At 47.9% G+C, this 144,179-nt stretch overlaps 1 protein-coding gene across 1 annotated transcript; it reads right to left on the bottom strand.

Annotated features, from left to right (window-relative positions):
- Window positions 1-89,340: 89,340 nt before the first annotated feature.
- LOC137675792 (E3 ubiquitin-protein ligase ARK2C-like) lies at window positions 89,341-131,288 on the bottom strand. Its single transcript, XM_068422009.1, has 8 exons — window positions 131,228-131,288; window positions 99,305-99,614; window positions 97,118-97,243; window positions 93,517-93,646; window positions 92,562-92,666; window positions 91,938-92,033; window positions 90,619-90,725; window positions 89,341-89,458 (listed from the first exon to the last, which is right to left on the bottom strand). Exons 1-8 carry the CDS (start codon window positions 131,286-131,288, stop codon window positions 89,341-89,343), a joined length of 1,053 nt encoding a protein of 350 aa, XP_068278110.1.
- Between the last annotated feature and the right edge of the window lie 12,891 nt (window positions 131,289-144,179).

The raw sequence follows: 144,179 nt of genomic DNA, 5'->3' as shown, positions 1-144,179 counted from the left end.
AGCAGAGCAGAGGAAAGGAGAGCACTGTGTAGCCAGGGAAACCATCCTTTGTCATTTGTAGAAGTTTTGTTTAACCTGTTCCTCGGTGGCTTTAGAGATAAGCATTGAGAACAAAAACATGAATTGTGAAGTCTTGCAACAACTCCAAAAGGAACTGTGGACATTGCACAGGTGCAATTTCTGTAAAATGCATCTTTTGTGAAAAATAAGTAATTTAATTTAAATATTATTTAATGGGAACGCATGAGTAACTGCATAATGAAAGACAGACAAACCAACATGCACATACCTGCCTTGGGAAGTGGCTGTGATGGGAAGGTGCTAACTCTCCTCTGTCTGCTCCTCCCATTTGCTTTGCTGGCCAGATGTCAGCCATCTTGGTCCAGAAGCCACATGAGGGATGCCAGTGCCTGAGTTGGTAAGCTGAGGGCTCTGCTGAGAAGTGGGCTGCTTAGCTAGGGCTCTGTGCCATGCTCATGTAACCACATGGCTGCGGAACCAGAGCTGGTTTGGATGCAGCTGGCACAAAAGGTACACATGAGGACATCTGTCTGCCCAGATGTGTCCTTATGGTGCAGAGAGAGGGAAATGGGCCATGAGCTGCGTGGAGTGCTGCACTGCATGCTCCGATTTTACTAAAAAGGTGAAATCTCATGTTTTCTTCAGCATAAACAGCTAACAAACACTGTAATCCTAGTCTGACGCTAGCATTTCCGTAAGCCAAAAAATCCCACATGCCACTGATGCATTTCCTCAAGCTTTCCTGTTCCTTTCTAGCACCTCCCTCCGTACTGAAAGCTTTGGCAAGAATCAACATGGCACTAACCAGCTTTTAGAGATGGGCTTCATCAGCCTTAAATTTAATTATTTGACTACCTCTGATCTTATTCAGCAAAGCATCTACAGGGTGTCAGGAGGGCTGGAGCATTTGGCCACATGGCTCGAGCTCAGCTTGCTGAGGTGATGCTGGGCTCTTCCCCAGCCTCCTGGTGATGCAGTTCCTCCACTGCAGCTTTGTGTGTCACATGTGGGCTGGATAATTGAAGATAAGGCTCCCTGCACAGAGGTGTTTGCTCAGGGGATGTTTTACTTGCAGCTGTCATAGCAGAGTGGGCAAGCGTTTTCAGTTAAGCTTGAAACCTTCATGTGTTTAGTTAGTAACAAGCACGAGCCTTGTTTGCTCTGAAAAAACATGTAGTTTCTCCATGAGAAACAACGCTGAGTCACGCAGAAAGACATAGCTCTTGGCCCTACTCCCCACCACAGACATCCAACGTGTGGGGCAATGCACCTGGGTTACCACTGTGTCTGGCTATCAATCAGTGACATCCTCCTTCCAAGATTCCAGGCAATCCCTGTGTGGGAATATAACGGAAGATTGGTGAGGAGGATTGTAAACACGCTCAAGTGACTTGCACCTGGGGTGTCGAAAAACACATATATCATACTGTTATACACATATATCATAACTGTTGTTTAGTCTTGTGTGCTGGACAAGTAGAGCATCTGCATTCAGATAACATAGGCCTGTGATAAGACTCAGGGGCACCTAATTGTTCATGCCTGAGATTCCTGCCCTGCTGTGAGAAGATCAAAGCACAGTGGAAAACCGCCGCCTGCAAGAAACCCCTAATATACAGGTGAAAGCAGCAGGCCTGGAATCTTTCGCTCTCTCTCTAGCAGGAACTGAGCTCCGCAGTGCCTGCGTCCCCACTTGCGTGCCTTTGCCCCGGGTGCTGCTTCGGAGATCCCCTAGTTTGCGAGGTAACAGGAATAAATTTGCTCTTTGCATTTTATCCGTGGTCTTGTGGCTGTTCCTGCGTCCTGCCTGTGTCGGCTCACACACCCTGACTGATCTATCTTTCACTATTTTAATTCTAACATTCAATTCTAGTAAGTGGGAAAATGGACCACGACTGTTTGTATTTAAAAGTAAAGCAAAATTCACATCAGGTTACATCAATCAAAAAATCTTTAAAGGGGACCAAGACATCTCCAGCCCCTCAAGAGAGGAATTGCAGTTTCGCTCCTGCTGAACAAGCAAGTGATATCCTTAAACTACATGGCCTATAAAAAAACCATCATCACATTTGTCTATACCGGTAGGTTGGATAACCTCTGCTGTAAGGATATGAAAATGCAATGAAGGAGGGCCACACAGTTTGTATGTTATTAGTTGCTTGGGCTATCTTCTGCAAGTAGGATATCTGCAAAAGATGATGAAAGCTCATTGGGGCTGTATAAAGAAGTAGGACACATAAAACACAGCTATTAATATGCTAATATCCCCAGGATGCTGTGCTATTCTTTGGGGATGTACTGGCACATCTCTACTAGCTGGAGGCACCTTGTGTCACACCTCCAACTGTACAGAGATCTCGTCATCTCATTAACACCCTCTGCAGAGGACATGCGTGTCCCTAAATACAAATACTGCCTGTTTCCACACCACTACCACGAGTCTTCAACCAGCTATTACCAACACAGGCTTCCCTAGCTCTTGTTTCCCATGGAAATCTCAGAATCACAGAATCAACTAGGTTGGAAGAGACCTCTGGGATCATCGAGTCCAACCTAACACCCCTGTGTCAACTAGATCATGGCACTAAGTGTCACATCTAGTCTTTTCTTAAACACCTCCAGGGATGGTGACTCTACCACCTCCCTGGGTAGCCCATTCCAATGCCTAATAACCCTTTCTGTGAAGAAATTTTTCCTAATGTCTAACCTGAACCTCCTCTGGCGCAGCTTGAGGCTATGTCCTCTAGTCCTGTTGCTAGTTGCCTGGGAGAAGAGACTGACTCCCACCTCTCTACAACCTCCTTTCAGGTAGTTGTAGAGAGCGATAAGGTCTCCCCTCAGCCTCCTTTTCTCCAGGCTAAACACTCCCAGTTCCCCCAGCCGCTCCTCATAGGACATAACCTCTAGAACCTTCAGCAGCTTCGTTGCCCTTCTCTGGACTCATTCCAGCACCTCAATGTCTTTCTTGAAGTGCGGGACCCAGAACTGGACACAGTATTCAAGGTGCGGCCTCACCAGTGCCGAGTACAGGGGGACAATTACTTCCCTAGTCCTGCTGGCCACACTATTCCTGATACACGCCACGATGCTGTTGGACTTCTTGGCCACCTGGGCACACTGCTGGCTCATATTCAGCCAGCCATCGATCAACACCCCCAGGTCCTTTTCCATTAAGCAGCTTTACAGCCACTCTTCCCCCAGCCTGTAGCGCTGTATGGGGTTGTTATGGCCAAAGTATAGGACCTGGCACTTGGCCTTGTTGAACTTCATGCCATTGGTCTTGGCCTATCTATCTAACCTGTCCAGATCCCTCTGCAGAGCCTTCCTACCCTCAGGCAGATCAACAATCCCACACAACTTAGTGTCATCTGTGAATTTACTGAGGGTGCACTCAATACCCTCACCCAGATCATCAATAAAGATATTAAACAGGACTGGGCCCAGTACTGAGCCCTGGGGGACACCACTAGTGACCGGACACCAACTGGATGCAGTACCGTTCACCACCACTCTCTGGGCCCAGCCATCCAGCCAGTTCTTAACCCAGCGAAGAGTGCACCTGTCCAAGCCGTGGGCTGCCAGCTTATCTCGCCAGCCTTTTCACTAGCAGCGAGGGATGTGTGAGAGCCACAGCAGCTTAGTGCATTACGAAGAACAGTCTAGCTTGCTGCAGATTTAAGGCAATTTTAACTTCATTACTGTTATTGCCAAGATCTCTGGGCAGTAGAAATATTTATAAGTGCAGGCATAGGTAGGAAAGCTTAGTGAAGTCCCTTAGATAGATAAATGCTTCAGTGTCCTGGAAAAGGAATAGCAGCTGTCAGCTTATCTGGGTACTTCTTCCCTTAATTTTTTTCAGGCTTATGTTCATATAAATTAGGGATAGAAAAGAGCTCTTGGGTCACCCAGTTTACCACTTTAGCAATTGCTTCCCTCTAGTATAATGACTTCCTGGAAGTAGCAGGTGAGTATCAGCCTTACAAACTGTAAACAGAGCATTTACTGAAGATAAATAATGGGTTTTTTTGCTGACTGACTGTTTAGCTTAGAGTTGCTCAGCCTGGAAAGGAGCAGAGTGCGAGAATTCTACGAAGCTTTGTAAGTAATAGTGATTGTAATGAAAACTGATCATAGGATCATGGGATAATTCAGGCTGGAAGGGTCACACCTTTTTCTTAAATAGAAGTGGAAATCACAGAATCACAGAATCAACCAGGTTGGAAGAGACCTCAGGGATCATCGAGTCCAACCATTGCCCTGACACCACCATGTCAACTAGACCATGGCACTAAGTGCCATGTCCAGTCTTTTCTTAAACACATCCAGAGATGGTGACTCCACCACCTCCCTAGGCAGCCCATTCCAATGTCTAATGACCCTTTCTGAAAAGAAATTCTTCCTGATGTCCAACCTGAACCTCCCCTGGCAAAGCTTGAGGCTATGTCCTCTTGTCCTATTGCTAGTTGCCCAGGAGAAGAGGCCAACTCCCACTTCACTACAACCTCCCTTCAGGTAGTTGTAGACTGCAACAAGGTCACCTCGGAGCCTCCTCTTCTCCAGGCTAAACAACCCCAGCTCCCTCAGCCGTTCCTCATAGGTCAGACCCTCCAGACCCTTCACCAGCTTGGTCGCCCTCCTCTGGACTCGCTCCAACACCTCAACATCTTTCTTGAAGTGCGGGGCCCAGAACTGAACACAGTACTCAAGATGTGGCCTCACCAGTGCTGAGTAGAGAGGGACGATCACTTCCCTAGACCGGCTGGCTACACTATTCCTAATAGAGGCCAGGATGCCATTGGCCTTCTTGGCCACCTGGGCACACTGCTGGCTCATGTTTAGCCGGCTGTCGATCAGCACCCCCAGGTCTCTTTCCACCGGGCCGCTTTCTAACCACTCTTCCCCCAGCCTGTAGAGCTGCATGGGGTTGTTGTGGCCGAAGTGTAAGACCCGGCACTTGTTCTTGTTGAACCTCATGCCGTTGGTCTCGGCCCATCTATCTAACCTGTCCAGATCCCTCTGTAGGGCCTTCCTACCCTCCAGCAGATCGACACTGCCACCCAGCTTGGTGTCTTCTGCAAATTTGCTGAGGGTGCACTCAATCCCTATGTCTAGATCATCTATAAAGATATTGAGCAGCACCGGCCCCAGAACTGAGCCCCGGGGAACACCGCTAGTGACCGGCCGCCAGCTGGACTTTGCCCCATTCACCACCACTCTCTGGGCTCGGCCATCCAGCCAGTTTTTAACCCATTTAAGAGTCCACCCATCCAAGCCCCGGGCAGCCAGTTTGTCTAGGAGGATGCTGTGGGAGACAGTGTCGAATGCCTTACTGAAGTCTAGATAGACTACATCCACAGCCCTGCCCTCATCTACTAAGCGGGTCACTTTCATAGAAGGAGACCAGATCAATCCAGTCCAGGCACAAAAGCACATTCTCTTTCTCACAGTGAGACAGCCTGTCTTGGTGTCTGGTACCACAGAAAGACAAATAACAAAAGAGGGGAGTTTTTCAAAGGGCAAACATAACCCTTAATAACTAGAAATGGACTGGGACCAAAACACCCTATCCAAATGCCTCTGGGAGTGCAGGGAAAGCAATGCCTGGATGAAAACTGAGAAGCTCGAGCCAATCCCTATTGCTAGCATCTGCAGCTATGCAGGCTCAGATAATGGTGTGAGGATAATCACAATTAAGCTGCAGGGTGTAATCTGAGCAGAGGTTGGTAAAGAAATGTTTTTATTCCATATCCTGGCACTGCACAGCTGTAGGAGGCTAAGTATGTTGCCAGGAACGAGAGATCATCATTATGGATTGTTTGCATGAAGGAGGAACCTCAACAGCAGAGTGGTCATGGTGGTGCTTGGTAGACCCCCTGGATTTGTCTGCCCTTCTGCTTAGCAAGGGTTGGATTTCCATCTCCAAGCCCACAGCAGGTCTGCCAGAGTATTTTGGGGGCAAACCTGGAAGATACACTTGCTCTAAACAGAGTAATATTGAGCCTGAGGCAGCACTTGCACTGGAGCAAGGCTTTCTTCCTAGCACCATTGATGCTAAGAGGGAGGCAAGGTAGCTGTGGTTCTAGCCAGTGTAATATCTTCTTCAAGAAGCATATGTTAGTTTTTCCCCTTTTCCTGCTTTCTGCTGATTGCTATGGATGAGAAGTTCCTATGCATCCTTGCACCTAAATACAGCAGCCAAGCATAGGGTAAGATCTTTCATGCAATGTTACACAAACCTATCCTGGTTCTTACCAAAGACGGAGCTGGTTTGCAAATCCAAATTCCTCAAATTCAGGAGGGGAGTGCAGGACGGTCGGTTTTGGGTCCTTTCTAAAACAATTTGCCTGCGCTTACTAAACTGAGGCCATTGGGCTCTGACTTGCAATCAGGTTGCCATATTTAGCTGAGCTGCAGCAACTGTCTATCACCGCAGCAAATGCAAAGTTATATGTGCTGCGTCTTAGCGAAAGAAGATTAAGCAAAACTGCTTTGCCTTCTAGTTGGGATGGGCTAAGGGCAGGCATGTGGGAAGATGCCAGGAGGAGGGCGATGTGCAGAAACCTGACTGTGAGTCTGTATTGTTCTGGTTACAAACAGAGTGATAATGTATGCTACAGGCTGCCTGGGACGACTCCTGGTGCCTCGTATGGGCTTGGTTTTCCAGGGGAGGAGGAATCTCTGTCAAATCTGCACTGAGGTGTCTTGCCAAAAACGCAGTAGCTGGTGATTGCAGGACAGAAAAGCTCTAGTCCAATAAAGTGCACTCATAAACTTTTAATTTGAGGCTGTTGGTGAGGTGCGAGTTGCAGCATGGACAGAGGATCGAGATGCAAGGATGCTGTAAAGCAGCGGGAAACCTCCTCAGTCTCTCAATCCCTCCAGGTTTGAGTGAGGCCAAGAGGACAGTTTCATTATGGAGATCGCCGACATCGCACCCCTCAGGAAGATGAGGATCCGGACGGACGGGAAGGGGACTTGCCCGCACTGGTTCCTGGAAAGGGTAATGCAGTTCACATCTCACGTCTCTTTGCAACCTGCTTGTTGCTGAAGCCTCTCAGCCCTTGAGAAAGATGAGAAGGGCAGCGAGTGACTTGCTTTTATTATTTTCCTACATTTTCCATTTGGTTTCTCATGTTTTCTTCCTGCAGGAAGGGAGTCAAAAAAGAAAATATCAAGGGCAAAAGCTGTGCTGTAAAGCTTTACCACAGTTTCTGCTGTTTGTTAGATGTTGCTCTCCCTCCCTGCCAAGAGCCTTGGCTTGCCACCAGGGCACCTGCAATATTTTTGGCTCCTCGGGATGAACCCTCAGCTCCTGCAGATCCCTGCCCTGCTCTGACCCCAAGGGAGAGTGGATCCCCCTCTGCCAGGCAGGGACAGCTAGCGTGGGCCTGGGCTGGGTGGGACATTTCCAAATAATCCGTCCTTTCAGGTGAAGCATCCCATCTCAAGCAGTGGAACAGGCTGCCCAGGGAAGTGGTGGAGTCACCATCCCTGGAGGTATTTAAAAGCCGTGTAGATGTGGTGCTTAGGGACATGGTTTAGTGGTGGGCTTGGCAGTGCTGGGTTAATGGTTGGACTCGATGATCTTAAAGGTCCTTTCCAACAAAAACAAGTCTATAATTCTCTCTCTCCCCTTCCCTTCTCCCTCTAGCACACAGGCAGATTTCTTTCTTGTCTTGTTCATACGAGTAAGGTGTCATTTTCTTCTTGCATTTTGAATAGAGCTTGCAAAATGGCTCTCACTGCTTCTGTTGATTGTATTTTTTCCCTGGTGTCCTATCTTGCACGAAACATAGTGCTTACCTTGATCTTCCCTACCAAACCACAAGCGCCATGTAAACATCACTTATATTTAGGAAGTAAAATGTAGTTTGCTTGTTATGGGTCCCTGTAATTATATTTCTAAGATAGAGATGAAGTAATGTGCTGATTCCATACCATCGGTTGTCATTAAGGGAGGAACACATCTCTGCTGTGTTTATTTAGCATGCTTTTTCTTGAGTAGATATCCTTCTGGATATCTGTATCTTGACTTTTTATGAGAATAGGTTAAGACCCAATGACTTAACCCATGGTCAGAAAGAATAGTGCACAATTATTTTCTTTTTTGGTCCTTTATCCTTTTCGACTAGTCTGAAGCTGTCGTTCATTTTCCCATAAATAATGTGTTTCTAAACACCAGTCCTAGGTGGCCACCAGTTTCCAGTCAAGTGATGAACTGCTCTTCACCTACCTTAGCACGGTCTAAAAAGCGTTTCTGTGGTGCAGTACCTTTTTGTACTTCAGCATTGCCACTTCTAACTTTTTTCTCAGCAACTCTTGTGCAGCTTTCCAAAGCATTAGACCTCCAGCATATATCTTCTGAATATATGCCACAGACACACAATTTTTCTCTCAGTGACTAAGGAATAACTCAATCTGTTCTCTGATTTGATTCAGTCATCTTGGTCAAACTCCCTTTGCCAGTTCCCCGATACTTTCCCTTGAGTTTTATAAATCACATTCATATAAAATGAAATCAAATAAAGCTTATTCATCCAGAGACATTGCAGATCTTGCAGTCATGGATTAACAATAGATCAAAGGCAAGGGATAATGTCATCTTTAGTGGCAGGTAGCACCTTCCCACCTTCCTGTTGCCAGCTCTGTCCAGTCATCCAGCCTGCTGGACTGTCCTACCCAAACTAAGGCTTTCCTAGAGAAGCAGGCAAAAAGATCTCTCATTTGGACCCAGGTGATGGGTTTATAGCCCTCTCAGAGCTCTACAGAAGCAACAGGCAGACCATGCACACAACTCTTTGAGACCAGGATTTTAGAAGCTTTTGAAAATTGTACCCGTACTTTCTATTTTTCTTAGAGAAATAGAGCATGGGGGATCTTCTAGCTCCAGTGATAGCAGAGAACTTTATTTATTATTTTTCTTTCCCACCTTCCCTGCAAAGGTAAACATAGCATTTGCATTCCCAGGCAGAGAGTGAGGACAGGAGTGCTTGGGAAGAGGGGAGGAAGGATTTGTGTTCTCTGGTTTGTATTCCAGCCTTGAAAATGTATGTAGCCTGCTGTGACATGAAAACTGATCTGAGCCCATTTCCATTTCTGTCAAAAATGCATATTAAAACTGCATAATGAAATACTTGTGGGAGTAGTGCTAAACTCTCAGACAGATGGTTCACAGTTAGTGCTAACTAGCACAGTGAAATGAGAAGCTAGATTAAGCCATCAATCCTGTAATTAACCATTTGTTGCTCCATTTATCTACAGGATAGTCTCAGTTTTCTTGTTCCATTAAAATAACAATAAATGATCTTTTTAATTCTCTTTGGTCTTTTTGTAAACTGTTACTGGTCATAATTTATACTGCTTTTAGTTTACCAGAAATAGAAGTGCATAAATACCAATTAAAATGCATGAATTATCAATGATGTTATACACAGCCAAAAGATTCAATTTACAAGCAGGGAAGGAGTCTTTTTTTTTTTTTCTTTCTGTCTAGATAAAATACATTGAAATTTCATTCAGAATCTCAGCAAAGTAATAAAGTTGGTGCCAAAGATTCAAACTGCACCGAAAGTGGCAATAAGATTTAAACACTGATACTTAATCCTCTAGAGAGAACAAAAATTGATCAGCGATGTGTTGGGCCAGAATGAATGTTATTGATCACAGAATCACAGAATCACAGAATCACAGAATGTTAGGGATTGGAAGGGACCTCGAAAGATCATCTAGTCCAATCCCCCTGCCGGGGCAGGATTGCCTAGACCATATCACACAGGAACGCGTCCAGGCGGGTTTTGAATGTCTCCAGAGAAGGAGACTCCACAACCTCTCTGGGCAGCCTGTTCAAGTGTTTGGTCACCCTCACCGTAAAGAAGTTTTTCCTCAAATTTAAGTGGAACCTCCTGTGTTCCAGCTTGCACCCATTGCCCCTTGTCCTGTCAAGGGATGTCACTGAGAAGAGCCTGGCTCCATCCTCATGACACTTGCCCTTTACATATTTATAAACATTAATGAGGTCACCCCTCAGTCTCCTCTTCTCCAAGCTAAAGAGACCCAGCTCCCTCAGCCTCTCCTCATAAGGGAGATGTTCCACTCCCTTAATCATCTTCGTGGCTCTGCGCTGGACTCTCTCTAGCAGTTCCCTGTCCTTCTTGAACTGAGGGGCCCAGAACTGGACACAATATTCCAGATGCGGCCTCACCAGGGCAGAGTAGAGGGGGAGGAGAACCTCTCTTGACCTGCTGACCACACCCCTTCTAATACACCCCAGGATGCCATTGGCCTTCTTGGCCACAAGGGCACACTGCTGGCTCATGGTCATCCTGCTGTCCACTAGGACCCCCAGGTCCCTTTCCCCTACGCTGCTCTCCAACAGCTCTGTCCACAACTTGTACTGGTACATGGGGTTGTTCTTGCCCAGATGCAGGACTCTACACTTGCCCTTGTTATATTTCATTAAATTTCTCCCCGCCCAACTCTCCAGCCTGTCCAGGTCTCTCTGAATGGCTGCGCAGCCTTCCGGCACATCAGCCACTCCTCCCAGTTTGGTGTCATCAGCGAACTTGCTGACAGCGCACTCTAATCCCTCATCCAAGTCATTAATGAATATATTGAATAGAACTGGTCCCAGAACCGATCCTTGCGGAACTCCGCTAGACACAGACCTCCAACTGGACTCTGTCCCGCTGACCACTACTCTCTGGCTTCTTTCCTTCAGCCAGTTCACAATCCACCTCACTACCCGATCATCCAGACCACACTTCCTCAGTTTAGCTGCGAGGATGCTGTGGGAGACCGTGTCAAACGCTTTACTGAAATCAAGATAGACCACATCCACAGCTTTACCATCATCTATCCACTGGGTTATGTCCTCATAAAAGGCTATCAAGTTGGTTGAGCAACACTTCCCGTTGGTGAAGCCATGCTGAGTGCCCGTAATGATCCCCCTGTCCTTGATGTGCCTAGAGACAGCACCAAGAACAAGTTGTTCCATCACCTTTCCGGGGATGGAGGTGAGTCTGACCGGTCTATAGTTACCCGGGTCCTCCTTCTTGCCCTTTTTGAAGACTGGAGTGACATTCGCTTTCCTCCAGTCCTCAGGCACCTCTCCCGTTGCCCACGACTTAGCAAAGGTGATGGAGAGTGGCCTAGCAATGACTTCCGCCAGCTCCCTCAGCACCCGCGGGTGCATCCCATCAGGGCCCATGGATTTATGGACGTCCAGGTTGCTTAATTGGTCCCTGACCCAGCCCTCATCAACCAAGACAGATTCCTCCTCTATCCTGACTTCCTGACTTGATTATTGCTCTGCACAGAAAGACATACCGAAAACTCTCTAAAGCTGAACAACACTTTCTGATCTCACCACTGCTGGGAGAGACACAGAGTTTGGACATTTTCCTCTGACCTTATGCTGAATCTCATGTTCTTCCGCATCAAGCTACCACAACACTGCTCTGTGTTTCTGAAAAATCAGAGAATAGAATCATAGAATCACAGAATGGTTTGGGTTGGAAGGGACCTTCAAAGGCCATATAGTCCAACCCCCTGCCATGAGCAGGGACATCTTCAACTAGATCAGGTTGCTCAGAGCCCCGTCCAGCCTGACCTGGAATGTTTCCAGGGATGGGGTATCTACCACCTCTCTGGGCAACCTGTGCCAGTGCTTCACCACCCCCAGTGTAAAAATTTGTGACTTCTAATTAGGAAACTTATCTAAATGCATACTTTGGAAGCCTCCTCCTGGGATAGCTAGTTCCTCAATCCTCATGATGATTTCACCTGCTGCCCAGTGTCTTAGATACAAAGTTGAAAAGCTAGAAATAAGAAGGGATGAGAGCTCTCTGAGTGAAATAACAGGAATTGTAAGACTTGAATTCTGCAGAGTTGCTTCCCTCAGAATTTTAATGTTACTTTGTGCTGTCAAAGCCAGGCAGATAAGAAGCTGTCTTAATGAAGCACTAATTGCATTGCATTCAAATGTCACAAATAATCCTGAATGTGGGACTTGATCTTTATTCAGTTCTTTTTCCTTTATATAAAGGAGATTAAGAGAATATGAGACAATTCATTGTAGCTGAAGCTGACTTTCTTCACAACAGAGCAAAGTCTTTTTATTTTACAATCAGAGGACCCTGTTTTTAAGTGAAGACTAATAACATGCAACAGAACCATAAAAACAAGTGACTGAGTCTTTAAAGAGGAAATCCAGGACCTATGTATTTTGGTGTTAGTGGGGTGTGAGCCCCTGCAGAGTATGTTTTACACTGCAGCTGGGAGACGGCTGGGTTGAGGTAAATCAAATGATCGGATGTCTCAAACCTTCCTGTTACAGTGTACAGCGCACAATTAATTTCAAGTTACTGGTTTAAAGTTCCTATCAGCTGTGATATTTGCTCAACTACAAAGCAAATTATCAACATTTTATTCATACGTGTTGTTCCTGCTTCCTTTTCATTTCTATAGATGTTCTACAGCCCAGTTAAAACCTATGCATAATTAGTGATAACATTTGAGCTTAAAAGCTTGCAGGATGTCCACAGCAAGTTCTAGGTATCCTAAAAAATAGTTTAGATGCAATGTAAAGCAGCAGTCTCATTGCCAAGCAGTAGCTAATTTTTCTGAGAGGAACAGATAGAAAATAAAAATAGCCTCAGCTCAGCTCAGCTCAGCTCCCTGAGATGACTTTCTTGACCCTCATGATCCAAATAAAAATCCTGCATCATCCTGTGTGTGTGTAACACCCACGAACATCTCCTTGTAGGATGGGATTCATTTTGTGCTATTTCAGTCATTGAAAAAGCTACGTTCAGCTTTCACCTCTTCTACCAAACTATTTAGACCTCCCCCATAGTCAGCAGAGAGACAGATCTGAGAAAGGGAGATGCCTTGAATGGCTGTTTACCTGCCGCCAGCTTGAGTGGGATGCGTTGCTTCCCTGGCGATACCCATCTCTGACCACTGACCATAGGGAGGGCCAACACAATGTGCTTGGGTTGGATGCCCAGCATTTAGGCGGTTCATGCTAGGTAAGGTAGGCAACATACCCACCTTGTGATGGAGCAATCAGCCTGCCACAGGCTTCCTGCTCCCTCCATGTCCCTTGCTGTGATCTCCCCTGAGCAAACAAAGCTTGTAAAATTAATCTCTTGCTCCTGTCTGGAGCACCATTCCAGAACGAGATAGCAGAGGCTGCTCGCTCTGTCGGTGCTAACTGCTTACACGAAACTACATATGGATGAAATCACTCATCCTGGGTGAGGGACTGGGGATAGAAAGAGAGGGCATTTTGCTCCGGTGGTTTTAGTAGCCAGACATTTTTTCCCAGACAGCATCTGGAGCGCTGGGCATGAGCTGGTTATTTGTGAGAGGTCTGATCTCTCTGTCTGCGAGTGCACTCCAGCTGGCAGATCTAATCTGCTTCTACCCCCCACTGCTTTCCTGATATTTCCCTGCAAGCTTTGCTCAGGACATTTTGCTACTAACAGTGTCGCTGTCATTCCCGAGCAGGGCAGAGGTAGAGCTGGTTCCAGCAAGGAGTTTATGCACCAAGGGAGAAAAAAAGGCATTTTCAGTCAACCTGAGATTATTCATAATTCAAATTTGCGAATTTTAGCCAAATAAGTTTCTGGGTTGGACTCCTAAGAGGATGTAGACATCATTCACACATCCTTGAGAGAGGAGACTTCCTTCTGGTCTGTGCCCCAGCAGACAGGGCACCAGCTGGGGTGGTGGAGACCCGATTTCTGCTTGGTTCAAAGCCAGGATTTGATTCAACATCTCTTGACGCGTAGAGCAGTTTTTTGACCACAAAGTAATAGCGTCACCAGTTGTGAATAAGCAGCTTTTTAGAAAAGTGGGACAGCTTCAACAGCCCAAAATGTCCTGTACCTCTGGAATGAAGGTGCTGTGTTACGGATCCCTGTTTAGCATCAGGCAGAGAGAAAACCCCAGATGAGTGTCCTACCCACGGAACCATACAATGCACAGATAGCATGGCTCCTGATTCAGCTTTGGTGTAGCTACTGCCCTCTTTAAAATTGTTTTTTATAACCTGGAGCAATGTTCTTCTTTTGAACTGCTAAAGGCTCTGGCAAAGCTAGGTTGGGGTCAACAGAAGTGCATGGACTGGACACATGCAGTTTGAGGACAGAATTTGAGCACATTTTATCTCAAGATAAGTTTTATAAGTTTCTTAGGCTGATATATGAGAGTGCAGTGGAAAGTCACTAAGATAGTCAAGGGGCTGAAGCATACTAGGAAAGGCTAAGGTAAATGGGGTTTTTAAGCCTTGAGAATAAAAGGCTAAGGGGGAATCTAATTGCAGTCTTCTGCTGCTTAAATGGAAGTTGCAGAGACCATCAATCCAGTCTCTTCTCAGAGGTGAACAGTGAAAGGGCATGAGGCAATGGACACAAGTTGCAACAAGAAAAATCCTGATCGGATATAAGGAAAAAATCTTCCCAATGAGAGTGATGCAGCCCTAGGATGGAGGCCCACAGTGCTGGGGGAACCTCCACCCCTGAAGGTTTTCAAAACTCAATTGGACATGGCCCTGTAGTTAGCCCTGCCTGGAGCAGGAGGTGGGACTAGACACCTCCAGGTGTCCCTTTTATCTCAACATTTTCCATGACTCCATGATTCGTTTCTTCCTAATATCATGTCACACTTCTCTAATGCATCTGGGCTCATGTTTCCATGGCCTTTGCAGAGATGTGCCTTGCAAGACACTGTTTCTTGATGCACTGCTTCACTCAGGTATGGTCTCTGTTTCTGTTAGATGGTAACAAAACATAGAGGGGTTTCTGGAGGAGAATGGTCATGTAATGAGCCAGAAGTATGAGAGTATGGAGTGAGGGCCTAGCTGCGTGACAAGAGTCATGTAGTTAGTGTCAACAAGCTGACCTTGGAGAGAAGAGATGAGGAAAAACAGCAGTTGAGCAAACAAGAATTGAGGGAGTAGCCGAGCGGAGCTGAACACGGAGGAGAAGAAACAGGAACTGATGGAGCCAATCAAAAAAGGACCAGTGGCAGAGCAGTAACCAATCAACACATCAAAGAAGAGTGTGCTTGAAGTGTGGACAGTAATATTAACCAATAGCAATGCACATGCTTACAGCCAGGGAAAGTACAAAATGTATAAAAGGGACAGCCTATGCTTAATAAAGCGTCTTCACTTTGATTCACATTGGATAGTGTGGAGGCGTGTTTCTTCTCCTCAGATGGTGACCCTGATGTGATACTGATTTAGCAAATCGACGGCAAGTTCGGGGAATAGCCCAGAAGGAGGTGCACCGGCTGGAGTACGGCTCAGCAGGACTGAAGACCGGGGCGGGCCGGAGGACGACTCGCAAGAAAAGAAAAGTACGTTGCAACGGGACACCCAGTGAGGTGAGCAGCCGTGGAAAAGGAGATGGGCCAAAATATTTCTAAAGAAGAAAGTGCAATAGTAAGGCTTCTCCTACATATCCTCTCTAAGAGAGGGGTAAAATACGATGAGCATTTGCTCCGGTGACTATTGATGTAAATAATTGGTGTAAATAATTGTAAATTATGGTGTAAAAAGAATAATTTGCCAGCTACGGCGCAGACTGCTTTCGAAGTTAGTACGTGGCAAAGCGCTGGAACTTCTCTGTTTGAGGCTGCCTCAAGGGGGGACAAGATTTCCACTGCTTCATTGACGACGTGGAGATTAGTTATAGACTCACTGGAGCAAATGAAGGCAGACAGAGAGGCAAAGGTGGCGGCTGAGGCGGCTACAGCTCCTTTCGCAGTGACTTTGCCCTCCGCGCCGCCAGAGCCCCCCCCCCCCCCCGCAAAGCGCCGCCAGAGCCCCCCCCCCCCACCCACCGCGCCGCCAGAGGCCCCCCCCACTGCCCAGGGAACAGCAGCGGAACACTGATCCTTCTACTGTCCCGTTACCTGAATCTGAGACTGAGCCACCCTTAATAGACCTTTCTGAAGAGATGGAAGCGGGACATAATTGCTGCAGAGCCCGAGGGTCGGGAAAGTCAGGTGGTAGCATGGAGGAGTTATTCACGCTGCAGCCAGTCCAGGTTACTGTGTCTAGCCTAGACCCGGCCAGGTTCTGGAGAAAATTAAGAGAGCACGCACTTGCGAACGGTGATTTCGGGGCTGCTATGGGTGGCGGGGTATTGGCTTGCTCAGTATATCAAGGGGACGGAAGCGGCCCACCAGAACGGGAGCCATTCAATTGGGGAGTGATTTGCCTTAGACAAATAAATACAAAACGGGGCTGCTAAAGAAGCTTTGTTACTACAGTTAGCGAAGGACAATGCAACCGAGGATTGCAGTGTAGGTAGATTAGGGTATGGCGACCGGAAAATCTCGGGCTGTAACGGAAGGTAGGCGTGGCGAAAGGAGCAGGATGTGTCATTATCGTGCGAGTTCGTACGGGACAAGACGACTATGTAAGGCTGTTGCGCAGTTAAATAAACGCCATTTGTTGCATCCTCACATTGTTGTCAGTGCTCAATGGCCCTGGGGTGCGGATAGCCTCAGGCCAGCCAGCAACCGAATGGAGCTTGCTGCAGACAAGCGGCAACAAGTGGTGACCCCGACGTGATTGCTGGGCTGGCGGACCGCAGGCGGTCGGAGTGGGTTCACGAACCATGGAAACCTTGATAAAGGTGATTTCGTTACTGGGCGGGGAATTTAAGATTTCTGTGAAATCGAAAGACGTAGCCCAGTGTGTGGACCGTCTCGTTAAAGGGGGGGGCGGTGGCAGGACCGGCTGATTGTTTACAGCCGAATACCTGGGAGCGGTGCTCGATGCAGCTCGCTGAGCGAGCTATGGCAGCGGGTTCTGCCAAAGAATTAAAAACATGGGGAGTTATCTTGTGGCTGCTACGGGCTGCGCGGGAGGACTGGGCGACATGGGATGCGGCTCGGGCGTGTTTACATGGGGTCTACCCTGACCAAGACAGAAGTGGCAGTGGTGAAACTCCTCCAACATATACTCTCTGAGAGAGGAATTAAATATGACGAAGCTGCGTTAAAGCAGTTACTGTTTTGGGCAAAAGATAAAGGACATTTTACAACCTTTAATGATGTCTTTGAAGTGCCTTTATGGGAGAAGATTGGTGACTCTCTCTGGAATGCGGTGTCAAGTGATGATAAGGAAGCCTTTAAATTGTCTGCTACATGGAGGCTGGTTAGTGAAGCGTTAAAAGGAATAAAAGCAGAGAGAGAAGTCACACATACAGCTTTTATGGCTTTAGGACCACAGGCGCCTACTACCCCCTCACTGTTTGCGGGACCAACACCTCCCATGGCCCCGGTGGCTGTACCGGTGGCAGCTCCTTTATCACCATGGGTACGGACGGCTCCGAAAAAAGCTGAGGAGCGGGGAGCGAGAAAAATAGATACAGATCCATTAGAACCAGTAGTGCACCCTAAAACACAAACTTGATTTGAACTAATTGATTCAGACGCTGAACAGGAGACTTGGCAGAAACCCCCTCTGAAACCCCCTCCCTCTCATTGATCTCTCTACGGATGAGGCTGAGCAGGAGGACAAGAAGGAGGGTAAACATGCTTTGTACCCACCTTTACCGGATTCGCCATTTACGGAGTCAGCAGTACCAGAGTCACAAGGACTTAAAGGACTGTTACCATCACGAAAAGGACACGAACTTGACATGACAGAGCTTGGTAGATGACTGGAAGAATTAAAGACGGAATTGCAGCAGCATCGTTCAGCCAACGCCTCGGGACACGTGACTATGTCTCCCCCCAAAACCCCCCTCTGTGTTCGGGACAAGTATTAGGGCCACCTCAACCTCCTTTACAACTCCCTACTCCACCTTTAGATCAGGGCGGGGGGGGAGGTTTGCATCCATCTGGTAATGTGGGAGGTGAGGGAGAGGGTCAGCTTCCGCCCGCGTATACAGGGGAAGGGGGGGGAGGTGAGGGAGGAGTGAAATGGGTCATTCGAGATGCGTTATTAGAAGGAGTTATAATTCCACAAGCATATCCGGTGATTGTGGGTGCGGGTCCTGAGGGAAGAAATATTTGGCAACTGTTAGATTGGAAAATTGTAAAAGAAGCATTACCACTACAGTTAGCGAAAGACAACACAGGTGAGGACTGCAGAAAAGTTGTTGCAGGGATGGCAAATAGTAATGCCACCTTAACTGAGCTAATGGATGCTTGTGAGAAAGTAGGAACCACCACATTTCAGATGGAGCATTTAGCAAAAACTTTTGCGGCGGCAATTAAGGTAGTTCATCGTTGTTATACATGCGAACAGGAAGGTCACTTTAAGAAAAACTGCCTTAAGAAGTTGAAGCTGAGTGGGAGAGATAACTCTGTTTTGATGTGTCATTGCTGTGGGAAGCTAGGGCATTTTGTGAAGCTGTGCAGGTCTCAGTATAATGCTCAAGGTCAGCTGATAACAACCAGCTGCAGAATACAGGGAAACTGGAGAAAGAACGTGGGGGGGGAACTGTATGCTGACACAAATGAATCTTCCCAACCAGTTCCAGGCCTAAGCAGTTAACTCGCAGCCCAAACCGCAGGACTGGTGTTTCCACGCAGGGTTAACCTGTGCGGCTGCCAAGCCTTGGACCTGTGGCAAACAGGGATAATGCTAATGCTGATTGTCAAAAGATCATTGAAGCTTTACCTGGAAAAACAGATTTGAATGCTATGATAAAGGCATGTGCAAAAGTGGGTACTGTGGAACATAAGGCTCAAGTTATGGCTGCGGCCGTACTTGGGGCTTACGTCGTCACAATTGCAGTCTCTATTCCAATTATTAGCAGGGGACACAACTTTAACAGCACCACAACACACTACTTCAGAGGTACAGCAACTGATTACAGAAATAGAAAGCAAGCTACATTCCAAATTTGTACATCGTATTGATTTGAATCAGGAAATACAAATTATCACTTTGTTTGATAGGCAAATTCCATATGCAATAATTGGTCAATGGAATTCAGAATGATCAGATTCGTTACAGAGCTATTGGCACAGATTATTCATCAAAGGACGGATGCGATGTCGGGAGCTTGTGGCCAGAGATCCCTGCATCACTAACCGTTCCTATTGCAGCTCAATATTTTGAGTGGTGTATGGCTAATAGCTTTGCTTTGCAAACAGCCATGGAGAATTTCTCGGGACAGGTTGTTTACCACTTGCCCTCCCATCCTGTTATAAAATTGAGTGCGGAACTTCCAATTGCCACAGGAGTGTGGTGCGCAGACACTCCTGTGGATGGAACTACCATTTTTACGGATGGATCTGGGAACACAGGCAAGGTGGGCCTTGTCTGGTATTCTGATGGCAAGTGGGAATCTATGGTAGTACAACAAAAGGGTTCACCTCAGGTGGTAGAATTACGAGCTGTATTAAAAATATTTCAGAATTTTCCCACTCCCTTTAATTTGGTTACTGATTCAGCATATGTAGCTGGCATTATAAAGCAATTGGATAGATCTGTTATAGAGCATATATGTAATCAGTGTGTTTTTGAATTGCTGTGAGCTCTGTGGCAAGAAATTCAAATCCGAACTGCATTGTTTTATGTTTTATATGTAAGAAATCATACTAATTTGCCTGAGTTTATTGCAGAAGGCAATGCTCGAGTGGACTCTTTGGTTTTTCATCCTAAAACAACAATTTGTAGCAGAGTGGAAGCAATAGCACAATTGCTTATCAAAGTACATAAAAGGATTACAGACATTACCGGACTAGACTCAGATGCTATCTATTTACCTATCAGAAAGGAATATCTACAGTGGTTAACAAATCAGTCAACTCTTTTTCAAATGGCCTTACAGGACTTTACTGGACAATTGTTAACACATTTGCCAAGAGATAAAAAGCTACAGTTTATTTGAAAACAGGATTGGGAAGAAAAACCTATCAGATCAGAGATACCTGTGACTGGACTAACTGTTTTTACTGATGCAGGAAAGCGATCACATTCAGCAGTTATTACCTGACAAAAGGATGGACAATGGAAACATTGTAAATTCTCAGGAATTTACTGAGGACTCATTGCAGACACTTGAATTTTTTGCGATATATCAGGTTTTTGTAAAATGGAAGGATTTACCTGTCAATATTGTAACAGACTCTCTTTATGCAGCAGGCATTGTAAATTGAATTGAAAGAGCTTTTATACGACCAATAAGAAATATGCGACTTTACACCATTTTGCTACAGTTGCATCAAGCAATAAACCTCAGAGAGATACCTTATTTTGTCACCCACATTCGTAGTCATCAATTAGATCAAGGTTTGAGCATTGGAAATAATAAAGCAGACACACTTGTGTCCTATACGCAAATATCACCAAATTTATTTGAACAAGTACACCTATCCCATCAATTCTTTCATCAATCAGCGAAAATGTTAATGAAACAATTTCACCTCACCATGGCACAAGCACGTGAATTAGTTAGTGTTTGTCCTAGTTGTCAGAAAATTGGCATGGGAATTGGAATAGGGGTAAATCCTCGAGGATTGAGTGCGTTGCAACTGTGGCAAATGGACGTTACTCACATTGCAGAATTTGGAAGGCTCAAATATGTTCATGTATCTGTTGATACGTTTTCACATATAATATGGGCAACAGCACAAACTGGGGAAACAGGTCATCATGTCAAATGACATTTACTTGCTTGCTTTACAAGTCTTGGGGTTCCACAACAACTTAAGACTGATAATGGACCAGCATACTGTTCATAAATTTTTCGTCAATTTTGTCAACTATGGGGTATTACACATGTCACTGGGATTCCTCATTCGCCTACGGGTCAGGCGATTGTGGAACGTGCTCATAGTACATTGAAACAGCTTCTGCAAAAACAAAAAGGGGGAGAGGAGACTGAACCTTCTGAGAGACTTGCAAAAGCTGTTTATGTACTTAACCATTTAACTTTAGCAGGAGATAAGGAGCGACCCCCAATTGTAATACATTGGGAAGCAGTTCGACAGGGAGCAAGCTATGTGCAAAACAAAGGCAAAGTGTGGTATAGGGAACCAGGTACTAACGAATGGTTGGGACCAGGGGAACTATTACTAATGGGTCGAGGTTATGTTTCTGTCTCTACAGGCGCAGGAGTACGGTGGATTGTTTCTAAAAGGATGATTAGCCACATTATTAGAGGGAATAGTTTATATAGTTGTGATTATAATTATCATAGGGATCTGCGTGGGTTGTGTTGAGGCAATCATTGAGAATAGTATATGGAAGTAGTGAGATAATAAATCTAACTACTTCCAAAGGGGGAAATTGATACCGGATGGTTTAGCAACGGTTTAGCAAGAGTAGGCCTCAGAGTAGGCTCTAAAAGGCCTGATCTGTGTTACCTTTAAACAGAATCAGCTTTCCTGTCAGTAATTTTCCTTTCAGCTAGAATAACAGAGAATAACAGTATGTTCTGAAGTAAACTGCATGTTTTGTAGATAGAGTCTGCTTATGGGAATGTTTATAATAGGCATTATCCTACTTGTGTTACCCTGTTTGTTTGCATGTTTGCAGAAAACTGTGCAACGAATGGTCAATACAACCTTTGTGGCTCAACAACAGAGAGAAGGATTTATGGGTAACCAAGGCTGGGATTCTCTGACTGGGCTCTGCGAGACACAGGGAACCAGGTTTGAGTAAGAAACAAAAACACAGAATTAAGATTCTTGGGGAGGGGGAAGGATTCCCAGACGTAATTCCTGTCAACTACCAATCTCACACTTTACATCGCGCTCTTTATTCGTTAAATCATTTTGCCCGGGGAGACCAAGAGCGTGCCCCAATTGAGCGACATTGGGGTCCAGGGGTGCCAGAAGTGGGCCCCCCAGTCAAGGTTCGGTTCCCTGGGACAGCGGAGTGGGAAACAGGTTGGGAGCTGCTACATCACGGGAGGGGGTATGCCACCATCAAATGGGATGACGTTATACAGTGGGTCCCTACACGCTGTTTGCGCCCTGATTTAAAACAAAATCCTAACCCGAAGTAATATGTACGCTGTCCGAGCTTTATGTTTTGCAGGAGTACCTGTGGGGGAAGCCGAAACAGCACCAGCCTCGACCTTCAGACGTGAGGAGTCATGACAGTACAGAGAGTCTGGTAAAGCGGCGGGGCGCCAAGAAAGATGAGGAACGGCGGCCGTTGCTGAGTGAAACAAAAGCTTTAAACAATGCGCTCACGATTAGCTTGCTTTTGCTTTGCATCTCAGGAGTTGCAGGGGAATCTTACTGGAGAACCTGGGCTCGGGATGTTGTATCCGCCAGCTACGCTTACGCTTTGACGCAAGGCTCCAGAATCAGCGATACGCTTTACTTTGCATGACTTGAAGCATGGGGAGGGGGAAATGTAGGTAGATTAGGGTACGGCGACCGGAAAATCTCGGGCTGTAACGGAAGGTAGGCGTGGCGAAAGGAGCAGGATGTGTCATTATCGTGCGAGTTCGTACGGGACAAGACGACTATATAAGGCTGTTGCGCAGTTAAATAAACGCCATTTGTTGCATCCTCACATTGGTGTCAGTGCTCAATGGCCCTGGGGTGCGGATAGCCTCAGGCCAGCCAGCAACCGAACGGAGCTTGCTGCAGACAAGCGGCAACATTGCAGGAAAGTTATTGCAGGGATGGCAAATCGTAACCCCACCTTAACCAAACTAATGGATGCTTGCGGGAAAGTAGGAACCACCACGTTTCAGATGGAGCATTTAACAAAAATATTTGCAGCAGCAGTTAAGGTAGCTCATCATTGTTATACATGTGGGCAAGAAGGTCACTTTAAGAAAAACTGCCTTAAGAAGTCGAAGCTGAGTGGGAGAGGTAACTGTTTTGATGTGTCATTGCTGTGGGAAGCTGGGGCATCTTGTGAAGCAGTGCAGGTCTAAGTATAATGCTCAAGGTCAGCTGATAACCAGCTGCAGAGTGCAGGGAAACTGGAGAAAGAACACGGGGAGGAACCGTGTGCTGACACAAATGAATCTTCCCAGCCAGTTCCAGGCCTAAGCAGTCAACTCGCAGCCCGAACCGCAGGGAGCGCCGGACTGGATGTTACCACAGCAACCGCAATCACAACAGAGAATAGCAGAGAGCATAAGGTACCAATGAATGCTGTGGGACACATTGGAAACGGGTTAAGCGCACTATTACTCGGACATCCTAGTGTAACCTTGCAAGGTCTATTTGTTTTACCAGGAGTTATTAATGCAGACTATACATTTTGGTTATTGATCTGAAAGATTGTTTTTTCACCATCCCTTTACATGAAACTGACAAATGCTAATTTGCTTTTTCAATACCTAGTAGGAACAACATGATGCCTTGTCAACGATGTCAGTGGACGGTATTACTGCAAGGCATGAAAAACAATCCTACAATATGTCAACGGTATGCAACAGAAAAAGGTACATCGTGTGGATGTAGAGACACCAGTAAGTTTATATGTAGCCATTGCCAACTATCATCCCATGGGATTACTGGGCCAGTGGAATGAGCGCAGGCAGGATCCGCTACATGTTCTAGAGTGGCTGTTTTTATCCGTTCAACCACGAAAAATAGTGAGCACTCAGATTGAGCTGATATCAAAAACAATCACGAAAGGACGCACATGATGCGTTCAACTCACAGGCCGAGACCCCAGTCGACTGATAATTCCCATTGAACGGGATTATGTAAGCTGGTGTATGGCAAACAGTTTACCATTTCAATTGGCCCTCGAAGGATTTGAAGGGCAGGTATCTTATCATCTTCCCAGTCACAAATTATTACAAGCTCATTCAGAGTTACAAGTGATTCAAAAGCCACTGGCAGCGGATAGCCCAGTACAAGGCCCCATGGTCTTTACTGACGGCTCTGGAAAATCGGGAAAAGCAGTAGTTACCTGGTATGACGGAAGGCAATGGCAGGAATTGGTGCATTTAGTACAGGGATCACCTCAATTGGTTGAACTTAGTGCTGCCATTGTTGCTTTTAAAACATCTTCGCATTGTGCTGTAAACATTGTTACAGACTCTGCTTAAGTAGCAGATATTGCGCAGCGTGTTGATCGTGTGCTACTCAAAGAGGTAAACTCAGAACAATTATTTTCGTTGCTAAAAATGCTATGGACTGTAGTGAACCAACGTATGCATAGGTATTATATCTTGCATATTCGCAGCCACACCGGTCTGCCAGGATTCACATGTGAAGGGAACGCGCGTGCTGACACCCTCGCAGCCCCCGCTTGGACCCCTCCAGTGCCAGACCTAGTTCGTCAAGTGTTTCTGTTTCACCAGTTTTTTCACCAAGGGGCTCGGGCGTTAGTCCGTCAATTCAAGATCTCTTTTGCAGACGCGAAATCTATCACTGCTGCTTGTCCGGAGTGTCAATGCCTAGGACCCGGACTGGTGTTTCCACGCGGGGTTAACCTGCGCAGCTGCCAAGCCTTGGACCTGTGGCCAACGGACATAACACACATACTACAGGCCAGGCCATTGTGGAATGAGTGCGCCACACTCTGAAGCAACTACTCGGGAAAAGAAAAAAAAAAAAAAGGGGAATGAGCTCTGAGACCCCACATGCTCGCCTATGGAAGGCTGTGTGCACATTGAATCATTTAACTGTGCCAACCGGGAAAGAGTGTCCTGTAATTATCTCTCATTTTTTGTCTTTGCAGGGAGGCGATCCTCTTGTCAGGGCAAAGGTTTAGCACGAGACCTGCAAATGGGAAAGTGGACAGGCCCGTGGGATTTAATTACCTGGGGACGTGGGTATGCTTGTGTCTCCACAGATGCAGGGCCGCGGTGGTTTCCCACCAGCTGTGTTAAGCCTGCTTTGGATCCTGAAGCTGACAAGAGGACATCAACCGATAGTCCTTCCGCCGACACCGTGGAAGGGGAGTCACAACGTTTGGGTGACTCTGATGCGGAGCCTGAATCAGACGTAGTTTTGTGCCTTCTTAGCTCAGCCTGAACAACCCTTTCATACATGTCTAGTGGGGGTCCCCTTAAACGGATCTAAAAGCAAAAATTACCAAAGGGTTTATTCCTAATTTGTGGGGATAGGGCTTGGCCAAGGTTGCCCAGTAAGAAGGGGGGAGGTTCGTGTACCATAAGCAAATTAAATCTACTAATGCCTACGCAAAAAGTCATACTAACCATACTAACCTACATAAGGCCAGGTAAAAAAGAAGTGTCACTAACATAGGGATAGAATGTAACGATGCTGCCCAAGGGTAGACGCAACTGCAAAATTTAGCTTGCTAGGTTGCAAAAAGAGCTGACCAAACTTCTAGAATTTTAGAAACATTAGCCAATGATGTAGATAGTATCCGACATGCTACCTTGGAAAATAGAGCTGCTACAGACTTTTTATTATTAGCACATGGTCATGGATGTCAGGATTTTGATGGGATGTATTGCATGGATCTGAACGATCACTCCAAGTCAATTCATAAGCAGATCAAAGAGCTCATGGATACCACACAGAAAATACGGGAACAGCATGGGTTTCTGGATGACTGCTTGGGTAATCTGGGAATTGGAGGGTGGCTGGTCGGATTGATTAAAATGCTATTGATGGGATTGTTCGTGATTTGTATTATCATGCTTGTATTACCGTGTTTATTTTCCTGCTTGCAAAGGGCCCTGCAGCGGATGATAAACACGGCCTTTCTGGCTCAAGAAAAGAAAGGGGGAATTGTAGAGGGGTTTCTGGAGGAGAATGGTCATGTAATGAGCCAGAAGTATGAGAGTATGGAGTGAGGGCCTAGCTGCGTGACAAGAGTCATGTAGTTAGTGTCAGTGAACTGACCTTGGAGAGAAGAAATGAGGAAAAACAGCAGTTGAGCAAACAAGAATTGAGGGAGTAGCCGAGGGGAGCCGGACACGGAGGAGAAGAAACAGGAACTGATGGAGCCAATTAAGAAAGGGCCAGTGGCAGAGCAGTAACCAATCAACACATCAAAGAAGAGTGTGCTTGAAGTGTGGACAGTAATATTAACCAATAGCAATGCACATGCTTACAGCCAGGGGAAGTACAAAATGTATAAAAGGGACAGCCTATGCTTAATAAAGCGTCTTCACTTTGATTCACATTGGATTGTGTGGAGTCGTGTTTCTTCTCCTCAACAAAAATGGTAATTTGCAGCCCCGTCTCCTCCCTTCCCTCCATCTCCCCCAATTTACTGAGAATTTACTGCTAGGTTTTTGCTGTAGGCAAGGTAATGCCTTTCTCTCAGCAGACTGATGCTCCACTGAGCCCACGTTCAACAGGACACATAAAGCTGAGTATTTTATTCAGTGTTTGCTGGAGTAGCTCACTGGCTTGTTCTAAACAGGTTCTTATTCTGTTCTTATCATCACAGCATCTGAGCTCCTTCCCGTGACACATTAGACAGTTTGACTAATATCTGTTGCATACTATTTGTTCTGTCACCTTTTCTCAGAGGGACAAGTGTGTGAAGCATCAGGTTTTGCTGGCCTAATTTTATCTTGTGCATTGCTTTAACTTGTTTGAGGTTGGTTTGCCTATCTCTACAATAATTGCCATGTGTTTGCACAGAAGAGGCAGGTGAAAGAAAGATACTGTGTACTTGAAGGAGAGCTAGTGAGGTTTTTAATAACTCTCTGTTACTTCTTTGGAGTTTATTCCATACTGGCTTCCAGGAAAGGTCTGACTCTCTTAGAGAAGAGCTTTGTCCATAACTTATGTCAGAGAAGCAAATTTCTTCCTACACTTTACCCCATGTGTGAAAAGGCCCAATATTATGAAGACCATTTCTCAGGACAAGTCACCACAGCAAATATTGTCCATAGGAGAGAGCTCCGTTTATCCCAGAAGAGCTCAGTACAGGTTTTGAAGCTATGACCAGAGCTCTACCCATGTCCTACCACACTGTGCCCTTTATAAGTTTGATCTTTGCCCTCATTCAAACAGTAGCTGAAGTTTCGCTGAAGTTTTTTCCCTTATTGTGGCTCTTCACAGATCATCCTGAAGAACCTGACTCATCAAGATGTGGCCACATTTACCTATGGTGAATGGCTGTCAAAGCTGAAAAATGCCAAGGGAAGTCTTGTGTGTGAGAAGCCAGCTGTGATAAATGATGAGCAGATGATGGAGGACATGATATACACTCTTCAGGTTAAAACCAGTGATGTTGGAGGTATATACATGGTGGATATTTTATGTATCCACTTTTTCAAAGTATGTATCCATAGTTTTCTAGTATGATCTTTGATTTTTAGCAATGGAAAACATCTCCTGCTTAATCACAGAATCACAGAATGTTAGGGATTGGAAGGGACCTCGAAAGATCATCTAGTCCAATCCCCCTGCTGGAGCAGGATTCCCTAGATCATATCACACAGGAATGCATCCAGGCGGGTTTTGAATGTCTCCAGAGAAGGAGACTGCACAACCTCTCTGGGCAGCCTGTTCCAGTGTTCGGTCACCCTCACTGGAAAGAAGTTTTTCCTCATATTTATGTGGAACCTCCTGTGTTCCAGCTTGCACCCATTGCCCCTTGTCCTGTCAAGGGATGTCACTGAGAAGAGCCTGGCTCCATCCTCATGACACTTGCCCTTTACATATTTATAAACATTAATGAGGTCACCCCTCAGTCTCCTCTTCTCCAAGCTAAAGAGACCCAGCTCCCTCAGCCTCTCCTCATAAGGGAGATGTTCCACTCCCTTAATCATCTTCGTGGCTCTGCGCTGGACTCTCTCTAGCAGTTCCCTGTCCTTCTTGAACTGAGGGGCCCAGAACCGGACACAATATTCCAGATGCAGCCTCACCAGGGCAGAGTAGAGGGGGAGGAGAACCTCTCTTGACCTGCTAACCACACCCCTTCTAATACACCCCAGGATGCCATTGGCCTTCTTGGCCACAAGGGCACACTGCTGGCTCATGGTCATCCTGCTGTCCACTAGGGCCCCCAGGTCCCTTTCCCCTACGCTGCTCTCCAACAGGTCTGCCCCCAACTTGTACTGGTACATGGGGTTGTTCTCGCCCAGATGCAGGACTCTACACTTGCCCTTGTTATATTTCATTAAATTACTCCCCACCCAACTCTCCAGCCTGTCCAGGTCTCTCTGAATGGCTGCGCAGCCTTCCGTTGCGTCAGCCACCCCTCCCAGTTTTGTGTCATCAGCGAACTTGCTGACAGTGCACTCTATTCCCTCATCCAAGTCATTAATGAATATATTGAATAGTACTGGTCCCAGTACCGACCCTTGAGGGACTCCGCTAGACACAGGCCTCCAACTGGACTCAGTCCCATTGACCACTACTCTCTGGCTTCTTTCCTTCAGCCAGTTCACAATCCACCTCACTACCTGATCATCCAGACCACACTTCCTCAGTTTAGCTGCAAGGATGCTGTGGGAGACCGTGTCAAACGCTTTACTGAAATCGAGATAGACCACATCCACAGCTTTACCATCATCTATCCACCGGGTAACATCCTCATAAAAGGCTGTCAAGTTGGTTAAGCATGACTTCCCCTTGGTGAAGCCATGCTGAGTGCCCCTAATGATCCCCCTATCCTTGATATGCCTAGAGACAGCACCAAGAACAAGTTGTTCCATCACCTTTCCGGGGATGGAGGTGAGGCTGACCGGTCTATAGTTCCCCAGGTCCTCCTTCTTGCCCTTTTTGAAGACTGGAGTGACATTCACTTTCCTCCAGTCCTCAGGCACCTCTCCCGTTGCCCACGACTTAGTAAAGATGATGGAGAGTGGCCTATCAATGACTTCCACCAGCTCCCTCAGCACCCGCGGGTGCATCCCATCAGGGCCCATGGATTTATGGACATCCAGGTTGCTTAATTGGTCCCTGACCCAGCCCTCATCTACCAAGACAGACTCCTCCTCTATCCTGACTTCTTCTGGGGCCGCAGGGGTCCGGGGCTCCTCAGGACAGCCTCCAGCAGTATAGACAGAGGCAAAGAAGGCATTCAGTAACTCCGCCTTCTTTTTATCCTCTGTCTCCAGGGCCCCCACCTCATTCACCAGTGGGCCTACATTGCCTCTAGTGTTGGTTTTACCTGCAATGTATTTGAAGAAGCCCTTTCTGTTGTCCTTGACCTCTCTTGCAAGGTTTAATTCCAAGGAGGCCTTAGCTTTCCTAGTTGCCTCCCTACATCCTCTGACAACAGACTTATATTCCTCCCAAGTGGCCAGCCCCTCCTTCCATGATCTGTACACCCTCTTCTTCCACTTGAGTTTGCCCAGCAGTTCCCTGTTTAACCATGCAGGTCTCCTGGTACCCTTCCTTGACTTCCTACCTGCTGGGATGCTCTGATCTTGAGCTCGGAAGAAGCAGTCCTTGAATGCTAACCAACTATCTTGGGCCCCCTTACCTTCTAGTACCCTGTCCCATGGGATTTCACAGAATCACAGAATCACAGAATCACAGAATGTTAGGGATTGGAAGGGACCTCGAAAGATCATCTAGTCCAATCCCCCTGCCGGGGCAGGATTGCCTAGACCATATCACACAGGAACGCGTCCAGGCGGGTTTTGAATGTCTCCAGAGAAGGAGACTCCACAACCTCTCTGGGCAGCCTGTTCCAGTGTTCAGTCACCCTTACAGTAAAGAAGTTTTTCCTCAAATTTAAGTGGAACCTCCTGTGCTCCAGCTTGCACCCATTGCCCCTTGTCCTGTCAAGGGATGTCACTGAGAAGAGCCTGGCTCCATCCTCTTGACACTTGCCCTTTACATATTTATAAACATTAATGAGGTCACCCCTCAGTCTCCTCTTCTCTAAGCTAAAGAGACCCAGCTCCCTCAGCCTCTCCTCATAAGGGAGATGTTCCACCCCCTTAATCATCTTCGTGGCTCTGCGCTGGACTCTCTCTAGCAGTTCCCTGTCCTTCTTGAACTGAGGGGCCCAGAACTGGACACAATATTCCAGATGCGGCCTCACCAGGGCAGAGTAGAGGGGGAGGAGAACCTCTCTTGACCTGCTGACCACACCCCTTCTAATACACCCCAGGATGCCATTGGCCTTCTTGGCCACAAGGGCACACTGCTGGCTCATGGTCATCCTGTTGTCCACTAGGACCCCCAGGTCCCTTTCTCCTACGCTGGTCTCCAACAGCTCTGTCCCCAACTTGTACTGGTACATGGGGTTGTTCTTGCCCAGATGCAGGACTCTACACTTGCCCTTGTTATATTTCATTAAATTTCTCCCCGCCCAACTCTCCAGCCTGTCCAGGTCCCTCTGAATGGCTGCGCAGCCTTCCGGTGTGTCAGCCACTGCTCCCAGTTTTGTGTCATCAGCGAACTTGCTGACAGCGCACTCTAATCCCTCATCCAAGTCATTAATGAATATATTGAATAGTACTGGTCCCAGAACCGACCCTTGCGGAACTCCGCTAGACACAGACCTCCAACTGGACTCTGTCCCGCTGACCACTACTCTCTGGCTTCTTTCCTTCAGCCAGTTCACAATCCACCTCACTACCCGATCATCCAGACCACACTTCCTCAGTTTAGCTGCGAGGATGCTGTGGGAGACCGTGTCAAACGCTTTACTGAAATCGAGATAGACCACATCCACAGCTTTACCATCATCTATCCACCGGGTAACATCCTCATAAAAGGCTATCAAGTTGGTTGAGCAAGACTTCCCGTTGGTGAAGCCATGTTGACTGCCCCTAATGATCCCCCTATCCTTGATGTGCCTAGAGACAGCACCAAGAACAAGTTGCTCCATCACCTTTCCGGGGATGGAGGTGAGGCTGACCGGTCTATAGTTCCCCGGGTCCTCCTTCCTGCCCTTTTTGAAGACTGGAGTGACATTCACTTTCCTCCAGTCCTCAGGCACCTCTCCTGTTGCCCACGACTTAGCAAAGATGATGGAGAGTGGCCTAGCAATGACTTCCGCCAGCTCCCTCAGCACCCGCGGATGCATCCCATCAGGGCCCATGGATTTATGGACATCCAGGTTGCTTAATTGGTCCCTGACCCAGCCCTCATCAACCAAGAGAGATTCCTCCTCTATCCTGACTTCTTCTGGGGCCGCAGGGGTCCAGGGCTCCTCAGGACAGCTTCCAACAGTATAGACAGAGGCAAAGAAGGCATTCAGTAACTCCGCCTTCTTTTTATCCTCTGTCTCCAGGGCCCCCACCTCATTTATCAGTGGGCCTACATTGCCTCTAGTGTTGGCTTTACCTGCAATGTATTTGAAGAAGCCCTTTCTGTTGTCCTTGACCTCTCTTGCAAGGTTTAATTCCAAGGAGGCTTTAGCTTTCCTAGTTGCCTCCCTACATCCTCTGACAACAGACTTATATTCCTCCCAAGTGGCCAGCCCCTCCTTCCACGATCTGTACACCTTCTTCTTCCACTTGAGTTTGCCCAGCAGTTCCCTGTTCAACCATGCAGGTCTCCTGGTACCCTTCCTTGACTTCCTACCTGTTGGGATGCTCTGATCTTGAGCTCAGAAGAAGCAGTCCTTGAACGCTAACCAACTATCTTGGGCCCCCTTACCTTCTAGTACCCTGTCCCATGGGATTTCCCCTAGCAATTGCCTGAAAAGGCCAAAGTTGGCCCTCCTGAAGTCCAGGGTTGTGATTCTGCTAGCTATTCTGTTCCTGCCACATGAGATCCTGAACTCTACCATCTCATGGTCACTACAACCAAGGCTGCCCTCAACCTTCACCGCTTCAACCAGACCCTCCTTGTTAGTGAGGATAAGATCCAGCAGCGCTCCTCTCCTAGTTGGCTCATCCACCATTTGCATCAGAAAGTTATCATCAATGCACTGGAGGAACCTCCTGGACTGAGGATGGCTGGCTGAGTAGGCCTCCCAGCAAATATCAGGGTAGTTGAAATCCCCCACAACAACCAGACCCTGTAATTGCGAGACTGCTCTCAGCTGCCTGTAGAAGGCCTCATCACCCTCCTCATCCTGATCTGGTGGCCTGTAATAGACACCCACAACAGTATCACCCCTGCCAGCCTGCCCCTTAATTCGCACCCACAAACTCTCAACTCGCTCCTGATCTGCCTCTGGACAGAACTCAATACATTCTAGCTGCTCACTCACATAAAGAGCAACTCCACCACCTCTCCTTAGCGGCCTGTCTTTCCTGAACAGGACATAGCCATCCATGACCACATTCCAGTCATGCGAGGCGTCCCACCAAGTCTCTGTAATTGCCACTAGATCATAGCCCCCCGACCGAACACGGATTTCCAACTCCTCCTGTTTATTCCCCATGCTGCGTGCATTGGTGTACAGGCATTTCAGGGAACGAGCTGAGCACACCGATTTCATCCCAGATTCACCCCCTGATTTCACCCCAGGGGGATGGGGGGCCTCCTGGTCTACCTCAACACTAGAGCGTTGCCCCAGTGGTGCAAGCCCAGCTACTACCCCATCCCCCTTCGAATCTAGTTTAAAGCTCTCCGAATGAGCCCTGCTAATTCCTGTCCCAGAACCCTTTTGCCCCTACGACATAAACCTTTCCCGTGTATTACCGTCACGCCTGGTGTCTTATAAAACCAGCCATTATCAAAGAACCCAAAGCCCTGCCTGTAGCACCAGTCTCGTAGCCAGGCATTAATAGAGAGAATCCGACTATTCCATCCCACGTCATCACCTGAAAATGGAAGGAGGGAGGAGAAAACAACTTGTGCCCCAGACTCTTTCACCAACCGTCCTAGGGCCTTGTAGTCTTTCTTCATCCCCCTCAGACTACGGGATGCAGCTTCTTCCCCACCTGTCTGGAAGATCAGCAGGGGGTAGTAGTCTGTGGCCTTCACCAGGTTGGGGAGTTGCCTGGTGATATCCCTGATTCGGGCTCCAGGCAGGCTGCAGACCTCCCTGTGATGGGGGTCAGCTCTGCATATTGGGCCCTCAGATCCCTTTAGGAAGGAGTCTCCAACCACTAAAACTCTTCTCTTCTTCCTTGTGGAGGAGGTAGCTATACGCCTGTCAGGTTTTTCTGACTGTGGTGGGACCTCTGATATAGGTTGCCTCTCCACCACATCCCCATTGGACCGGCTGTATTCCACTAGGGCTTCATATCTATTGCTCAGAGGCAGCTGTGGAGGCAAAGTAGGCAAGGAGGGCACTTGCCTTTTGCCACGGCCATAGACTTGCCTCCACTCACTCCTCTCCTCTAGGTTATTGCTTTCCACCTGAGAGGGGCAGAGTACAGTTGTCCCTCGATCCTGGGAGCTCTCCGGCAGGTGCTCCCATTTTTGTTGCAGGGAGGGCAGAGCCTGGCTCCACCAGTCTATCTCCATTTCAGCCTCCCAAATGCTCCTAAGCCTTTCTACTTCGGCTTGAAGCCTTTCAACCTGGCTTTGCAGCTGTGCCTCTCGGCCGAGCAGATCATCTACCTGCTCACAGCGCACACAGCCCCCTGTCACCACAGAGACGCTGTAGCATTCCCTGCAGCCTGCGACCTGCACCATCGCCTCCTTCCGTGGGAGCTCTGTCTGGGTTCCCACATCCATTTTGGTCTTCTTCCGCCAGGTAGATACCATTGTTCTTTCACTGAGCTGGGAAATACCTGTTGGTGACACCCCTGGTTCACAGCTCCTTGGCACCTTCCTCGCCTTGTGCACTGGGAGGGAATCAGTGCCCTCCCCAACGAGCTGCAAACGACTGCAGCCTCTCCTGCCCTGGGACACACACAGTCACTGCTGACTCACACAGGCACTGCTAAGTCTCTCTCTCCCTTCTGGCCAGGGACTAGTCCCTGCCCTCCAGGAGGCTCTTTATCACCCGATCAATCAATCAATCACCCAATCAACAGGGGGTGGTGCGTTTAAATCGCTTAAATCGCCTGCGGTGCCTCTGGCTATGCCCCCTCCTCTCCTGATTCGTTGCCGGGAACCTCTGGGTCCGGGGTGGGGGGGAAGCAGCTCGGGGCTGAAGCAGCTCGGGGCTGCTGCTCCATGGGGGTCACGAGTACAAAAACCGCCCGGTTACAGCCCGATGCTGCCCTCGCCCCCGCACTAACCTCAAGTCGCTGTCGCTGCTGCCGCCGCTGTCAGCTGATATTATTTTGATATTATGTTTAATAATAAGCTGATAGTAAGCTGATATTAATTTGATATTATGTTTAAAAAAGCATAATTTGGCCCTACTATCTTGGAACACAACAATTTTGTCTGGCTGTTCATCATGACTGTTATTCTGTGGGATTCATCCTCATCTGAGCACTAGGCGTAAAATATTTAGACACAAGGCCTATATTTGACTGTTTGCTGCTTCCTCTGAAGAACCCTTAACAGAAGTTGCAATGGGCAGGATCCCCCTTTTTCTTTTTGAGCAGGTCGAGTCCATCCACACAGGATGGAAAAACAGACTATGGTCAATCTGGTGGGCTCCAGGTTTTTGGTCAGCACTATCTACTTTGCACAAAGAAGGGAGCAAAAATTCACCCTCCTTTTCCAAGTGTTTTGAGACAATTTATCTCAAGCCATGAATAACCATCCCTAAATGCACACCAGATAGAAGAGGTGGAACAGAGTATAAAGAAAGCTGCAGAGCTTCAAGAGCCAAGAATGGGATCTCTATGTCATTTCCTGGGATCACTGCCTCTTTTCATGAGAACTTCTGTCAGGCTGCTGAATGAAATCTGCAGTCACATACAAGCTGCCTCATGCCAAAATGGGGCAAGCTAGACATTATCTTGCAGACACCTTGTTTGAAAGGTTGACCCTCTAAGGGATTTCTGCCACACCCAGTGCACATAATCACCTCCTAATCTCTACCTCTCTTTCTTTTTCCTTTTTCCTGGATTTACCAGTGGTAATTTATGCATTTTGTGAGGTTTGATCTGAGAATATCAAAATTCCCCTGGCAGAGTGTCTTTGTAGCACCTCAGCATTTTTTATCTCTCTGTTCTGCCTGCTGCTTGTCTGAAAAACATGTAGTGAAATACAAAAAAAAAAAAAAAGAGAGAGAGGAAGATTTGTTTATGTATCTGGCAATCCATCTAGTATAATGGTAGATCTTTCTGTGACCTTTTGTGAAATGCAGCCCTAACTCACAAGGCGATGGAAATAGAAATGAGAGGAGAATAGAAGATGACAGCAACAGCAGACACATCTGCCCTTCCCATTGAATGAAGGATGACGGGTATTAATGAAACATTTTATTTCATTATGAACAGTGACAACCAGTAGGATAGAGCAGATTACAGAGAGGTTTCAGAGAGTCTGTTTGTGATTAGATCACACAGTGCACTGACATAATGCTGAACTTTATCTAGCTTATCTAAAGAGGGTACAAGTCATGAACCATCTCCCCTCTTTGATTGTTATGTATTCCACGATTACTCCTGGTTGGACCAGTTCAGGAAGAAAGACGTTTTATCCTTGATGGTTAGTTTAAACATGTTATATCATCTGCCACACTGACGTTGTCTAGGGACAGCAATACTACACAGTGAATAGAATCAGACGTGCTTATTTCTAGGTATTATTTCTTCTCTGCAATATCTTTCAAATTTCCAGTGCATCAGAGGCACTGAGAAAAAAAAAGACAATTCATCTCATCTGTTTGCCACTCTCCAAAAAATTATACTTCTGATCTTAGTTCCTTCTAGTCTGGACTGTCTCTGGTCAAGTCATCTGGGAGAGGAGTCTTAATCAGTGGTCTGGATCATCCTCTGGACGGTCTCTGTCACCCTCTCTTAATCAGATTCAGACAGAGCCAGCACAATTAAGTTAGGCTAGATGGATAAAGTTAGGGAAAATGAATCACACAAAAAATGTCCTGCAGCAAACTAGAAAGCAGCAGTCATTTCCTCCCCAACATACACGCATATTTAGCAAGTCTCATTTTACGTTTTCCTCAAAGAAACCTTTGAGTCACAGTTCGGCTTTCCAGAAGTCATTCAACTTGGATGATCAGGTAACATACAGTGGTTGCATGAGGGAATGACTCCTCTCTTTCAAAGGTCAAATCCAGAGGCTACCAGAAGTACCTCAGACAGCAGCTATCAGAATACATGCAGATAAGGGGAGAAGAGGTTGTTGCGGCAGACACATCCCAAGTCAGATGGGGAATCACAGAATCACAGAATCAATCAGGTTGGAAGAGACCTCTGGGATCATCGAGTCCAACCATAATCTTTGGTTAAAACCAAGATCTTGATTTACTTTTGATCTTATAAGAGAAGTAAAGCACAATCTTATTTTCTTCAAGCTATGACCCGCAGACACACCTGCAATGGAGCCGGAGCATCTGATGGCTCTTTCTGTGGCACAAAAATGTCCTCGCCTGTTAATTTTGATTTACACAGACTTTCTGTGTTCTATATGCAGGCATCATATACATGGTAATGCAATAAAGATGGAGAAAGAATAAATACTGCTTTCTCATTTTCCAAGCATTAACGAAGCAGGAGGTTTTTACCTCTGTTGTTATAAGATTAATTATTATGTTGTCAGCTCAGCTACAGCCCACAAATTACATAGTTTAGGACAGTTGGTGTCAGTTCCTAGTGCCTTATCCAAGTCTCTGTTAAGTCAAAAGTATGACATTCTTCGGCCTCAGAAGGATGTGACTCAAGCCTACAGTTCATTTTAAAATTATGCAGCTGCTCAATAAGAATCATAAAATCATAGACACTTCTGTTGGATGGAGCCTCTGGAGGTTATTTCATCCATCTTCCTTCTCAAAGGACTATTGCCAGCATTAGGTCAAATCTGCCAAGACTCTGCCCAGCCGAGTCTTGGAGACCTCCAGGGATGGTGATGCCACTGCCACCCCAGGCACCTAATCCAGACCTGTACCATTTTCCTGAGAAATATTTTTTTTTTCCTGATGCTCAACCTGAAACTCCTCAGCAATTTGTGGTTGTGGCTCCTTGGGGTATGGTGTGACATCTCCACAGCAAATGACCCTGTCATCGTTACCACTGTCCCTCCACATGGCCAAGGGGCCCTTGTTCAGCTGCCCCAGCTTATCTACCTTGGCCTCTCCTCACGGTTGTGCGCCCCAGCTCCCGTTCACATTGGCAACCATCTGCTGAGCACTCCTTAGTTCTCGACACGACCCAGGGACCCAAACTGGCACCATGGTCTAAGTATGGGCTCTTCAGTGCCGAGCAAAGAGGATAAGAGCTTTCCTTCATCTGCTGGCCATGCTCCTCCTGATGTAGCTAAATATGTCTTTTGCATTGAACACTGAGAATTTGCTGTTAGCTTAGACTCAACCTGAACAGGAATATTTCTGCTATAACCTCTGGGTCTTCTTCAAGCCCCCAGCATGTACACGTGCAGAGTTTATTCCACCCCAGATGCAGAACTTTGCATTTCTCCTTGCTGAACTTCATGGGATTTCTGCTTGCCCAGTCCTCGAGTTCCTCAAGGTCCATCTGGGTTGGAATTCTGCCATTCAGCATGTCAGTCACTCTCCCAAATTTAATGTTATCCGGAAATCTACTGAGGATGCACTCTACTGTGCTCCTGCTTCCTATTAGTACTGCTGTCATCACGGTCACCATACCTTAAACACAAGGGCGAAGCATTCCAGCTGTATTTGGGGGACAGGCTGGAAGGGCTGGCTTGTTAGCTACCATGGGGCGTCGTCTTTGCAGGATCCTCCACAAATTCACTGAAATTTGTTGGCTGTGCCCAGAGAAACCTGATCATCACTGCAGCCTCTTCCAGCCTGCCTTTGCTGCCTCCATTTCCATGCAATTGGAGGCTGGGTGTCAGCCCTACACGGCAGGATAGCTTGTGACGATGTGCCTTGCTCTCTCTGTCCTTGATCCTGTTTGGTGAGAACGGGGACAGCGGGACCCTGGCTCTGAAGGAGTCCAACAAGTCTAACAAGTTTGAGAGGAACCAGATGGATGAATTCAACTTCCCGGACATGCTGAGCCTGGGAAATCTCTGCAAAGTGCAGATCTGGCATGACAACAAAGGTCAGGGCAGTGACCTGGGGGGTGGGAGAGGTCGGGACAACATTTTCACTTGAGGAAAGGCAGCCTCGTTGCCTGTCTAGACATACCAACTTCACGCAGGAGACTGTCTCCCCGCGTGCTGGTGTAGTATCTGTTCTAATGGGTCCCCAGCTTCAGTCAGAGCTTACAGCCACTGCTGCAGCACAGATAATGACAGCTCCTCCAAAGAAAAGCCATCCAGCCTGTTGTCCCAACACACTGGCTCTATTAATGCAATACCTTTTTCACAGGCCAGTATGGCACTTTCCTAACAATTTAATGCCTGACACCGACACACGGGGTAATGCAGCTTGGCATAACATAGTGATCTTTAGAAGACAGAAATAAAGATCTGTGTCTGTCTTTATTAAAATCTCTGCATCATATGGTGAGTGTGCAGTGCCCTACCGAGGGACATTCTGACATTTCCTTGCTGCTGGACACTAGTACTGGTCGTAGTGTATTAGAAGGGGTGTGGTTAGTAGGTCAAGAGAGGTTCTCCTCCCCCTCTACTCTGCCCTGGTGAGGCCGCATCTGGAATATTGTGTCCAGTTCTGGGCCCCTCAGTTCAAGAAGGACAGGGAACTGCTAGAGAGAGTCCAGCACAGAGCCACGAAGATGATTAAGGGAGTGGAACATCTCCCTTATGAGGAGAGGCTGAGGGAGCTGGGTCTCTTTAGCTTGGAGAAGAGGAGACTGAGGGGTGACCTCATTAATGTTTATAAATATGTAAAGGGCAAGTGTCATGAGGATGGAGCCAGGCTCTTCTCAGTGACATCCCTTGACAGGACAAGGGGCAATGGGTGCAAGCTGGAACACAGGAGGTTCCACATAAATATGAGGAAAAACTTCTTTCCGGTGAGGGTAACTGAACACTGGAACAGGCTGCCCAGAGAGGTTGTGGAGTCTCCTTCTCTGGAGACATTCAAAACCTGCCTGGACGCGTTCCTGTGTGATACGATCTAGGTAATCCTGCTCCAGCAGGGGGATTGGACTAGATGATCTTTCGAGGTCCCTTCCAATCCCTAACATTCTGTGATTCTGTGATTCTGTGATTCTGTAGTCATTTGTGGTGTTGTTCAGGTACTAAGCAACATCTTGTAACAAATGCATCACTTACTTACACTGCTGTGATGACATCTCATCCCATCCCATCCCATCTTCATCTAAAAGGGATGATCTTGCATTAACAATGACTTGCTCGCTAATGGCAGGCCCTTGCTGCAGCCCAAAGGTGAAGCTTGATACTTCCCATAGACCCACCTGGGTCAGTATTAACAAGGCAGTTTGGGCAGTAGTATTTATCGAAGTCCCGGGAGGAATGGCAGCAGGACTATTCAGTTGTTACCTGGTTGTACTGAGGCAGCTGGTTTATGGCTGGGCTGGGGTTATATGTCAGCATGGGCTCATCCTGGCCATCATCTTCTTGACTTCTCCAAGTTGTGGCAGATGGGGAAGGCTGCATCTCATGCAATATTAATAAAAGATGTGGAAAGGCAAGGCGAAAAGAAATCTTATTGTAGCCTCTGTCTATTGTGAAATATGGGAAATAATACAACTATCCACCTAACATGATTGTTTATTCCCAGTCACTGCAAGCTTTGGGCTCATATTTATCACTCCCACAAGACAGGACAATTTAGTCGATTAACCTCTGTAACACCATGTTATGTAGCCGGTGCTGAATGCAGTAAGGGAGCTGATTTTACCTGATTTTAGTTGCAAAAACTCTTATTCCTTGAATCTGCAGTTTAGATGAAGAAATGGAAATCAAAATATCCACTGGAGTTTTAGCTCATCAGACAGGCATCTCTGCAGTTGCAAGGGTAGTTCTGATGTCTTTCTGAGAGCAGCAAGAAATCAACATGGACTTGCAGTTTCATTTTAAAATGTATTACCAGCTAAAATGTCTAACAAGAGAACATTTTCCTCAAGAGGCATTGTGGCTCCCCGGTGATTGGTCGTGCTAACAGAAAGAAATACACCCACCAGATCAGAGATGATCCTTAGAGCTCAGGCAGGCGAACAGGCTGGCATGTATGAGGATGAGAACTGGGTCAGACCGAGGGTCTGTCGAGCCCAGCAGCTGTTTCCAGCAGCAGCATCATTGGGTGCCTGAGGAAGAGGAGGAACTGAGCGAGCGTGTGTAATCCTTCCCTAATCCTCTGCATCTTACTATGCGTAGCTCAGGGCATCTCCTGAACTGGATATCATTTTTGTCCATTAAGTAACTTTCAGTGAATTTTCTCATTCAAGTGCTTGTTCAGACTCTCCAGGAGACATTTAGCACCCACAGCATCCCGTGGCGATGAGTGCTATGGGTCTGCTCTCTGCTGCATGATAAGTGAATCCTGTTAATCTAGGCAGACTTGCTGCCTCTCCCTTCTTGCACAAGTGACCACGGTTCACCTTCTCCCTGCCATTGTTGATACAGATTGGGTAGTTGCCACATCACAGCTGAGCTATGGTAACTGCTATCTACATGCCCTTGGTTAGTGGCAAAGGGAAGTAATAGAGCTTAGCCTTAGGCTAAGCAGTAAATAGACTCAATTAGTTTAAATTTGCCGTGGGCTAAGAGCATGTACCCAGTTAGCTGCCACAAGTCAGCTAAAATAGTAAATCATGTGTCCAGAACCTGAAAAAATACTTCATGACTATAAATGCACATTGCAACCTCATATTCTCTTTCCTCATTTCCCTCATATTACTGGTTTCCATTTATAAATAATAGTTAATACAGTTTTTACCAGACCTAGCTGACTGCAGGGTTAAGCCTTGGACAAACAACATGCTCAGGTTTTGTTCAGCAAAAATGTACTTGTTTTTTCCCCCCGCAAGAAGTACAACTGTAATTTAAATCATAACATATGTTGTCTTCATTGTTCTTGCATTAGTCATGTGAAAGGCATATCCTATCTAAAACTTCACACAATGCAGCATGACAGTTTTTTGAGTGGGTAGAGTATTTATTACTGCTGGGATCCCAGGCTATAGCTATCCTTTGCATATATGCCTGCTCTCTATATATAATTTATATAAATTGGCTGTGCCACTAGTGAGAAATTCCTGGCTCTATTTTTTGGAAAGGAGTAGTGGGGTGTCCTGGTTTCACTGGGATTTGGTTTCAGTTTGTGGCCAGCCATGGTGACCAAGGCCCTCAGCAGTTAAATCCAGGGCAGCTGACCCTGGCTGGCCCACAGGTGTATTCTATATCATTGACATCAAGCTCACTAGAAAAGAGAGGGTTTGCTGGGAAAGAGGTGGGTTTTGTTTTTTTTTTCCCCCCTGTTCTTTTTCTTCATTATTGTGATTGCTAGAGCAACTTGCTAGTGATGTGTGGATAAGTATAGTTTTGTCTGTTTTGTGTTGTCATTTATATTGATTTCTTCATTTCATTAAATCTGACTAACTTCATCCTACAAGTCTCCCTCTCTTTTTCCCAATTCCCTTCCTCATTTGGGGAATGGACATTGGGTGAGAGAAAAACTGCTATTGTTTAGCCCTAGGTGCAGGCTAAACAAAGACAGTTTATTTGGCACCCAATGTAAGTAGATCATGTGGGAGAACCATAAATTTTTGGTTTAAGATTCTTGGAGGGTTGAAGCTTTCAGATTTGACTGGGTTTTTTTTGGTATGAGCATTCATCATGTTAGTAGCAGGGATACTGGGGGGAATTCTCTGGTGTTTGGTTTTACAGTCACTTTTGGGATGGCCACTCAAGTGTGTGGTTTGGCTGTTGTTTGTTACTGGTTTTGTGTGGTTTGTTACTGTCCTGGTTTGGCCCAAACCAGGCCAATTAGTCTTAGAGAAACCAAGGTCACTGCTAAATTCCTCACTGCTTATGAGTGAAGAGCCGAAGGGGGGGTCGCACCTGCAGGGAGGAGCAGACAGGGCAGGTGACCCAAGATTGACCAACAAGGTATTCCATCCCATACATGTCATTCTCACTTTCCTATTTATCACTAACCCACTGCCTCCTGGAGGTGGGGCCCAGGAGGGAGGGGCCCTCCTGTCTCCCACTGATTGGTACCAGCTTTGCCAATTTTCCAGTTAAAAGCCTGCAGGTGTGATGGCAGGGGAGCTACTGCATTTTCCCCTCTGCCTGTGCTGGGGGGAGCAACTCTGCCTGAGGAGGATTTCCAAGCTCTCAGTCTTGGTTTTGTATATATTTGTATATATTTTTGATTATTTCTATTATTATTGTTATTATACTCTTTTTCATTATTATAGTTTATTAAAACTGTTTTAACTTTCCAACCCATAAGTCTCTCTCCCTTTTCCCTTTCCCTTGGGGGGGGGGGGGGGGGGGGGAAGAGGGTTAACAGAGAGCATCTGCCACCTGGTTAATAGCTGGCCCAGCTTTAAACCGTGACAGATTTAATTGGTGCCTAACGTGGGGCTTGAGAGAAGCTCCAACAGGTTACTCTGATAAGTTGAATCCTGGCTCTGGTGGGAGGAGACCTGGAGAGCTCAGCTGAGAGAGTATCAGATTTCTTCCTTTGAGATTTACAAGGGGTTGGAAAGTTAAAACAGATAGTGAAGATGGTGATGTCATTTTTGAATGCTGTGTTATCTCATCTTTTTATGGAGTTTCTTTCACAGTTGAGTATTGCAATGATGCCTTACCTGCCGTGGGCACTGTGTTATTGCTTGCTTCTTATGAATGTTTACATGCAGTCTAGCAGTGGGCGCTGGTCGAAATGTATTGTTTTGGGATGGGGTTTGATACTGATTTATGCTGTGATAAACTGGGCAGTTAATATTCTGATCTTTTATCTCTATGACACAATGATGGGCAGCTTTAATTGCGAATCAGTAGCAGCGACTTCATCTGCACGCTCCAGGCGTCCTTTAGCTGATTCTGTTAATGATCACACTTCCAGTTTTACTTCGGGAAATAGCACCTTCTCCTTTTCTGCCAAGCTGATTCCACCAGATTTTGCGAAATTAGGATGGTGCTGTCTAGGTGGCATGTTTTTATTTTTGTTTGTCCTGAATGTGTTTCTGATGTGGGATAAGATTAAATATCGGTGCAGGGACAGTTGTAGGTGTTATGCAGCCACCTCAGATCCTACAGTGTGTACTGCTGCTACAGCCACTAAACCCACTGAAGCCTCAGCAGCCTGTACCACAGCTGCTGCACCCCCCATGACAGCCACTGCATCTACTCAGACCCCAGCATCTATCGAATCTGTACCAATTGCTCCTGTAACCAGGAAGAAATACCAAAAGAAATTAGCTAGTAAAGTGAAGGATGATGACTCAGAGCCTTCTAAGGCAGAGCCATCATATGACCCAGGTGAGGGCCCTTCTCAGGCAGAGTTAGGGCCTGACACAGATGGGGGTTTCCTCGATCGTCCTTTTAAAGCAGACCCATCACAGAAGAAAGGTCCTTCTAAAGCAGAACTATCACAAGAGGAGGACTCAGATGTAGAGATAACCTACCACTCCTTATCCCTGAAGGACCTGAGAAATATAAGGAAAGACTTCAGCCGTTATGACGGTGAACCTCTTATTACCTGGTTGCTCCGATGCTGGGACAATGGGGCAGACAGCATGCAATTGGATGGCAGAGAAGCCAGACAGCTGGGATCCCTGTCCAGAGATGGTGGTATTGATAAGGCGCTCGCAAGAAAGTCAAACACTATCAGTCTCTGGAGGCGACTCTTGTCAGCTGTAAAGAGCAGGTATCCCTATAAGGATGATGTTATGAGCCACCTGAGCAACTGGACCACTATAGAAAAAGGTATTAACTACCTTAGAGAACTAGCTGTGCAAGAGATCATTTATAGACACCCACGGGACATTGTAGATCCTGATGAAGTGGAATGCAACCGATCCATGTTCCGGAAGGTTGTGAAGAATGCTCCACCGACATATACCCATACATTGTCAATATTAGTATGGGGAGAAGATGATATGGCACATTCTACTGTGGGCGAAATGGCTAACTGTATGCGACAATATGAAGATAGTATTTCTTCCCCACTGCAGGCACGCATCTCGGCTGTGGAAAAACTGACTAAGGAGAACAAGGACTCATTTAAACAACTGTCAGACAAACTGTCCAGGATCGAGAATAAACTTGACTCTCTACCTACACAGGCGCGCGTTGCAGCCGTTAGGAGAAAACGTTCTCCTACAGGACCAGCTCAAAGGAAACAGAACACATCATGAGGTATCCTGTGGTTTGCCCTGCGTGGTTATGGGGAGGACATGAGCAGATGGCATGGACAACCTACCAGTACCCTACAGGCACGAGTACGTGAGTTGCAAGCTAAAAGAAATACCAGAGAGAATTTTTCTAGGAGGATGGCTGCTCCAGTTACCAGTGAGCAGGACCCCAGTCAGGGTAGATGGGCCTCAAATCCCTTTTTCCCAAGTGTGAATAGGAGAAATGAAGGTCCAGTCCCTGTGAGCAGCACGAATCCATTTCTTAATTAGGGGGGCCCTGCCTCCAGCCAGGTGGAGGAGAGGGACAACTGAGTTTATTGGACTGTGTGGATTCGATGGCCTGGCAAATTGACTATATCACACTCCCTCAAACCCGCCAGGGTAAACGCTATGTGCTTACCATGGTGGAGGCGACCACCGGATGGTTGGAAACATATGCTGTGCCCCATGCCACTGCCCGGAACACTATTCTGGGCCTCGAAAAGCAAATCTTGTGGCGACACGGCACGCCAGAGAGAATTGAGTCGGACAATGGGACTCATTTCAAAAACAGTCTCATAGACAACTGGGCCAAAGAGCATGGCATCAAATGGGTATATCACATCCCCTATCATGCACCAGCCTCTGGGAAAATTGAACGGTATAATGGGCTGTTAAAAACTACCCTGAAAGCAATGGGGGGTGGAACCTTTAAAAACTGGGATAAACATCTGGCACAAGCTACCTGGTTAGTTAACACCAGGGGATCTATCAATCGAGCTGGCTCTGCTCAGTCAGACCTTCTACATACAGTAGAAGGGGATAAAGTCCCGGTGGTGCATGAAAGGAATCTATTGGGAAAAACTGCCTGGGTTCTTCCTGCAATGGGAAAAGGTAAACCCATTCGTGGGATTGCTTTTGCTCAGGGACCTGGATGTACTTGGTGGGTGATGTTGCAAGATGGTGAAGTCCGATGTGTCCCTGAAGGTGATTTGATTCTGGGTGAGACTACTTAAGTCTGAACTGTATGTTGTTACTGCATAAGTGTTTTTCAGGTTAAGACAGTGGTGATGAGACCGGAGCTTCATCAAGTGGCGTCCAGTAACCTCCTCGAGTCTGACATCTTTAACCTGCAACCCGTGGGCACGAACCATGACAAAAGAGAGACTGCTAGCCAGAAAGACTGCTGAGAGACTGCTAGCCAGATGGAAACCCACAATCCTGAACCAAATGAACTTAATGAACTTTTTGTGTAGAGATGAATCATAAACTAGTGATATGTGTATATATAATTGAAAATGAAAAGGTAGTGGTGATCTGAGTATGACGTGAATGGTATGGAATAAGGGGTGGAATGTCCTGGTTTGGCCCAAACCAGGCCAATTAGTCTTAGAGAAACCAAGGTCACTGCTAAATTCCTCACTGCTTATGAGTGAAGAGCCGAAGGGGGGTCGCACCTGCAGGGAGGAGCAGACAGGGCAGGTGACCCAAGATTGACCAACGAGGTATTCCATCCCATACATGTCATTCTCACTTTCCTATTTATCACTAACCCACTGCCTCCTGGAGGTGGGGCCCAGGAGGGAGGGGCCCTCCTGTCTCCCACTGATTGGTACCAGCTTTGCCAATTCTCCAGTTAAAAGCCTGCAGGTGTGATGGCAGGGGGAGGTACTGCATTTTCCCCTCTGCCTGTGCTGGGGGGAGCTACTGCATTTTCCCTTCAGTTTTTCCACAGCCGAGATGGTTTTTTTTTTTTGGTATGAGCATTCATCATGTTAGTAGCAGGGATACTGGGGGGAATTCTCTGGTGTTTGGTTTTACAGTCACTTTTGGGATGGCCACTCAAGTGTGTGGTTTGGCTGTTGTTTGTTACTGGTTTTGTGTGGTTTGTTACTTCTGGGCATGGACTTAAAGGTATCACTCTCCTATGTGGTTTGGCATTGGTTTGTGGTATTATAAATTCATTTGGAACTGTGCCCATTTCTGATTTCTATGGAATGGGAATGAGTGACCTGTATGTTCTTTTTCCCTCAAAGCTGATCTCACTGGCTTTTGAAAATTTTGAATACCTGTGGGATGTCTTGACCACCATGCTCGTATTGTCAGGCCTTTTGAATGTTGTTCAGTTCCTGCTCTTGCTTCAACATCAGTATAAGGGCAGATACAGCACAGCTGCTGCAACCACTGTAACAGACCCTGCAGCTGCCCTGGTCCCCACAACTGGAATCGCAGATACTTGGACCCTGCCAGTCCCTACAGCAGGCACCCTGGCTACCACAGAGGCTATTCAGATGTCCGCACTGGGCAGTGTGATTACCCAACTCCATGAAGCACTTGCTGTGATGACCCAGACCTTAGCAACAAGGGCTGCAGCTAATCAGCCCCCAGTGATGGGTGATGCCACTAACCTAGGGACTCAACCAGTGCTGGTATCGGTTGCCCTGTACAGGAGATGAAAACCACAGAAGAGCAGGTCATGATGGCCTACCAGGGACATCACAGGAGGCCGAGCAAGAGGTAACCACTTGATCCCTATCCCTGAGTGAGCTGTGAGATATACATAAAGATTACAGCCATCATGATGGCGAGCAGCTTGTTACTTGTCTGCTCTGCTGCTGGGATAATGGAGTCAAGGGTCTCAAGTTAGATGGTAGTGAAGCCAAGCAGCTGGGACCAATGGCTAGAGAAGCAGGTATTGATAGGGGTCTTGCAAGTGGTGCAGAGCCCCTCACTCTCTGGCGCTGACTCCTGTGAAGCATGAAGAACAGGTATCCTTTTAGGGATGATGTCATATACCACCCAGGCAAGTGGACAACCATTGAGAGAGGGGTTAAGAATGCAAGGGAAATGGCTGTGCGGGAGCTGATTTTTGCTGACCTGGATGACCAGCAGACACCACTAGATCCAGATGCACTCAAGGTTACTGGACCTATGTGGTGCAAGTGGGTACAGACTGTGCCACTGTCAGATGGCAGGATATTGCTACCCAATTAGAGAAGCTGGTTGTGAAGGTATGTCACATAGATGCTCACGTACCAAAGAGCAGAGCTACTGAGGAACATCAAAACAACCAGCAGGTGGATCAAGCTGCTAAGATCAAAGTGGCTCAAGTAGATCTGGACTGGCAGCATAAAGGTGAACTATTTTTAGCTCGGTGGGCCCATAATACATCGGGCCATCAAGGCAGAGATGCCACATACAGATGGGCCTGTGACCGAGGGGTGGATTTGACCATGGACACCATCACACAGGTCATCTACGAATGTGAAACATGCGATACAATTAAACAAGCCAAACAGCTGAAATGCCTGTGGTATGGAGGATGATGGCTGAAATATAAGTATGGAGAGGCCTGGCAGATTGATTACATCTCGCTCCACAAACCCGCCAGGGCAAGCGCTACCTGCTCACGATGGTGGAAGCAAGTACCGGCTGGTTGGAAACATACCCTGTGCCTCATGCCACTGCCCGTAACACCATTATGGGCCTTGAAAAGCAGATTTTGTGGTGACATGGCACTCTGGAAAGAATAGAGTCAGACAAGGGGAGTCACTTCTGAAATAGCCTCATAGACACCTGGGCTAAAGAGCATGGTGTTGAAGGGATATATCACATCCCCTACCATGCACCAGCTGCTGGGAAAGTTGAATGATGTAATGGGCTGTTGAATACAACACTGAAAGCAATGGGTGATGGGACTTTCAAAAATTGGGATGAACACTTAGCAAAGGCCACCTGGTTAGTTAATACCAGGGGATCTATCAGCTGGGCTGGTCCTGCTCAATCCGAGCTGTTGTGCACTGTAGAGGGGGATAAAGTCCCTGTGGTTCATGTGAGAAATATGTTGGGGAAAACAGTTTGGATTACTCCTGCTTTGAGCAAAGGCAAACCCACTGGTGGAATTGCTTTTGCTCAAGGACCTGGGTGCACCTGGTGGATGATGCAGGAGGTTGGGGAAGTAAAATGTGTACCCCAAGGAGATTTGATTCTGGGCGAGAATAGCCAATAACTGTATGATGCCAAGTGTCATTTCTTATAGTAAGAATCACCCCAGACCTTGATCATGGGCTGCAGCAGATACATGCACTGCAAGATCAAGATGCAATACACCATCCTGCTGTGCCCAACTTCAACAGTCCATAACACTGTACTAGGCCTGGTCCTGAGCTCCTAACTGAGTGGATCCCACACCAATGTTTTTTCCTGCCCTGAGAAATATCCTGAGAAAGGGAACCCACAGATTCACACTGAATTGATTCAATGGACTTCTTGGAAAGATGGCCCATGAACTGGAGAGAATATCTGTATGGATGTGCATTTATGTTGAGGGATGGGGAAAAATAGTAGTGACTTGATGTAAATGATATAGAATAGGGGGTGGAATCCTGTCCTGGTTTCATTGGGATTTGGTTTCAGTTTGTGGCCAGCCATGGTGATCAAGGCCCTCAGCAGTTAAATCCAGGGCAGCTGGCCTACAGGTGTATTCTATATCATTGACATCAAGCTCACTATAAAAGAGAGGGCTTGCTGGGAAGAGGTAGGGCTCTTCCTGCTGTTCTTGCCTTTCCTCCCTTCTTCCTCATTGTGATTCCTGGAGCAACTTGCCAGTGATCTGTGGATAAGTATATTTTTGTCTGTTTTGTGTTGTCATTTATATTGATTTCTTCATTTCGTTAAATCTGACTAACTTCAACCTATAAGTCTCCCTCTCCTTTTCCCAATTCCCTTCCTCATTTGGGGAATGGACGTTGGGTGAGAGAAAAACTACTATTGTTTAGCCCTGGGTGTGGGCTAAATGAAGACATAGGGTTAGGGGGTTGAGGGTTGTGTATGTTTTTTTATCAGATGCTTGGGAGACTTTGGGTAATAAATAAAAATGTGCTTGTATTTGCCATTACTTTGAGGCATCAGATGTTGATCATTCTTTACTTAGTTGTTGTTTTTTTTTTTTTTTTCTTATTTGGACTAAACAGTTCTCTGCCTATGATCTGTGGAAGACTCAGCCTCGCACTGGCCTGCCCCATTACTCCTCACATGCTGAATACTTGGAACATGGATGATATTCTTTTCCTAATTTTCTTAATAATCAGCCTTAATGACAGCATCAGCCTGTTTTGACTCGCATTAGGTGCCTTTAGCATCTATGGGCTAGTTAAGGGAACTACTAACCATCACAAGGCTTCTTTTTCTTTCAAGTGTCACCTGGTCCCAGCAAGAAGTCAACCCACCTGCCCCCATTTCAGGACGAAATACATTTAAATGGCTTGCCCAAGGTGGTTGCTTTGCCATGAAGTCTAGCTCAGCATCCATCTCCATCAGCAAAGTTTTGCTGCAGTGGCTTTGCTCCCAGTTCACATCCCACTTTTGTTTATCCTTTCACAGAAATTTGACTGCAGTGGGGTGTTCAGAGTTGAAGAGGCAGTAATTGCAATAGCAAAGACTGTCAGAAGGTCTTTAAATTGCAAACATTGCATTTGCCTCCTCTGGAGAAGCTTGTCAGTTTTATGGTCCCACTTTAATGCTTTTTAAATGCCATTTTCCCCACAAAAACAGCTGAGTGGCATCTCTGTGAGATATAAAGGAGGAATGAAGCCCCCATCTAATTCATCTGACTTCAGTAAAATTGATTAGGGAGGAAGTTGGTGCTTGTTTGAAAACAGACAGTTTAGAGACTTCACAACTGTAATTCCAAGGAACTTGTTCCTGATTTTTTTAGGTGTTTAGAGCTCACCAGCAAGAGTCTGATAACAATGAATTGCTGTGAATGAAATTTAGTTTTAAGTTTTGCTCCATGTCTTTTTATCTTGCCCCTGTTTACTTTGAGATACTGATGTTTGAACTAATATATTTAGACTCCCTGAGCAAATTTAATCATTTCCAGACTCCCTATCTCCTGATCTCAGGGACTATGTATTTTTTTCATATCTCAGTTCATTTACTTCTACATTTATGCAAGATCAGTGTCTGTAGAAATGCTGGCTTTCTAAATATAAGCCTCAGTCTTTTATCTGGTTTAAGGACTAAATCACAATTCTGGAATAATGGCTTAAAATTTCTCAGTATCTCAGTAATGGAATTACTTACCTAGAAACAGCATTTTTTCCTTTTTTTTTTTTTTTTTATTGCCTTTTTCTTCTTGCAACAAGGAGAGATGGGAAATCTGGATTTAGCTCACTCATCTGCCTGAGTAGATTTGAACCCAGATGATAAACAGTCTTTCTGAAGTCATTAATTTCAGATTCTTGATTATCTCAGTTGCCATCAGCCAAGGGGAGCCAGGAAGAGTCTAATTATGCATAAACCAGACTTCTCTGTGTTATTATAGGAGCAAAGACAGAAGTAAATAACAAGCTTATGCAGCCCAACTTCTTCTTTGCCTCAACAGAGCCCTTCTCTCAATTACACCAACTGCTGTGACATTGTCTGAGTTTTAAATAGCATAACTGCCCCAGGGGCTACTTTTGGGTGGGTTTTCCAATGGAGAAGGTATCTTATTCCCCTTTTTTGATCTGGACCTAACTCAAAAAACATTAGTATACCCTTGTTTTTCCTTTTCTTTCACTGAAGGAACTACCTTTTGAAGGAGCACTACCTTGGATCAGATCTTAAATTGCCCAGACCTTGAACTTGCAGCACACAGCTTTTCCAGAGATGTTTCTGCAGTTCATGGACAAGATTCCAAGCCTTCTAGGCACTTGTAGACTATAAATTATTAAAATAAACCTAAATATCTGCCTTTTTAACCCTTTGTAAGGATTAGCTCAGCTAAGTCTGATAGGGCTTTTCTAAGCTCTCTTAGCACTTGACTGTTGCCTTCTAAACTCTGTTGATCCATGGGGCAGATTTGTTGAATAGTTTCTGCTTTAAATAGTGAGAGGAAGAGAAATAGGTATGTAAAACTGCCCAAGGAGAGGAGAGTGCATCATCCCTTTTTTTTTTTTTTTTTTTTTTGGTTGATGGCTCGGTACAGAGGAAGGCAATGTCAACTCCTGCATCTTTCTGGATGGATTGGAGTCAACGCCTTAGACAAGGCATAAATGGGCATGTAAGCTGCAGAGCTGTGTAGCACACCAGCAACCATGCCATGGCTGCTTAGTCCTTCAGATTGCCCAAATCTGGCTTCAGCCCTTCGGGAGACCCCAGCAATGACCCGCAGATCCCTCCTCACATGCCATGCACCTTTCTCTCTCTTCAATGGCAGGTTTCTTCCTTACGCTCAACAGTCCTGTCACAAAGACGTGCTACAGGCATTACAGTGCAACCAGAAGACACGGCAAAGATCTCACAGCCTAGAGTTGACATAAAGTAGGAAAAAAAAAAAAAAAGAGAGATGTAAACAAATAAAACAGCAGACTTTGAGAGAAGCTGAAGACTTCAGTGTTGACCTTGTGCAGTCATTCATTTCTTCCCAATCTCCTGTAACTGCAGAACCCTTCACTATGGAGTGTGAAGAGCCCAAAAGGCCAGATATAGCTGTAGAATTATCAATTCTGTAAAAGCTTCTCTTTTCTACAAGCCTCCTTTGCTCCTCTTGGGGACAAATTATCCTGCACCCTTCTTAAATGCTTTTGCATCAAGTATGCCTCAATAAAACATAAAATATGCTTCAATCACAATAATATAATCTGAGAAACTGTTATATCTTCACTTTGAGCTGTTAAGTGTTTTTGCACAAGAGTAGTTTATCTGTAAGATGTGGGATTTTTTTTTGTCTAAAAGTAATTTATGGGTGGTTTTGACCTGAGTAAATCCTAGACTGAACAAGTTACATAGACAACAGAGAATGGGGGAGGAGACCTATTTTCTAAAACTGTCCCAAGTGTTAAGCTTTTGCTTTGTCAAAGGTTGTGAGAGCTTTTTGCATTGCCTGTCTCCTCTGATGAGAAATAAATGTTGTGGTGTGAACTAGCATGATCCTAATGGAGAGATATACAAAGTGGGTCTATTTTTATTCTGCAACTGGCTTGCTGAATGACCTTGCGTAAATCACGTTCCTGTACCTCATTTTCAATTATGTAAATTAGGGATAAAAATTATTCATCACCTTAAAGTGTTTTGAGATGTACTGATGCAAAGCTAGATGCTATGATTTTAGCACCTCACAATTAACGCTCTATTTCTAGCAATCTGACGCCGCTATCAAAACTCCCACTGCTTTCTGGGTGATGTCTCGCGTGGTGGGGTTTAGGGATGGACGGTCATCTAACCAGGCAGGAGATAAGTAATGTCAGAGGACACAAAGCTGATGAACTGTCTTTGCAATGGTTATTACTTCATGTTTCAGAAAATGTGAAAATTAAAAAAAAAAAAAAAAAAAAAAAAAGCAATTAGGGGGCTGAGTTAGTGCTGGTTGATGGTTGTGAATGGCTGGGCAGCAGCAATTCTTCACTGGCCCCTGAGCAGTCAATGTCCCAAGCAGGATTTTTATTTTACTCCTATGGGAACATAAGCACCAGTAATAACAACTATTATCCTTGATTGGGCATCAGCTGCTTTCAAAACCAAACCAAAGAAGATCTGCTACAGAGAGACAAGGGATAGAGAGGGAGTTGATGAATATGGCTGCAAAGAGTGGAGACAGTTTAACTTCCATGGACATGTGTGTATCCAAGCCTGGATGTGGCTCTGCCAGCACAGATTTGATTCTACCAGCTCTCACTTTGCAAGGAATAGTTAGTATTCACTAAAGCAAGGTCAGGGACCGAGTGCCTGGTAAGTGGTGAACCCACCAGACTTGTTTCATTCTCACTCTTTTTCTCTCATCCTCCCATGTTTCTTCATGTATCAGAATAGCTTAATATTTTAGGGGTGAATATAGGCTGGGGCAAGTGGTGGCTGTTCCCAAGAGAAGCAAAGAAAACTTCTAGTGCTGCAGATTGGCGTTTTAGTTAAATGAAGCAGTACTCTCATTATCTGTGTTACATCTACTGAAGTCAGACTCGATTGTGCTAATCACTGCAGAAATGCGTGACAAGGAGCTTACAATCCAACATCAGGAAAGCACAGACTTTTAGCATCACCTGGGAAAAAGGTAAGATGGTCCTCTGAAGATTTTGCAGACGTACACAGTGTCCTTGCCCAGCATCACCCAGTTGTCAGCTTGGGCCCTTTTGGAAAGGAGGATAAATGGGACAAATAACTGCTCTTTTGGATAAGGGCACTTGGGGAAGAAAATGCATTTCCCTACATGACACTAAATTATACAACTGCTAGGGTCAAGGAAGCAAAGTGATTCTGTTTTTCCCAAAGCTCTTCTCCTCCTCTAATTATATTTGAAATGTTTTGCACACTATTCAAAATGTCCCTTCAAGCTGCGGACCATTAAGGAGCCTACGTGGTACAGCCATGGGTTTTATTAGGGCAGGTTTGCTGCTGGGGATTTTGTTGGCAGGAAAACAGGCCTGGAGTGAAGTACCTTTTGTTACAGACATTGAACACTTGTTATGGTGATAGAGGATCTTCCACAAAGGTACAGTGGTGGCCAAACTATTTGAAAGACCGAGACCTGCATAATCAAGCAGGAACTGCTCAGATATGTGCTATTTCTTCCCTTCTACCCCAAATCAGTAATGGAGACAAATGTAGTGGTCCTGGTTTGTACTGGGGTCACTGCAGAAAAGCCCATGATGCTCTCCAAGGTATTCATGCAGTTGATTTGTTCCTGAGCCCTTGTTCTCCTGGTACTGTTGGTCAAGGTGCCAATGGGATACAAACATATTTGCTCTGGCTCTTCTGCAAGCACTGAAAGTTGAGTGATTGAGCAGCTGTGGCTTTCACAGTGGATCAAGATCCACCATCCAACACTCTCCATAGAAAAGGCTGATGAGCCATCGCTGCAGAGATCCTCCAGTTTCTCTGGTGTGGCCAGGCTGTGACAGGACCTAGGAAAGTCCTTCCACCCTGATACATCCACACCACTTTTCTGGCTCCTCTTCCTCACTCCTTCACTGGTGCCCACTCCATAAACCAGCTTGAGCTCAGGATTTGATGCCCCTAGGGTTATGTCTGTATGGGATGTAGTTTCCTTTCCTGTTGTTTCTTAGGTGCTGCAATGTCTCTGAGCTCATTGCTCTCCAAAAGCCACACAGGAACAGAAGGTGTAAACAGGGTAATATCCTGAAACCAGGATTTCATGAACTGAAAAGTGGTTCTGCAAACATGGTTTCTTCTCCTTCCACTGATGTGCTTCCTGGCACACAGAGCTAGCTCAGTGGAGGGAAAGTCTCCCATTTAGACTCTGTGCATTACTGGACTTTGTATTTTTTTCCAGATCAATGCAAAAAGAAATTAAATATATCTTTTCCTAGTCTGAAACAAGAGAAAAACAGTACCTTGTCTGGTAAAGCAGAATAGTTTCTTCAGCCCTGAACCAATCTTTCCATTTCCATATCAGCTTTTAAATGGAGTTTAATGCTGCGGCAGTGAAACCCTTGGTGTGACACCAGGGGACATGGGCAGGATGGGAAGATGTGCTGCTCTGGACATAGCCATTACAGCATTCACCTGTGGTGAATTATTTCCCTTGAGAAACGAAAAGCAAAATAGGATGCTTCTACAGCTTTCAGGTCTCCTAATCTAGTTTAAAAGTTGCTAACCATCAGGAGGGAAAACAGGAAAAAGAAAAGATCAATTCTAGTGAGAGGAAAGAGAATTATTTTTTGTTTAAAGCAGACAGAAGGATACTTTGGGGCAGTAGCACCATTTTTCTGAGTGACCAGCCAGCTCCTTGATTTGAGGTACCCTTGTGCTGTAAGGGACACCCTGTTGGTATTTGCTTTTCAGTGTCAATCCCCTGACAGAGCCTGGAGCTTGCTCTCTAAATAGTCCAGAGCTGATAAATGATCTTTTGCAGGGAACACCAGGGAAAGCTGCACTTTGTGCTTGCTTTGCCCTGAACTCCAACGTGTGCTGGAAAGTCAGCTCTGGCGCATCTCTCCTTGTGATAAAAGAGCAGGTCTTTGTTGCAGCTCTCCTGGTGAGCAGCAGCTGGGACCAGGCAGGAGAAGAGGGAGGAGGGTATGTGCATCTCATTCAGTCTCTTTCCTGATACTGCTGCCTAGCGCTGATCTTCTCCCAGTCATGCTGTTCACTGCTGGCAACAGGACTAAGATCACCAATTTATTCTATCCCGATCTGCAGTCATTGATCTCTCTCGCTGGAGAAGGACGGGATGCTTTCTTTCTTTCATCCTGTACTGTGTACTATAAATGCCTGGCTACGAGACTGGTGCGACAGGCAGGGCTTTGGGTTCTTTGATAATGGCTGGTTTTATAAGACACCAGGCGTGACGGTAATACACGGGAAAGGTTTATGTCGTAGGGGCAAAAGGGTTCTGGGACAGGAATTAGCAGGGCTCATTCGGAGAGCTTTAAACTAGATTCGAAGGGGGATGGGGTAGTAGCTGGGCTTGCACCTCTGGGGCAACGCTCTAGTGTTGAGGTAGACCAGGAGGCCTCCCATCCCCCTGGGGTGAAATCGGTGTGCTCAGCTCGTTCCCTGAAATGCCTGTACACCAATGCACGCAGCATGGGGAATAAACAGGAGGAGTTGGAAATCCGTGTTCGGTTGGGGGGCTGTGATCTAGTGGCAATTACAGAGACTTGGTGGGACGCCTCGCATGACTGGAATGTGGTCATGGATGGCTATGTCCTGTTCAGGAAAGACAAGCCACTAAGGAGAGGTGGTGGAGTTGCTCTTTATGTGAGTGAGCAGCTAGAATGTATTGAGTTCTGTCCAGGGGCAGATCAGGAGCGAGTTGAGAGTTTGTGGGTGCGAATTAAGGGGCAGGCTGGCAGGGGTGATACTGTTGTGGGTGTCTATTACAGGCCACCAGATCAGGATGAGGAGGGTGATGAGGCCTTCTACAGGCAGCTGAGAGCAGTCTCTCAATTACAGGGTCTGGTTGTTGTGGGGGATTTCAACTACCCTGATATTTGCTGGGAGGCCTACTCAGCCAGCCATCCTCAGTCCAGGAGGTTCCTCCAGTGCATTGATGATAACTTTCTGATGCAAATGGTGGATGAGCCAACTAGGAGAGGAGCGCTGCTGGATCTTATCCTCACTAACAAGGAGGGTCTGGTTGAATCAGTGAAGGTTGAGGGCAGCCTTGGTTGTAGTGACCATGAGATGGTAGAGTTCAGGATCTCATGTGGCAGGAACAGAATAGCTAGCAGAATCACAACCCTGAACTTCAGGAGGGCCAACTTTGGCCTTTTCAGGCAATTGCTAGGGGAAATCCCATGGGACAGGGTACTAGAAGGTAAGGGGGCCCAAGATAGTTGGTTAGCATTCAAGGACTGCTTCTTCCGAGCTCAAGATCAGAGCATCCCAGCAGGTAGGAAGTCAAGGAAGGGTACCAGGAGACCTGCATAGTTAAACAGGGAACTGCTGGGCAAACTCAAGTGGAAGAAGAGGGTGTACAGATCATGGAAGGAGGGGCTGGCCACTTGGGAGGAATATAAGTCTGTTGTCAGAGGATGTAGGGAGGCAACTAGGAAAGCTAAGGCCTCCTTGGAATTAAACCTTGCAAGAGAGGTCAAGGACAACAGAAAGGGCTTCTTCAAATACATTGCAGGTAAAGCCAACACTAGAGGCAATGTAGGCCCACTGGTGAATGAGGTGGGGGCCCTGGAGACAGAGGATAAAAAGAAGGCGGAGTTACTGAATGCCTTCTTTGCCTCTGTCTATACTGCTGGAGGCTGTCCTGAGGAGCCCTGGACCCCTGAGGCCCCAGAAGAAGTCAGGATAGAGAAGGAATCTGTCTTGGTTGATGAGGGCTGGGTCAGGGACCAATTAAGCAACCTGGACGTCCATAAATCCATGGGCCCTGATGGGATGCACCCACGGGTGCTGAGGGAGCTGGCGGAAGTCATTGCTAGGCCACTCTCCATCATCTTTGCTAAGTCGTGGGCAACGGGAGAGGTGCCTGAGGACTGGAGGAAAGTGAATGTCACTCCAGTCTTCAAAAAGGGCAGGAAGGAGGACCCGGGGAACTATAGACCGGTCAGCCTCACCTCCATCCCCGGAAAGGTGATGGAACAACTTGTCCTTGGTGCTGTCTCTAGACACATCAAGGATAGGGGGATCATTAGGGGCAGTCAACATGGCTTCACCAAGGGGAAGTCATGCTTAACCAACTTGATAGCCTTTTATGAGGACATAACCCAGTGGATAGATGATGGTAAAGCAGTGGATGTGGTCTATCTTGATTTCAGTAAAGCGTTTGACACGGTCTCCCACAGCATCCTCGCAGCTAAACTGAGGAAGTGTGGTCTGGATGATCGGGTAGTGAGGTGGATTGTGAACTGGCTGAAGGAAAGAAGCCAGAGAGTGGTGGTCAATGGGACAGAGTCCAGTTGGAGGCCTGTGCCTAGCGGAGTCCCTCAAGGGTCGGTACTGGGACCAGTTCTATTCAATATATTCATTAATGACTTGGATGAGGGAATAGAGTGCACTGTCAGCAAGTTCGCTGATGACACAAAACTGGGAGGAGTGGCTGACGGAACAGAAGGCTGCGCAGCCATTTAGAGAGACCTGGACAGGCTGGAGAGTTGGGCGGGGAGAAACTTAATGAAATATAACAAGGGCAAGTGTAGAGTCCTGCATCTGGGCAAGAACAACCCCATGTACCAGTACAAGTTGGGGGCAGACCTGTTGGAGAGCAGCGTAGGGGAAAGGGACCTGGGGGTCCTAGTGGACAGCAGGATGACCATGAGCCAGCAGTGTGCCCTTGTGGCCAAGAAGGCCAATGGCATCCTGGGGTGTATTAGAAGGGGTGTGGTTAGCAGGTCAAGAGAGGTTCTCCTCCCCCTCTACTCTGCCCTGGTGAGGCTGCATCTGGAATATTGTGTCCGGTTCTGGGCCCCTCAGTTCAAGAAGGACAGGGAACTGCTAGAGAGAGTCCAGCACAGAGCCACGAAGATGATTAAGGGGGTGGAACATCTCCCTTATGAGGAGAGGCTGAGGGAGCTGGGTCTCTTTAGCTTGGAGAAGAGGAGACTGAGGGGTGACCTCATTAATGTTTATAAATATGTAAAGGGCAAGTGTCATGAGGATGGAGCCAGGCTCTTCTCAGTGACATCCCTTGACAGGACAAGGGGCAATGGGTGCAAGCTGGAACACAGGAGGTTCCACATAAATATGAGGAAAAACTTCTTTACGGTGAGGGTGACCGAACACTGGAACAGGCTGCCCAGAGAGGTTGTGGAGTCTCCTTCTCTGGAGATATTCAAAACCCGCCTGGACGCGTTCCTGTGTGATATGGTCTAGGCAATCCTGCTCCGGCAGGGGGATTGGACTAGATGATCTTTCGAGGTCCCTTAAATCCCTAACATTCTGTGATTCTGTGATTCTGTTTTAACTAAATTTTTGATGGAAGCAGAGCAGCCTCCTGAATATGCTGCAGAGGTGTTCATTGAACTTAAACGGAAATGAGCCTGCCAAAAAGATTAACAGCTGACACTGCCAACGTGTTTAGAATAAATTTCCAAACAGCCCCAAAGAGCAAGTTGCTCCAGTTAGAGCACGGTGGGAGCCCTGGGGAACTTGGTAAGATCTGCCCAGGAGGCAATAAACTGGTGAGGATCTGCGAGGGTACTGCATGCCAGCTGTCACGGTTTAAAGCTGGGCCAGCTATTAACCAGGTGGCAGATGCTCTCTGTTAACCCTCCCCCCCCCCGCCGAGGGAAAGGGAAAGGGAAAAGGGAGAGAGACTTCTGGGTTGGAAAGTTAAAACAGTTTTAATAAACTATAATAATGAAAAAGTATAATAATAATAATAGAAATAATCAAATATATATACAAATATATACAAAACCAAGATCAAGCTCCCCTGAAGTCAGCCACGTCACCACCGGCACTGCAGGGCAGGCTCCGGGAAGGCCCAGGCTGGGCCTAGCGACGGTCGAGAGCTGGATTCAGGAATGCACGGATCGGGATCGGGGGCAGCAGGAAAACAGACGGAGTCCTCCTTGGACACCGGCCATAGCAGAAAGAGAGCGAGACCCTCGTGATCCCCCCCCTTTATACCGAGAATGACGTGTATGGGATGGAATACCCTCGTTGGTCAATTTTGGGTCACCTGCCCTGTCCGCTCCCCCCTGCAGCTGTGACCCCCCTTCGGCTCTTCACTCGTAAGCAGTGAGGAATTCAGCAGTGACCTTGGTTTTCTCTAAGAACAAGTACAGCAAGAGCCTTACTGCACAACATCCCTACCGGTGCCTCAGCGATAACTACAAACTTCGAGCGTTATCAGTCCTGGAAGCAGACACTGTCTGCGAAACATGCAGTTAGTTTCAGAAAGTGCAGTTACTTAGAGGAGACTTAGCTGAAAGTAAAAATCACTGAAAGGAAAATTGGTCTGGTTTAGGCCAAACCAGGACATTCCACCCCTTATTCCATACCATTCACGCCATACTCAGATCACCACTAACTTTTCATTTTCAAATATATACAGACATCACTAGTTTATGATTCATCTCTATACAAAGTTCTTTAAGTTCATTTAGTTCAGGATTGTGGGTTTCCATCTGGCTAGCAGTTTCTCAGGGCAGGAGGCATGGTATGAGTTTTGTCACAGTTCGTGCCCACGGGTTGCAGGTTAAAGATGTCAGTCTCAAGGAGGTTACTGGACGCCACTTGCAGCTAGCTCCCGTCTCATCACCAATGTCTTAACCTGAAAAACACTTATGAACACTGTTAGCATTATGCAGCAATTAACATCATGCAGTTCAGAATTAAGTAGTCTCACCCAGAATCAGATCACCTTCAGGGACACATCGGACTCCACCATCATGCAGCATCACCCACCAAGTACATCCAGGTCCCTGAGCAAAAGCAATCCCACGAATGGGTTTACCTTTGCCCGTAGCAGGAAGAACCCAGACAGTTTTTCCCAACAGATTCCTTTCATGCACCACAGGGACTTTATCCCCTTCTACTGTATGTAAAAGGTCTGACTGAGCAGGGCCAGCTCGATTGATAGATCCCCTGGTGTTAACTAACCAGGTAGCTTGTGCCAAATGCTTATCCCAGTTTTTAAAGGTTCCACCCCCCATTGCTTTTAGGGTAGTTTTTAACAGCCCATTGTATCATTCAATTTTCCCAGATGCTGGTGCATGATAGGGGATGTGATATACCCATTTGATGCCATGCTCTTTGGCCCAGTTGTCTATGAGACTGTTTTTGAAATGAGTCCCATTGTCCGACTCAATTCTCTCTGGCGTGCCATGTCGCCACAAGATTTGCTTTTCGAGGCCCAGAATAGTGTTCTGGGCAGTGGCATGGGGCACAGAGTATGTTTCCAGCCATCCGGTGGTCGCCTCCACCATGGTAAGCACATAGCGTTTACCCTGGCGGGTTTGAGGGAGTGTGATATAGTCAATTTGCCAGGCCTCCCCATATTTATATTTCAACCACCGCCCCCCCCATACCACAAAGGTTTTAACCGTTTGCTTGCTTAATTGCGGCCCATGTTTCACAGTCATGGATAACCTGTGCAATAGAGTCCATGGTTAAGTCCACCCCTCGGTCACGAGCCCATCTGTATGTTGCATCTCTCCCTTGATGACCTGAAGTGTCATGAGCCCACCGAGCTAAAAATAGTTCACCTTTATGTTCCCAGTCCAAATCTATTTGGAACACTTTAGCAGCCTGATCCGCTTGTTGGTTGTTTCGATGTTCCTCAGTTGCCCGACTTTTAGGTACGTGAGCATCTACATGACGTACCTTCAGGGCTAGTTTCTCTAGCCGAGTAGCAATATCTTGCCACAATTCAGCAGCCCAAATAGGTTTCCCTTTGCACTGCCAGTTGCTTCGCTTCCACTGCTTTAACCACCCCCACAAGGCATTTGCTACCATCCATGAGTCAGTATAAAGATACAGCCTTGGCCACTTTTCTCGTTCAGCAATGTCTAAAGCCAGCTGGATGGCTTTTACCTCTGTGAATTGACTTGATTCACCTTGTCCTTCTGTGGCTTCTGTGACTCGTCGTATAGGACTCCATACTGCAGCTTTCCACTTCCGATGCTTTCCTACAAGACGGCAGGATCCATCGGTGAACAGGGCATACTGCTTCTCATCCTCTGGTAGTTCATTATATGGTGGGGCTTCTTCAGCACGTGTCACTTCCTTTCCTGGTGGCATTCCGAAGTCTTTGCCTTCTGGCCAGTCCATGATCATTTCTAAGATTCCTGGGCGATTAGGGTTTCCTATTCGAGCCCTCTGTGTAATTAATGCAATCCATTTACTCCATGTAGCATCAGTTGCATGATGAGTAGTAGGAACCTTACCCTTGAACATCCAGCCTAGTACTGGTAATCGGGGTGCCAGGAGAAGCTGTGCCTCAGTACCAATTACCTCTGAAGCAGCTCTAACTCCTTCATATGCTGCCAGTATCTCTTTTTCAGTTGGGGTGTAATTGACCTCGGAGCCCTTGTATCCTCGACTCCAAAATCCTAGGGGTCGACCTCGAGTCTCCCGTGGTACTTTCTGCCAGAGGCTCCAGGTAGGACCATTGTCCCCAGCTGAGGTGTAGAGCACATTTTTAACATTGTGTCCCGTACAGACTGGTCCAAGGGCTACTGCATGCACAATCTCTTGTTTAATCTGTTCAAAAGCCTGTTGTTGTTCAGGGCCCCACTGAAAATCATTCTTCTTTCTGGTCACTTGATAAAGAGGGCGTACAATCTGGCTGTAATCTGGAATATGCATTCTCCAGAAACCCACAACGCCTAAGAAGGCTTGTGTTTCCTTTTTGTTAGTTGGTGGGGACATAGCTGTTATTTTGTTGATCACCTCTATCGGGATCTGGCGACGCCCATCTTGCCATTTAATCCCTAAAAACTGGATCTCCAGGGCAGGCCCCTTGACCTTGCCTCTTTTTATGGCAAAACCAGCTTTCAGAAGAATTTGGATGATTTTCTCCCCTTTGTCAAAAACTTCTGCTGCTGTATCACCCCATACAATGATGTCATCAATATATTGCAAATGTTCTGGAGCTCCACCCTCTTCTAGTGCAGTCTGGATCAGTCCATGGCAAATAGTAGGACTGTGTTTCCACCCCTGGGGCAGTCGATTCCAGGTGTACTGGATACCTCTCCAGGTAAAAGCAAACTGTGGCCTGCACTTTGGTGCCAAGGGAATAGAGAAAAATGCATTAGCAATGTCTATAGTGGCGTACCACTTGGCTGCCTTTGACTCCAGTTCGTATTGAAGTTCTAGCATGTCTGGCACAGCAGCACTCAGCGGTGGCGTAACTTCATTTAGGCCACGATAGTCCGCAGTTAATCTCCATTCTCCATTAGACTTTTGCACTGGCCATATAGGACTATTAAAGGGTGAGCGAGTCTTGCTAATCACTCCTTGATTTTCTAATTGTCTAATCAGTTTATGAATGGGGATCAGGGAGTCTCGATTGGTGCGATATTGTCGTCGGTGCACCGTGGTAGTAGCAATTGGCACCTGTTGTTCTTCAACCTTCAGCAACCCCACAACAGAAGGATCCTCTGAGAGGCCAGGCAAGGTAGACAGCTGTTTAATGTCCTCAGTCTCTACAGCTGCTACACCAAAGGCCCATCTATACCCTTTTGGGTCCTTAAAATACCCTCTCTTGAGGTAGTCTATGCCAAGGATGCATGGAGCATCTGGGCCAGTCACAATGGGGTGCTTTTTCCATTCATTTTCAGTTAGGCTCACTTCGGCCTCCAATACAGATAACTCTTGAGATCCCCCTGTTATTCCCGAGATACTGACAGATTCTGTCCCTTTATGATTCGATGGCATGAGGGCGCACTGTGCACCAGTGTCTACCAGGGCTCGATACTTTTGTGGTTCTAATGTGCCAGGCCATCGAATCCACACAGTCCAATAAATTCGGTTGTCCCTCTCCTCCTCCTGGCTGGAGGCAGGGCCCCTCTAATTAAAGACTGGATTCGTGCAGCTCACGGGGATTGGACCTTCATTTCCCCTATTCATATTTGGGAAATAGGGACCTGAGGCCCATCTACCGTGACTGGAGTCCTGCTCATTGGTAACTGGAGCAGCCATCCTCCTAGGAAAATTCTCTCTGGTATTTCTTTTAGCTTGCAACTCACGTACTCGTGCCTGTAGGGTACTGGTAGGTTGTCCATGCCATCTGCTCATGTCCTCCCCATAATCACGCAGGGTAAACCACAGGATACCTCGTGACGTGTTCCGTTTCCTTTGAGCCGGTCCAGTAGGAGGGCGTTTCCTCCTAAAGGCTGTAACACGGGCCTGTGTAGGTAGAGATTTAAGTTTATTCTCGATCCTGGACAGTTTATCTGACAGTTGTTTAAATGAGTCCTCGTCTTCCTTAGTCACTTTTCCCACAGCCGAGACACGGGCCTGCAGTGGGGAAGAAATACTATCTTCATACTGTCGCATACAGTTAGCCATTTCACCCACACTAGGTCGTGCCCTAGCATCTTCTCCCCAGACTAATATTGACAACGTATGGGTATGTGTTGGTGGAGCACTCTTCACAACCTTCCGGAACATGGATCAGTTGCATTCCACTTCATCAGGATTTACAGGATCTACAATGTCCCGTGGGTGTCTATAAATGATCTCTTGCACCGCTAGTTCTCTAAGGTAGTTAATACCTTTTTCTATAGTGGTCCAGTTGCTTAGGTGGCTCATAACATCATCTTTATAGGGATACCTGCTCTTTACAGCTGACAAGAGTCGCCTCCAGAGACTGACAGTGTTTGACTTTCTTGGAAGCATCTTATCAATACCACTGTCTCTGGACAGGGATCCCAACTGTCTGGCTTCTCTACCATCCAATTCTATGCTATCCGCCCCATTATCCCAGCATCGGAGCAACCAGGTAATAATTGGCTCACGGTCATAACGACTAAAGTCTTTCCTTATACTTCGCAGTTCTTTCAGGGATAAGGAGTGGTAGGTTATCTCTACGTCCGAGTCCGAGTCCGAGTCCTCCTGTGATTGTTCTGCTTTAGAAGGATCTTTCTTGTGTGATGGGTCTGCTTTAAAAAGATGATCGAGGAAACCCCCATCTGTGTCAGGCCCTGACTCTGACTGAGAAGGGCCCTCACCTGAGTCCTGTGCTGGCTCTGCCTTAGAAGGCTCTGAGTCATCATCCTTCACTTTACTAGCTGATTTCTTTCGGTGTTTTCTCCTGGTTACAGGGGCAGCATAATACCTACCGCTGTTACTGCACTGACATCTAATCACATACCACACCAGAAACACATTCAGGACACCCAAAAATAAAAACATGCCCTGTTCGAATTTTGCAGGGATCAGCTTGGCAAAAAAGGAGCAGATACTATCAAAAGCAGTTAAAAGAATCCCGGTGTGCGCAGCTACCGATTCGCGATTAAAGCTGCCCATCATTGTATCATAGAGATAAGAGATCGGAATAATAACTGCCCAGTCTATCACGACATAAATCAGTATCAAAACCCATACCAAAACGACACATTTCGACCAGCATGCCCTGTTAAACCACATGAAAGCACTAACACACAGTGCATGCGGCAAGTAAGGTATTATTACACTTAACTCTAAAACAAGCTTTATAAAGAAAAGAGGTAACACAAGGCTCACAAATAACATTACCATCTTAGCTATCTGTTTTAATTTCCAACCCCTCGTAAATCTAAAAGGAAGAAATCTGATACTCTCTTGGCTGAGCTCTCCGGATCTCCTCCCACTGGAGCTGGGATTCGACTTATCAGAGCAACCTGTCGGAGCTTCTCTCGAGCCCCACGTTGGGCACCAATAAATCTGTCACGGTTTAAAGCTGGACCGGCTATTAAACCTGTGGCAGATGCCCTCTGTTATCCCCCCCCTCCCCCCAAAGGGAAAGGGAAAAGGGAGAGAGACTTCCGGGTTGGAAAGTTAAAACAGTTTTAATAAACTATAATAATGAAAAAGTATAATAATAATAATAGAAATAATCAAATATATACAAATATATATACAAAACCAAGATCAAGCTCCCCTGAAGTCAGCCACGTCACCACCGGCACTGCAGGGCAGGCTCCGGGAAGGCCCAGGCTGGGCCTAGCGACGGTCGAGAGCTGGATTCAGGAATGCACGGATCGGGATCGGGGGCAGCAGGAAAACAGACGGAGTCCTCCTTGGACACCGGCCATAGCAGAAAGAGAGCGAGACCCTCGTGATCCCCCCGCTTTATACCGTGAATGACGTGTATGGGATGGAATACCCTCGTTGGTCAATTTTGGGTCACCTGCCCTGTCCGCTCCCCCCTGCAGCTGCGACCCCCCTTCGGCTCTTCACTCGTAAGCAGTGAGGAATTCAGCAGTGACCTTGGTTTTCTCTAAGAACAAGTACAGCAAGAGCCTTTCTGCACAACATCCCTACCGGTGCCTCAGCGATAACTACAAACTTCGAGCGTTATCAGTCCTGGAAGCAGACACTGTCTGCGAAACATGCAGTTAGTTTCAGAAAGTGCAGTTACTTAGAGGAGACTTAGCTGAAAGTAAAAATCACTGAAAGGAAAATTGGCCTGGTTTAGGCCAAACCAGGACACCAGCCCACCCCCAAAACCCTGCTTTATTACCTTTCTCCTGCTGCTGGAGCCTGGAGGAGGTCTTGCGTGTTTGGGTGGTGCATCCAACTCCCCTGCCTGGGTGCTGCACCTAGGGAGGAATAACCCCATGTACCAATACAGGCTGGGGGTTGACCTGCTGGAAAGCAGCTCTGCAGAGAAAGACCTGGGAGTTCTGGTGGACAAATTCCCCATGAGCCAGCAATGTGCCCTTGGGGCCAAGAAGGCCAATGGTATCCTGGGGTGCATTAGGAAGAGTGTGGCCAGCAGGTCGAGGGAGGTTATCCTCCCCCTCTACACTACCCTAGTGAGGCCACATCTGGAGTACTGTGTCCAGTTCTGGGCCCCCCAGTTCAAGAAAGACAAGAAACCACTGGAGAGAGTCCAGTGGAGGGCTACAAAGATGATCAGAGGACTGGAGCATCTCTCTCATGAGGAGAGGCTGAGGGAGCTGGGTCTGTTCAGCTTGGAGAAGAGAAGACTGAGGGGGGATCTTATCAATGCTTACAAATACCTTAGGGGCAGGTGTCAAGAGGATGGGGCCAGACTCTTCTCAGTGGTGCCCAGCAACAGGACAAGGGGCAACGGGCACAAACTGAAACATGGGAAGTTCCATCTGAATATGAGGAGGAACTTCTTTACTTTGAGGGTGACAGAGCACTGGAACAGGCTGCCCAGGGAGGTTGTGGTGTCTCCTTCTCTGGAGATATTCAAAACCTGCCTAGACACGACCCTGTGCAACGTGCTGTGGGTGACCCTGCTTTGGCAGGGGGTTGGACTAGATGATCTACAGAGGTCCCTTCCAACCCCAGCCAGTCTGGGATTCTGTGATTCTGTGCTGCATCTGTCATATTTGCACAGGTCTTGTCATTGGCACATGGCACTGTCCTCCCAGTTCAAGAGAGACAAGGACATACTGGAGAGAGTCCAGTGAAGGGTCACAAAGATGATTAAGGAGTTGGAGCATCTGTTGTATGAGGAGAGGCTGAGAGAGCTGGAACTGTTCATCTTGGAGAAGACAAGGCTCAGGGGGATTTTATCGATGTGTACAAGTATCTGATGGGGGGAGTAAAGAAGATGGAGCCAGACTCTTCTCACCAGTGCCCAGTGACACGACAAGAGGCAATGGGCACAAACTGAAATACAGGAAATTTCATTTAAACATAAGAAAAAAACTTTTTTCTCTGCACAGGTAATCAAACACTGGCACAGGTTGTCAGAGAGGTCTCCATCCTTGGAGTTATTAAAAACCTGACAGGACACAGCCCTGAGCAACCTGCTTTAGCTGAGCTTGCTCTAAGCAGGGGATTGGACTAGATGTTCTCCAGAGGTCCTTTCCAGCCACAATGATTCTGCAGTTCTGTGCCACTGAAACTTAAGGGGCAAGTAGTGTCTTTGGTTGAGGTCTGTGCTTTGTAGCAGGTAACTTCCTAGCATGAAGAAGGTTCAGGAAGCCAAAGTACAAAACAGGAACGGCTGTGAGGCTGGTAGAGAACTGCCAACACATGGTGTGGAGGGATCGCAGCCCACAGGAGCAGGGTGACTTGTTGACCTAACTCAAAAAGGTACCATCATTTTCTTTTCCGGGCTAAAGATTAATATTTGCAGACTAAGGAAGTAGGCACATGGCAGTGAGTTCTTGGAAGAGCCAGGGCTGTTTAATGTCTCTGGGATGTAAATAATAAACCATAAGAGATCTCTCATCATGAGAGAGAACCTTTCTTTGCCTGACTAATAACAGGACTTGTAAGTAGAACTGTCAGAACCTCCCGTCCCCCCCCAGGCTCAACAAGGACTTCTATCTCGACAAAGAAATCAGAAAAATGTTCCCAAATGCCCTTTTCTTCATTTTCAAGTTGCTTTTCCACTGAAAAATGTTAGGTGATTTGGTGGTCCCTGCTGGAGCATCCACTACTTCAGTCTGTCCTATGTTCATGTCCAGTCACAGCATTAGTCACCCTGGTTGCATGACAAAGTCAGGATAGCATGGGTAATTTCCTTGCATGTGCTAGCTGGCAGGGTCAAAGGAGCAAGTTTTAATTTACCTTCTGACCTTCAAATCCAAATATGAAGGGTTTGGGGGTAATACAGGTCATAGAGAAAGATACTGAACCCTACAGCTTGTGCCGACTAGTGCTCCCAAAACGTGCAGGGACCACCACAAACCATGCGCACACTGCTGTGTCTTTTTTAATATCTACAGACGTGTGTGGTGGAGGCATGGGGGTTAAGTGGAACGTGAATTCATATCTTTCTTTTGGCTTTAAAGCTTCATGTTTCCCTTAAAATGGAAGGAAGAATCAGCAGCAGTTTCTGTGACAGGAGCTGCTCCATTAACTTTTGCTCCCAAACCCTCTAATTTCCAGGAGATTTCATGCTTCTGGCCCTGACAGACAGTTCTGTAGGGCCGTAATTTCCCTGGGGGTTTGTAAAGGTTTGCTGTCCCTAAGCCACAGTAGTGCTTCTTCCTGGGACGGTTCCTGTGTTGGTATGTTGACAGGGGGCACGCCAGCCCCAGCTCTCCCTGATCACTGCTGCTGCTACTGGTATTGCAGAAGCCCCGTCTTATGCAAAGTGCTGGGCAAGGACAAGCAATGGTCCCTTGCCCAGACAGCTTGAAATATAGCTTATCCAGGACCATGCCCCGACACCCTTATATCCGATCAAAAGCCAGCGACCTGCTCAAAAGCATGGCCTGACTCTAGAAGGGGGATCAGATTATGGTCTTGAGTAAGTCAACATTGCTTTCGATATCAGAACAACGTCACGTTCACTGGTGACATTATCTGAAGCAAATACCAATCATTTCTAGCACTAGCAGGGTGCTACCATGGAGAGGTATCTCACCTCCTTATCCAAGCTATATGAAAATATCCAAATCTTTTTTATTTTGTTGTTTTACTAGGAATTGCACCAGGTTAGCACTTGGAATATATTGAGATGAAGGACTCCACCATGGACAAGACATTTTGCTTCCAGTGTGATCGCTGGCTGGCTAAAGGTGAAGATGATGGGAAGCTCATAAGGGAACTGGCTTGTGCCAATAATGACATCCTGGAACTGAAGGAATGGACCAGTAAGTTGAGAGAGGACTTGTGGCATTTGCTGAGGGACCTCAGAGGCCATGAGACCACATCTACTCCAAGATGCTCCACTAAGTGTTCCCATGCAATAGGTGTTTGTATTTTCAGACTTTAAGGGTTGGATTATTTAAAGTACTCTTTAGTTCAAAAGTGCAATGTTGTGATAAGAAAGAAACAAATCAGGATTTATGAGGAAGAAAAAGATCTCATTCTGGGTTGAAACCTAAGAGGGGCCCATCTGCAGCGGTTCAGTCCAGCAGTAAGCCATAAGACATATGGTTATGGTCTCATTAGAAATAATGAGCTTGAGTCTTTGAGGTGGAAAATAAGTTCAATCCTTAAAGCTTTGTTAGTAACATTGCTTCAGCTTCCTCCTTAACATGTTCTGGGCTACTAGCTCAAGTATCCCAGCTGAACATGATGGCTGAGCTTAACACCCCACAGCGCTGGGTCTGCTCTGGGTAATTCCACTGAGTCCGAGGTAATTACACTGGTGTCTAATGTGGTGAGCAAGCGAGCGAGCAAGAGTTATTTAACCACACTGATGATATGCAAAGTGCATCTCAAGAACTCTTGCGCCGCAGTGCTCTTCTTCAGGAGAGTTCTGGGGAGTCAATAATCACATTACTTCAGTGTGATTTCACTCTGCCCCTGCAAAAAATCAGCCTTGTGATTGCCATTTTGGGTACTTATGTGCCACCACAGCATCTGAGCACATCCTGTCAGGTACATGGATACCCTCACTGTCCCTGTTAGGAACGGTGGCACAAAAAACTGTAGGGTTTGGGCTGTGTTAAAAAGGGAGTGCTTAGAACAGCAGGGAGCTGGACACGACTTGTTCAAGAGCAGCTCCGTCTACTCTTGCTAGCTGATTGAGCAGTACTCCTTTTTTTCATGTGCTCTATCCCTGCATGCAATCCAAAGCACGTCAAAGTGGAAAGTCACACAGATTTCGGTGTGGTTCCATCCTTATTTTGCAAATGCTTTCTTATGTGTTGCGATAAATATTAGGAAGAGAGTTTTTAAGCAAAGTGACAGCCAAATGAAGAGATCTTTCTGGCCATCTGCTCTTCCTTTTCTGTTTAACGTGTGTGTTAATTAGGCTTTAAAGTCTATGAGATTGTCACAGTAACAAGTGACAGAAAGGATGCAGAAACAAATGAAAACATCGGGATCATCTTAGAAGGAAAGCTGGGCCACTCGAAAGAATTCCTTATGGAAAATTCCTCCAAGAAAAGATGATTTGAAAGGTAGTGGGACTGGATGGTGGGCTAGAGGAACTCCCCACCAGCTGTGTGTCTTCCACAAATGCCACCTCTTCTCCAGGATGGTCTAGAGAGTTGCGTTTGTGCCATGCTCTTTCTTATCCTCCTTCCAAAAAAAAACCTAATGGCTTCTCACCTGGAGTAAAAGGAAGATGTAAAATTAGTTTCTGATGGGCAGACACAGAGCAGGTTTTAAAATGATAGGAAAATGGCATTTGGTAAAAGGAAACATAGATGATGTGTGTGTCTGTGTGTGTCCTTTTGTATTAGTACGTATAAACGGGCTTCTGGCGAGCCTCCGGGGAGGCTGTGTGTTTTTGAGCTGGGAGGAGCAGAAGGAAGCTGGAGATGTTTTTAGTTCTTCTTGCAGCATCTCACTGGCAGTGGGAATCAAAGAGAAAGTAAAAATAGTTGGAGGCTAAATGTTGTCAGAGCTGCTCAGATTTTACTTTCCAGACGAATCTGGGGGGTAAGGCTGAAAGATCACTGTCACGTGAGGGAAGTCGAATATCAGCCTCGTGCGCGGACGAGCTGGAGGCGCATCTGTGTAACGTGGGGCAGATTCCTTCTCCCATGTGGGACCAGAGTGCTCCAGATGTGAGATGGGTTTTCTAATTTGTTTAAGGACATAGCGTGCCCTTAGAAGACGGGAACCTCCTCAAAGTCGTGAACACTGCTGATGTTCTGCTGCTTTGCAGAGAGGAAAGGTTTTTCTTGCGGCTCTGTAAAGGAAGGTGAAATTACAGCAGATGTGGATTCTAGTATGCATGGCTGAGATTTCATGTGAAACATGAAAGATGGGGAGGAGCTTCCTCCTGACCTTCAGCTGATGGTGTCTACAGTGTAGTTAAAGACACCACTCTCCAAAGTATTAGTCACAGTCCATCCTTCGAGGTAGGTTGGAATAAGGACCAGTCCAAGGAGATAAACCTAACAGATACACAGGGGACATGACAGGGAGCCAGCCAAGGGTTTGACAGAGACCTATTGTTTCTCTAAACTGTTTTCAAGCTGAGCTTCAGGAAAGGTGGCTGAACCAGCAAATTTAAAACAGCTATGGTGGGTAGATGTGTAACACATACAGTATCTGTCAAGAATGAATGAATAAGTGCCAGAGGGGAAATTAGTCATTCTTTAGTCATTTATCTATAATGTCTTTAGTCATTTATCTATAATGAGGCAAATTGATTTTGTATGTGGAACAGCTCAAGTTTATCCTGGAAAGTCCTAGTGGCAACAATTTGAAGTGTCACCCCTAATCAGAGAAAATACTAAATTTAAATATGGAAATTATACTTTGTGTTGAATGATTGTAGGTTAAATCAAATGACTTTAAATAAAGGCTTATCTTATATTTTCCGTAGCCATGTGCAAATTACTTAATGTCCATATGAGACAAGTCATTGCAAGCCTTCAAGATACTAACTGAAACTGCTCCGTTTCCTGTAGGGGAGCAACAGACACAAAGAAACGTTCAAAGAAAATCTTCAAAGAACGTTTGTGATATTGCAGCCATCTGTGTCGGTCACTGCCCTAAAGATGGAAAGAAGTCATCTGCAAAAGCTGACGTCTTCTGCCATGTCCAAGAGATTATCATAACGGAGATGGAGCTTTGCAACAAGTGCCTTCTCATCTGCAAGGAGCTGCTCCAGGAGGGCATGGGGATGCTGAGCAGCTCCACATGTGTCCTCCTGAAGCATTTCAGACTTAAGCAATAGTGGAAAGTCTTAACAAATCTTAATCCCTTTCAGAAAGCTAAGAACAAGCTGTTTGGTGTGTCGGGCACACAACTGACTTGCCTGTGCAATTTCTGGGTTGTTAGGGCATTTGCACATACAGATAAGTTTATGAACAAGTTGGCTTGGTGAATCTCACAGCTATGACAAATTAACGTCTCAGTTTGTGGAAAATACTGAGACTGACTGACATTTAAGGGGTTTGCAGCATGCTCTGCACAGATTGACCTTTAGGTAAGACTTGTAAAAATTGCTCCTAGAAAAAAGTTGAGAGTAAGACAAAACCTGAACCTCTGATTCACACCAGTTTGAATGCAAGATACTTCTGGGACGGTTCAAAAGGCCCACTGTTTGCAGTCAGCTACCAAATTAGAAATCCTCAGCTACTCTGATTTGAATATGACTGAAATCTGCTGTGGTGGAAAAATGAACATGTCTGAAGAGCCCTGAGTACGTCAGGTCCTACATGCTTTGATCTGAGCCCTGTCTTTGGAAGGAGTGACGTTCACAACTCAGGGAGCAGATAGCATAGGGACTATGCAGGACCCAGACAAGATCACCCACGTGCAGAACAAACTACTCTTCAGCGAAAATATCCACAATATATTAACTGTGGATTTCTTTTTTTCTCCATGATATTTCCATTGCTGATAAAGAATTTAACTATGAGTTTTTTCCAGCTGAGACAATAGAGTGTTTAAGAAGAAATCCTTGAAGTGGGTTTTTTTTTTTTAGAAGCTAAGAGTCTCTCCTAGCAAATTAATCAGCGAGCAGAAGAGCCACAATAATATTTGCTGAATGAAAACTCAATCAATTGCATACTAAAATATGTTATTTTCTTCTGGTGAGGAAAAACCTGGAACCCTGAAAGTCCAGCTGTGCAATCAAATCCATGCACTAAACTCATTGGGAGCGTGCTGAAACTGCTGTAACATTATGTTTTGAAGGGGCCAAAGATCTCCCCATAAAGCCCTAGTTTTTTAAAAGTTGTTTTAAATTAAAGAGGGCAGCCAGGAGATACTGGTAAAGCCCGCAGCCTGTCATTGCATTGAAGCAGGGCTCCAGCTCTGCAGATGCAGCACTTCACAGTGGTGTTTGCAAACGATCAACTGGACCAGAATCACAGAATCACAGAATGGTTAAGGGTTGGAAGGGACCTCTGGAGATCATTTAGTCCAACCCCCTGCCAAAGCAGGTTCACCTACAGCATGTTGCACAGGGTCGTGTCCAGGCGGGTGTCATGGTTTAAAGCTGGGCCGGCTATTAAACCTATGGCAGATGCTCTCTGTTAACCCTCCCCCCCCCCCGCCCGCAAAGGGAAAGGGAAAGGGAAAAGGGAGAGAGGCTTCCGGGTTGGAAAGTTAAAACAGTTTTAATAAACTATAATAATGAAAAAGAGTATAATAACAATAATAGAAATAATCAAATATATACAAATATATATACAAAACCAAGACTGAGCTCCCCTGAAGTCAGCCACGTCACCACCGGCACTGCAGGGCAGGCTCCGGGAAGGCCCAGGCTGGGCCTAGCGACGGTCGAGAGCTGGATTCAGGAATGTACGGATTGGGATCGGGGGCAGCAGGAAAACAGACGGAGTCCTCCTTGGACACCGGCCATAGCAGAAAGAGAGCGAGACCCTTGTGATCTCCCCGCTTTATACCGAGAATGACGTGTATGGGATGGAATACCCTCGTTGGTCAATCTTGGGTCACCTGCCCTGTCCGCTCCCCCCTGCAGCTGCGACCCCCCTTCGGCTCTTCACTCGTAAGCAGTGAGGAATTCAGCAGTGACCTTGGTTTCTCTCAAGAACAAGTACAGCAAGAGCCTTTCTGCACAACATCCCTACCGGTGCCTCAGCGATAACTACAAACTTCGAGCGTTATCAGTCCTGGAAGCAGACACTGTCTGCAAAACATGCAGTTAGTTTCAGAAAGTGCAGTTACTTAGAGGAGACTTAGCTGAAAGTAAAAATCGCTGAAAGGAAAATCGGCCTGGTTTAGGCCAAACCAGGACAGCGGGTTTTGAATATCTATAGAGGAGGAGACTCCCCACCCTCCCTGGGCAGCCTGTTCCAGTGCTCTGTCAAAGTAAAGTTGTTCTCCCTCATATTCAGATGGAACTTCCCACGTTTCAGTTTGTGCCCGTTGCCCCTTGTCCTGTCACTGGGCACCACTGAGAAGAGTCTGGCCTCATCCTCTTGACGCCCACCCCTAAGGTATTTGTAAGTGTTGATAAGATCCCCTCTCAGTCTTCTCTTCTCCAGGCTGAACAGACCCAGCTCCCTCAGCCTCTCCTCGTAGGAGAGATGCTCCAGTCCTCTGATCATCTTTGTAGCCCTCTGCTGGACTCTCTCCAGTAGTTCCTTATCTTTCTTGAACTGGGGGGCTCAGATTGGACTTGAACTGGGAGCAGATTGCACCGTGAGAGCAAGCTCTTGCTTCAGGTATGCCTGATCCCAAACATCCAAAAACCCCCACCCAGTCAAGCCAAAAACCAGATTAAGAGAGTTATGAGATTGCTGCAGAAATAGATTTGAATTATACTGGGATTTTTGCCTTTTAGTAGTAGATCTTAGTATGTGAAAGGGCTGTATTTAGAGGCTTTTTTCTTGCAAATCACAGGGCTAGAAAGGTAATCCTTTTTCTTCTTGCCCCTCGTGAAGACTGGCATGCTCCATTGTAACTCCAGACCATGAGATATTACATAGCCTAGGAAATAAAACTGCAGCATCAGACAACCCCTCCACCCTGCTCTCATGCAGTTTTTCTGTTTCTGAGCCTAAAATTTTGCTCCCACCAGAATTTCTCATTTACAAAGCTTCTTTCCAGAGAAAGGAGTGCTTTACTTTGGCTGCAGAAAACATCAAAAGTGTTAGAAGTGCTTAAGAAGCACAGTACTGCTGGAATCGCAGTAACCCTTCCTCCAGGTGTTTATTTTATGGACATGCGCTGCAATCCAGCTACACTTCCTCCAGGAGGACCTGCTGCAGTTTGGCGAAGGGAGAGGAGGGGGGCGGAATAGCTCATTTGGAAATGATCTGCATCATTGGAAATTAATTACATCATTAAAAGCAGAGTGCTCCAGCTTCTGGCCGAGTGCCAGGTATGCTGTAATTTATGGATGTGCTGTATGCTCCCTGCACATCACCAGAGGCAGCACTGCAGAGCTAAGGGCTTTCGGCATCTGGTGCCTATCATTTCTGTGCTCGATTTTTTTTTTTTTTTTTTTTTTTTGCCTGCTAAGGATGGGCTGAGTGATCTAGATGAGGACAGGGTGGGATTTAAACATCCTCCTCCTCCCATCTTTCCCATTCCCTTTTTCCTAGTTCCGAGCCCAACCTTAACCATAACATCACAGAATCCCAGACTGGTTAGGGTTAGAAGGGACCTCTGGAGATCACAGAATCACAGAATCAACCAGGTTGGAAGAGACCTCTGGGATCATCGAGTCCAACTGTTGCCCTGACACCACCCTGTCAACTAGACCATGGCACTAAGTGCCATGTCCAGTCTTTTCTTAAACACATCCAGAGATGGTGACTCCACCACCTCCCTGGGCAGCCCATTCCAATGTCTAATAACCCTTTCTGAAAAGAAATTCTTCCTAATGTCCAACCTGAACCTCCCCTGGCGAAGCTTGAGGCTATGTCCTCTTGTCCTATCGCTAGTTGCCCGGGAGAAGAGGCCGACTCCCACTCCACTACAACCTCCCTTCAGGTAGTTGTAGACTGCAATAAGGTCACCTCGGAGCCTCCTCTTCTCCAGGCTAAACAACCCCAGCTCCCTCAGCCGTTCCTCATAGGTCAGACCCTCCAGACCCTTCACCAGCTTGGTCGCCCTCCTCTGGACTCGCTCCAACACCTCAACATCTTTCTTGAAGTGCGGGGCTCAGAACTGGACACAGTATTCAAGGTGCGGCCTCACCAGTGCCGAGTACAGAGGGACGATCGCTTCCCTAGACCGGCTGGCTACACTATTCCTAATAGAGGCCAGGATGCCATTGGCCTTCTTGGCCACCTGGGCACACTGCTGGCTCATGTTTAGCCGGCTGTCGATCAGCACCCCCAGGTCTCTTTCCACTGGGCCGCTTTCTAACCACTCTTGCCACAGCCTGTAGCGCTGCATGGGGTTGTTGTGGCCAAAGTGTAAGACCCGGCACTTGTTCTTGTTGAACCTCATGCCGTTGGTCTCGGCCCATCTATCTAACCTGTCCAGATCCCTCTGTAGGGCCTTCCTACCCTCCAGCAGATCGACACTCCCACCCAGCTTGGTGTCATCTGCAAATTTGCTGAGGGTGCACTCAATCCCTACGTCTAGATCATCTATAAATATATTGAACAGCACCAGCCCCAGAACTGAGCCCTGGGGAACACCGCTAGTGACCGGCCGCCAGTTGGACTTTGCCCCATTCACCACCACTCTCTGGGCTTGGCCATCCAACCAGTTTTTAACCCATTTAAGAGTCCACCCATCCAAGCCCCGGGCAGCCAGTTTGTCTAGGAGGATGCTGTGGGAGACAGTGTCGAATGCCTTACTGAAGTCTAGATAGACTACATCCACAGCCCTGCCCTCATCTACTAAGTGGGTCCCTTGGTCATAGAAGGAGACCAGGTTGGTCAAGCAGGACCTGCCTTTCATGAATCCATGTTGGCTGGCCCCAATGCCCCAATTGTCCTGCATGTGCCGTGTAATGGCACTCAGGATGATCTGTTCCATCACCTTGCCTGGCACCGAGGTCAGGCTGACAGGCCTATAGTTCCCTGGATCATCCTTCCGGCCCTTCTTGTAGATGGGTGTTACATTTGCTAATTTCCAGTCAGCTGGAACTTCTCCAGTTAACCAGGACTGCCAGTAGATAATAGAGAGTGGTTTGGCAAGTTCATTTGCCAGTTCCTTCATTACTCTGGGGTGAATCCCATCCGGGCCCATAGCCTTGTGGGTGTCCAACTGGCACAGCAGGTCACTAACCGTCTCCTCCTGGATTACAGGGGGTTCACACAGCCCCCTGTCCCTAACTTCAGGCTCTGGGGGCCGAGTCTCCTGAGGACAACCGGTCTTGACATTAAAGACCGAGGCAACGAAGGCATTGAGCACCTCTGCCTTTTCCTCATCCCCTGACACTACACTACCCTCCTCATTCAGCAAGTGGTGGAGGCTCTCCTTGACCCTCCTTTTGCTGTTGATGTATTTGTAAAAGCTTTTTTTGTTATCTTTGACCGTAGCAGCCAAATCAAGCTCTAATTGAGCTTTGGCCCTTCTAATCTTCTCCCTACACGACCTGGCAACATCCCTATAGACCTCACAAGTTACCCGACCCTTCTTCCAGAGCAAATAGGCTCTCTTTTTTTCCTTAAGTTCTAGTCTAAGTTCCCTGTTTAACCAGGCCGGTCTTTTTCCCCCGACGGCTTGTCTTCCTACACACCGGGACAGCCTGCTCCTGAATATTTAGCAATTCCCTTTTGAAGCATGTCCAGCCTTCCTGGACTCCTTTGCCCTTCAGGACCAACTCCCAAGGGACTCTGTCCACCAACCTCTTAAACAGGCTAAAGTCTGCCCTGCGGAAATCTAAGGCAGAAGTTCTGCTTTTGCCCCTCCTTACTTCCCCCACTATCGAAAACTCTAACATTTCATGGTCACTATTGCCCAGACGGCCACCGACCCTCACATCTCCCACTAGTCCTTCTCTGTTCACAAACAACAGGTCAAGCAGGGCCCCTCCTCTAGTGGGCTCGTTTACCACTTGCATGAGGAAGTTGTCCTCCACACATTCGAGGAACCTCCTAGATTGCTTCCTCTCTGCCATGTTGCATTTCCAGCAGACATCCGGCAAGTTGAAGTCGCCCACGAGTACAAGGGCTGGCGAGCGGGCGGCTTCTGACAGCCGCTTGTAAAACGCCTCGTCCGCCTGCTCATCCTGGTTGGGTGGTCTATAACAGACTCCCACCGTAATGTCCGCCCTGCCGACCTTCCCCCTGATCTTTACCCATAGACATTCAACCTTGTCATCCTCACCATCTTCCTCAACTTCGACACAGTCCAAGCACTCCCTAACATACAGCGCTACCCCACCACCTCTCCTGCTTCGTCTGTCCCTCTTAAAGAGCTTATAGCCATCCATAGCAGCACTCCAGTCATGAGAGTCATCCCACCACGTTTCTGTGATGGCAACCACATCATAACCTTCCTGCTGTACAGTGGCTTCTAGCTCTTCCTGTTTGTTGCCCATACTGCGTGCATTGGTGTAAATGCACTTCAGCTGGGCTAGCGGCCTTGCCCCTGACACAGGCCTGTCGCCCCTAGGTTCATTTGCAGTTGCCTTAGTGTTATCCCCCTCCCTCATCGAACCTAGTTTAAAGACCTCTTGACCAGCCCTGCCAACTTCTGGGCCACAACCCTTTTCCCCTTCTGACTCAGCTGTTCCCCATCCGGCATAAGCAGGCCCAGTGCCATGAAAGACGCCCCGTGGTCAAAGAACCCAAAATCCCACCTACGGCACCAGTCTCTTAGCCACATATTAATCTGTTGTATTTTCATAGTCCTTTCCCTATTTTCACCTAACACCGAAGGAATTGAGGAGAATATAACCTGTGCACCTACCCCCTTTACCAAACGCCCCAGGGCCCTGAAGTCCCTTTTGATAGCCCTGGGACTTCTCTCTTCAATCTCATCCCTACCCACCTGGAATACTAATAGTGGGTAGAGATCATCTAGTCCAACCCCCTGCCAAAGCAGGGTCACCCACAGCACGTTGCACAGGGTCACGTCCAGGTGGGTTTTGAATATCTCCAGAGAAGGAGACTCCACAGCCTCCCTGGGCAGCCTGTTCCAGTGCTCTGGCACCCTCAAAGGAAAGAAGTTTTCCCTCATATTCAGATGGAACTTCCTATGTTTCAGTTTGTGCCTTTTGCCCCTTGTGCTGTCGCTGGGCACCACTGAGAAGAGTCTGGCCCCATCCTCTTGACACCCACCCCTAAGGTATTTTTAAGTATTGATAAGATCCCCCCTCAGTCTTCTCCAGGCTGAACAGACCCAGCTCCCTCAGCCTCTCCTCATGAGAGAGATGCTCCTGTCCTCTGATCATCTTTATAGCCCTCCGCTGGACTCTCTCCAGTAGTTCCTTGTCTTTCTTGATCTGGGGGGCCCAGAACTGGACACAGTACTCCAGGTGTGGCCTCACCAGGGCAGTGTAGAGGGGCAGGATAAGCTCCCTCGACCTGCTGGCCACACTCTTCCTCATGCACCCCAGGATACCATTGGCCTTCTTGGCCCCAAGGGCACATTGTTGGCTCATGGGGAACTTGTTGTCCACCAGAACTCCCAGGTCTTTCTCTGCAGATCTGCTTTCCAGCAGGTCAACCCCCAACCTGTACTGCTACATGGGGTTATTCTTCCCGAGGTGCAGGACCCTACACTTGCCTTTGTTGAACTTCATTAGGTTCCTCTCTGCCCAGGTCTCTAGCCTGTGAGGATAGTTGCTGATCTCCCTGCTCTCAGTTATACTCAGCAGCCCTGGGCTGCGGGGCTGATTGATTGCTCGTCCTGCCTCGGTGGGTCTGTAAATGGACGTGCCATTGCACAGGCAAAAGAGGCAACGAGTGCCCCACACCAGCCCTCCCATGTGCAGGGTGTCTGTGGCTCTCTAGGGAGACGTTGGGTTTTCCAGTTGCAGTGTTCAGTCACGGTTGTCTTTCTAGTGAGAAACTCTAGTGCTAGCACATATATGTAAAAGTATCGAAACAGCATAAATATTGGGCAATTTAGTAGCATGCCCATTCCATAACATTTGCCCAGTAAAGTGCCCATCCATACCATTAACATGCTGCTAATTTTCCTTCAGCAGATACTTTTTCAGGTGCAATGTGAAATCCCTCTGCGCTACAGGAGATGGGACTACAAAGTCTTTGAGTGTGCCAAGGTCACCGAGAGCTTTGCCAGCAAAGCCCGGAGCTTGGTGCCAGTCAAATACGAGACCATCGTGGTCACAGGCTTTGAAAAGGGTGTGGGGACTGCCACCAACGTGTTCATCACCATCTTTGGGTTGAACGGGGACTCGGGAAAGCGGGCGCTGAAGCAGAAGTTCAGGAACCTCTTTGAGCAGGGCAAAACCAACAGGTTTTACCTGGAAACACTGGACATGGGGGAACTAAAAAAAGTCCATATTGAGCATGACAACAGTGGTCTGGCACCAGGCTGGCTGGTGGAGTGGGTAGAGATCACCAAGTCGGCGACCGGCGTGACCACCATATTTCCCTGCGGGAAGTGGCTGGATGAAAACCGGGGTGATGGGTTAACCTGGAGGGAGCTTTTTCCTAGGTACTGAGGAAGGCAGGGCTGCAGGAGGGTTTTGGTCCCTTCTGCGTGCGCATTTTTCTCATTATACTGTTTTATATTGCATTTTACTTTTTAAAACGCTGCTTTTTATATTGAGATTTTTAGTAGCAAGATGTGCTTCATGAGTTAACATTTTGTAAAAGTAATAGTGCTTTTTTTGAAGTGCATATAAAATTGTGAATGAAGTAAATACATTTCTTGCTTATTTATGATTAAAAGCCACAACTAGGAGAGCCATAAACTATCCTTTAAGAGCTCAGATGCCATCTTCTGCTTTCAGTGCCTTTCCCTGCCAGAGCTGGGAAAGCCCATTGGCCTCCACTATTGATGGGCTCTCCTTTTAGATGAATAAAAGGATAAGAGAATTGAGCCAATATATTTAAGAAAATTGAGCTTGGAGATCCCAGTTTTTCCCCACTTCTGGCAACTGTGAACACTGCATGTCCATACCACACATGCACACCTCCAGAAGTCACCGCAGGGAGGTTGGGAAGGCCCCATTATCCACCCAGCCAGGTCTCAAGGGGTGGGATCTGGGTGGAGTTTTCCACCCGTCAACTTTCCCCCCCCAAGCCAGACTCAGCTCTTGGTCTGAAGTTGTCTGGGTCTGCCCAGAGCTGAGACCTACAGTTATGGCAGTCAGAGCAAAAGACCTACCAGATAATCAATTCCACTGCAAGGAAGCTGTGCTAAATATCACAGAATCACAGAATCAACCAGGTTGGAAGAGACCTCAGGGATCATCAAGTCCAACCATTATTCAAAGCTGTCTCAGGATAATCTTACCCTATAAGGACTGAATACAAACTCTGTTTCAGAGCAGCTTCCATTCATTGTATTTTTTTCTTTTAATAATGATTGCTGTTTTGATTTTTTTCTATGGTAGAGAAGGGATTTCCTGCCCGCATCCTGTAGATGAGCTCTTCCCAGCTACTCACATCTCTACAGGTACCAACAAGAAAAGCTGTTTATAAATCATTACTTCTGGAGCCCTATCTCCCTCCCCAGGGAGCAAAGCAGCAGGACACATTCTTTGGAGGAGAAAGGGGGGGGTGTCTGAGCTGCCATGAGAAGACCTTTCTCCTGGCCCACCCGTGTCCTAGGAGAGGTTGTTCCCCTTCCCAGAAGCTGGTTTTAAATAAGCACTTTGTGTGAATGGGGATCAAATGGGTCAAGAGCAGGCTAAAGCCACTGAGCCCACCCACTCCATCAGTCCCTGGGTTGGGGACGATGCTTCTGCTGGGACATGACCTGGACGTGCCTGGCCTCAGGGCAGGACTGCTGAACCCCTGCCTGGTCATGGGCAAAGGAGGCCCCAGCAAAGGCTAGTGATGCTGAGAGAGGAGTTAGGGGCATATTGCAGGTGCTGTTGATCACTCCTGGATATTTGAAAGCTGCTGCATCCCACCAAAGCCCCGCCAGGGAAGTACTGCATCTTTATTTTCCGCAGCAGGCACCACCGAAAAGACTCGAGCTTATTCAGGGCTGTCTGTGCCAGCTTGCAAATAATAGCTCAGACTAATATATTTTAGAGACCTTTATGGTAACCGACGGTTTTGGAGCACAGCAAGTTGCTTAAATGAGCTCAGTAATCAACCATCAATGATCAACTACTCACTGATGGGAATAATAGCAGCCTTTACTGGCTGTATTCTCCCTCCTCACTGCAGACTGGTGCTACCTCACTCTCAGCAAGGACGGAGCCGGGGGCTGGGAGCTCACAGGAGGAGCAGAACAGACCTCAGGAGGGCTGAAGGTGGGTGCTGGGGTCAGCAGGCATGTTGCATCCCTGGGACCCTGCTGGGATGGGGCTCAGGCTCCCCAGACAGCCAGGGGTTCCCACGAGCAGAGTCTGGAGCATTTGCTTTTGCTGAGCTTGTGTGGTGTCATTCCAAAGCAGCAATTCCCCAGTGGGTGTTTTGAAATAAAAAAAGGGTCAGGCTTTTGATCTCGCTGCTTTCCCTTCCACCCTAGTCTACCAGGGCTGTGAAAAAAACCCTCCCTGTCAATACATTTGTCCCATTTTTAGACACGTGCTGCAGTGGAATAGGAGTTTTTCCCATTAAAATGCTGTAGTCCCAGTGTTTCCAGTTGGGTCCAGTCAGCACCCACTTGGTGCGGAGATGCGAGATGCTGGTTTTACAGCATCGCTGCATCACAGCAGTTTAACCCCTGCCAGCCCCTGAGCAAATTCACCATGACACACGTGGGACCTGTACTGCTCCATGCTTCCAGCCCTTGGGAGCAGTGGGGGCAGCTCCCGATCCACACACCATCCCTGCCGGGGTGAGGAGGAAGGAGAAATCCTTAGCTTGCATATGAGATGTGCTCATATCTGGGAGTAATCACACGTAGCAAGTAGCTACAGCCATGGATTGAGGCCCTGTTGAAGCAGGAACAAACATCTTCAGGGTCACCAAATCACCGCGTAGGTGAGAGGTGGGACTGCAGATACTCGGGTTGGCATCAAAACCACCTGCCATCCCTGGATGGGCATGCTCGACACAAAAACTGCACTGACCGCCAGGCAATGCTGCCCTAAAAAGGGCCAAGGGGGAGTTTGCTGATATGGGGTCAGCAACCTCACTGCCTCCCAGGAAGACAACCTTGGCAAAGTATGAAAAAACTGTGCTTTTTTTCTTCTAAAGACTTCAAAAATACCCATTGTTTGTACAAAACTTAACTCCACCCTGGCTCTGGGGAGTCGTTCTGTTGCTACAACAACTAATGCTACAAAAGTAATAAGACAAGAGTGGAGTTTTTCCAAGGGCTGAATTTGCATTAAGCTGCTGAAATCAACACATTCTTGGCCGAGTGGAAAACTGGGGAGGAGAAAGGCCAAAATTATCCTAGCGCTGTGCCTTTTGTAGTGCTCAGGCAGTCTCTGCCTGCTGGGGCAGAGCACCCCAAAGCTGTATGTTGGGCAGATGCACAGCTCCTGCTTTCCCTGCCACCCTCTACCTTTTTTTTTTTATTCTTTATTTCTTAATTGGTGGGGTTTTAATGCACATACCTTCATCCAAAAAAACATTAGTGTAGATGAGAAGCAAGAGCAAAGGACAAGGATGGTGGCACTCAGTGGAAGCCTGCAAAACCAGGCTATCCCATCATCTCTGTGGTCCCCATCACTTTGGGAGCCCGATGAAGTGCTGTGTTTACAAAAGCACTCGGGTGCTGCCAGTGAAAACAAGTACAACCATGGAGTCCTTTGCAGTGCTGAATGCCAAGAGGGACTGGTTGTCTCTTGCTGCAGGACACAGAGAATTATTTGAAAATCTCTATGAAATTGTTGTGAAACGTTTTTGATAACATCATATACCTACACCAACCTTATGTGCATGAAGGCAGAATAACCGAGGGCTGTGAAGTATCCATCTTATAATCTCCCCTGCCCCATTGTTATGTTCAGAAGTCCATTTTGACATAGAAGAAAGCTCCATTTAAAAAAAACAACAAAAAAAAAATATATTTACTGGTGGGGTTGTACAGTTCTGAGCTGCAACCCGTGGGCCAGCTGAGGATTTAGATACTACAAAACACAAATAAGGACTGAGCTTCCTGACTCCAGGCAGCTGCCACGAGAGCAGATGCTCGCAGCGAATAAAGACGACGTGTCTGGGCCCTTGCTGTTACACCTTAATGGGTACAACCCCTCTCCCTCCCCAGCGCAGCCACTGGTTACTGCTCCCTGCGCTCGGCAGGGCTGTTATCGGATCACGGCGGCATGTTTGCTGCGGCAGCTCTGAAGCAAAACCGATTGCCATCTCGAGCAACTCTCTCAGCGCCATTACCCTTTCAAAAGACATCAGCAAGATCTCAGCAGGCAACTGAGATTTTCCCCAGATGGACCAGCAGGTCATTTTTAACCTGTTTTCTGTTTTAATTTGTAAAAGCTTCCTATAATGGGAGCTTCATATTGCCTGAATGTGGTGCATCCCTTATGCAGCCTTTGCCTGATGATGGAGGAGCCGGCAATTCCCTTTGGCTACGGGAACCAAACCTCTACGATCAGCAGCTGCCTGTCTCCAAGGCTTATTTAGTCTAATCACATAGTCAGCGCTGGGGACTGGTCTCAGCCTTTCTATATGAAATGCATGAGGAGGAACAGCCAAATCGAGAGTGGGTAGGAGCAGAGACTGTCACCATTCACTAGGTGAAAAAATAAAAGTGCAAGAGGACCTATGAAATGAGCTGTGGAGGGTGCAAAGTTGGATGTACGGCCCATTGGATTCTCCAACAGGTAACAAAAGGGTTGAAAATACCCTCAAATCTATCTGTATTACTTTGGAGGAATTTTTTTTCTCCAATAAGTTTCTCTTTCCTTAGTTATTAAACAGGACACCCATAGGGAGGATGGAGGACCTGTCGGTATCTCTGCAGGACTTGCTAGAGATATTCTACAGGCACCATGGGATGTGTTTAGAGGAGAAATCTCTCTTTAACAGGCAATTCCCAGCCTAGTTCTAGGAAATGATTTTGGTAGCTAATCACAAACCTGATGCTGCAGGACACCACGCACAGTGGTGTGCCTGGTGGAGAGCCTCACCTCGTCTCTGCCACGGAGCTCAAGCACCAACAGCCTCTGCAAACCAGCTGGGCAGAGTATTTTATACACCAGCAGCGCCTCTTTTGCACATCAAAGTCCAAAGGCATCAGCAGTGAAAGAAGAATTGACTCCAACCCAAAGAAACAAGAAACAAGCGGTAAATAAAGACCAAGCAATCGCTCTGACAGGTGACTTCTGTGTGCCACAGGTTTATAGTTAGCAATGCAGTTTGTTTTATTAGTTATAAATAAAGTACAAAAAATCCACCAAAAGTGAATCTAAGCATTTACACAATTTCTAATGCCTCTTCATTTCTTCAATGCACTATTGCTTTAATATTAATAATAAATATTTTTCTAGCTTTCTTCTATAAAATAGTCTATGTAGCAAAATGTTGCACAGCACAACAGAACAGCAGTAGGAGTACAAAAACGTGGGTGATCTTTTCACTAGCCCGAGTCATCAAAGAAGATTTTTCTTCACTTGCTCCTTGTTTTAACTGATCCCTTTTGCAATGTCTTTGTAGGGGGGATCAACCGACCCCCCCCGTCCCCGCACGGCTCAAAACCACAACTCCAGGCTACAGGGGAGGAGTGTTACAGAGCAGCGAGGAGAAAAACACGGACAGGTTTTAAACCTAGGGTAAGGCAAAGGCAACAAAGCACAGCAGCACCCTGAAGGGACAGAGAGAAAATAAGGTACAATAATTTTGTGCCTTTCTAACCCAAAAGAGAACTGCATCCAAAGCCTTTTAGGGGGGACAGCTACTAGCTGAGCGCATGCATCGAACCCCACTTCTGTCCGTATGTGGCCGAGCACCTGCGCTGGCCAAGAGCGGTTATGGCTTAAAGCTTAAAATATTATCGAGGGTGCTCTAACCCTCTCACGAGGCAAGAGTGCTTGATATTCAGGAGCCGTTCGGGAAAGGGCAGTGTGTTGCGAGAGCGGCGTGGCTGTGGCTGGGGATGCTTGGCCGCTGCTGCGGGAGGGATGTCGGCTCGGGGCTGGTCCCCTCCCTGGGGACAGGAAGGCTCTGGTGCAGGTCCCAGCTCTACAGTGGATTGAAGAGCTTCAAGTTGAGGTTTTCCCCTCAACACGGGGGACGAAAACAACTGGAAGGTTTTCAAGAAGAGGGATTCTGCTCCGTGCGTGGTTTACAGCTGGGTTATAGCAAATGCCCATGGCCAGGCATTACAAAGGAAACCCGAATTGCTCCCGCGTCCATCCCAGTCCCTCTCTGCTAGACCGGGGTCAACCCTTATACATTGCGATGAATCCTTAGTTTTCTCACCTCCAAGCTCAGGCTCAATCGATTGCCTCCTTCATCCTCCCTGCAGCACACAGCTGGGTGCACGCACAGAGGGTGAAGAGAGCCAGACTGAGCACCGACAGGCACCAAAAATCGGACAGATCGACCACGTCTGCGCTTCCTTCCTCGGCTTTTGAAGCCATTCACAGAGTCTTGCACTAAGTGCATGCATTGCCCCAAGCATTGCCCCAAGCACAGCCTTGGAGCGGGGTCCCACTGGGTGTTATTGCGGGGTAACACATGCAGCAAGAGCAGCAGCATCACTGGTGGCATCGGGGACAGGGCGGTAGCAGGAATCGACCGAAATGTTTTGGTTTTGCAGAGCACCATTAATCACCTTCAATGCGCAAGGATGCAGGTGAAAGGATCACCAGAGTTTGATTATGAGTGCAAATAATATTCATATATATGTGTTAAACACAGTCACTATATTGCAGTTTTCCACTATGTCACAGCATACAGAATCAAAGGTTTGCATTTTTATGGAATGTATCCAAGGTAACAGCACCACAGTAATACAGTTTGTAATCACACACCCTGATTTTTTTCTCTCTTTTTTTTTTTTTTTTTTGACAAGATAAGCATTACCCCCCACATCCCATGTTTAATTTTTTTTTAAGGTACCGACACATGCAAAGCATTCCGTTCCCAGAAACAATGCAAAAATGAGGTAACAGGAGTAATAAAAAAAAATAGTATTAATTTCTAAATAAATAATTAGAAATGCAAAAAAAAAAAACTATAAAAATAATTAAATAAGAATCCACAATATCTACAAGTTAGTCATAAATTATGATTGTTAAATATAAGGCATTTAAACTCACAAAACCCTGTAAACTATCAATGTTCTGTTCCTAGAGAATTTTTGTTCGTTTCGTTTTGTTTTTAAGCTCACCCTATTATCCCAACCTACTTGTACAAATTATTTAAATGCAAAGGAACCTGACACACTGATGCAACTCCAGATGCTGTAAATTCGCACACACCTGGGGATCAGCCACTCACACTAGACCACGGGAGTTTGGTGCTTTTCTTCACCAAAGGTTTTTTTTTCTTTTTTTAAAAAAAACCTGTGCTTGTTCATTAGGCAAATAGTAATACTTTCACATAGGCTTTAAGAAAACACACGGTTCGGAAGCGCTCATCCTTTTTGCCCCACTCGGCCAGGGTCCCAATCACCCTGTTCCTCCCCCTGCTTCGCCCCCAGCTCATGCCTGGACAGACTAGATCAGCTTACAGTGTATTTTACCAGCAAAGCCTTGCTTTGCTTGTCCATATTATTAGTAATATTAGTATTATTTTTAATGCTGCTTCGATCTGCTGCTGCTGGAGCAAGCCTCATAGGTATCAATGGACCACTTCTTGACCCATGGCCATCAGGGCTGGGACCACCACATCCCCCAAGCAGCCATCGCTTTGCACTGCATGGCAAATATATCATAGAACCATAGAATCATAGAATAGTTTGGGTTGGAGGGGACCTTTAAAGGTCATCTAGTCCAACCCCCCTGCCATGGGCAGGGACATCTTCAACTAGACCAGGTTGCTCAGAGCCTTGTCCAACCTGACCTTGAATATTTGCAGGGATGGGGCATCTACCACCTCTCTGGGCAACCTGTGCCAGTGTTTCACTACCCTCATCATAACAAATTCCTTCCTTGTATCTTCCTTATATGCCACCATGTGTCCCCCTCCACTCCCTCCTACCTGCATGAACACAGCAAGAGAGGGCTCTTGCATCCTTGCACCCTGTGGGGCTCCCCTCTTTCCCTCCCCTCTCCAGTTGGGGAACACATCTCTGAGGTTGGTGTTTTCCAATTACAGCTCATGGGAATCCCATGATCTCTCAGATGGTAATTTATGATTGTTTCTACTTGGAGAGCATCACTTGGCTCCAGCAAAATGGATGCTCAGGGGAGCCAGAAATCATTCCCGCCACATCAGCATTTTCAATATATAATGTTCCCAACTAATTTCCCTTGCTCCTTCGCATCTTTCTTTTGTTCCCTACTATGCAAAAAAAAAGTATTAAAAAAAAAGAAAAAAAAAGGGTTTTTAGTTGTGAATGCCAGTTCTCTGGAGGGTTTTCAGCTTGGTCCCTATGGCTGGTGTGCTGAGGTCTTTATTTCAGGGGAAGCTTGGATCGCAACAGCTCACTCCTTCGGGGACCACCCTAATTCTGTTTTGAGAATCAATGCAATTAGGTTTCATTTTAACAACCATTCCATTCCCCGTACGGATATGGCCTGAAACATGTATACAAACGCACGCGGGTGCAGGTGCACATGCTTTGAGGCAGGGTCACAACCCAGCCCCTCCGGAAAGCAGCAAACCCCCCTTCCAACCTGCCTTCCCCTCCTGTGCCGAAATGCTCACGGCCTCAGCTGTGCCTTGTGAGCATCAAGTTTTCTCCTGTCCTGTTATCAAAGATGCTTTTGTATGGGAGAGCAGTGGGCAGCGTGCATCTCTCAACACCCCTACGGTGTTATTATACCCCAAAGCACAGCTATAAGCACCGACTCCAGCAACCATCATTTTGGACTGGTGCTGGCAGCAGCTGCTAAAGCCAACCAGCCTCACAGCTCACAGGAGAAAGCATTATGGACAATGGAATCATGAAGACAGCTCTTCCTTGGATTTCAATATGCCAAGCTACTTCATTAAGACACGGAAAGCAAAGAAACAGCATCTACTCCAACATTGTGCCCCTACAGAAAGCATCCAGCACCAGCAGATAAGCAGGAACGAAGCTTCTCCCTATTGCTTCATTCATTTCATTCCCAATTTTTATTTTTTTTAAGCTTCTCTAAATTTGCAACACACTGTAAATGCAAGGAAAGGAAGCACACGCAGCTGAGGCAAAGAGCGCAACCCTTCTGACTGTAAACAGGATTTTGCTTTTTCGCCTCTTCCCCCACAAGGGTGGGAAAGCTTGACCTCTTTATCCCCCCTCTGCAATGTATTAATCAGGCACCAAAATAAGGAATCTATGAAAAAATATTTGGTGCAAATTAGGTAACAGCAACATGTCCACCACAAGATGAGTAGGGCATCAAACACAACATTTCTTAAGCTAACATGCTCCAGCTGCCATCCATAGAAATAGCTAAAGGACCCCTAACATGTTTCTACATATTCGAGAGGTATATATACAATCCTTGTGAAATGCAGGATTGACAGGCCAGACTACCACAACTAGTTCCTTCATGTTCAACACTAAATCTTCTGCAGCACGGGGTCTCTGAGCTCCAGGAATGCCAGCTCCCTTTCACCGGGCCTGTATCCTGCATATGTGCAATATCTCCTACTGCTAGACATTGTACTGCCACCTCCTCCTCCTCACTAACATGCCTACAGACTTTTCCTCTCAATCAAATGGCTCAGAAGGCAAAAATTTTGCTGCAAGGGTTTATGGCCATATGACCTGGTAAGGAAAATGGTGTGTCCAGCCACTCCTTTCAGCTGTCCGAGCCGAGCTGTGTTTCAATGTCCACCCTGCAGATCGGACACTTCTTGCTGGTTGCCAGCCACTGGTCTACGCAGACTTGGTGGAAGAGATGCATACAGGGCAACCGCCTGCAGAGAGAGAAGTACCACCCTGTTAGGATGGAGGAGGTCCAGGGGACTGAGAAGAGCCAGAAAGGAGCAGCTGGGGCTGCTTCAAACATGGGGAAGCACCAATGTAGTAACACCAGTGCTGCCCAGGTCCTACAGCCTCCCCCAGCAATGGCAGGTCAGAAACGACGTTCTTCTTGGCTAAAGCCTTTTAAAAACCCCACACCCTCCTGAACTGAGTTGTTCCAATTATTAATTACCCTGGTTGCTGCTTTTTAACCTTTCAGGAGTATTAGGTTATACTCCAAAACCTCTTGGTTCTTCATCATTGTGACTCATTAGCAGTCAGGTGTGTCCCCACAGTGGGTGTCTGGTGTGCCCCAGGGAATGTGGTTGCTTTTCACCTACATCCCCTTTGTCATCTCTTCGCTGACCCTCATGAGCTGGAGGGACCTCGAAACACAAGGACCCACAGCAAGAGGATCAGTTATTCTTGATGGCTTAAGGCAATTAAAGGGTGAGGAGCAGGATCAGGTAGTGCAGCTGCACTGCCCACCTGCAGCTCCTTCAGCCAGGTAGCTCAGCCCCTTGCAATCCCTTGTCCCCATCCTCTGACCCAAGCAGAGATTTGACCCAGCCAAGACCCTGGGGACCTCTTTGACAGATAACTGGGGTTTAGTTGTTGGCTCAGGATGGCTCCCTGTGACCATAAGGGCTGAGTAATCTCACTTATTCTACAACAAAGCAGCTCTGTCCCAGCCACAAGTGAAACTCCCCTGGACTTCACATCCACGCTCCCTTTTATCGTACTTTGGTCATCTGTCAAGCTCAGACATTGATGTCCCTGAGCTCCAGATGGCTGTCTGAGACCTGGGACCCATCCTCCTCTGCCACCAGCCACCTGGCCCATCGCCATCCAATGGTACAGCCTTGAAGTAAGTGATCCAAACCCAGGAGGTACTACAAAACCTTGTCACTCCTGCTGCTGCAGAGCTCTTCCTACCTACAGCCCATACCAATGTCCATCCAAATGGCATTTGGTTTCCCAGACCCTGCAACAACCCAAGTGAGTTTGTCAGGACAAGAGCAGGTACAATCCCACCAGTGCACAGCAGCATTAATCCCAATAAACACAACTCAGATGGCATTGAGAGGCAGAGGAACAAGTGGAAGGATCATACCTGACATCTTCTCCATCTTCAAGCATGGACAGACAGATTGTGCATTTCTCGTCGGTGTCCGACTCCTCTCCGTCCTCTTGATCAGCTTTGCCCTCCTGTGGTCTTCTCTGCAGCAAGGTTAAAGACATAATTTGGTTAGGACTTGACTTTCTAATGTTCTCCCAAGCTTGGGTAGTTGCAGGAAGGCAAATAATAAGAGCTTCGTCTATCAGCCAGATCCTCCAGCTTGGGGAAGACAGCCTAGCCAAATCAGCCAGTGAGGGGAGGATGACACCAACATGCTGCTGGTTGGCACATCTCCTCCTGGGGCTGGTGGCAGTGGGGCCGGTGGCAGTGCCTCAAGGAGCAGCCTGTCCTCTACTGCCCTAGCACAGCCCCCCACCCCCCACCACCTCCTCCATCCTCCTTGCAGTGGGGATGGCCCCATGGTCTCCTTTGCTAGAGGCTTCTCATGGAGACTCCAAAGCATGTGGAGCCAACAATGTCAGGAAGGGCAATCACTGTGCCCCATGCCAGATTGGTCACCAGCCCAGCCCCACACCGCACCATGGAGCAGTGGAGCAGTTCTTAGCCTATCAGCTCTCTCTTCTTCTCTTCCCCCCCCCCCCCATCCATTCCTATTAACATAATTTTTCTGGATCCACTGGAGATGCGGTCAGAGATAAGCACAGCAGGAGCTGACTCACTTCCAACCTGGGCAATGCAACTTCCCTACTTGTTACTGCCCAGCTGGGAATGACCAACACATGAAATTACTATGCAAACAAACACTTTTCCCATTTTCTATTTAGCACAACCCAAAACCATGGCACCCATTTTCTTATGGGTGGGAAATCAGCTCCAACAGGAGACACATCTTGCAAAACAAGGGGAGGACAAGCTCCCCCACGCCATGGAGCCAGCACCCTCACGGCAGGGTGCGTGGGCAGCGTTGTTTGCATGCGGAATGGGGCGGGTTTGCATGCACGAAGCCCCCTTGGTGTGTGCACTTTCTTACCAGGTGCAGACAGGGGGAAAATTGCACCCGCTGGGTGGGAGAAGGTTGAGACCCTTTTGAAAATTTGGCCCGCAGCTTCCTAGCCTAGAAGTGAGAAACATCCAGCTGAGCTACACCACCGCTTCAGCCTGGGAGCCCCACAAGATATTAAGGCACCAATTCTGGGTCTTACAGTCCCCATTTCAGAGAATATTGATGGCACCGGATTGCCAACCCTGAACATTGCAACCCACCAAAGTCCTTCCTTCTGTCCGCTCCATGCCCACAACCCTTGGACAACTGAGAGGGGCTGGCAGCCGTGCAGCGGTTTTGGGGCACTCACCTTCTTGTACTTGTGGGGGAAAGTGAACCTCTCGATGGTGTTCTGGACAGCACCCCGGCTCACGCTGCCCAGCCTGTCCTCCAGCTGCAGCAGCTCCTGTGGCGCAGGAACAGCAGCAAAGCACCATCAGCATTGCTCCTGGGGCATGAGGTCCCACCACCCCACCCCACCTGCTGGGGACCAAGGTTCCCTCCTGCCCTTTCCTTGGTGGAAATGTCCATCAAACCCAAATCAGCCATGCTTTAATGATGAATCTGAGCCCTGGCTCTGGGGCTAGTAACTAAGGGCTCAAGGCAAAGAGCTGGATATCCAATACTTCAGAAATTAGGGTGGAATTTGAACTCTGTTTGACAGGCTGGGAAACAAAACCCTGCAGAACTGGAACACTTTGTTCACAGACTTGAAGTGAGCCAGAGTCAACCCAAGCCAGACCCAGGCACCCTGGAGTAAACCATCTTGTACCGAACCCACTCAACCCCTTCGCCTCCCAGTTATTACTAAAATTGCTGCAAGACTCAATGCAACTGCCATGCCACAAAACAGTCTTACAAGTTTATGCCAGAGCTTGCACAGATCCCTAGCACTTAAAAATTTAATAAGAATTCCAGTCCTCAAGATACATACTTCATAGCTCTCCCGCACAGCGGATGTGTGCCTGCTTGGGTTCAGTCCCTGAAGAGCGAGCAACTGAAGCTGAGGATAAGGGTAATTTCTGATTTCGTGAACGACCTGCAAGAAGTGAGGGAGAAAAATAAAGCCACCTGTACTTGTACATAGAAATCCCTTGTGTACCCTGATTTAAATTTAGTGCTTTAAATATTAAAAATGAAAGACAGACTGACACCCTCCCCAATGGAAGCCTTTTAATAACCAAAAGATGAGGTTTTATTAGATAGATCTCCTATAAATGATTACTAAGAACATGCATTTCTTCTGAATAAACTGTTATAATAATTCCTATTGCATCTATAACATTGCAGTTCCAAACTCTCAACATGGATTAGCTTAAAAAGACATTTTATTTTATTTATTTTTAAATGGGTGGATTTCTCTTCATCCAAGCTTTGATTTTTTTTAAGCCTTGCTGTATACGCAGGTGTTAGTCTGCCCATCTTCTTGTCAAACTCCATCTCCACCTGTGCAACAGGTCATGCAAAACCTTTATAGATGTAGAGAGCAATGATGTGAGGAGGGATGGTCCTCGGGGCTGAGCCCAGGGAAGGGAATCATCTACTGCCAGTGCTGGGAACCCTGGGAGCCCATAATTTGTTCCAGTATTAATAACATTATTAGTAATAGCTGCTGAGTCTCTCACGTCCTGCCCAGGTTTTGCAGACCAGCTTGTGAGCATGGTGCTGCACACGATGGACCGAATCTTTTCCAGAGCAGCTGAGCTTTTCTTTCCTTTCTCTAATCCAGAGTGCAATGATGCAACATTACCCTTTCAGACACTCCCTCCCACGGCCGGAGATAAGTGGGATTCGCAGAAGACAGGTGATAGAAAGATAGCAGCCTTTATTTTGACTGCCTTCTGGCAGACAATGCATAAAACATTTCTCAGTAAAAGCATTTCACTTACCATCTGCGTCGAGGATGTGCTTCTGGGGAAATGGTGCATTCGAGGTGTAGCTAAGTAATGCTGATAGGGCTGAGGGACCGGCCGGACCTGGAACTGGGCATGAATCAGTCCCGCATCGACACTGAGGTCCCTGTGGGCACAAGGATGAAGATATGGCTTTGACTGCACAGTTTTATTGCATGGCTTACAGCAAGTCAGATCATGCTCACAGGGCAACCTCCACTGGTGGGCTCTAGGCTGCTGTGGGTTCTGCAGCCTGGGGTGATGCTACTGCTTGGAAGGGAGTTTCCTCCAATTTGGGCAATCGCCCACCAGGCCAGCACAAAGGAGCGAGGGGTTGTTTTTATGCCAGTTAGCATTTGTGTTACCAGGGTCAAGAGCGGCACAGACACAGCCTGCTGATTTCAAAGCAAGAGCATTTTGGTGGCTCAAATCGATACCCAGCCTCAGTAACTCAACCCAGCCAGATCAGGTCCTCCCTGTGCTGCCATCACTGCAAACAATTACATTTTGCCTTCAATTTTTTGCAGGAATACAGCTAATTACTCAGGGGACACACTGATGAACCATTCTGGGTAGTTGTTAGGAGCCAGCTAGGCACAGCTTTTCGATGTGCCTGTGCTTCTCCTTGGAGGTCTCCCAGCCTAGGTCATGGCAGGACTCGGGGAGACAAGAGAGACTGCACCTTGCCTGAACGCAGCCTCAGGGAACTCCAGAACTGCTGTTTGTGCAGAAAATATAAAGGTTTTAAGAAATTTCTGGATGAGACTGCTGTAGGGTGTCGCACAACCAGTGGGCCAACACCAATGAAGCAGGACATCCTTGATGGTCCCACTTTCCCACACACAGCCTGGCCCGGGCAAGCAGAACTGGGGCTCAGCTTGGTGAGTTTTGGCACTTTTTTCCTCCAGAAAAATAATGCAGCTCAATCCCAGGACTTGGCATGACCAAGATCCTGGCAAACGCCACAGTTCTGCCCAGTCCAGCACGCAGAGACAAAGTGCAACCCCATCTCCACGTCATGTGGAGGGGACGGGAGGAGACCTAATGCAGCATCTCCCTCTATAATCCAATTAGCTGATCCCTCCTCTCTCCAGCCAAAGAGTCTCTCAGCAAACAAGTGCTTTGAATGTCATTCACTTTATGATGATTACAAAAGCCGGCGCTCTAATAACCATTGTCTTCACATTTGCCAGAGCTAAGCTAATGAGAGCACAGGGGTGGCTTCTCATTTCAGCCTCGAACTTCTCTTCCCCTGTGTGGAGGACAGCAGCAGCGAGTGCCATGGCTTGTTAGGAACAACCCAGACGTGTCCTCCAGCAGCTGTGAAACTGCTTTCTCCCAGCAGCAGATAATGGATGTGAGGGGACAGTAAATGCAGAAATCCTTTACCCAGAACAGCCTGTGTACCAGGCAGCAGCTCCAGTGCTTTATTACCCCCTAATAAGACTCCCCACACCAAGCTGAAGCAAAGAGAGGGACTATCTTTGCTGGCCCTGTGCTAGCCATGTCCTATACAGACAAAATCTGGCAGAGGATAAAACACAGCAGGTGACTGGCAGGAACAGAACCAGGGTGAGAATCCGCAGGATTGGGCATTTTCCAACTCCTGTGTCACAATTTTGGATATTTATCCAATTGCTGAAGACTGTTCCCAGATGGAAGGCTCGACTGGAAATCAGGAGGCTTTAGGTCCTGCCACTGCCCTGATGCATGACCTTGACCGTTTCCTCTCTGCCTTCCCATATTCCCTGTCTACAAAATACATGCAACAATCCACAGAGTGCTTTGAGATCAAGGACTGAAGAGATCTCTCAAGGATGAACTGCCATTATTAACTTGCACAAGTATTGCAATAACAGCACTGCAGAACTGTTTGTGCACTGGTGCATCTAAGAGCCTTAAAATTGGATATCAAGGCTCCTGGGTCTATAGAAGGGCCCAAAGCAGAATACTGCATGGAACAGTGTTTTCTCAGGGTTTAGGGGTGAATAAGCAGAGCACATTAGCTGAAGAAAACCAAAACCAACCATGACCTTCTAGTTTGTGCTATGTGTACAGCGTCTTCATGCTCAGACGTGAGATTCAAGAGCTGTGATGCCTACAGTACATGGGCTGCCAACAACCAAAAAGTGAAGGATAAGGCTCCAGATAACAGGTTGGATGATCGTCACTAAATGCATATGCAGAAGATGATTTAAGGAACCAAATGGGAGTTTATTTCTTCTTCACCAGAAGATTTTAATTGAGGTCGGGCTGCCCAAGATGACTGATCACCTTCAGATTTTCCTTCCATCCCCATTTCCCATGACGGTGCCTACCACCGAGTGCCGGTGCTGCTCATGCAGTGGTAACACATTAGAGGAGAGTTTTTATATCTGTCACTGGGCAAAACCGCACATGTGCCCCGAGGGGAAGTGAGTCACCCGAATATATACACACAGTATATGATTTCTGTCATCCCCACTCCTTAGGTTTTATAAAGTGATGGAGCAACACAGAGGGGAAAAAGGAGGGAGAAGGAGGGGAACATAAAGCAATGCTTTATCAGATCCTTCTAATCATTATAATTAAACACTCTGAGCCAAAAGAGAGGCAGAAAGAATGGCTCTATCCAGATGGTATGTGAACCGCTTTGCAAGCTGATCTGAACAATATCATCCTGGCCAAATTCAGCTCACAGTGGTGCCAGTAATGGGAACACCTGAGAAGAAAATGGCAGAAGGATCCAGCCATATTTTAGTTTGCGTATTATTACCCCGGAGGGGGGGAAAAGCCCCCTATGTTAAAAGGACTCTCCATTTGCAGAGCGAAGTGCTCAGATGTTAGGAAATTACATAATTAAGATTTCCTATGACATTTTATTTCAGTCTCCTTTTGCATACACATTGCGATTGTCTCTAATTACATGTTCACATGGTATTTTTTCCATTCAGTGCACAGAATGGACTTTGCTCAGCTAACAAGCAGCTACTCAGAAGTATGTTTTTATTTTCTTATTCTTCCAAGTAGGGCCCAGTACCTTATTAACTGTGCAAGAGCTCAAAACCTGGTCTGAAAACGAAGGGATCAATTCTCTGCTTGGCTTTTCCAGGGTGTCAAACACTACAGTGAGAGTAGTAAACAATTAACTATTAATTCATTCACACCACCCTGCAGGGCAGGGCAGCACCATGCTCCATAATTTAGACCACAGAAAATGTTGTAGCCACTCTTTTTTGAGTGCCTGGTGGACAGCAGAAGATCTAGTTCAGGCAGAGATGTTGGTCTCCAGGAAGAAGACCCTGGCTGTGCCCTGCAGCAGGAAGAGCCCCTGGAGGAAGATTAACACTTGGCTGCACTCTACATCCATGGATGGAGAGTTATGGGCAATATCAATGTCTTGATGTTATCATATAAATGCATAAAGGCTTTAGCACATGCTCATGGCCCTCACAGAGATGAGTTTTCCCATTGCACACTCCCCACGTTGTATCTGTTGAGCTGAACCTTTAGCTTTCATGAAAGCATTGATCCATGATGACATCCACCAACCCTTGCAGACTCCCCAGGACTTTTTAAACACCTCATTCAACACATTAGTGAAATGTGGAAGACTTACCAGTCCGTGCCTTCGGCTAAATACCTGGGCTGGGGCCCCGTGGGTTGTGGAGTTTGCAGTTGGTGGCTGAAGTCAAAGCTGGGGTGTAACCGGTGAGGCTGAACAGACATGCGCTCTTGGGCTTGCCTGCGTAGAGGAGGAGACCAGCAAGTGAGTTAGCCATGCAGGGGACACTGGTATGTACGGCTCCTGCTCCGAGCCTGTGTCAATAAACCAGGGGAAAATCCAAACAGCTGGGCTTGTGAATATGTGTCCAAGAGAAAAGAGTCCAGGCAGGTGTCAAGGATGGTGGGAAGAGGAACCCAGAGCTATCTATCTCATTTACTCGTGGTCACCACGGACATAACGCAGACCTCCACTCTTACCCCCTGTGGCATCCACATACACTCAGTTTATGGTGGCAACATGGAGAGAAAAAGAGGAAACCAAAGAACTTCTTCCTTGGAAGTTTTGTGCCATTGGCACTATTTTCTTTTTCTCCACTCTCAGCTCCATAAAAGACACACAAGATAAAATGCATCCCTGGTTCAGCCGTTATCCATCATCATAAAGAAGCTGCAGGTCGTCTCATCTCCCCATGCCGTGCATAAACTCCTGGGGAACCTCATTCATGACAGGATTACTCAGGAGTAACTGAAAGCAGAATTTACTCTCACTGGCCTTTGCCAACATTTCTCTGGATGACAGACAGGCCAGGCTGGGATCCAGCTCCTTCTCCCCCAGCCCTGCTGCCTTTGCAGGCAGGGAAAGGAAAGTGGTAGAAAATATAGCAAGGTTTTTCTAGGGATTTGAGTCTCTCCTCCTGATTATTGCCCATTTGAACTACTCGGGGGAAGAGCATGTGCTGCTTGATCAGTGTCCACATTCAGAGAGAGACAAGGTGGATGCACAAGCAGGATTTGCATTACAAACAGACTCATACCCCTTGCTTCCTGCCAATCCCCTGCTTACCAGTGGAGACATCACAAAGTAAATCCTCAGGAAAACACTAGAGCAAATGGACCAAGGAACTGCTAGATAAAGAATTTTTCATGCAGCCACAGCTCAGATGCTTCACTTTTAAAGGCATGACCCAGAATTCCACCACTGGGACCTCATGCCCCACACCTGTAAGGTTTTCAACACCCTCCTCCGATGCAGCTGTGCTTCCAGAAACAGGCTGTGGGACCGGGCAAAGGGTTCCTGCCCTTTTCTACACCACAACCCCTTTGCAAATGGAACACTGACAGCATTTACCAAAGCAGCTTCTGTGTGGAATTGTGCTCCGTGCTTTTATTTGAATTCAGTGTATGACTAAGAGATAAACACTTGTATCATCAGTGCCTCAGCCTCACACAGATTTGCTACCTAATTATTAACGAATCATCAAATCCACCTAAAATCCATCTTATGCAAAACAAAATAAGGATGAGAAGAACACACAATTTTCAGACAGAAAGGGTATGGAAAGAAAGTGGTTTCCGTCTGTAGCATTCTTTCCAACTGAAGTGTTATCGCAAAGACTCATCCTCTGATTCTTGATCCATGGGTACAACCCACAAATAGCTTCCATATGTTTCCAAAAAAAGCACTCCTCTCCTACATGCTATCTAAACCCCTCTCTCAAGAAACACAATCAGGACAAGGCCAGGCATCCATTTCCACCTCTGCTGAGTTAGAGTAACTCTCTCTGCAGTCGTCAGCCCAGTCTGAATTTAGGCTGCTTTCTGTGGTTGAATGTGCTGCAGGTCAACAGCATCATTCCTCATAGATCTGGGAAGCCTACCTAGACCCAGAGGAGCAAGCTCTTCATGTGCCAAGCCTGATGGGACAGGTGGATACAATCTCTTACATGGTTTTGAAACAGCTACGAGGAGGTAGCTTGTGCATGCAGTCTATCGCGCTCTCTGTCATGGCAGGATGGGTTCACTGCAACACCAAGGTGGTACCATCATGAAGTTACCATGATGGTAGATGAACTATAGGTGACCTTGGGACATACTAGATGAGCATGGTATGGATCCTCGTGGGAAAGGTACGCTCACAGATGCAACCTGCCCTGAAGCTTCCTTTCCGGTAGATGAATGAACTTGTGAAGAAACCCCAATATTACCAGCACGTACTGACAGGGTTTTGCAGAAGCCACTTTGCTGAAGTGAGGGTGATGTAGCTTCTCAACATCCTTCAGGAAGAGTAAGACCCCCTTACCTGGGATGGGGCATAAGCCGGCGGTGCTGTGCCTCGAGGAGCTGCTGCTGGAGGAGGTATTGCTGGTGAAGCGCCTGAGGTAGGAAGGAGGGTCCGGCCACGTCCTGGAAGGGCAGAGCTGGCACTGGCGCCAGGGGGTGGTGCAGGGGGCCGCTGTGCTGGTGCGCGGGGGCCATGTGGGGGGTCAGCCCCGGCTGGGGCTGCACCGTGTGAGGCAGGGTGAAGTCGGAAGAGAGCTGAGGCTGGGGACCCAGGTGGAAGTGCCGGCAGGAGGTAGCATGGGGATGCTGAGATCTTTGAAAAGGAGCACCTGGAAGAGAAGAGCATGGCCGTCACGGAGACCAGTGGCGGCTGGGGCATCCCAGCCCAGTGGTTGCCCATCCAGGGCAAGAATTGAGCAAACAGCTATTTCTCTCCTCTGCCAAAAGGGTTAAAATAGAGAGAACAGGTCAGTTAATGTTGATTACATGGAAAAATGTTGATTTTGACTAATAGTTTTTCTCCTCAAAAAAAACATTGGAACCAAACCATGGGTTTGGGTTCAAAGTGAGTTTTTGGCTCCAAATTGAAGTGTCTACTGATGAAAACTGCTTCAGCTTGTTTTGCTTTGCCTGTCTTAAAGAGAAAAGGAACAAAAATTTTAATAGGGCTTGTAGCGATAGGACAAGGGGTAATGGTTTTAAACTAAAAAAGCTAGATTCAGACTAGATATAAGGAAGAAATTTTTTACACTGAGGGTGGTGAGACACTGGCACAGGTTGCCCAGAGAGGTGGTAGATGCCCCATCCACGGAAACATTCCAGGCCAGGTCAGACAGGGCTCTGAGCAACCTGATCTAGTTGAAGATGTCCCTGCTCATGGCAGGGGGAATGGACTAGATGGCCTTTAAAGGTCCCTTCCAACCCAAACCATTCTATGGTTCTATGAAAAAGCCTCAACATTTTAGAAAAAAAAAAAAATCTGTTTTCTAAAATATGTTTTCATGGGTTATGAGCTCACCAAAGTTTTCAAAGCTTGCTGACTTTCCATGTGATTCGAGGTATTTCTTTGCCTGTCTAAAAATGTTTCATAGGCAAGGAAATAATCTCTGCTCTAAGAAACTGTCTCTTGCTGACTGCAGGATGTGAATGAGACACCTTCCACCTCTGAGAGCTGGGATTAAGACCGTGCGTCTTTGCTGAGACCCTTCAATAGCCCGTCCTTGTGAGTTGCATGCAGGGAGAGAGCGGCTGCAGGAAACACAACGTGTACTGCTATGAGACCAGCCATGAAACTGATGGGAATGGGATAGAAATGAGGTGTGAAAGATATCTGTAGCAGAGGCTTCTTCCAAAACATCTGGCACTGGCTTGCACCTCCCTCAAGATCCTTGCTTGGATGGGCCCTTGGCCCAATCCGGCACGTTAATTGATACATTCCCGGAGCATTTACAGGCATCACAACAAAACTTTTGGTTCTTAAACTACGGAGAGAGGCAGCTCAGAGGTGAAGGATGAGACTTGAGTAAGGCTATTAGAGATGCCTCTTTGCTGAGGATCAGCCCCAGGATAGGACACCTACCCTTTTACACAGTCTTTTGAACACCTCCTCTTCCTAAAAACTCCTTTTTGTTTTTTTTTTGTAATCCAGGAACAACAGCACCAAGAGACACTGAGTGTCACCCCAAGACACATGCCAGACGTGCCCATGATGTCTTCTTCACTCATATCCCTTCTGCTCACAGCTCCCTTCTGCAGGCAGGCAGGGCCAGTCCATCACAGCAGCTCAGGGAGCCCCAAGTGCTTTCTGTTCACGTCCGTGAGCCATCCATGTACCCTGTCCCCCAGTACTGCAGGTTATATTTGCTGCCATCGGCTTGGCCCCAATTCACCATACCCCATCAACAGCTAAAGGCTGAGTAATGAAATGGGGATCCTGTGTTGCCCTGGCCCATTGCTCAAGCTGAGCAACACTGCAATCATGGGGAGATGCCTCCTAACTGCTGTGTTTTCTGAGTACTTGCAGAGCGACTCATGCTGAATTGCTCAACCTCTGATAGCCATAGGTCTTCCCAATGGAAAAGACCTACAGCAAGTCACGGGTGAGCCATTTTACACATCCAGGTCTTCACAGCACCTGAAGACAAGGTGCCAGAGCAGGTTAAAGTGCTGATCCCTCTGCATACCCAAACACACCAGCCTGTGCCACCAGGCAGCTGTTCAGTTGTATTTCAGACAAAACCAGCTTAGGAGGACACAAGACAATGAAGCTTAGTGATATTCCCCCACGTTTACTGGGACAAATTTTGTAGCAAATGCATTTGATGCATTTCCCTCCGTAGGAAAAATACTATCAAGATGTGACCGAGACCATATGATTAAACAAAACCCATCAATTTGTCTTAACATAATTCACTATCTTTTGTTGTAATTGTTCATTCCCTACAACTAATCCAAATGCTGATGAGGATTTTGATGGAAAAGCAAAGACTTTGGGGAATACTTCAGCAAATCTGTGCTTATTAGCAGTCATCAATTCATAGATCTGGCATAACCGAACCAGCTTGCACAACAAAGAGCCAGTTCTTGCCAAGCGTGGTACTGGTGGACCCCAGAAAGCCCTGGCAAACCAATAACAGTGCACAACAGAACTTTTCATCTCTGAATTATCTATTTTCAAGTTTCCCCTCTTGTGTTCATTGTATCTAGCCACAGGGGGCCTTGGTGGAGACTGCTTTCCAAGTCCACATGTTGATCTTGCATAAACAAGGTAAATCCAGTGTCACCCTACTGACACCAGCTGAGCAGCCTTACTCCTGGTAACTCACCATGACCAACACCAGAATCTAGCTCGCAGATGCTCACTCCTATTCAACATAACGGAGGATCTCATGTTAGCAGTGTCTATTAATGATTACACTGCTAGCACATCTCCTTTCTCTTTCCCAAGCCACAGTTTGGTCCTAGATCACATTTGCATTGGAACTGACAAGCATTGCCCATAAAATGCTTCAAGAAAATTTGATTCATGGATTTAATCTGCTTTTTGCTTGGACAGTAATGTCTGTCACAGCAGAAAGCAATCCACGACTAAAAGCCATCCGGATACCTCACTCTAGCTTTTGTTTTTACTCCCCAGAACAAGGGCATGGCTGACATTTTCATTAGTTAAGCTTTGAGGACATTTCTGCAGCAAAAACGATGAGGTTGAAACTATGCCTATCAAGCTTCAGAGCTGCTAATTGCATCCTCCATGAGCCACATTCCCCATTGCCTGCCCCAGAGGTGGCTGCGGGAAGGCAACATTGCTCTGGGATTGGCAAGGCAGAGACCTTGTCCCAACTCAATGAGCTCAAGTTTTCATCCTCATCCTACAGCAGGATTATCCTTCTCCATCGGGATACTTTGATTTTGCAGGAAGAGGAGTCAGCCAGATCATGGATGGTTTTTTATGGCCTACCCCAAAGGCACCTAACAGGTTCATCAGCTTCAGTGGCCATTGCTGTAAACACTTGTCTCCTCCAGCTGAAGAGGGAGAGGGAAGCCCAGTGTCCTTGCTGCAGAGGCAATGCAGTCCTCACCAGCACCCAAGAGGCTTTTGACCTAAGGCCAACCTGGAAACACACGTCCCCACGTCCAGCCTACTGGTCAGGAGGAGAGAGTCCACTCTGCTGTGTGATGCTCATTGACATGATCCTCCCAGTGGCATGAGTAGCTCCAGCTGCTCATACCTGGAACTGTGGAGGACTGATTTCTCTGGGATCACTGTCAGGCTGCCCGCCAGCCAGAAATCCTTCTTTCCTTGTCCTGTTGCTTCTTCCTTTCATTTAAATGCTGTTGCTGTGGCAGATGATGACAGCTCAGAGCAACATCAGATCAGCAGCTCTGAGATGAGCAATGCATCAGTCACATCTGTGTCAGCAAAGCAGACAACATACTCCAGTTCTGTGCAGTCTCCCATTAACTGGCTAGGGCCAGATGTCATTGAGATGAGAGACCTCTGTCTCAATGCAAGCATCTAAACAGAGCTATTTCTCAGCAGAGTGAGGGGGGGTTTCCCTCCCTTCTTTGCCTTTCCTTGCCTTCTCCATATTAGTTCCATATTAGTTCCTCAAGCTCTTCTGTTGACTATACACATTTGCAAGGTCTTCTGTCTTTCTCAGCCTGCCCACCCACTCAAGCTCCCAGCTTGGACAACCCTTGTTGCCTTACATCCGCCCTGGCCTCAGCTAAGCCACAAAAGCAGCTAATGGCTGAGCCTGGTTAATCCAGCTCTAAAAAGTGCCCTGCAAAAGTCTAAAGCCTAACACATGGATGCAGAGATAGAATCCAGTGGAGATGTGAAACAGATCTTGGGCAAGCTCCCTGAAGGGTGGAAAGAGGAGCTACGTGGTCCTCGGACATGCCTGGGGCCAAGCCTGGCCCACAAGAAGCTACAACACAGCATGATGGTGTAGGACCATGTGGCTGCGGATGCCTCATCCACTTTGTGCATCTGGGTGAGCACCAGCAACGCCTCTCTGCCTCGTGTGATGCTCGGATAGCCACTGCATCCACTCCCCCTCGGCTTCTTCCATCATGTCCTGAAGCCAAGGTCAGCTCCAGGGATCAAGGGGTGGGGGAATTAGCGCTTCATTAATTCCTGCTGCTGCCAGAAGGTGAAAGCGGATCAGTAGCTGCCCCAACTGGTCTGGCTCACCTCTGCTACTGCAACAGACACTGCGGCTTCATGCCGTGATGCTGAGGACCTGCCGCAGGGCTGGGTCTGCTGCATTCCCCACAGTGACACAGCTTGGCGATGCTATGGCCCCATCTCCCTACCTGCACTGTGAAGATGATCTTCAGCTAAAAAGCCCACAGGGAAGATTGCTTAACAGCTATTTACAAAGCACCCAAAACACTTAGCTGGAAGATGGCATTACAGGCTGCAGTCTCAAACCGAGGAGGTATAAATTTGTTTTTAGAAAGCCAGCAGATGATGCAGGCGTATGGATAGCTGAACTTGTCTGGCTGTTCACCACCGCGCCATTTCCACCCTTCGCTCATGCAGGCTCCGAACATGGTGGAAACCCACAGGAAACTAATCACGTACTCCTTGCCACCGCTTTCTCACTTCCACGGCTTTTTCTTTTTTATTTCTCAGTTCTACAGTTATATTTATTGTTTCTATACATTATCTGAAGCAGCCTGGACTTTTTTTCATTAAAAGAAATGCTCCAAATTCCTTCATGCCCCCAGATGAACCCCATAAATGACAAGTTCATGTATTTTTGCAGGTTGGTGTGTGACATCAAGTCACAGGAACTTACTGGTGTGATACTGGGTATTTGTGTCACCGGGGATTCTCATTTAGCATCAGTCAGGATTTGACTGTGCATATGCACATGCAAATTTATCCATCCACCAATATTTCACCCAGAAAGGCTCAAGGGATCCGTGTGCTCATTAAACACTGACCCATCTTGGAGATGCAAAGCCCCTGGGTAAACCCTACAGAGAGACTGGAGATGCTATGGGTTTTATGAAAAGAAAAACCCAGAAAGCAGAACAATTTATTTCCACCTCCTCTCCTTGTGGCAGCAATATTTTTGAAACAATCATCGGGCTACTGTTAAGGGACACACAGGATCAGGCCCAGAGCTGGCACTGGGGATAGGTATCTTGAGCAGACAGCTGCAGCCCAGGGAGCGCAGCCGTCTTCGAAAGGAAAACAAAATCTGTCTCATGCTGTTAAGCTGCCTGCGATGCATGTGAATTTTTCCCCTGGGTAAGGCAACCTGGCCATCTTGTTGAGGCATTCACGGTCCTCATGTGAGCGTGTGGGGGCCGGGGGGTGGGAAAGGAGGCTGGGAGGATCCCATCATGGCAGAGAGGGAGATGGCAGCTCCTGGAGAGCCCTGGCTTCACTTACTGACAGATTTTGCAGCCAGGGAAGATCTGCCTGTTGCAATCGGCTGAGCCAGGGCTGGAGCCGTGACGTCTCGGCCATTTCGCCCTGATTAGAGCCCCCCACAACCCCTCCTCCTGCCCTGGGATGGCAGATAAACCCCATAAACCAGAGCCATCAGGGATGCCTCTCTGAGCACCGGACTCTGCAGAGAGTCCGCCAGGCTTTTAATAGCCCAGGCGCCTGCAGCTCGTTTCCCTGGACATGCATTAAAATTCCCCTTGGAGACAGGAACATTGTGGGAAGTTAGCATCCATCCCAGTGGTATACAGTGAGTAAGGCTAAAACTGTGGGAGCAGCTCCAGCTTCACGAGAAAGACTGCATTTACAAACAAGCTACTAATTACCTGGTGCTGTCAGCCACGTGTTAACCCTTTGCAAATTATTTGTGACTGTACCCTTATTAAATGAGTTACATTGACTTGCTAATAGGAAATGAGGGGTGATAATGCACCTAGAAAATAAAAAATTTAAAAAATAAACCCCCAGGCCAAACCCACAGTATATTCAGCTGCATAAAAATTTAGCAGTCTTGCACAGAGATATCATGCCATCTCACTCCCGTGATAGGATAGCAAACTGCAGGGCGAGGAGATTGGGGTGGGGAGGATGGAAGAGAAGGAGGAAAGAATTTGAGAAAAATTTATCAGACGGGAAGGAATCTGTCTCACTTTCCGCACCTTCGCCAACAGCTTTCTTATTTCATTTAGCAAAAGGGAAGAACCATGCCAAAAATAATAGGCAGCCAGCTCAAATCCAGCCCAGGGTGCAGCCTGCTGTCCCACACGTCTAGTGCTATGCAATGGGTAGCAGACCCCAGCACCAGCTCATGGCCAGGCAAGGAGCAGCCCTAGCACATGTTAGCGACATATAAAGAACATTTTCGTTTGCCTTATTTGCTTGGCCAGGCTGTGCAGCGCCAGGGACCAAATCAGGATGGAGCCCTTGATGTGGGCAAAGACCTGGACCGTGGTGGTTGGTGGAGCATGATTGGGTCCTAGGTGGAAACACGAGGAACCTTTTAGAGGTTTATCATCCTCCTGCTCAGAGTCTTGTACATTTGATGGACAAGGGCTGCAAAGGAGTTTAGGGGAACGAGGCTGAGCTGGTCTCCCTCGTCACCATTTAGTGGTCACTGCCACCCAACAGCCCTTATTGCACCCCAGCTCTATGGACCTCTGTGCAGGCACCGCAAAACACAGCTCATCTCATCCCAAAAACCACATAAACACAGATCTCAGAGACTGCAGATTGCCCCTGCCTGCTTGTACCATCCCCATTCAACATCCTCTCTCACTAATGAAGCCTCTCATTAATTGCTGCATGATATGAGCTGGTGCAGCTGGAGCACAGGCTTGTACACACACCTGTGGTCCCTAACACTGAGCAGAGCATCTCCTCTCCTGCACACCATGGTGGGGGGACGACATGCAGCCCTGATGTACTTGAAAAAAGGCTGAGCTGGGACTCCTTCCAGAGCCCAAACTCAGCATTCAACAACAAAAAAAAAAAACCCACACTTACAATTGGCAATAACCAGCATTTATCAGCATATTTTCGTCAGAGCTGAAGCAATGCTGAGAGGTGGGGATGGGGAGCAGTGAGAGCTAGGGATGGGATATGGCCAGACAGCCTGGACCCATCACAGGAGAGACAGCTGTTTATACAGTGCTGGCTGAGGGGTTTTTTTCCCATGACTCTTTTCCACTAGCTTCAGGGGAAAAAAAAAGTTTTGTTGAAGATGGTGTTTCACAGGAACGTGTTGAATTCAGCAATATTTTCCGAGGAGGAAGGAGAAACAGTTTGGCAGCGTTGCTACACTTAAATCCATCTTTTTGCTTTTGTGCTTCACACTATGTTTTAATTATAGCTTTATTCTCATGTAGGTATTCGAGGGTGTATTTATGATTTTCAGATCATCACATCAAAAAAAAACCAAAAAAAACAAACCGTGCTGAAAGAAAATGTTTTCTGAGGTTTAATGGTCCCTGTTTCACTCCTCCCCTCCCAGGCTCTCGTGTGCCTGGAGGGACGGGTGGCCCCATCAGCCTGGAGTGATGTTTCCCACCCAGCCCAGCTCTTCCTCCCCAAACCACCCCATTTCTCATGGTTTTGGGCCCAGCTCTGTGCACATGCCAGGAAAGGGCACCGGAGGAAACCCAGCTTTGGAGATGTTGCAAAACTCCTCTGCGACTTTTTTCATTTCTGTTCGGTCTGAAGTTGTCAGAAAGGATGGAGAATGAACGGCCAACAGGAATCGCCCACCCTCAAATCCTGCACTAAAGGCAGGGGTTGCACGTCAGGTCTCACCAGCATTTTTGGGCTGCTTGGCCGTTTGCAGGGCTTATACCCGAGCAAAACCCCTGCACTGCCGAGGGCAGAGGGGGTTTGGCTGGTACCTGAACTTCAGGCAATTATTGGGGCTTTGGCCGTTGGCTGGGCACCCTGATTTGCTCACCCATCCCTCCTCCCTCACCATCATCCCAGACAGCTCCTATGTGTAACCCAAGCCCATTTTACATGTTGTATGGTGGGGAAAGCAAACAAAATCAGAGCTTTTTCCAGTTTATTGGCAGGCGCCTGGGCTCGACAGCTCTTCTCCAGGGTTTGGACTGTTAGCCCAATTAAAAAAAAAGTTGAAAAGGGAGTTGGAGGGGGCCAGGGGCCTCTTTGGTCGAAGGAGGCAAGAGAGCTCATCTTTTTGTGGTTATACATTACGAGCAGGGTGTTACATCCACATGAATTAGTCCCCAGCCTGGAAATGGGAAAATTAACCAGGAGAAGGAATTAATCCTCAATTTAAAAATAAAAAATTAAAAATCCTGATGTGACAGCGGTCTATTACTTGGCTTTGCCTGCAGAGAGCAATGGGGAAACACTTGGAGCGAGCCCTATCCCTGCCCTTGGGAATGTAAAAACGTGCTGACTTGTACACGCAGGAGCCTTCGACTTTGACGGGCTGCAGCCAGTTGTTTGGAAAGAGAAATTCAGTAATTGGGTTTCCAGTGTTTCCTTGCTTTCACGGTGTCCAAAGCCCTCCCCAGACGTTTGGAAGTGCTCAACACCTGCCTTAAAACACTCCTAACTGCTCCTAATTACCCATCCAGGGGCTTGCAGCAGCTCCCTCCTACCAGTAATGATATGCAGGACATCCAGAAACAGGCAAAAAGCCAAAACCAGCTAGACGTTACAAGGTCCTAGAAGGATCTAGAGTATTGCGCTGCATCTCTCACGGAGCCTCTTAATTCTGCGACAGCCCAAACCAAAACCCTCCACCCAAACGCTGCCAGTCCTGGTGGGTCTGTAATCCAAATGCAACTTTAACCCTTCTCCGGAGAAGGCATTAATGGGAAGAGCCAACACTCTCAGCTGTCTCTTGTCCCTGTTTAAACAAAAGGCTTCGTGATCCCGCTTGATCTCAAACGTGCATCTGCTCAGCATGAACCCATGCCACACCACAGCAGCTCAGACAGGAGCAGAGTCCTTCAGCACGCCCGTATGCCATGGGCACTCGGGAACCAGGGCTTGTCCACAGTCCCAGCACAGCCCAGGGGATGGGACTGCTCTGCCACGCAAGGCTGTGGGGATGCCGCGATAGCACCCCAGTCCTGTGCCGGCCCCCATATCCCCTCCCTCCTCAGCAGCTTTTGGGTGAGGACCAGCGATGCTGGCGCCAGCCCTCTCCTCTCCGCATACCTTGTCTCCCCTATCCATAGGGATTTCCAGCTAAGATTTCCATCCCGCTCTCCCCTTATCATCAAAGAGGGGAGAGATGTTTTTTGGGGTACAGTTTGCCTGAGCTGCTTTAAACCTCCCTGCTAGGGAGAGAACAGAGCAGCATTTGAAACCTGTCCTATAAACATAAACAAGGGTGTTTTGGGGGTGTTACTTACATCAATCCCATCTATCTCCATTTTGCATGCATTGATTTCCATAGAATCATAGAATGGTTTGGGTTGGAAGGGACCTTAAAGATCATCTAGTTCCAACCCCCCTGCCACGGCAGGGACACCTTCCACTAGACCGGGTTGCTCAGAGCCCCATCCAACTTTGCCTTGAATGCTGCCAGGGAGGGGGCAGTTTCCCCCCACCCTGTTTCAAATGGGGCTGTAATCACCAGATGGGTTTTCCTGATTGATTTATTTATCTGCAGCTTAAGCCCAGAGGTGGGAGATCCCACCCAACATGTCCACACAGCTCCAGAGCGAGTGGCAGTGATTTGGGGGGCAGTTTGGGAAACAGGTGGAGCATTTCACCGTTTCTGGGAATAGCACATCATGTTAGATGGGGCCTTTTTTACAGTCATAGAATCATAGAATCGTTTATGTTGGAAAAGACCTTTAAGATCATCGAGTCCAACTGTAAACAGTCCAGCCTTTCTTCATTGCTGGCTCTCTGGCAAGTCAGCCCAAAAGCCAGAACTTTTTGACGGCGGAGCATGGCTCCAAGTTTTGTTTCTCTTAGCATCTGCAGATATGTGCCACCAAAACCAGCTGTCTAACCTCACGGAGAGAGTGCAGCCCCAGGGAGCACCAAGAAGTCAGGCCAGCTGTTAGAGAAAGGGAGGTGGCAAGTGCTGGGGGGTGTCGTTAGTGCCACCATTAATGCTGAGGGCTAACAGAGTTGGTAGTGGACAGAGGCAAGGATGAGAGTCAGGACATGGGATATCTGCTTGCAAAGGGATCGGTTGATCCCATGTTGCAGGTCACCTTCTGGATTTCATCCTAAACCTTACAGAGACATGCCAGGTGCTGTGCATAGCATTTACCAGGCTGCATGAGATCCTCAGCAGGGCCAGGAGGTCAATGCTGCAGTATGTGCAGTACCTGCCACCCATGGAAGCCAAGATACTGTATGGTTCCTCTCGATTTTTTTACAGACCACTCAAAAACCACACCAAAAAATGCCCATCCTCACCCCACAAGGCAGAAGCCATTCAGCAGCTGGCACTTCTTCCAAGTGACCATATACAGAAAACAGGAACATCTTACAAATGGTAGGGTACAAAAAAAAGAAGATTATCTCTTAAGAGAGGGAAGAAACACTCCTGGTAGATGGGTCCATGGGATGCAGCAAATGCAACAAGGTTAGCAAGTCCCCCATACAACACTATAAGATCCTATCCTGAGCCCATGAGCTCACCACCTTGTCCAAGAGCAGCTCTCAGCATCGGGGCTTGCACCTGTGGAGCTCCTGCAAGTCCCCAGTCCCCACGGGACCTCTTCATTTAATTAACCTAAAGGACTTTGGAGGTTAGACCATCACTGTGCACTGGATGGAGGTGCCATGCAGTGACTTGTTTGCGCTCCCAGCACCGCAGCAGCAGCTGAGGCCATGGTCCATTCCAAGGACCAAGGCTGAAGAGAAGCCGCACAAGACGCGGTGGGTGCCAGCAGTGAGCTGGCACAGGTCAGGGCAGCTCAGTGGCTCTTTACACTAAACTGACTTGAACCCAGGTCTGGGAAACCCTCAGCTACCATGAGTCCTGACATGCCGTGTCCTCGCAATTCCCCTTTCATGGTCCATGAATAAGTCTGTAGCTAAAAATCAAAGATCCTGGAAGCCTGTTCCCTATTAAACTGAGTCAGTCAGCAGCGGCGGCGACAGCGACTGAGGTGAGTCCGGGGCGAGGGTGAGATCGGGCTGTACCGGGCGGGTTCCGTACCCAGGGCCACCCGAGCAGCAGCCCCGAGTCCCGTCCGGGCCCAGAAGTTCCCGGCAACGAATCAGGAGAGGAGGGGGCGTAGCCGGAGGCACCGAGGGAGATTTGAAGGGCCCCTGGGGAGCGCAAACAGGGGCAGGGCAGTTCACGCGGAAGTTCGCGCGGGCAGGGCGAGCAGGGCAGGCGGGCAGGAAGGTGCGGTCTCCCTCCCATCGGGGCAAGAGGACAGTCCAGGAATGGTTTCAACTCGGCGGGGCCCTAAGTCCTCTGCGGGTGCCAGAAAGGACATGGCAACGCAAACAGACCTGCCACGGAAGCATGCGGAGGTGCAGGTGGCAGGCTGCAGGGAGTGCCAGAGCCTGGCCCTGGCACTCGAGGGTAACGGAGACCTCGCCTGTGTGAGGTGTGAACAGGTCGATGACCTGATCTTCTTGGTGGCACGACTCAAGGAGGAGGTGGAAAGGTTAAGGAGTACAAGAGCATCCCAGGAAGAGGATGGCGGGCAGTGCTGTTCCCTGCCTGCCCTGGAGAAAATGGATGGGCCTAATGCTCCCCGGGAAGTGGAGGATCCTCTTCCTCCTCCACAAGGAGCAGGAGAAGACCTAGGGGATGGGGGGGAATGGAGGCAGGTCCCTGCTAGGGGTGGCAGGCGAATCCCATCCCGACCTTTCTCCCCTCCCAGCGTCCCTCTGAAGAATAGGTATGAGGTGCTGGAGCCTGAGCATCTTCCTGAGCGTCAGGAAGACACGAATCTAGGTGAAAGACCTGCTAAGGGGCTACGTAAACAGAAGCAACCAAGTAGGAGGGTTGCAACCAGCTCCAAAAAGGAGAAAAGAAAAGTAATTGTTATAGGTGACTCCCTGCTAAGGGGAATGGAGGGCCCCATATGCAGGCCAGACCCAACTCACAGGGAAGTCTGCTGCCTCCCTGGGGCTCGGGTAAGGGATGTTGCCAGGAGGCTTCCTGAACTGGTAAGGCCCTCTGACTACTACCCACTATTAGTATTCCAGGTGGGTAGGGATGAGATTGAAGAGAGAAGTCCCAGGGCAATCAAAAGGGACTTCAGGGCCCTGGGGCGTTTGGTAACGGGGGTAGGTGCACAGGTTATATTCTCCTCAATTCCTTCGGTGTTAGGTGAAAATAGGGAAAGGACTATGAAAACACAACAGATTAATACGTGGCTAAGAGACTGGTGCCGTAGGTGGGATTTTGGGTTCATTGACCACGGGGTGGCTTTCATGGCACTGGGCCTGCTTATGCCGGATGGGGAACAGCTGAGTCAGAAGGGGAAAAGGGTTGTGGCCCAGAAGTTGGCAGGGCTGGTCAAGAGGTCTTTAAACTAGGTTCGATGAGGGAGGGGGATAAGACCAGGGCAATCACAAATGAACCTAGGGGCGACAGGCCTGTGTCAGGGGCAAGGCCGCTAGCCCAGCTGAAGTGCATTTACACCAATGCACGCAGTATGGGCAACAAACAGGAAGAGCTAGAAGTCACCGTACAGCAGGAAGGTTATGATGTGGTTGCCATCACAGAAACGTGGTGGGATGACTCTCATGACTGGAGTGCTGCTATGGATGGCAATAAGCTCTTTAAGAGGGACAGGCGAAGCAGGAGAGGTGGTGGGGTAGCGCTGTATGTTAGGGAGTGCTTGGACTGTGTCAAAATTGAGGAAGATGATGAGGATGACAAGGTTGAATGTCTATGGGTAAAGATCAGGGGGAAGGTCGGCAGGGCGGACATTACGGTGGGAGTCTGTTATAGACCACCCAACCAGGATGAGCAGGCGGACGAGGCGTTTTACAAGCGGCTGTCAGAAGCCGCCTGCTCGCCGGCACTTGTACTCGTGGGCGACTTCAACTTGCCGGATGTCTGCTGGAAATACAACATGGCAGAGAGGAAGCAATCTAGGAGGTTCCTCGAATGTGTGGAGGACAACTTCCTCATGCAAGTGGTAAACGAGCCCACTAGAGGAGGGGCCCTGCTTGACCTGTTGTTTGTGAACAGAGAAGGACTAGTGGGAGGTGTTAGGGTCGGTGGCCGTCTGGGCAATAGTGACCATGAAATGTTAGAGTTTTCGATAGTGGGGGAAGTAAGGAGGGGCAAAAGCAGAACTTCTGCCTTAGATTTCCGCAGGGCAGACTTTAGCCTGTTTAAGAGGTTGGTGGACAGAGTCCCTTGGGAGTTGGTCCTGAAGGGCAAAGGAGTCCAGGAAGGCTGGACATGCTTTAAAAAGGAATTGCTAAATATTCAGGAGCAGGCTGTCCCGGTGTGTAGGAAGACAAGCCGTCGGGGAAAAAGACCGGCCTGGTTAAACAGAGAACTTAGACTAGAACTTAAGGAAAAAAAGAGAGCCTACTTGCTCTGGAAGAAGGGTTGGGTAACTTGTGAGGTCTATAGGGACGTGGCCAGGTCATGTAGGAAGAAGATTAGAAGGGCCAAAGCTCAATTAGAGCTTGATTTAGCTGCTACGGTCAAAGATAACAAAATAAGCTTCTACAAATACATTAACAGCAAAAGGAGGGTCAAGGAGAGCCTCCACCACTTGCTGAATGAGGAGGGTAGTGTAGTGTCAGGGGATGAGGAAAAGGCAGAGCTGCTCAATGCCTTCTTTGCCTCGGTCTTTAATGTCAAGACCGGTTGTCCTCAGGAGACTCAGCCCCCAGAGCCTGAAGTTAGGGGCGGGGGGCTGTGTGAACCCCCCGTAATCCAGGAGGAGACGGTTAGTGACCTGCTGTGCCAGTTGGACACCCACAAGGCTATGGGCCTGGATGGGATTCACCCCAGAGTAATGAAGGAACTGGCAAATGAACTTGCCAAACCACTCTCTATTATCTACCGGCAGTCCTGGTTAACTGGAGAAGTTCCAGCTGACTGGAAATTAGCAAACGTAACACCCATCTACAAGAAGGGCCGGAAGGAAGATCCAGGGAACTATAGGCCTGTCAGCCTGATCTCGGTTCCAGGCAAGGTGATGGAACAGATCATCCTGAGTGCCATTACACGGCACATGCAGGACAACCAGGGCATCGGGGCCTGCCAACATGGATTCATGAAAAGCAGGTCCTGCTTGACCAACCTGGTCTCCTTCTATGACCAAGGGAACCGCTTAGTAGATGAGGGCAGGGCTGTGGATGTAGTCTATCTAGACTTCAGTAAGGCATTCGACACTGTCTCCCACAGCATCCTCCTAGACAAACTGGCTGCCCGGAGCTTGGATGGGTGGACTCTTAAATGGGTTAAAAACTGGCTGGATGGCCGAGCCCAGAGAGTGGTGGTGAATGGGGCAAAGTCCAACTGGCGGCCGGTCACTAGCGGTGTTCCCCAGGGCTCAGTTCTGGGGCCGGTGCTGTTCAATATATTTATAGATGATCTAGATGTAGGGATTGAGTGCACCCTCAGCAAATTTGCAGATGACACCAAGCTGGGTGGCAGTGTCGATCTGCTGGAGGGTAGGAAGGCCCTACAGAGGGATCTGGACAGGTTAGATAGATGGGCCGAGACCAACGGCATGAGGTTCAACAAGAACAAGTGCCGGGTCTTACACTTCGGCCACAACAACCCCATGCAGCTCTACAGGCTGGGGGAAGAGTGGTTAGAAAGCGGCCCGGTGGAAAGAGACCTGGGGGTGCTGATCGACAGCCAGCTAAACATGAGCCAGCAGTGTGCCCAGGTGGCCAAGAAGGCCAATGGCATCCTGGCCTCTATTAGGAAGAGTGTAGCCAGCCGGTCTAGGGAAGTGATCGTCCCTCTCTACTAGGCACTGGTGAGGCCGCACCTTGAATACTGTGTCCAGTTCTGGGCCCCGCACTTCAAGAAAGATGTTGAGGTGTTGGAGCGAGTCCAGAGGAGGGCGACCAAGCTGGTGAAGGGTCTGGAGGGTCTGACCTATGAGGAACGGCTGAGGGAGCTGGGGGTTGTTTAGCCTGGAGAAGAGAAGGCTCAGAGGTGACCTTATTGCAGCCTACAACTACCTGAAGGGAGGTTGTAGTGAAGTGGGAGTTGGCCTCTTCTCCCGGGCAACTAGCGATAGGACAAGAGGACATAGCCTCAAGCTTTGCCAGGGGAGGTTCAGGTTGGACATCAGGAAGAATTTCTTCTCAGAAAGGGTTATTAGACATTGGAAGGGGCTGCCCAGGGAGGTGGTGGAGTCACCATCTCTGGATGTGTTTAAGAAAAGACTGGACATGGCTTAGTGCCATGGTCTAGTTGACAGGGTGGTGTCAGGGCAATGGTTGGACTCGATGATCCCAGAGGTCTCTTCCAACCTGATTGATTCTGTGATTCTGTGAAATAGGACTTAAAGGCACTACCACAGTGTAAGGAGTCTGGGTTTCAAGCCTTAAGCTGTCACGACGCTATTACCGAGGCATTTAGGAGTTTTATAATAGCTCTTTTACTGTGTTAAAATTCATGCTTCCTAAAGGAAAACATTTATCGACTGAAGTACAAATAAGAGTTAAATACAGGAAGATCAGTTTAATAGTGTAGTTATGCCTATTAAAGCGACTGTAAAACTAATATCAAGGCATTTCACATTAATTCCCTCTCAGTGACTCCAGATTTTATTTACTTCGACAAGTCCCCTGTTATTGAGAACTGGCCACAAGTTTCTGTGGCCCTGTATCAGTTGGCATTGCAAAAAGTCACTGTTCGACTCAAAAAGTCAAAATCTATCATCAGCTACATGGGGAAAACAAACCTATCGATCACAGCAGACAGATAAGGAAGTTGTATGGTTAGTGTCAGCAGCCAAGTTTTCCCCCAGATCATTATTTTTAAGCAGATTTCATAAAGGAGATGGGGCCTGAGTCACTCTTCCCACTACTGCAGTGAGTGACCTTGGGAAAATGCCTGCCCCTGGACTGAAACACAATGATGTTAAAACCATTCTTAAAAAAAAAATTACATATATCTATGTTTATGACACTAAGAAAGAATTGAGGTTTTTATTTTTCATCCAAAAATCTCAGCTTTGTCAGCTTTCTGTTTAATTGCTAAATCTACTTCCTGCAGAAAGCAGAGACATCTGACCAAGTTTTATGGCTAAATGCAATTCTTCAGACATCTCCTGTAACACATTTCCTCAATAGCGACCACAGAAAGGAAGATGAAAATCAGAAATCCACTTTTCCCCATTTACATTTTCGCAGGAATTTTACCTACAACGGAGCAGAATCACACACCTTTTCCTTGTTCCCTGAGTTTTACACCCAGTGGCCTGCGAGATGGGCACTGGTGCATTGTACAGATGGAGAAATGAAGGTGGGAGACCAAAAGCATTTACTCAACCTTAGGGAAGGCCAGAGGGTCTGAGCAGGTATCCATGGAGCTGGGGGTCAGCATGTTGTGCCCGCTGCCAACTTGGACCCACATGTGCCATTTGGGCAAGCAGGAACATGTCCAGCACTTTAGGGAGAGCCAGTTTCTGCTCCGGGTGTTGGACACAGCCCAGCTGCTTGGCCTTGGACCAGACACATGGGGGTTTGGGATCTTCCTCATGCAGATGTGGCCATGGAAGTGGATCTCCCTGCCCATGGAAAGTCCCCTTGTTTGGAGGGGACGACCCTGATGATACAGAATGGACAGAAAGTGTCCAACATTGAATTTTATGGCAAGGAAGAGCACATCTGCACCCCTGCCCACACCATCTGACTGCCCACCCAGCCCTGGGAGCGGGTGTATCCCCAGGGACTGCTGACCAGAGAGCAGGCACCTCCAAGGTGCTGTCATCTCCATCTCCATCATTGAATATGTCCCAGATCAGCTGGGCAAGACCCTGAGACACTCAATAACTGTGAAGGTAGCCCTGCCCTGAGCAGGAGGCTTGGCTGGAGACCTCCAGAGATCCCTTCCCAGCTGAACTATTCTGCAACTCTATCAGCCAGTGGAAGATGCTCTTAAAAAAAAAAGAGCATCTTCTGAAAAGAGCATCTTCTGGGGCAGCTAGGTATGCACCTCCACACCTCCACCTCTGAAAGCACCAACAACATGGAAAAGTCTCCTCTACACTTGCAAGGGGTGTGCTTGTAATTGCACACAGATGCAGAGTGGTGCAGTGCAGAGCACTTCTGCATCATGAGGAGCGCAGACTTCACATAAAGACTGGAACGAAAATAATCCTAGATGTGCGTTTTCCATTTATATTGTCAGTTCACACTGTAACTGAACCTTTAGAGAAAGCAGAAAAAGATTACAAGATTTTTCACAGCTCTAACCGCTGAATCCAGAAGACTTCTGAGTTGAAATAATACAGCATGAATAACACTAACCCATGTAATGTCCGTTGGATGGTGGTTCTGGCAAATATCAAGTAGAAGAGAGAAAAACAGCAATTATAAAGGTGTATTTCAGGTTCAGCCCAGCTCTGGGGGAAAAAAAAAAAACAACATCCGTTCAAGCCACAAAATCTGTTGACTCCTCAGAGCTCCCAGTTACAAACAAAAAAAAAAATTAAAGTTGGGATCTGAACTTCTCAGTGATGTTAATTAAAGGCTGGTGCCTCTAGAACACCAGCCAAGCTGCACGTTGCTTTTCTAATATTTCTCTCGTGTTTTTGAGAGACATGGATGACAAAGCATCTAATCCTGTTCCTCCATTCAGAAGAAGCATTTTGTCCAAGCAAATCAAACTGAGCCCCATTAGGATGTGCTGGCTGGCTCATAAGTTGTCCAAGATTTGGCAGATCTGCAAACACCTAGCCCCAAAGAGATGTCTGCAGGCAGTCCCCAAGCCCTGAATACCCTCACACAGAAAGTTGGATGGGTGGATCTTAATTTCTGACATTTTACAGTGGATCATTCTTAATTTTTAGAGAAACAAAAGCTGTACAGATGGCAAACTTCCTCCTGGGACCCCTGGGATCAGGTCATTTACCCTTCTGCTCTAATGGAGTATATGGATTTCTGCTCGCTCTGTTTTGGGGTAGCAGCACAGTGGTGTAAAGCCCCACTAGCATTATCCCACTTTGTTTTAAATGCAGAGATGCCCTGGTATGGCACATGCACCTTGGGCAGAGTTGCCACACTCCTGAATGCTCCATTTTCTCGATGACAAGTGGTGGCTCATTCAACCAAAGTGCCCAGCCCTTCAGAGCCGCTTAGCTTGCTTGACAAAGGTCTCCTTTTCTCTTAATATTGTGGAAACCAGTTAATGGCCACCATCAACCCCTGTCCAGCTTGGATGTGGTGGAGACCCACAGTTCTCTTAACCATCACCAATCCGCACTGATGAGCATCCCCAGCCCGCAGTGTGAGATCTCTCTCTGTTGCTGCTTTTCCTTGACTTTCTGGTCCATCATCCACTGCTCCGAGAGCCTCCCGGGCTTCCTGCTGTGTGTTGCCCTCCCTCCTCCACCATCACACAGCACTTCCACACCAGAGCTCAGCTAAAGCTGCTCCCACAGATGCAAATTTGCCAGAAATTGTAAGCCCTGTTCTTTGGAGAGAGCAGGATACTAGAGATGAAAGCCACCTTTCTCACCATGGAAGGTGGTATGCACATGGACGCATAGAGAAAGCAGCTCCTGTGCACCACAGCCAACCCCAAACCCCAGGAGACATGGGGAACAGACCCCTCATGGCAGGCATCGATAAGAACAAAGAACATTTTCATTGGCTTTTTGGTGTCTGAACCTTGTCAAACACTTTATTTCCATGTTACTGTTGTGTTCTGGGCTTTTATCCTTTTTTTTCCTGGTTTGTGGTTTTGTTTTTTTTTGTTTGGTGTTGTGTTTTGTTTTTTTTTTTCTAAATCACAAAGTCTCATTATATTTGTTGGCTTTCTCAAAGGTCCAGCTCCCTGGAGTGATGCAAAATTGCGTGCGTCACAGCATCACTAGAAACGGACTTGTTCTTTGTGCTGAAAAAAAGAAAAGCAACCAGGAGCTGGGTCTATTCATAGGCTGGAGAGGAGCATTTTGGCTTGGGGGCAGGGTCCCAACTCTGCACACCCACCCGCTCCGTTAAACTTACCTCCCATGGGCTGCTATCAAAGAGGACTCCCCAAAGTTCTCTGCCGAGGGGGCAGCTCCAAGAGAGGTTAGTTGTTGGGTGCCCTGGTACATCCCTCCTCCCCTGCACCATCCGCCTGCCCAGCCCTGGCTTGCAGGAGGGTCCTAAGCACCTCTCTGATGCCCTTTGGCTCTCGCGGTGGCTTGGATGTCACCTGCCCCCAAGGCATGCTGCCAGTGAGATGGGTTTCTGCAAAGCATGTCCATTCCCCTGTTTCCCATTTGAATTGCAGGGCATTGGGAAGGGGCTCTTGCTGCCTCCATGTTCCCATCGTGGGGCCAGAAAGCAGTGACCAGTTGTGCCAGTGCACCAAAGACAGGAGGTGGGGTGAGAGGGCACGGAGTAAATGCACGCAGACCACTATGATCGTTAAGCAGATCTCGTTTATTTTCATATCTGAGGGTACATTTATACTATTCTATTGAGGGTACACTCCGTGTACGTGTCATTTCTATTATGATTGGTTAGTATGGTTTGTTCACACGCCTCTATATTAGTTCTGATTGGCTTATGCTAAAAAGTTATATCTTGCAGGTGCTGCATTCTTTCTTATTTTTCAGCTTCCCCATATCTTATTTTTCTCATAGCCAAGGTCCTCAACTTCCCCCATATCTTGTTGGTCTCATAGCCAAGGCCCTTGTTCTGTATTATGATTGGCTAGTTCATCACCACCCCCTTACCACCCCCTGGACATAGCTCGTTCAGTACCTCGTTCCCACCATTGTCCCGTGGGAACCCCACAGTGGGGGAGAGGAGAGGCACCAGCGCTTCCTGTTCAATGTGATGAAAGAGCAGCAGCACTTTTGCACATGTATTTTCTGCAAAGCATCCATCAAAACCACCCCCCTCTAAAAGCAGTATTTTCCAGAAGTGAAGCCAGATGAGGGATGCATACCTAGAGCCCACTCGGCACCACACCATGATGCTCCTTTCCCCCACAGCCAAATGACCAATGTGACCACGCTTTAAAGCTAGTACTTGGGTTATGAGATAGACTTCCCCATCACTGTGTTCCCAACACCAGCTATTACAGCATCCGTCACAGCCATCTCCTCATGCAGTGGCCAGAGGACAGCACTTGTTCTTCAGCCCATACAGAGGTCCCGAGGAGGTTCTCCATCTTCTGGACACACTATCCCATGGACAGCAATGCCTTACCCTCCCCTCCACCAACACACACCAGACCAGCGTGCTTGAGCATCTCAAGTGTTTCCAGCAGGTTTGAGCCCCAGAGCCAGCACCAGCCCTGAGGAAGAGTTTGGTGCCTGGGGAATGAATGTGAGGAAGGAACAATTCAGAAAAACCCATCACATCCATGGGGAAAACATGGCAGATGATACTTAAAAACATGGTGGGAAAAGAAAGAGGGAAAGGTGAAGAAATCAAGTGAAGGTAATACCAACAGCAGTGCTGGCCAGGAGAACATCTCATCTGGCATATAACCAGCCTCATAATGCATTTGGTGAAGAGCAGCAAATGTTGTGTCTCTGCAGAGAGCCAGAGGATGGGTCTAAGCTTGGGTCTGCCAGCATCGAGGTCAGCCCAAGCTGAGAAGACCTCCTCTCATTGCTTAGTTTCTAATAGAAGAAGGTCCAATGAGAGGTGCTGGGCTGTGGATAAGGAATCCTATGACAAGGACAGGGGTTCAGCAGAGCTGGTCCCACACGGTCTGGATGAATGCACGAGCCAGTGTAACATATCCCAAAAAACTGCTGCGAGCTTCCTGGATGTTGTTGAGGTCTGGCCCTTGATTTTGTTAATGGGGCTCAAAATTGCTTGTTACAGGAAGAACAGAGTTACACGGGATATCTAACAAACATACTTTGGCTTCCCTAACAGCACCCCAACTCCGTTCAGGAAGAACTGCTTTCTGTCCAAGGGACAGGGGGATTTACCTTGCCTCCCCTCCCCTTGGTCCATGTCCTATTTTTCTAAGCTTGTAACTGCCTCCTGGTAATATTTTCCTTCCCCAGGACACTCCTGCACCCCATAGAAGAAGCATCACGTGCCATCTGGATCTGGTGATACAGGACTCTCCTTGCAGATGACCCAGGGCAAGATGATAACGTCCTTATCTTCAGGGTACTCCTACGGTCTCCTTTGTCAAAGCGCCCAGGATTTCCACCAGCAAGTTTGTAATCGCACATACCAGACAGATTTTCCTACTCAAATCAAACAAGGCCCTGGAGAAGTTACTATTTGTCCCCACAGGCTGAAGTAACTCAGGTGAATGAGCCCAGTGAGGAGCAAAGCAGTGGTTGCACATCTCATTTGAGACCTCAGCTCTCATTTTCATTTTGGAAACACCTCCGGTCCTCTCAAGCCTGGAAACCCACCCTCACTGCCAACAGAGATGAGAAGGAAAGAGAGGCAGGGGCTGACATGACCTCCCTCGTTTTGTAAGGGGCCAACTCCATTTTGCAACCTCCCGCACCAGGAACACAGCTTTTGCTTCTCCAAGACTCAGCTTAGGCATTAAAGCACTTTCTGTTGATTAAATAAATCCGATTCCTGCACACACTAAAGTCACAACATGGTTTCACAGTACAAGAACGCAGAGGACTTGGGCAGTCTACTCCTGACCATTGCATGCTTTCCAAGAGAGTGCAAAACACCGAATCCACCTCTTGGATATGAAAAAAATTACATCTAGGTGAAACGTTTCTGTATGAAAAACCCAACTGAAAGATTATGATGAATTGGTTTTATTCTCTGCATCTAGTTGCTGCTGTTTCATTTTTTGCCATAAGACAGCATTTCACTTCTGGGGTTGTGGCGTATTTCATTTCACTTCAAATGAGCCATTTAAAAGCCTTTTTCCCCCCTCCTCCTCTCATTTTGCTGGAAAACTCAAAGACAACATAAAACCAAGAAAATTATTTTACGGTTCACTGGGTGAAAATTTCTCATCATCAAACCCAGACATCTCTGTTTTCATGTAGCTCTAGTCCCCAGCAGCTCAGGTCAGTAGAAGTGCCATCAGCTGAGCTGCTGGTCCAGCACCCATCGTTCACCTGTGCATCCCCCCGCTGCCACAGGGATCCCTGACATCCCTCACTCTGGGGCCCAATTCCAGTGCAATATTGCTCCACGTTGCAAAAGAGTTGCCATTTTTTCAGCTCAAAGCTTCAAGGAGCAACCTCAGAGACAAGAGTCCGGCCACCACTCGTTAATTTAACGTAGGAAGGAGTCAGGCAGAGAGCTGAGCAACAGTTTAAGGATGGACGATAGGTTTTGCTGCTGCGTTGGTAAGAGCGGGAAGGTATTTCACTCCCTGGGCTGTTGGTCACCCTTCAGCCCTTGCAGATGGAAGGCTGAAGGGCCCCACCTCCCCCCATCCCCCCAACTTCTGGCTGCCTCCTGCCCACCCAGATTCACCCATGCCATCGTTTCCCACCCAGGCCAGATTCACAAACACTGGTAATCAAAATGCCAGATGGTGTAGGTCAGTCTGCAGCCCCTGGCCAGTTTTCTTGCCACCTCCAGACTCTCCCAGAGCTGCACTTGACACACAATACAACCACCATCTCTCAGTTTCATACTGAAGTTGCCCATGCAGACCCATGAGGGCTGAGCAAAACCAGCTCAGTAAGTGCTTTTAGTACACGATGGATAAAATTTTCTCAGTTCAGCCTCATGGAGAGCCGCCTGCAGCCCATCGATCTTGAAGGAAGCCCTGCCCAGAGGAGGGAGTTCGGGCTTTGTGGGTGCCAGCACAGGAGGGGATGGATTCTTTTTCAGAGGGTTGCACGCAAATGAGACATTCACTATCAAAAAAAAAAAGCCCCAAGCCCACTCATATCATGCTATCTCTGCGCAGAAAGCCTCCTCATTCCTTATCTCAACCCCCGGAGATTTGTGGTATATCACAAATAATGGCTGGACAAGATAAGGCTTCTTCCAACACACTGGTTGCTCCTAACATCTATAAAGCTCCATCTTGATGGACCTGAATGGGCCAGTGCCTGGGGATAGAATCACAGAATCGTTTTGGTTGGAAAGGACCTTTAAGATCGTCGAGTCCAACCATTAACCCAGCACTGACAAGCCCACCACTAAACCATGTCCCTAAGCACCACATCTACATGGCTTTTAAATACCTCCAGGGATGGTGACTCCACCACTTCCCTGGGCAGCCTGTGCCACTGCTTGACAACCCTTTCAGTGAAGAAATTTTTCCTGATATCCAATCTAAACCTCCCCGGCACAACTTGAGGCCATTTCCTCTCGTCCTATCATTTGTTACCTGGGAGAAGAGATCAACACCCGCTTCGCTACAACCTCCTTTCAGGTAGGTCAGCGATAAGGTCTCCCCTCAGCCTCCTTTTCTCCATGCTACACCTCATCCGTTTTTAGTCCAACTCTGCTCTTTTCCAGATGTTTTGAGCAAACACTGTGTTTTTCCCCCTCCTGTTCTCACACCTTAGATGCCCATCTCCAAATCCTATCAACGCTCTCGCCTCCCATCAGCAAGAGTAGACACCAAAGATGCTCAGTTTTGGCCAAGCAAAGCTTAATCCACTCCTGGTCCCTTCCAGCTCCCAGTGTTGAGGGAACATCTTAATTTCAATTAGCCAAACCCCCTGAGGAGGAGGCGAGCTGTCAGGATCCGACCCTCCAGGGTTTACCACCGTGGGATTGCGAAACCAGGCACACCGCCGGCAATGAGATGTTTATAGCCCAGTGATTCATAATACTGCAGAGCTTGCAGGAAATGTAACACCATTCGTGATTAAGAAATGCTCTTGTTTTCTGCTAAATATATAAAATAATCATTCCCTGAGCAGCAGATGCAAATTATATATAGTATTAGCCTCGTATGCCAAACGCTATCATTCCGGTGCAGCGTGAAGCCGTTTCCCAAGGCTCTAGAAGTCCCTTAATCTGCCTTTTGATGTTAAATGACAAATTTCTTGCCTGGGATCATTAACGGGATGACTAATGAAAGCTGATAAGCAAATTTATAAATGAAATTAAAGATATTAATATTAAAAGCCAGGCTACAAGAAACAGAAATGTGGATTTAGCAAACCACAACAAGAAGCATGGCAATCTGCATGAAATTTACAGCTCCTTTCCTGCTAGGCAAATTAGAGACGTGGTATTTTCTGCCTGGAGGTTGTGGAAGCTGCCAAGCTTGACGGGACACCTCTCCTGAAGCGTTAGCACCCCCATAATCCACCCTCAGATGCTACCTGAGATTTAAAATGCTCCTGCTCAAGTTTTCCAGCAAATGCCATGCCAGGGCTGAAAAACACGCTGATAGTCCTACAGAGATAACTGCATCACCAAACCCTCACGCAAACGAAATACCTTTAGACTGTGGTCACTTTGTGCCCAGTATTTTTAAAAAAACAAAACAAAACCCACCTCAAACTAGATTCTCATCTCACTCATCCCAGTATAAATGCCAAGCAACTCTTAAAAGTTGAGGACTTATTTTGGATTTATGCATATACAAACAAGTTGAGACCTTTCCAGCTTGGTGTCCAATCCCACATCCATGCAGCTTCACCATGAACCCACAGCTCGTTTCTGACTTCAGCTGCTCCTCACTGAGGTTTAAGGCTCACAGGAGAGTCTATTTAAGCCTCAGCTCCCATCAGCTGATGATGATCAGCCCTGAATGGACCAGACAAACATCCTCCACTGCCCCAAGGAGCACAGACAAATAAGATCCTACCCAATGCTGCAGGGCTGCATGAGAACAGGCACCTCCTCTGCTATCAAAAAAAAAAAATAGGAGAGGAGAAAGTTTCCTTTTATCTGTAGATGCCCAGTTTTCAAGCAGACATATCATGGAAACAGGTTGGTTGGACAAGTACTCATGCGTGGTGCCTCCTCATTGCACCCACAGCTTCCAAAAAAAAAAAACCCCAATATCCCTTTGGATATAGGAGAACTTTGAGCTAGCAGAGTGACCGAAGGAAGAGTCAGATGCCACCAGGAGAATAAGAATGCCCAGAAACACAACAAAAAGCACCGCTGGGGAGGGCACATTTGCTATGGGGACATTTCCCAATCCCACTAGAGGAGCCCAACGTGGGGAGCAGCCACAGCACAACGGGTGTCCGAGGGACTGTGTTTCTGAATGTCTTTTAGAGACCCCTCGAGCCTGGAGAAGACAAGAGCAGGTTTTTTGGAGCAGCTCCTAACCCAGCCTCGGTGTTGGATGCCTGGACACCTGTCCTGGCAGGCTGTCCAGCTCCATCAGAGCCCTGCTCAAGGTCCCTTCAAAGAAGTCCTAGAAGGTATTCATGGCTTGGCTTTCTCCTTGTTTAGGGAAATGGCTGCTCCTTGTACCATTTGGGGAAGGAGGTAGAGGAGCGATGCATGGAAACAGCTCCACAACATCACTTGAGCCCCCCCCAGGGAAAAACAGCAACGGCTGGTGGCTCCATCTAAGCTGACGGTCACCCACACCTTGGGGTGTCACCTCCAGGCAGAGCAGCCACTGCAGCAGTCAGGAGCACAGGGATGCGGTGTGAGAGATGGAGACATCCAGGTACTTCTCCGAGCTACCAAAATCCTCATCCGAACATCTCCCCATAGGTACATCCTCACTTTGAAGGGTCCCAGCCCATAGGTACCAAGCTGCCCCTTATTGCCTCTCCCCATAACCTGCATCTTCACTGCTTCCAGCATCTGCTTTGCTCCTGACCCCGCTGAGCTTATTCACTCAGACCAAAGTGATAACCTTCATTAAAGAGCTACAAACCATACATGCATAACTTTCCTGCAGGCACATATTACAGTCTTTAAAGGGAGGGAAAGAAAACAAGAGTGGTTAAGGACTTACCAAGAGGGATCCACCATGGCACATGCCAACCAGCCCAACCCAGCTGGGGCTGGGAAATGTAAAGGACCAGCAGGCAGGAAAATGGGTGAGAAAAAGTCCCAGTAGACCACAAAACTTAACAGAGGAGGAGCAGGAAGGGTTAAGCAAAGGTGGTGGGGAGGCACGGAGCAGACATGGGTTTGCTTTCCCTGTGTGCTGGCTCTGCTGAGCTCTGCCAAGCTCAGCTCTCTGGCATGGGACCCTGGTCCCTGCAATGACCAGGATCTGCTGCTCTGGCTGAAAAGTGATTTGGGTTTTTATTTTAGAGGGACAACTTAGCCACCTGAGTTTCTCCCTAAGAAGGTTTAGGAATAAGACAAGACCATGCAAGGATTAAATGTGGGGGGGTCTCCCATGGGAACCTCTGCGGAGCTGCTCACAGTCATGGCACAGCTTGGGAAACCCTGACCCCCCTGCTGACTGACCCACTCCATTTCCCCAAATTGAACCCAAAAAGGGAGAAAATTATCATTTTCCCCACTGGGTCTTAGCTCCACTCTTGCTGCCCACCTGCAGGTCCCTGCCCTGGCCCCACCGCAGTCACACGTTGCCCTTCTCCTTCCTAAACCACTGCATCAGCTGAAAAATCCTCCTGAGTGTTGTAGCTGACTTCTGGGTTTTGAGCACCAAGTTTGCCATAAGCAGCAATTTGAAGCTTTATTTTATATAGAACCCTTTAATCGAAAAGCCTTGTGCTATCGCCCGACTCCATGAGCTGCGGGTTTATGTAGAAACATCCAAATATCGAGATGCTCGAGTCACACAATATTTGACGGTGCCACCACACCTCTCCCAATTGCAAAACCAGCTCTGGTCTTGGAGGTTACGGATATTGAAGATGATCGAGGTGTGGGAGAAGACCTTCTGCAAAGTCTCCCCTTGCATTTCTGGCACATTTATGTAATGATCCCCAAAACGAGCGTTCTCAGGTGGGGGGGACAGGCTTTTCTCTGCGGACCTGCTGCAGCACGTGTCCCATTTTGAACACCTCTAGAGATAAGGACCTTCCAGTTTTTACACGAGGCAGCCCCAGGGCACGGTTTGGGTTTAAACCAGCATGTAAACGGGCTGGAGGGGATGCCTGTGCCCTCGCTACCTGGTGTCGTGCCTCGCAGGGCCCCCAAAAGAGCCATCCTCCCCTTTCCTTCCACCCCATCACCTCCAGCGGTTGCAGCCATCCTCTGTCTGGTTGGTGGAGAGGGATGAGCTGGTCTTGGATGTCACACGTGCTCCCCGTGGCACTTGGAGGGGGGTTTCTCCTACAGATTTGGGAGGACGGGGCTCCCGCGCATGCCCCAGCAGTGCTCCACCCTTCTTTTTCAGCTAACGAGCTGCTCCCCAAATTACAAGCAGGGTTTAAAACAACAACAACAAAAAAAAGGAAGCTCAGACTTACTCTAGGACAGTTCTTCCAGGAGGTTCACGGAGGAAGACTCAGGCCCCAGGCGGTTATGGCAGTGTCCTGGTACCTATGGTTCTCGCCCCCCCGGTTTGGCACCCCACGCTCTGTCTGGGATGCACCAAGCGATGCTGGACTGTGTCCTCACCATGTCCCCATCGCCTCGTCCCCCCTGGCCACTGCAGCTCCTGGATTTTGTGGCAAACACCCCCCAAACCCTTCCCAGCTTCGTAACTGCGTTTGCTTTCTCACTCGGGCACCAACTCACTGGTTCTTAAATCACACATTTCCACAGGGCCGGATCCGCGCACAGCACGGTAAATCCACATCAGCTTTCATCAGGCTTTGCTGATAATTCCCAACATGAGCAAAATGTGACCTGCTATTTGTTAACCTTTTTCTTAAAAGTGATGGAAATCGTGACACCACCCCAAACCCCGTGTGAGGCACAGATGGGTCCAGCTCCCATTTGGCATCGTTAAATGCACGCAGATGTGTGTAAGACCTTTACACAGCCCTTGGAAATGAATCTCAGAGCCCATTTTGTCTGTGTTTGGGATTATCCGTCTCCCTGTTATTGAAAGACATTATTTAATACAGGTTGGTGCCGGAGAGATGTATAGGCTTTACAGAAATCACTGCATGTGCCTCCACATCCACAGCAGCACCACTGGCACATGACTCGTCTTGGATTTCCTCAGCCCGCGCTGCTAAAAATCAAAAAAGATTATTTTCTTTGTACCAGGTGGCTTTTCAAGACTCGGAGCGTCAAAGGAATGAAACCATTAAATCGTGGATGCATCTGATGGATTATGAGCTTCAAAAGCCTGGTGGTTACTGACTAATAAGGCTGGAAGGTGGAGGGGGGGTGGGGGGGAAATGTTTCCTCTCGGAAGAATGTGTTTCTAACAAGACAGGTCAAAATACGATGGGGATGATAAATTGCTTCATACGAGTTGCCATTAACCCAGCAGCTTTCTGTGTTATTAGATTACCAAGGTGTCCTCGGAGCATAGTGACCATTTTGGCTCTGTGTTAGCACTAATTTGCAGATCTGGGGGGGTCGTTAGGCTCACTGCAGCGAATCCACCGCTCCTAACAAAGTGGCAGCTGCCAGCAGGTGTCCGTAGGGAGAGGTATGTTTTGGAGGGGACTGGGTTTATCCATGTCAGGGTTTCGGGGTGGGGTAGAGAGGGGGGGGATTCATTTTTTTCCACACCAACTCTCATTGTCTCACGTGGGGTGGGAGTTGAATTAAAAAAAAAAAAAAAAATGAAAAATTAAAAATAAATAAATCACATTGGAAAATGATCAGCCCCAACAAGCATGCACGTCTGTCTCCATGCAAGTGAGAAGCACAGCCTCCCTCCTCAGGATGCATATGGGGGGACATGTGTCACACATGGAGCCCAGCACTGGCCCCAGGCAAGGATGGAGCGAGAACAAAGGGCCCCAGCAGACACTGCATCCAGGGGGGCAACCCGCTTGTGCTCATACAGGGGGGCATAGCATTGCCAAACAGTCATCGAGAGAGATGGAGAAGGAAATAATAAACAAATGTTTGAAAAAAAAAAACCAAAACAAACCAACCAAACTGAGGATAAAGCTAGAAGGGGAGGTGGAAAGGCACAGCCTCACAAAATGATGCAGCTCTGAAAGGGCTGCAGAGTAAGGCAGGGCAGGTTGCTGGAGCCACTTGCTTTTGTTTTTTTTTGCCAGCGACTCCTCTGGAAATTTTAGCCGTGGGAACCACCGACCTGCTGAATTTATCTCCCTCACATTAAAGACAAATAACTCATCCCGTGTCTCCCCCCTGCCTTCTGTGGCAATGCAACGGAGACAAGATGCTCTCCCCTCCCCGCCCCAACCCCAGCCCCATCGCCTGCTTTCGGGAGCCCTGACTTCCCCTCAGTTTCTGAGGGCATTCAAGCCAAAATCGTGGAGGTTTTACAGGACCCTTTTACAGACCTGGGAAAGGAGGTCTGGCATAGGAATGAGGAGAGGTGACCAGTATTATTATTGCTTTGCAGCTACAGCAAAATCGCTCGCTGACGGCAGTTCGGTTCTCCATCCCTCCCTGCTTCCAATATTTTAAGGTTCCCAGTGACTTTTTCCTAACCCCATAGTTTACTCATTTGACCAAATCAAGTTATTCAGAAGATGGTGGGCCTGTAGGTTTCAAGCAGGAAAACGTAGTTACAACATTAGCAGCTGGGACAGTTTTACAACCCTGCCTTACAGGGGTCTAGTGAAGCTATTTATAACATGCCAGCGGCCACAGGACCGAGGCACAGCAACTTCTCACCTAGCAGATGGTGGGCAGAGCGCTCACATATATACGCATATGTTTAAATATACAGCTAATAGATTAGAGGGTTTTTTTTTTTCCAGGTTCATTTACCTCTTGTTAATCAGAGTTAAAAGAAAATTACTCCCCCCATTCATCCGGAGGTCGTCCGTTTGTTATCAGTCTAGTAAGGAATGTGTAATGTTGTAACTAGAAGGAAATCAGAAGCATACCCTTCATCAAATATCTTTTTTTTGATTAATAATGAGGGCTTGGATTTATACACTTTTTTTGGGGGGCTATTCTGCGGTAAAACAGAGTTCTGCATCGGCACAACGGTAATACGGGCTGTGCGTCTAGGGAGTACGTACACACAGACTAATGCTGAGGGTAGATATGGGATAGGAAAAAAAAAACACAAAAATATATGTATTAAAAAGCCCCCATATCTGCGCTATGGGGGGGAAATCCACTCACTCAAACCTCACGATGGGGGAAAGCAAGGGAAAAAATCTAAACAGCAGGATACGACAATAAATGGGAAAACAGCAATAGAAAAAGCACACTAGGTTAATATAGGAAAACTAGTTTCTTTATTGAGAGATCGTATATTAGTATTAGTGGAATCGTGTGTAACAATGTCATCATGCACACAATACAAAAAAGGCAAGGCCCACCATGCTATGGAAGGGCAACAGAACAAAAGCAGCGTACACTGAGCAGATGTATAGGCTACAGCACATTACATTTCAGCAGGGTATGTCTCTACAGAGAGATTTACATCAGAAACTAGGTAATGTAAAAAAATACAGACCATGCTTTAGTTTTAGTACAAGAAAAAAGGTGAAGATACACAACCAAAGGATATTTGATACAGAAAATTACCCACAAAATAAGAACAGGAAGTAATTTAGCACAGCAGAAAAAAATGTTATCCCTGTTTAACGGAAAACCATTTTGCCAGTTGTCTCCTTTCGCAATTAAACTTTAGGGGGGGGTAGTGGGTGTTTGCTAACAGGACGGGACACTTGTGGCTGATGGGGACATGGAGCGTGGGGCTGGCAGGGCGAGCAGCTGAGTGGGCTATGCCCATGGGGGACAGCTGTCGGCAGGGGTGTCACCGCCACCGGGGGCAGGGGTGCTGCACCCTCTCGCCAGCAGCTCTTGGGGGGTATTTTAGCCCCCCCTTTCATCACAGATCTTAACATCCAACTCTTATCCAATTTTATTTTTGGAATTAAGGCCAAATGCATTTCCTTGACAGATTTCCCCTCTCCAATTTAATTTTTTTTTTTGGGGGGGGGAGAGAGGTTTGGCTGCAATTTGGGGGCGTTTGGCTCCCCCAAGACCCCCCAGGAGACTCTGTGCCCAACGACCACAGCAAAATGAATCCACTTAACAGGAATTTACAGTGCAATGTACTCAGCTAAACAGGATGAAGGTACAAAAATGACTGTTATCGTCTACAGCTATGCTGAAATGGCCTAGTGGCTAGGCTACACGGCGAGACGGGGGCGGGTGGTTAAATTAAAAAATAAAATAAAATTTAAAAGATAATAAAAATAATGAAAATGGATCTACCGAAGCACAGACGAGAGGTGCAGGGGGGAGAGGGGCAAGCGGCGGGCGCCGGGGGGGGGGGGCCCGGGGACGGGTGGAGAGAGGGGGGGATCCCCACAACGGGCACTGGGAGGGCTGATGGGGGCGCGGAGCCCTGCGCTTCTGCCGGGGGGCCCGGAGCCCGGCCGGGGGCCCCGCCCGCCCACCCCGCGGGACGCGAACCCGCGGCGCACGGCGCGGTACCTCTGTTGCGCACGGAGCCGAAGACGGGCAGCACCAGGTAGCCGACGTGCACCAGGACCATGCTGCGGCCTTTGTGGCGTGGCGCGGTACGGCGCGCTCCCGCCGGCCCCTCCGCGCGGCGGCGAGTAGCGGCCGCGTGCTCCGCCGGCACACAAAGGCGCCCGCCGCCAATGGCAGCGCGCCGCCCGCCGCCGGACACGCCCCCTCCCGCCGACACGCCACGACCCCCGGTACACGCACCTGCCAATAGAGGGCGAAGGGAGAGCGGAGGGTGGGGCGGGTGGGGGCGCGCGCACGCGTGCATGCAGCCCGCACGGCTGCGCGCGTGGGGCCGTGCGCGCGGGGGCGCGCGTGTACAGACGTGTGCACGCACGCACGCACAGCGTGCACGTACGGACACAGGCGTACACACGGGCGCGCGCACACAGGGGCACGTGTGCACGCGGGCGTGTATGTACACACATGCAGAAGCGGGCACGTGCATGTGCACAGATGCACTGCACACATAGACACAGGTACACATACATGTGCACACAGATGTACATGCACACACGGGCACTGGCACACATGTGTGTGTGCACATGTGCTGCACACGTAGACACCGGCACACATACATATGTGTACAGATGTATATGAACACACATGCACAAGCGGACATGTACATGTGTGCACATTCACTGCACACGTAGACACAGGCACACATACATATGCATATAGATGTATATGCACACATGGGCATTGGCACACGTGCCAAACCTGTGCACACAGGTGAATACACATCAGCATGCATGCACATGCACACACCATACACACAGGCACACTCACATGCACGCATGCAACTATAGGCACACATATATGCGGTATGATCTACCACAGGAGAGGTGGTGGGGTAGTGCTGTATGTTAGGGAGTGCTTGGACTGTGTTGAAATTGAGGAAGATGGTGAGGATGACAAGGTTGAATGTCTATGGGTGAAGATCAGGGGGAAGGTTGGCAGGGTGGACATTACGGTGGGAGTCTGTTATAGACCACCCAACCAGGATGAGCAGGCGGACGAGGCGTTTTACAAGCGGCTGTCAGAAGCCGGCCGCTCGCCGGCACTTGTACTCGTGGGCGACTTCAACTTGCCGGATGTCTGCTGGAAATACAACATGGCAGAGAGGAAGCAATCTAGGAGGTTCCTCGAATGTGTGGAGGACAACTTCCTCATGCAAGTGGTAAATGAGCCCACTAGAGGAGGGGCCCTGCTTGACCTGTTGTTTGTGAACAGAGAAGGACTAGTGGGAGGTGTTAGGGTCGGTGGCCGTCTGGGGAGTAGCGACCACGAAATGTTAGAGTTTTCGATAGTGGGGGAAGTAAGGAGGGGCAAAAGCAGAACTTCTGCCTTAGATTTCCGGCGGGCTGACTTTAGCCTGTTTAAGAGGTTGGTGGACCGAGTCCCTTGGCAATCGGTCCTGAAGGGCAAAGGAGTCCAGGAAGGCTGGACGTGCTTCAAAAGGGAATTGCTAAATATTCAGGAGCAGGCTGTCTCAGGAAGGCAAGCCGTCGGGGAAAAAGACCGGCCTGGTTAAACAGAGAACTTAGGCTAGAACTTAAGGAAAAAAAAAGAGAACCTACTTGCTCTGGAAGAAGGGTCGGGTAACTTGTGAGGTCTATAGGGATGTGGCCAGGTCGTGTAGGAAGAAGATTAGAAGGGCCAAAGCTCAATTAGAGCTTGATTTGGCTGCTACAGTCAAAGAAAACAAAAAAAGCTTTTACAAATACATCAACAGCAAAAGGAGGGTCAAGGAGAGCCTCCACCACTTGCTGAATGAGGAGGGTAGTGTAGTGTCAGGGGATGAGGAAAAGGCAGAGGTGCTCAATGCCTTCTTTGCCTCGGTCTTTAATGTCAAGACCGGTTGTCCTCAGGAGACTCGGCCCCCAGAGCCTGAAGTTAGGGACGGGGGGCTGTGTGAACCTCCCATGATCCAGGAGGAGACGGTTAGTGACCTGCTGTGCCAGTTGGACACCCACAAGGCTATGGGCCCGGATGGGATTCACCCCAGAGTAATGAAGGAACTGGCAAATGAACTTGCCAAACCACTCTCTATTATCTACCGGCAGTCCTGGTTAACTGGAGAAGTTCCAGCTGACTGGAAATTAGCAAACGTAACACCCATCTACAAGAAGGGCCGGAAGGACGATCCAGGGAACTATAGGCCTGTCAGCCTGACCTTGGTGCCAGGCAAGGTGATGGAACAGATCATCCTGAGTGCCATTACACGGCACATGCAGGACAACCAGGGCATCGGGGCCAGCCAACATGGATTCATGAAAGGCAGGTCCTGCTCGACCAACCTGGTCTCCTTCTATGACCAAGGGACCCGCTTAGTAGATGAGGGCAGGGCTGTGGATGTAGTCTATCTAGACTTCAGTAAGGCATTCGACACTGTCTCCCACAGCATCCTCCTAGACAAACTGGCTGCCCGGAGCTTGGATGGGTGGACTCTTAAATGGGTTAAAAACTGGCTGGATGGCCGAGCCCAGAGAGTGGTGGTGAATGGGGCAAAGTCCAGCTGGCGGTCGGTCACTAGCGGTGTTCCCCGGGGCTCAGTTCTGGGGCCGGTGCTGTTCAATATATTTATAGATGATCTAGACGTAGGGATTGAGTGCACCCTCAGCAAATTTGCAGATGACACCAAGCTGGGTGGCAGTGTCGATCTGCTGGAGGGTAGGAAGGTCCTACAGAGGGATTTGGACAGGTTAGATAGATGGGCCGAGACCAGCGGCATGAGGTTCAACAAGAACAAGTGCCGGGTCTTACACTTGGACCACAACAACCCCATGCAGCTCTACAGGCTGGGGGAAGAGTGGTTAGAAAGCGGCCCGGTGGAAAGAGACCTGGGGGTGCTGATCGACAGCCGGCTAAACATGAGCCAGCAGTGTGCCCAGGTGGCCAAGAAGGCCAATGGCATCCTGGCCTCTATTAGGAAGAGTGTAGCCAGCCGGTCTAGGGAAGTGATCGTCCCTCTCTACTCGGCACTGGTGAGGCCACATCTTGAGTACTGTGTTCAGTTCTGGGCCCCGCACTTCAAGAAAGACGTTGAGGTGTTGGAGCGAGTCCAGAGGAGGGCGACCAAGCTGGTGAAGGGTCTGGAGGGTCTGACCTATGAGGAACGGCTGAGGGAGCTGGGGTTGTTTAGCCTGGAGAAGAGGAGGCTCAGAGGTGACCTTATTGCAGTCTACAACTACCTGAAGGGAGGTTGTAGTGGAGTGGGAGTTGGCCTCTTCTCCCGGGCAACTAGCAATAGGACAAGAGGACACAGCCTCAAGCTTCGCCAGGGGAGGTTCAGGTTGGACATTAGGAAGCATTTCTTTTCAGAAAGGGTTATTAGACATTGGAATGGGCTGCCCAGGGAGGTGGTGGAGTCACCATCTCTGGATGTGTTTAAGAAAAGACTGGACATGGCACTTAGTGCCATGGTCTAGTTGACATGGTGGTGTCAGGGCAATGGTTGGACTTGATGATCCCTGAGGTCTCTTCCAACCTGGTTGATTCTGTGATTCTGTGATTCTGTGCACACACATATGCATGTGTGCAACTGCACACACTCACACAAAACATGGACATGCACTTCCTGAGGACAGCAGCGAGCACACGTGGAACCCCAAGCTGCAGCCCCGGTCTCCCCTCCTGAGGAGCGCACGTGGGAGGCACACCCCTCCATACATCTGTCTGGACATGGCACTTATTTGATAACACACATAAATCCTAGAATCATAGAATGGTTTGGATTGGAAGGGACCTTAAAGATCATCCAGTTCCAACCTCCTGCCATGGGCAGGGACACCTTCCACTAGACCAGGTTGCTCAAAGCCCCATCCAACCTGGCCTTGAACACTGCCAGGGAGGGGGCATCCACAGCTTCTCTGGGCAACCTGGGCCAGTGTCTCACCACCCTCACAGCAAAGAATTTCTTCCTGATATCTCATCTAAATCTCCCCTCTTTCAGTTTAAAACCGTTCCCCCTCGTCCTATCACTCCATGCCCTTGTAAAAAGTCCCTCTCCCGCTTTCCTGTAGCCCCTTCAGATACTGGAAGGCTGCTAGAAGGTCTCCCTGGAGCCTTCTCTTCTTCAGGCTGAACAGCCCCAACTCTCTCAGCCTGTCTCCATAGGAGAGGTGCTCCAGCCCCCTGATCATCTTCGTGGCCTCCTCTGGACTCGCTCCAACAGCTCCATGTCCTTCTGCTGTTGGAGGCCCCAGAGCTGAACGCAGCACTGCAGGTGGGGTCTCATGACCGGCTGCAGGAGCGTGGAGGGGCTTGTCCCTGTCCCTGTCCCCCTCCCCGCAGGCGACCCAGTGGCCTGTTGTGTTGACACCCCAGTTCCTGACAGAACTTACTCGTTGGGGCATCGCTGACCTAAAATGGCTCCATGCAAAGAGCACATGGAGACCCCATGGGGCTTGGAGCCACCTTCCTCATGGGACAAAGAATCCCCGTGGCTTAAAGAAGGACAATTCCCCCCTCCCCCCACAAAAAAACACCCCAACCACAAGCTTGTCCCTGTTTATTGAAAACTATTTTAACGAAGTGGGAAAGACCCTGTTGTGCGGGAGGGGTTTCTGTCAGGGCACGGGGTCTCAGGAAACATTTTGCTCTGCTGCAAACCCATTTTTCGGTGTCCTTTCCACCCCGGCCAGGCCGGGGGTTGTTTTTTGCTGCGCTCCCCCCACACTACCAGCCGCCATCCCGCCTTGGGGAGCCCCCTTAATCCCCACTTAGATTTATCCATCCCATGCATCTGTCAGGTTTAAGTGCTCCTAACATATATGTGCGATGGATTTGTTCAACGATTATTGCATTGGGTTTGTTGTTGGGTTTATTTTGTGGGTTTTTTTTCCTTATTGGAATTAAAACAGGGGCTTGGCAACCTGGATCTGTTGGAGCAGGAAAAGAGTGGAACATCTCCCTTATGAGGAGAGGCTGAGGGAGCTGGGTCTCTTTAGCTTGGAGGAGACTGAGGGGTGACCTCATTAATGTTTATAAATATGTAAAGGGCAAGTGTCATGAGGATGGAGCCAGGCTCTTCTCAGTGACATCCATTGACAGGACAAGGGGCAACGGGTGCAAGCTGGAACACAGGAGGTTCCACATAAATATGAGGAAAAACCTCTTTACGGTGAGGGTAACTGAACACTTGAACAGGCTGCCCAGAGAGGTTGTGGAGTCCCCTTCTCTGGAGACATTCAAAACCCGCCTGGACGCATTCCTGTGTGACATGATCTAGGTAATCCTGCTCTGGCAGGGGGATTGGACTAGATGATCTTTCAAGGTCCCTTCCAATCCCTAACATTCTGTGATTCTGTGTGCCCACTGCCTCCCACTGCCCACCCAATTGCATCCCAGTTTGGATTTTGCCCTCTTGCCTTGCCTCCCTTGGTGTCTCCCAGGAGGCTGTGCCGATCTCAGGGGAGTGTCAGGTTCCAGATTAAGCTCGTATCTGCCTTATTAGTAAATCTAGAAATTAAATGCAGTTAGTCCTGAGAGGGACCTGCCCATTCAATGCAGTCAGTCCACATGGGACCCACCTGATAAATCACCCGGTATGATTACCTGCCTGCAGGTAAAGCACCCCCAAAATCCTGACCAGAAATAAAATAGATTCATGATCTTTGAGTTCGGACAAAGCACAACTGAGGCATGGTATCAATAAACTTAACTTTGACTTTATTAAGTCCAACAATGAGGCAACTTAGTGAACAAGGAAGGGAGGGAGAGAGAGAGAGAAAAAAGTAAGTAAGAGAGGAAAAGAGATCAGTTGAGAGGGAAAGGATAGTCACCACCCTGGATCCCACGGCATCCCGTGGGTCCTCTCTTGATTCTCAGCAGTCAAGGGTGGGCGCGCACATAATGGGGCAAAACGGCCTCTTTTATAGAGAATTTTTGCAGAGTCATGCTGACGTGGAGCCGCCAGCCACAGTTTGCACCACTCACAGGCCCGAGGGCGTGACAGGTCCGGTTCCCGCGCTGTAGGATTGGCCCATTGCCAGGCTGTCGCCCGCTATCCCGGATGGGTCTCTCCGGAGGGGGTGGAGGGCTGGAGGGCGGAGACGTCACTCACCCCTAGTCGGCAACTAACTTCTTGCCTCAGAAAATGTCGTCAAGGTCACATAGTCCTGTACCCCAGAAGATGGCGTCTGAGCACGTGGGATAGGACGGTTTCTGAGACAATGCCGGAAAAAAAAGGGGGACAAGGAACAGATCCCCACAGGGGGAAGGCTGGATCTTGTCCCTTGCTGTCACCTGAGCAATGCTCACGGCCACAGCTTGGCCGGACCCCCTCTGCAGCACTCAGTGTTCGCAGGTACCACGCATTGTCCACACCAGCACGAATATTTCCAAGGAAGGAGCAAACTTGGGGATTTTTTATTTCTCTGCTTATGCCATAATGAAATGCTTCCTGTTCATGGTGCGGCATGGAAAAATTACTACTTTCTACCCATTTCTGCCAGTGGCAAGAAACCATTTCCAGCAGCAAGGTGCGATCTGCTTGATCGCACTGTGTTAAACACACCCTACAAAGGGACGTGTCTTTAAGCTCTAAAAAGCCCGCAGAGGGTAACGTAGCCAAACCCACGTGTGAATCAACCAAGGAGAGATTTCCACCTTGCCTCCTCTCACCCATCCCCACCACGATGGCTGCAGGACGGGCCCTGGGGGACTCCCAGGACGTGCATGGACCCTGCAAAGCACCCCGATGTCCCCTCCATGGTCCCCTGAGACTGTTGCTGGCCCCAGGCTGGGGGCTGCAGCCCCGCCACCGGCTCCAGTTGCTTTTGGCAGCTGCTCCCACGGCCCCCAGCCCCGTTGTGGCAGTTGTCACGGGTATTTCAGAGGGCTCAGCCCTTGCTGCTGTTGCTTTTCATCCATGCACCGTCCCCCAGGACACCTGAACCGTCGCTGGGGCTTTGCATGTCATGCAGATGCCGCAGGCACAGGTTGACGTTAAAATTAGCCCTCGTCTTCCTCTCGCCTGCGTGGCCAGTGCCTGTTGGTGTCCCCCAATGCAGCTTTTGGGGTCCCAGCACCCCCAGGTTGGGGCATCCTCCCACTTTTGCCCCAAGCTCTCTTTAAAAATTGACACCATGAAAGTCTTTTTCAATGTGATGTTCTCCAGCCTCATGGATGTCACATGCGCCACCGGTATACCGATGGAGTAGATGTTTTGGAGATGCTGCAGGCGTCAGAGCACTGGGGATGTCTCACCCCTCGGTCCCATGGGGAAGGTTTCTTCCCTTAGCCAGGCATGCATGGAGGATATTCAATAAATATAAATGTGATATAGAGCAGCTGAGAAGTCCTGGGGCACATATGGCACATCAGCCACTGTCCTCGGGCAGGTCTGGGGGTGACCATAACTTTCAGCTCATTTCCAGACCTGACACTCACCCTCTGCCCACCTCAAAGCCCTCGATAATTTCAATGCAATACAGAATTTTTCACCTTCTCTGCAAAACTGAGCTGGGTGAAATCCTTTGGGAAATTGGGATGGGATCCACCGGCTCAAAAACTGATGAGCCAGCATCCTCCAAACTTGGCTTTTTTTTTGGCCAGCCTCTGGCACGACAGAGGAAAAACCCCGGTGAAGGACTTTTTCTGGCATTTTCAAAGCCATGGTTTGCTCAAGATGGACATCTTGGCACCCCCAAAGGCCATTTTATTGCAGGACAGGGAGCAATGGGATTCATGGCATCAAAAAATCTGATGCCTCACTCCTGGTAGGGATGAAGCATGAGATGAGATCTCTTTGCTAGACAATGGTCTGAGCCTTTGATTATTTTCTGATCTTCTTCTGCCGGGTCCTGCACTTGGGGTACAACAACCCCATGCACCGCTACAGGTTTGGGGAAGAGTGGCTGGAAAGCTGCCTGGTGGAAAAGGACCTGGGGGTGTTGGTCGATGGCTAGCTGAATATGAGCCAGCAGTGTGCCCAGGTGGCCAAGAAGGCCAACAGCATCCTGGCTTGTGTCAGCACTAGTGTGGCCAGCAGGACTAGGGTAAGGATCATCCCCCTGTACTCGGCACTGGTGAGGCTGCACCTCAAATCCTGTGTTCAGTTTTGGGCCCCTGAATAAAAGAAAGACACTGAGATGCTGGAGCGAGTCCAGAGAAGGGCAACGAAGCTGGTGAAGGGTCTGGAGCACAAGTGTGATGAGGAGCGGCTGAGGGAACTGGGGTTGTTTAGTCTGGAGAAAAGGAGGCTGAGGGGAGACCTTATCGCTCTCTACAACTGCCTAAAAGGAGGGTGTAGCGAGGTGGAGGTCGGTCTCTTCTCCCAGGTAACAAGTGATAGGACGAGAGGAAAGGGCCTCAAGTTGCACCAGGGGAGGTTTAGATTGGATATCGGGAACAATTTCTTCACCAAAAGGGTTGTCAAGCATTGGAACAGGCTGCCCAGGGAAGTGGTAGAGTCACCATCCCTGGAGGGATTTAAAAGAGGTGTAGATGTGGTGCTTGGGGACATGGTTTAGTGGTGGGCTTGGCAGTGCTGGGTTAACGGTTGGAATTGATGATCTTAAAGGTCCTTTCCAACCAAAACGATTCTATGATTTGCACCACTGAGAGCCTTCTCGTGTGATGAAAATATCAGAACTAAAGCAAACTCCCCTATTTAGCTGGAAATGTAATGGATTTATTATTATTATTATTATTATTATTATTATTATTATTATTCCTATTTCCCTATTGGCTATGAGAAGACTGGCAGGCAGCGGGACTCTAGAGTGCAGTTATACTTACCATCCTTCTCTTTACTTGCAGCTGTAAATTCCCTGGTATAATATAGTGGTTCTCCAAATGCTGTTCAGCACGGCACCACCTCTCATGGTCTGTGAGGACCTGCCCAGAGCTTCATAGCTGGTCTACACATCCCTTTCAAATGGCAGTAGATCTGAGCTTGTCGACACTACCTGGCTGCGTAAGGAAATCTGAGTGTAATGTTGGTCTCAGTCAAATTGCCGGTGCTGTTTAATATCTTTATAGATGATCTAGATGTAGGGATTGAGTGCACCCTCAGCAAATTTGCAGATAACACCAAGCTGGGTGGCAGTGTCGATCTGCTGGAGGGTAGGAAGGCCCTACAGAGGGATCTGGACAGGTTAGATAGATGGGCCGAGACCAACGGCATGAGGTTCAACAAGAACAAGCGCCGGGTCTTACACTTTGGCCACAACAACCCCATGCAGCGCTACAGGCTGGGGGAAGAGTGGTTAGAAAGCGGCCCGGCAGAAAGAGACCTGGGGGTGCTGATCGACAGCCGGCTAAACATGAGCCAGCAGTGTGCCCAGGTGGCCAAGAAGGCCAATGGCATCCTGGTCTCCATTAGGAATAGTGTAGCCAGCCGGTCTAGGGAAGTGATCGTCCCTCTCTACTCGGCACTGGTGAGGCCACACCTTGAGTACTGTGTCCAGTTCTGGGCCCCGCACTTCAAGAAAGACGTTGAGGTGTTGGAGTGAGTACAGAGGAGGGCGGCCAAGCTGGTGAAGGGTCTGGAGGGTCTGACCTACGAGGAACGGCTGAGGGAGCTGGGGTTGTTTAGCCTGGAGAAGAGAAGGCTCAGAGGTGACCTTATTGCAGTCTACAACTACCTGAAGGGAGGTTGTAGTGAAGTGGGAGTCGACCTCTTCTCCCAGGCAACTAGCGATAGGACAAGAGGACACGGCCTCAAGCTTCGCCAGGGGAGGTTCAGGTTGGACACTAGGAAGAATTTCTTCTCAGCAAGGGTCATTAGACATTGGAACGGGCTGCCCAGGGAGGTGGTGGAGTCACCATCTCTGGATGTGTTTAAGAAAAGACTGGACATGGCACTTAGTGCCATGGTCTAGTTGACATGGTGATGTCAGGGCAATGATTGGACTCGATGATCCCAGAGGTCTCTTCCAACCTGATTGATTCTGTGATTCTGTGAAATGGTCTCACTGACCAGCAGAAGACAACTGTGAGGATGGGACAAGGGGATGCGGTTGGAGAAATCTTTGTCAGTGACATGGACGGTGGGATTGAGTGCGCCCTCAGCAAGTTTGCTGACGACACCAAGCTGTGTGGTGCGGTTGACACGCTGGAGGGAAGGGATGCCATCCCGAGGGACCTTGACAGGCTTGAGAGGCAGTCTCAAGAGACCTTCTAGCAGCCTTCCAGTATCTGAAAGGGCTACAGGAAAGCTGGAGAGGGACTTTTTACAAGGGCATGGAGTGATAGGATGAGGGGGAACGGTTTTAAACTGAAAGAGGGGAGATTTAGATGAGATATCAGGAAGAAATTCTTTGCTGTGAGGGTGGTGAGACACTGGCCCAGGTTGCCCAGAGAATCTGTGGATGTCCCCTCCCTGGCAGTGTTCAAGGCCAGGTTAGATGGGGCTTTGAGCAACCTGGTCTAGTGGAAGGTGTCCCTGCCCATGGCAGGGGGGTTGGAACTAGATGCTCTTTAAGGTCCCTTCCAACCCAAACCATTCTGTGATTCTATGATTCTATGAAATGAAAGTTGCTCAGGCACCTGGAAGACTGCAGTGTGTGGGAAGATAGAGGCTGTGCAGAAACCGCATCCCCAGAAGGTATTCAGCAGAGCGTGACGGGCAGCGGCCACGCGTTACTGCTACCTGTGCATCCCCTGGCATACCCCACCAGTGCTGCAGGGAGAAGTTGTGGTGCTGCCTTGGTCTGGGAGAAAAAAAGCAAGCTTTTGAGGTCAGGAAATCACATTTGCATTCTGGACGTTCAAAATTAAATGTGTTACTGCAGGGAACAGTGCTGAAATTGGGCAGTTGTAACCCATTCCCAGAGCTTAAGACTTCATTTTGGAGATGTGACAAACAGCAATGTATTGAATCATAGAATGGTTTGGGTTGGAAGGGACCTTCAAAGGCCATCTAGTGCGACCCACTGCCATGAGCAGGGACTTCTTCAACTAGACCAGGTTGCTCGGAGCCCCGTACAACCTGGCCTGAAATGTTTCCAGGGGTGAGGCATCTACCACCTTTCTGGGCAACCTGTGCCAGTGTCTCACTAACCTTATCATAAAACATTTCTTCCTTCTATCTAGTCTGAATCGCCCCTCTTTTAGTTTAAAACTTTTACCCCTTGTCCCTCTTGGATTTGTTGAACCTCATGAGGTTCACACAGGTCCACTTCTCGAGCTTGTTCAGATCCCTCTGGATGGCATCCCCTCCCTCAGGTGTGTCAACCACACCACTCAGCTTGGTGTTGTCTTCAAACTTGCTGAGGGTGCACTCAATCCCACTGTCTATGTCATTGATGAAGATATTAAACAGCACTGGTCCCAGTACAGACCCCTGGGGGACACCACTTGTCACGGATCTCCATCTGGACATTGAGCCGTTGACCACTACTCTCTGGATGTGACCATCCAATTCTCCATCCACCAAACAGTCCACCCATCAAACCCATCTCTCTCCAGTTTAGAGAAGGATGTTGTGGGGGACCACGTCAAAGGCCTTACAGAAGCCCAGATAGATGACATCCATAGCTCTTCCCTTGTCCACTGATGTAATCACTCGACCATAGCAGGCCTCTAGGCTGGTCAGGCAGGACTTGCCCTTGGTAAAGCCATGTTGGCTGTCTCCAGTCACCTCCCTGCCCTCCACGTGCCTTAGCATAGCTTCTAGGAGGATCCGTTCCATGATCTTCTCAGGCACAGAGGTGAGGCTGACCAGGATCCTCCTTTCTACCCTTTTTAAAAATGGGTGCAATGTTTCCCTTTTTCCAGGCACCAGGGACTTCACGGGACTGCCATGACTTTTCAAATATCATGGAGCACGGCTTGGCAACTACATCAGCCAATTCCCTCAGGATTCTGGGATGCATCTCGTCAGGTCCCATAGACTTACGTGTGTTCAGGTTCCTCAGGTGGTCATGAACCTGATCTTCTCTTACAGTGGGAGGGACTTTGCTCCCCCCATCCCTGCTTTGCAGTCCCATCCACTCCAGAGGTGTGGGAAGAGAGGCTGTCAGCGAAGACTGAGGCAAAAAAGCTGTTGAGTACCTCAGCCTTCTCATCCATTGTTACCAGTTTGCCAGTCATGTTCATCAGAGAAGGTACACTTTCTTTGACCTTCCTTTTCTGGCTGATGTACCTGTAGAAGCCCTTCTTATTATTCTCTGCATCCCTTGCCAAGTTCAGCTCCATCCGCGCCTTGGCCTTCCTGACCCCATCCCTACACAACTGGGCAGCAAAGTGGTGGGAAAAAAAACCAAACAAGTTGATAGTGTTTAAATAATACACTCTATTTTATTTCGTCTTAAAATAGTTTAACCTTTATGCTACAGACTTGTTTCAAAAAACAGAAGGTCTCATCTTGCACCAAAAATATATATATTTTTATATATATATAACACACTCTGGTTTATTATTATTTTTTCTCCAAAGACCATTAAATACTAGATGGAAAATGAGAACTAAATAATGAGTGTCGAGAAGAATCAAACTTTAACTAGAGTTGCACGTTTTAAACATTTATATTCTAAGCAGTGATTTTTCTTCACTACAGAAGATTCCAAGTTCACACTCCAGCAATTCAGGAACTGCTAAAACCATGAAGGGCTTGAGCCAATGCACACTGAAGTCAATGGAAAGCCCCGCATCAACTCCAATGGGTTCTGGATCAGGCCCTGAGTGCATTGGTTCTTAGCCATACAATGGCTAACATTTCTCTTTCCTGCTGAGAAGAGCAAAACCATCAGGCACCTTTTGCTCTCTTTAAAAAAAAAAAAAACCACAAACCCAAAAACAAAAAACCAACAAAAAACCCCCACACAACAAAACAAAAACACTTCCTAGCTATCCAGTGATTGCGGTTTTCAGACCACTACCCTTTCAAATTTGTGAAGAATATGAGAAAATATGTAGTGTTTTAAATAAAAGAAAACCTGCATCAGACTACAATACATGAATTGTT

This window comes from Nyctibius grandis, chromosome W (genome assembly GCF_013368605.1).
Source record: "Nyctibius grandis isolate bNycGra1 chromosome W, bNycGra1.pri, whole genome shotgun sequence".
Taxonomy (NCBI): domain Eukaryota; kingdom Metazoa; phylum Chordata; class Aves; order Nyctibiiformes; family Nyctibiidae; genus Nyctibius; species Nyctibius grandis.
The sequence above is the reverse complement of the archived record's forward strand: the minus strand, read 5'-3'. Positions and strand labels throughout refer to the sequence as shown.

Excerpts from the sequence above, each read along its gene's own strand:
- LOC137675792 (XM_068422009.1), bottom strand. The coding sequence starts at position 131,288 with ATGGTCCTGGTGCACGTCGGCTACCTGGTGCTGCCCGTCTTCGGCTCC. Across the intron at positions 90,726-91,937 it reads TCCCCCACAAGTACAAGAAG|AGAAGACCACAGGAGGGCAA; the intron begins GTGAGTGCCCCA and ends ACCTTGCTGCAG. Across the intron at positions 89,459-90,618 it reads GAAGATGGAGAAGATGTCAG|GCGGTTGCCCTGTATGCATC; the intron begins GTATGATCCTTC and ends CTCTCTCTGCAG.